The following is a 144,179-nucleotide window of genomic DNA, read 5'->3' on the forward strand; positions in this document are numbered from 1 at the left end:
AAAGAAATTCACCCTGCCAGCCCCAACAACTGGGGCTTCTTTAGCCCAGGGAGCATTTAATGGAATGGGTGGAAAAGGTGGCTGAGCAGTTGAACGGTTATTGCCAGCGTCCAAGGGCTGGGGTTCAAGGGAAGGAGTGTCCACACACCACACTCCACTTAGAGTTGTGACCTCGAAAGGATGTATCCTTTTGAAGGAAGGAAGTGTGAAGTGTAGGGACAGCAGCCCTGCTTCAAGTTATCTGCATGGTCTAGAAAAATCTCTTACTCTGGAATTAGAATAAGGTAGTTCTGGATTAGTCATAGGTAGAAGCAAATAGAAGTCTTGTCTGGAGGAAGAAAATGTTATTCTCTGTACTCTACAAATACTTTTTCAAATATGATGTTCATCATATAGTCAAACAGAGACAAGCATGTAAAAACAGTGTATGAGTAAGAATCAGCACTAACATCTGACGGGGAAAAGAGCCAGAGGTACTCCTCAGTGATGAGGCACGGATTTCTTAAACTCATGTAACTTAAAAATATCACAAAAGGAAAAATGAGACACCACTACACCTATCAGAATGGTTACAAGCCAAAAAACAACTGACAATATCAATTTCTGGTAAGGATGCTGAGCAATAGGAACTCTCATCCACGGCTAATGGGAACGCAAAACGGTATAGACACTCTAAAAAACAGGCAGTTTCTCAACGCAGCCGGACTTGGTCTTCCCATGCGATCCAGCAGTCACGCTCCGAAGTAGTTCCTGAACTGACTGATGTAAATATTACACCCTTGAAGTGCAGTAGAACTCCTCACTCAAGTCTGGCCAGCCCATAGTTAGCGGCTTCCTTCCAAAGAACATGGTTGGGGTAGTGGGAAGAATAACTTCCATGCTAGAGAAACTGGACAAAACCCCACCCGAGGCAGGTGGCAGAGTCAGCATCAGTAGAGGGCATGACGGGAGTAGGTGCGCTTCCTATGACCTGATGAGAATGGCCCTTGACCTTGGCGATCTTCCTCCCCCAAATCTATAACCTCAGTCTAGTTGTGAAGAAAGCAGAGAAATCTCAACAGACATTTTACTAAATACCTGACCAGCACTCAAAGCTATCATGATCACCAAAAGTAAAGTCAGAAACTGTCCCAGCCAAGAGCTGCCTGGGGAAACATGGTGACCAAATGTAATGTGCTTTCCTAGAAAAGAAGTACAGTAGCTAAAAACTAAGCAAATCTGAATAAAATATGGGCTTTAATTTTAGACATTCAATGCAGTGAAATGTACTTTGTGTGTGAGAGAGAGAGAGAGAGAGAGAATTTCCTTCCTTCTGCTTCCTTTTCTATTAGAATCCCTTTTAATCCTATTCTGGACATCCTAGGTGGATCTTCTAATTTTCTCACCTTTCCTCTCTGTTTATCCATCTCTTTGAATTTTGGTTCTCTAAGAAAATTTCTGAAACTTACCTTCTAAATTTCTACTGAATTTTCATTTGGGCTCTCATATTTTTAATTTCACAGAGCATTTTTATTCCTGTTATTTAAGATTTTATTTATTTGACAGAGATCACAAGTAGGCAGAGAGGCAGGCAGAGGCAGCGAGAGAAGCAGGTTCCCTGCCAAGCAAGGAGCCTGATGCGGGACTCTATCTCAGGACCCTGGGATCATGACCTGAGCCGAAGGCAGTGGCTTAACCCACTGAGCTAGCCAGGCATCCCTATTCCTGTTATTTTAAATAGTATCTTCCTGTTTCATGATTCTTTTAGGCATATTTCCAGATAACGTAAGTTGCTTTTTAAATATCATGTAGAAAACATGGATTTTTAATATTTATCTTGTAATGGGTGACTTTATGAAAGTCTCCTAGTCACTCTAATAATTTTGTAGTTGATTTTTCCTGAATTTTCAATGTAGATGACCTTTTCATCTCAAGTAATGGTCATTTTATTTCTCATCTATTTGCTCAAATTGGGAACCTCTCATTGCTAATAGTGATAGCAGAAGGCATCCTGGTCTTATTTATTTTAATAAGAATGTCTCTAGCATTTCATCATTAAGAACACTGGTATTTGGTAGAAGATAGATCTTTTTTAACAAGTTAGTAATGAATTCCATTTTGACGATTTTTTTCAAATTAGCAGTAGGTGCTAAATTTTACTGAATGCCTGTTTGCTGTATTAGTCGAGGTAGGCTAAGTGCTGTAACAAACAGTCCTCAAATCTTAGCAGCTGAAGGAAGAGGAGCAAATGTTCTTGAGGTTCCAACTGATTCTTCAGGGACTCACCACTTCCATCTTCTGATGCAGCCATCCACAGCTGTCCCTTAGAGCTGCAGATTCTCTGCAGGATTCTCTGTACCCAGCCAACAGATGGAGGAAGAGAGAGTAAATGTACAGAAAAATGTCATGGGTCAGAGTGGGAAGTGGCACACATCATTCCCAGCTACATTCCATTACCAGAAGCCAGACACAGAATCACACCTAATTGCAGGGCAGGCTGGGAAATGCAGTCTAGCTCTGTGCCTGGGAGGGAGGAGGAAATGTCTTACTCAATGATTGGCCAGCAATGTTGCAATCTACAAATCTAATGTAGTAAGTTACATTTTCTAATACAATGCCATTCTTTCATTCTTTGAGTAACCCAAGTGGTCATGGTGTATCATTTAATATCCTGATTTGATTCGTTAGCAATTTATTTAAGATAAAAATGTCCATCCATACCTACCTGTATTCTAAATGATTCCTCAACCAGGAACATAGCCTTTGTAATCAGTAAGCCTAAATTTTTAAAAATATTCTATTGCTAATAGCCAACTTCAAGACTATCATTTAATTCAAAAGAAAACAGCAGTTTCTCTTTCTCATGAGCCCAGAGTCTATGACGCAAAAAGAGCCTACTGTTCCAGGAGTGGTGACATTTATTTTTATAAGAATTACAGAGCATTTTTTGACCAGAAAAGTGGCCCTAAATTCCATACGTACATTTACAATAATAACATTGGCATGAACAATGTGCCGCTCAACTCCACAGAGAGAAGAAATGATCAGGCAGCATTTCACCTTGAAAATCAGCCACAAATCCTCAACAGAATTTTACAGAATACCATCTTTCCAAAAGACAGCACATCCATTAGAATCCATCTGCTAGGGTATTTATGGTAGTGAAGGAAACTTTCCTAGACTTTCCTAGAAAAACTAGACCAAAAACAGCTTGTAATTACCACCCAGCATCAAAATCACCACTTTAGTGTTTCCTGATTTCTCAGAAATATGCCACTGGTGGGCTCTTCCAGTTATGACTGCTGGAAAGTTTTAATATTGCCAAGGCAGGCACTGGTACTCTCAAGAAAGGAAAGATATAATTTTTAATAATCACAAGAAGCCTTGCTATAACTCTTCTGAACGGAAAGCATCATCTTTAATACCTCACCACCCCCAGCACCAAAGACTGAAAATTCCAGACTCTGGAAGTTTTTAACAGTGGCCACTGTGATTTGGACGTGAGGAAGAACCAAACTTTCATGAACTCCTTTGCATCAACAGAGAGAGCAGACAAGAAAGGATCAAAGGCCTAATCCAAGCTTCTTCCGAGGGCCTTGGCTCTCAGAGCTGAACGGTAGGGGAGAGGAGCCTCAGAAAGTCTGTCGTGGACACTGCTCGGGGAGGGGAAGCAAAGGGAGCCATACGGGAAAAGTAGGGAAGAGGAAAAGAAGGAAGGACCAAAAGTGGTAAACACTAGTTAGAAATGAAAATACATGAAAAAAGTGCCGCTAAGATGAATTAATTTTACTAGCCAAATCCAAGGCTTTTATTTTCCATCCCTAGAAGGAAAAAGGAGAAAACTAGAAAAGACTTCTAAGGATATCCGTCACAAAACGAGAGTGGGGGGAGAGAGAGAGAGAATCTAGTTAAGTTTCAACAGAAATATCTTAAAGTTTTCAAATAAGCCATTTTCTCCAAGCTCATGCCCTAGTTCACCTTTAATTACATTATTACAAATATTTCCTACTTATTTGGCATGTATACTGGGTTTTGACATACTCAAGTACAAAGAGTCTTTAAACTTGATGCTTAATTCATAGGTTTATAAATGCACATATTATTACATTTTAAATATATTGAGAGAAGAGGCCCCCAAATCAGCAAAGATTTTTTTCCTAACCCCCAAAGAAAAAAATAAATCTTAGTATTTTCTCCGTCTTATTTTCCAAAGTGCTAACTACAGTAAAACTGGCAAGTTTGTGGTTTTATTTTCTTGGGGGCCCCTTCTAGGATCTAATTAGTTTCACGATCAGAAAGTATATAAGGCTGAATACAGAGATTTTAAACTTTATCTGAAAAAATTCACAAGTATAAGCTCCCAAGCGGTTTTCATCCTTTCGAATGGCCAGTCCAGAGGCCCCATGCAAACCTTCATAAAACAGACACCTCCAGAGCCGGTAAACAAAGTTGACCACCGGCAAAACCCTGGCTGGCACTTGCTGCCACCACTCTCCGTGCGGGCTCCAACGGAGGAGAATGGCACGCTGTGTTTCTAGAGCTGACCTGGTTGGCAGGCTGCGGGCAAGTAAAAAGTACAGGAAAACAAAACAGGGGGACTGTGTTTCCTCGACTGACAGTCATCAACTGCCTCTTTGTCCCCTGTCTGCAGACTCCGGCCAGGGCTTTCCAGGCCTGCCGTGCAGACACGGAGAGGTTCCAGCGCTTTCTTGATGAAGCAAAGACCAGGAAAGGGGGTGAATGACACCTCCAAAACCAGGCGCAGGCAGCCTCGCGGACCCCAGGGGCAGGGCAAGTTCTGGCCACTCTGGACACTCGGGAGAGATTGAAACAATATAAAATATTTGTATCTAAACAATATAAAATCCTGTCCTCTCTACCCACCAAGCCAGAGGAGAATGAACGCACATGTGGGAGAGGGAAGAACACCTAAAGAATTCGCAGTTAGGGGTGCCTGGGTGGCTCAGTGGGTTAAGCCGCTGCCTTCGGCTCAGGTCATGATCTCAGGGTCCTGGGATCGAGTCCCACATCGGGCTCTCTGCTCAGGGGGGAGCCTGCTTCCCTCTCGCTCTCTGCCTGCCTCTCTACCTACTTGTGATCTCTCTCTGTCAAATAAATAAATAAAATATTAAAAAAAAAAAAAAAAGAATTCGCAGTTCGGAGGAATGAAATCCTAACTCGCGGACGTGGAAGGATTCCAAGGCATTGTTAGGCACCAAAAAGCAAGTCTCAAAACTATATTTCAGAGTAATACCGTCTATGTAAACCCTCCCCACAGAACGATTCTGTGTTTTCTCTCGTTACATAGACATGTGTCTAAGTGTGTGATGATACCGTGCCAGCAAGCAACCCCTCACCACACACAATGACCCTGGGTATGTTAGACAGACACACAGATGTAAATGCATGGCTTGAACCTGGTCCCTAATGTTTAAATTTTTATAAAGAGAATCTGCTCATGTATCAGGTAGTGTAATTACAAATTATTATTATTTTTTTTAAAGAACATTTACTGAGCCCAGATCTAGCTGATGCTGCCACAGTGGGTCCAGCCCATGTTGTGTCGGGGGGTGGGGGTGGGGGTCTGCGGGCAGCCAAGGCCTCCCTGCTGTGAGCCGCTAGCATGCAGGGCTGGGAGGGGCAGCAGACCCCACTGAGACCCTGAAGGCCCCCAGTTCCTCTAGTTCAAACTTCCTTTGCTTCCTCCATGCTGTGCTTCTCTGTCCCTGAAGCCAGTTTTTCTTCTGTCGGCAATCCCACAGGTGTTTTTGTTTTTTGTTTTTAAAGATTTTATGTATTTCTTTGACAGAAAGAGAGATCACAAGTAGCAGAGAGACAGGCAGAGAGAGAGGAAGAAGCAGGCTCCCCCGCTGAGCAGAGCAGAGCAGAGCAGAGAGCCAGATGTGGGGCTCGATCCCAGAGACCCTGGGATCATGACCTGAGCCAAAGGCAGAGGCTTTAACTCACTGAGCCACCCAGGCACCCTCCCACAGGTGTTTTGAGAACTTCTTGTGTCCCAAGACTCTACTCCTATCCCCATGAATAAATCTTAGACCAGCTTACTCAATCCCAGCACTGGGAGACCCAGGAGGCCAGAGGACCAACCCCTCAGGATGAGATATAGGGGAACACAAGGGAAGGCTGAAGTCCTCAGAAAACCCACGATGGCAAATTCTTTCCAGCCACCCTCCCCATCCCCCCCAACACAAACAGACCACCACCGTCTAAGTGTCCCCAGGAGCGGATAATTCATACTCACCAACTTCAAAAGTCAAGGCAGCAGTCTGAGGGCTGAAGGTCAGGGAGAGGCTAAGGCAAAGGTGTTGGCAGCTTTCGGCAGAAGGAAGACCTCGGTCCTCTCTAGAGACCTCCCCCTTCCCTGCCCAGCGCAGTCGCCTCCCCCTGCGAGCAGTGCTGTCGGCTGGGGCTCCGGAGCTCCGACCGGGCGACTGAGAGGGATGTTGGTCGTTTATAACTGGCTGTTCTAGTAGCCCCAGGGAGGTGTTCTCGGGGACCACCCCGTTTTGATCAGCAGTTCCCAGCTGGCTGGGTGGTTCCAAACCTCGGCAGAACTGTGACGGTCGTACGTTTCTCGTCTGTCCCTGCCGGCTGCCTGGACTGCTCCAAGCTGAGCTCTGGCTTTCAGAAAATGCCCTCGTCCCTTCCCTCCAGAGCAAGGTGAGTCAACTTTGCCTCTTTAGGAGTTCGCCAAGAGCGAAAATAACATTCCTCCTCACCTGATACCTGAGCCAGAGATTTGTTATTTTTAATCAAGGGGATAAAATGCTATATACATAGCCAAGGATGAGGCCCTGCTGTGTTCTAGAAACTACTGGAGCTTTCCGAGGGATCCCTCTCTCGCTGCCGGATGTACCGCTCACCTCTAGAACGTGGCCAAGGAGAACATGTGAGTTCTATCTTGGCAAGATTATTTACACGCTGTAGATCCTGAACTCAGAGACTCCCGGTAGGTATTTCGTTTGTATACTTCGGTTTTACGGTGTCTGCAGAACGAGAGGCCAGTGTCCATATTGGGTTGTGTTCCTCCTGTGAGCAGGGGCACATGCTGCGGTCCCTCCTTGTGATTTCCCTGGGATGGGGATGTTAAAACCAACTGTTTGTACTTCCGGCTGCAGGCCAGGTATACCAGTTAAAATCATGTGTCTCCTATAAAGGGTGCAGGTCCACGGGGCGCCTGGGTCGCTCAGTCAGTTAAGTGTCTGCCTTCGTCTCAGGTCATGGTTCCAGAGTCTTGGGATGGAGTCCCGCATGGGGCTCCCTGCTCAGTGGGGAGTCTGCTTCTCCCTCTGCCTGCCATGTTTCCCCTGCTTGTGCTCGCTCGCTCTCTGTGTCTCTGGCAAATAAATAAAATAAAATCTTTAAAAAAAAAAAAAAGAGCAAGAGCAATACCACCTTAAATCTATTTTTATATTTTACTGAGATTCCTATTTCAAAGTGCTTTGGGCCATTTCCTGGTGATAAAGGCCTTTTAGTAAAACAAACTGAAGGGTGCGTTTAGCATTCTAAGTTTTAAAATCAATAAGTATTCAAGATATGTGTTTTTGGGAGGGTAAAATATTCAACATGTGTGTTTGGGAGGGTAGTGGGTGTAAGCTGTTTTCCCTTAGGGGGCGTCTTCTAAGGTCTAAACTCGGGAGGGTTAGGAGGCAAGGAGCAGAGGAAAGCCCGTCTGGCTCACAAGTCACGTTCTCCAGCAGCAGGCTCAACATTAACACAAGCGGGATTGTTATCTTATCTTCACAGGCCTGACTCGGGTCAACTTCCTGAGCATTTTCAGATGTAGGTATCATTCATTCAGGACCCTCAAACACAAAAACTAGCCTACAGTCTGAAAAATCAGAGGAGGTAAAACTAAACAAGGAACCACTCAGACAAACCATAGAGATTTTTGGTAAATCTATTAATAACTCAAGTGGAAAGGACAGGTGGTGCTTCCTTCTCAGCGCTCTGTGGCTAATCGCAGTTAGTTGGGTAAAAGTAAATACTGGAAAACTCTCATACAGCAACAAATGATGCTGGAACAACTGGACATTTACATGCAAAAAAAAAAAAAATGAGTCTACACAAGACCTTACACCCTTCAAAAAAATTAAGTCAAAATGGATCATACACTTAAATATAAAACACAACTTGGGTTTGATGATGACTTTTTAGATACAATACCAAAGGCACAATCCATGAAAGAAACAATTGATAAGCTAGATCTCATTAAAATTACAAACTTCTGGGAAGCGTGGGTGGTTCAGTCAGTTGAGTGTTTGCCTTTGGCTCAGTTCATGATCCTGGGGTCCTGGAATCAAGTCCCACATCAGGCTCCTTGCTCAGCAGGAAAACTCTTTCTCTCTCTACCCCTCCCCCCCACTTGTGATCTTTCTCTTTTTCACCATCTCTCAAATAAATAAATGAAATCTTAAAAAAATATAAGAGAAAATTACAAACTTCTGTTCTGTGAAGGACAATGTCAAGTGTATTAGAAAACAAGCCATAGAAGGGGAGAAAATCATTGCGAAGATGCCTCTGAGAAAGGACTGCTTTCCAAAATATAAAAAGAGCTCTTGAAATTCAACAATAAGAAAACAGACAACCCAAACTAAAAAATGGGCAAAAGACCTTAACAGATACCTCACCAAAGAAGAAATCAGATGGATGGTAAATGAGCCACTGGATTTTACCAAGAGCAAAAGTGTCAAGGGATGTGAGTGACGGGGAATGTGTCCTGGTTCCCCACCTACCACATATAGTTAGGTAAGTCGCCAAGAGGAAGGGAGCCACGGTGGGGCTGGAATTCCTGAGATCTGAACTGGTTCAAACTGTGAATATTTCAAGGTTTTAGAGAAGTAGAATCTGCTCAAAGGCACTACTTAGACAGAAAGGAATTGTAACCGGCCAAGCCAAGGACTAGGTAGGGAGAGGGCCTGAAGTAGCCACCTCACCCCAGGTTGCCCTTGGATTATTGAAAAGACCTAGAAATACCTACGTGCGCCCAGTAATAACAACAACTAATACTATCTGTCAGGTACTGTCCCAGTAGCTAAAGATATAATCGGGAACAAGAGACAAGCACCTGTATTCACAGAGCTTATACTCCAGGGGGTGTCAGACAATGAGCAAGTAAGTGAATAGACAAACGAGATAAATTCAGATAGCGATTAGCATTATGCTAGAATATAATTTGGTGATATTAATTGAAGCATCATTTGAAACTGACACTTGGGCGCCTGGGTGACACAGTCGGTTAGTTCCAACTTTTGGTTTCGACTCCGGTCATGATCTCAGGGTTGTGAGATCCAGACCCGTGTCTGACTCTGCACTCAGTGGGGAGTCTGCTTGAGATTCTCTCTCTCCCCGTCTCCCTGTGCCCTTCCCCCTTCTCTCTCTCTCTCTCAAATAAATAAATCTTAAAAAAAAAAAAAAACCTGAAACTTAAGTATCTCTGAGTATGCAACGTGTTATATAAAGTATTCCACTCCTTCAAATGCTATGAAATGTTATAAAGGAAAAGGAGGAACTATAGATGGTCACAGGGAGAGATGTCCAGGAAGTGTCGTTAGTGAAAAAAGCAGGTTATAGTAGGATGTCTTCCTGTGTGCGTTTTTTTCAACATCATCCAAAACTTAACTCAGTTCTGACACTGTCTGCCTGGAGATCCCACTGTAAGGGTCCAGTCCTAAGACTGCCCCCAACTTCAGATGCAAGTCCAGGCTGTCCCCACTGCTTTTGACCCATTGCTACAGTTGGAGTGTCCCACAACTCCCTCCACAGGTTCAATTCATTTGCTAGAGCTGCTCACAGAAGTCAGAGAAACCTTTCCTTATGTTTACTAGTTTATGGGAAAGGGTAGTATAAAGGATACAGATGAACAGTCAGATGAAGAGGTCCATAGGGCAAGGTTTGGGTAAATGGGGATTAAGTTTCCATGGTCTCTGGGCAACCCCGCAGCACCTCCCCGAGTTCACCAGCCTGGAAGCTCTCCATACCCCATTTTTGGGGTTTTTTATGGAGGCTTCGTTACAAGGATTGATAAAATCATTGGCCATTGGTGACTGATTCCCCCTCAGTACCTCTCCTCTCCTGGGAGGTCACAGGGTACGACTGAAAGGGCCAATACCCTAATCACGTCGTTGGTTCCCCAGCAACCAGTATCCATCCGTAGGTATTTTCTAAAAGTCCAAAAGTTCTTTAACATAAACTCAGGTGAAGTTGAAAGACACATTTATGAATGTTATGAATATTAAGACACATTTAACACCCTTATCACTTCAGAAACTCCAATATGTATCAAATACATATTTCTTCTTATGTCACAATGTCACATATGTATACAATAATCCCATTTAACTTATATTCAAACACTATCTCATATATATGTTTAATAACTAGAAACATGGGATGCCTGGGTGGCTCAGTTGGTTAAGCCGCTGCCTTTGGCTCAGATCATGATTCCAGGACCCTGGAACGGATTCCCACATCGGGCTCCTTGCTCAGCGGGGAGCCTGCTTCTCTCTCTGCCTGCCGCTCTGCCTGCTTGTGTTCTCCCTCTCTCTCTCTCTGACAAATAAATAAAATCTTTAAAAAAAAAAAAACTAGAAATGTACTAAGCTATGTACAATAGCTCTTTTCAAGGAGTGAGACCATGGTGAGGGTTAACAAGGAAACCTTTCACTTTCAGATTTATATACTTCTGTATTGTTTTATTTCAAAATGAGTATATGCTGCCACCCACCTCCAAAATCGGGTGCCATGGGGCATGCTCAAAGTGGTGAGAAAAATAACAGCCTGTTTTGCAAACATCTATTACTTGTTTTCTTTCATACTGCAGCTAAATGAAGACATATTGAAGTTCAAGATATACATCAATATGCAGATAAGCAGCTTTATGAATTTTGTTATTATCAATATTCTAGAATTTTCCAAAATTATTGCTCACCAGATAAATATTTCCTTTAACCCCCCCAATTTTGAAAAAGACACAATAAACATATTCTTATATGCAAAAAAAATGTTTACATGACATTTAAAATTTCATTTATCCCATCGATGGTACTCATCTATAAAATACATAGTTGTTTTTACCTCCTACTGTAACTTGGTTTGGAACTTAACTTTGATGGAGGATCTGTGTCTCTGGATAGAGACCTTGGAAATATTTAACATGTTTAGTCCCGTACTGAATTCTAAGTTAAATATTTCAAGATGGCTTTGGTCAGCCAAGCCTGACTGCTGGTATGCAGACATGAGCAAATCACCAAGAAAAACAATTAAAACCCTGACTTTGGATATGCAGCTTGGAAACCAGCATATCTGTTGAACGTATTAACAATGACTCATAACCACATGAGTTAAATATACTGAGGAATTAAATGTTTAGCTCATAGTTCTGGATGAGCTGAGGTCTAGGATTACCATAACTCCAACAGAAAATTGGAATTGAATTAGATATACTGGACTTGACTCCTAACTTCAAAGCCAAGAGTTTGCTAATAACGCACCCGTATGGGCTCAGACAGGAGGGGAACCTCCCCGTCTCCCTTTGCCTTCTGTTTTCCAAGACTCTGTCAGGCAGAAGGGGGAAAATATCTTTGCAGCTGCCCATAGTATAACTTGAATTCTTGCTTCTGATGCAAAGTCCAAGAGGAGCAATAGGAGTCCTGGTAACGAGTTATAAGGTGAGGGAAATCAGCACTTCTTTGCCTTCTTAGGGAATCCTCAGGAGCCCCCAGGAGAATCCTACTAGAGTCTGAGCCACCTCCTTCTACATGGAGTTTCTTCTTCATTTGCTTAATTTGCTATTATGGTCATCTCCTTCTCCTGGTTGAGAAGTATTTTAGGGTTGGGTAGGTGACCCCCTTCTGGCCAATGAGATGTGCAAGGGTAGGGGCTACTGGGAAAGAGGGTCTTCCTCTCAACCAGGAGATACCTCAAGAACTGGTCCTCTTCTCTTCTAGACATTGCTGCATTTAGCAGGGACACCTGGACAAATTGTCACCCCAATGGGGATGATGACACGGGGAGAAAACCCAAATCCTAAGAGAGGCAGAACATCTGAATCTTTGATGATATGCTTGGGTCAAAGAATTAACCAACTGTGGAGCAGCCTCCCCTGTGAACTTCATGTTAAATGAATGTCCTTATTTAAGCCCCAATAAGTTGAATTTTCTGTTACTTGCTGCTGAAAGCATCTTAACTGATACAATGGTCCACTCCTTGCAGGTGACACATAGCTGTCAGTACTGTGTCTGTCACATAAAAGATGCTTAATAAACATTTACTGAAATATTATAGGAATGTGTATCTCAGACCCTTCAATGACCTCAACTAGAGTTGCATTATTTCACCCAAACAAGACTAAATTTGAGCTTCTTTATTCTGCAAAATGAGTAGCAAAGTAGGAGGACATTGGAGGATGCATGTGGAGTGAGCACATCTGGGACTCACTATTGGTCAAGAGTTAGCAGGGAACACAGCAGTAACCATCTGGCTGGAAAAACGTGATTTATGCCTACAGGGACTTCAGCCTTCAGTATGAAATCCTTGAAAATTCTGCTATAAACATAGAGGAATGATGGCAGCACAGTGTAATGATAAGCTGAAAGATTTTCCCAACCCAAATTCTGGTAAAGGAAAATGAAATACATACTGAGCCTCTAGAGCAAAAGGTTTAAAGTTTTTGGTTATGCCCTGAGTTCCTGTACTCTTTTGTACGTCAAGAAATGTCACCTGCAGATTTGCTTTGTCTTTTTGCCATAGCCAAAGCGAGTTTTATAATGGCAATGATGGCAGTTCTAGGAAGACTTTGTTCAAACAATGATGCAGAGCCATGACTTAATGGGGACCTTCATCAACACTGTATTGTTCCACCCAATCATACTCATCATTTTAAACAGACTTTATTTTGGGAGCAGCTTTAAGTTCACAGCAAAACCAAATGGAAGGTACAGAGCTTTTCCATGTACCTCCTATCCTATACATGCATAGCCTCCCCCAAGATCACCATCACTCACTGGGGTGATACACTGGTTACAGTTGATGATCTACATTGACCCTTCATTATCACCCAAAGTCTATACTTTATACTGTAATTTACTCTTGCTGTTGCACATTCTGTGGGTTAACAAATGTGTAATGACATGTATCCACCATTATAGTTTCATACAGAATAGTTTCACCGCCCTGAAAACTCTCTGCGTTTTGCTGATTCATCCCTCCCCCACAGCCCCTGGCAACCAGTAATCTTTTTACTGTCTTCATAGTTTTGCCTTTTCTAGAATGTCATGTAGTTGGAATCATACTATAATATGTGACCTTTTCAACTGGCTTCTTTCACTTACTAACATGCATTTAATTTCCTTCTGTGTCTTTCCATAGGTTGATAGCTCATTTCTTTTTACCAATGAATAATATCCCATCATCTTGATGTAGCCCAGTTTTTTTTTTTTAAGATTTTAATTGTTTATTTGACAGACAGAGATCACAAGTAGGAGAGATGCCGGCAGAGAGAAAGAGAGGAGGAAGCAGGCTCCCTGCCGAAGCAGAGAGCCCGATGTAGGACTCGATCCCAGGACCCCAGAATCATGACCTGAGCTGAAAACAGAGGCTTTAACCCACTGAGCCACCCAGGCGCCCTGTAGCCCAGTTTTTTTTATCCATCTACCAACTAAAGGACATGTTGGTTAATTCTAAGTTTTGTCAATTATAAGTAAAGCTGCAATAAAGAGGTTTTTGTGTAGACATAAATTTTCAACTCATTTCAACTCATGCAAATACTAAAAAGTGTAATAGCAGAGTCAAATAGTAAGAGTATGTTTAGTTTGGGTTTTTTTTTTAAAAGATTTTATTTATTTATTTGACAGAGAATGAGTGAGAGAGAGCATGAGAGAGGAGAAGGTCAGAGGGAGAAGCAGACTCCCCAAGGAGCTGGGAGACCGATGCCTGACTCGATCCTGGAGGTCCGGGATCATGGCCTGAGCCAAAGGCAGTTGCTCAACCAACTGAGCCACCCAGGCACCCGAGTATGTTTAGTTTTGTAAGAAATGGTCAATTTTCTTCCCAAGTAGCTATGGCATTGACATTCCCACCAACAATGACTGAGAGTTCCTGTTGCTCCACATCCTAATCAACATTTGGTGTTGTCAGTATTCTGGATTAGGTAATAATAGGTAAGCCTCGGCATTTCGTGTTGTTTTAATTTATAATTCCTTAATGACAAAAGATGTGGAGCACCTTTTCATTTGCTTATTTGTTATCTGTGTATCTTCTGGTCTCTGGCCCATTTTTTAAGTCAGATTGTTTGTTTTCTGTCAAGCAAAATTTTTAACTTCATTTTGTTGACAGATTTTAAAAGGGATTGATCCTTTTCCCAACCAGATTCTATCCATCTGTTCTCTGAAACTCATAGGAAGGCAAGCCTAGTATCTCAGTTCAATGCAATATGCATTACTTAACATCGTTATGTTCTGTGTGCAGCACATTGTTTTAGGTATTGCGGAAGATACAAAGAAATGTCAAATTTCTTGCCACCTTGCCAACCTTCGGGGAAACCAGAAATATGGCAATGAAAACAAATTAATGGCTAAATGGGTGGTATCCCCTCCTATGAAAGGAAGTTTCAAAAGATGAAACTTTTTCATCTAATTAAAATTCAAATTTTCTAAATACATATATTTAAAAGTTATTTTACAAAAGGAGACAGTCAATTGGACAATCAATTACTTAGAACCATTAATCTGTAAACTTATAAGCCACATATACATTTTATTTCTACTGGTGCACTGAAGAACAGGAGGCAGAATAGAAGAGGGAATGGAACAATCACCGTACACTTATTTTTTTTTTTTTAAAGCATAGGGAATTTTTTTTAAAGATTTTATTTATTTATTTGACAGAAATCACAAGTAGGCAGAGAGGCAGGCAGAGAGAGAGTGGGAAGCAGTCTCCCCACTGAACAGAGACCCGATGTGGGGCTCGATCCCAGGACCCTGGGATCATGACCTGAGCCAAAGGCAGAGGCTGTAACCCACTGAGCCACCTAGGCACACCCATACACTTCTTTTAAATAAATCAATTTACTGGAGAACTCTGTAAAGGAAGAAATTTATCACAAGGATTCATACTGTTTTCTTTAGCATAGAAAGACCACACCCGTGGAAATAACGACCAGTGTGGAAACCAACCAATGAGCTCAAGTGTAGCAACAAGCATCCTAACAGGGATACGGTGGAGATCATTAGCAGCAATTTGAAAACAAATGCCTGACAACTCAGTTTCTGCCAATGGACCGATCCTTCAGGAACCCAAAGACTGTAATGAGTCTAGGAAATAATGCAGGCATTATGAGAGAGCCTCAATTTCATTCGAGGAATTAATCAAGAGATAACAAAAGGCCTGTGGTAAAATGACCGACCTGAAAAACTGGCTTCTCAGTGAGAGTTCCCAGGCTTACACAAGACTCTTCAGTAAGTGGGGCCCCAGGAATACTCACCCCAGGAGGCGGGGAATGGGGGGCAGGGGGAAGCACATTCCATGGAGATTAGATCCCTGGGGAAGCAGTAAGCAAACGTTATAGGCAAAACACTGAGTGAGCCAGAAATTTGCGGAAGCTCCCAGGTCTTTGCCTAAAACACTCATGAAAATGGTTCCTTTCAGGAACATTCCACAGACCTGAGTTCTCTGATTAGCCTTTGCATACTAGAAAAACTACGGTGCAAGAAGAGAGTCGTTAATATCCATAAATGGAACTGGGTGACATGTCCTTTGGACTTGGAGGCTTACTTTCCCTGACGCTTTATCCTAAGCCTGTTGCCCGGAGGTCTCCTATTCCCAAAAGGTACCCAGAGCTAGCAGTAGGTTGCATAAACAAAGCAAGGGCTTTCCTGTTGGTGACAGCAGTGAAGAAATAGTAAGATTATCACTATGAGGAAGACTGTGAGCTGGCAGATACTCTCAGTTGTCTCCCTGATAGTGAGTCACTGCGCCGGCCACTTGCCCTTCTTCCCTGCTAATAGAACCCAAATGTTGTTCACGGTCCTCCAAGCAGCCACATCTTTCGGGGAAGGCATAGTCTTTTTCTAGCCCCGTGAGGCGAATGTCTCTTGCCAAGTGATTTGTTTGAGGCAATCGGCATGTGCAACAATCCTGGCCAGTAAGACAGGAAGGGAATGTGCCAGAAGGACTCTGGAAAGAATTTTCTCACCCTTGAAAAGGGACACATCACAGGGTCATTTCATGTTTCTGCCTCTGGAAGAATGCTAATATATATTTATTCCTTTATTCATTTCATAAATATGTATTGCCCAGCCTATGTCTTGAAATCTAAAGTATACCTGTTCTTGAACTGGGGAGGTGTGGCTTTAAAATTATAGGTGAGTTTCAGGAAAATAAATAAAGAAATAAAATAAGATTATAGGTGAGTTTCAAAGGCATATTACAATAAAGTCCTGTACTTAAAAAAATAGAGTGTAAATGTAAGGAAATAAATGGCCCAGAAGAACTAAGGGCTGGTTTTCCGGCTAAGCAGTTCTGAAGGCTCAGCTTGGTGGAGAGGTTGGGGAGAAGGAAATGCACACTGTGGACAAAGGCCTACGGTAAGGAGATAGGAAGAACAGCGCGGGGTTCCAAGAAAATCAGCAAACGCCAAAGCCCAGGAGGTCCACAAAGAGTCAGACAAGGATACAGTGCCAGGGTCGTGAGCTGAAGAGCAGAACCTAAACTCAGAGAATCTGGAAGCCCAACATGTGCTTGAACGGGATGAAACTGCTAATCTTATACCAGGGATGTCAGCGCTCTGCCGTGATTTTAATTTCCCCACGGCACGGGCACACATGTGCTCAGGAGTGTGCGTGTGGTCAGAGCAGGACCGGCTCCAGCCAAGCTGGCCGGGCTCCCATCACAGTGCACACCACGGTTCTGCTCCCGCTGCCGAACCTCTCTTGGATTTGCTCCTATTTCTCTGACCTCTTTTTTGGGGGCTCTCTTCTGCCCATCCCACAAATCATCTCTTCTCAAAGAGGGGTACAGAGACCCTGGGGGGCGCTTGAGACATTTTCAGGGAAAACGTGACATCGAAACTATGTTCATAATAATAAGATGTTATTTGTCTTTTCCACTCTCATTCTGTCACGTGTGCACAGTGGAGTTTTCCAGAGACCACGTGATGTGGGATATGGCCACATATCAAATGCAGACGTACAGAGGGGAATCCGGCTGCAGGGGGAGTTGCAAAACATTCAGAATAATGCCGTTCCCTTTGTTAACTTTTTGTTTTAGAAAATACAGCTATTTTTCATTAAAAGGCTATTTATTCTGACATAACTATTATTGCTATTTTAAAATGAATTTTTGAAAGTATTTTTTAGCTTTCTAGTTCCATTTTTTAAAAAAGGTTTTATGTATTTATTTGACAGAGAGAGACATAGCTAGAGAGGGAATACAAGCAGGGGGACTGCAAGAGGGAGAAGCCTGATTCCAGGACCTGGGGATTATGACCTGAGCGGAAGGCAGACGCTAAGGACTGAGCCACCCAGGCGCCCCTCTATTTCAATTTTTAATGCATGCCACCACCCCCCAACCACCGCTGAGCTTGTTAGAAATGCAGAGTCTCGGAGCCCTCCCCAGACCTTGCAGACTCAGAAGGTGTAGAGGTGGGGCTCCAGGCGGTGCTCGTGATTACCGAAGCCTGCGAGCCACTGCTCTAACACATCTCGCTGCCACTGTTTCCCCAGAGTGGAAGCACATGCCCAAGGCTTCTGAATGCGAGTGTTGAGAGGTAGTGGCTCTGGATCTGGGTTATGGACCTGTCTTGGCTGGCAAGGGTTACCATAACAAGATATCAGAGGCCGAGGGGCTTATACAACAGTTATTTATTTTCCTACCCTCCTGAAGGACAGAAGCCTGAGATCATGGTGTCAGCAGGTTGCATTTCCCTGGAGGCTTCTCTCCTTGGCTTGCAGATGGCCTCCTTCTGGCTGTGCGCTTGCATGGTCTTTCCTCTGTGCTCCCTGAACACTGTTTCTTTGGCTGCACTGACATTCCACTTGGCGGCATCCCAGTCTGTGAACTTGGGTGCAAGCTAGAAATCCTGGCAAGGGAGGAGTTCGCCGTGGGCTTCTCACTCTCTCACACCACCCCCTAGGACTGATCAATCACTATCAGTATGCAAATTTGGCGCCCAGTCACCTCTCACCTGGGCCAGTGGGCATCAACTTTTCTCTTCTGAGAAAAATATACTTGTGTGTAATCACAGCGTCTATGCTCGGGCTGCTCTCAGGGTTATGGGCAGGCTGTCCAGACATCACCTCCTCCAGGAAGCCTTCCATGGCAGTGCCTCTTCCTCTTCCCTGCCCCCATCTCAGGCAACCTGTACTCACCGCTACCATGGCATTCACCATCCTGTTCTGCATTCGTATGTTTAGAAATTCGTTTTTAGAAATCTGCTTTTCTCATCAGACTTAGAGCTCCTTGAGGACAGAAACTGTGCCTTTCTCGTTTTTATTTCCAGTGTCTGGCACTAGATCCTGACTCACGGTAGGTGCCCCATGAATGTTAAATGAGGGAATGAATGACTTCCAGGAATATCGGAGCTAACTCAAGTGGCAGAGTCAACCCAAAGGGAAGGAAGGAATTGGCACAGTTGCCCGGTGTGGCAGGGCTGGGTGGAGTCTCTTGGAAATTCAAAGTCCCGAGATAACGTTGAGAAGGAAATGATGTGGAGCTCCACCTTATAAAGCTTGGGGTCTGCCCTGGACAGCCTCCTCGCTGGCTCTGCCTCCAGGCTCTTTGGAGAGAGTAGGTATCTAATTTCAGTCCCTGAGAGACACTCACTACCTATTAAGCTCAGTTTCGGGGATTTAGATATTGCCAGTTTATAGCCTATTTCTGGAACGTAATAATCATCATCTTCTGGAATCAACCCACTGCCATGCAGACTCCTCTCAAGGAGACGCCTCGGGGAGGTACCGCTGCCCATTCCGACAGTACCCTGGCTCCCACCTGCTTACTGCCAGGCCAGCTGGTCTGTTATGATGAAGCAAACATCATCCTCAGGTCACGATCTCAGGGGCGTGAGATGGAGCCCCCACGTCAGGCTCCATGGTCAGCGTGGAGTCTGCTTGACATTCTCTTTCTCTCTCTCTCCCTCTGCCCTTCTGCCCACTCACATGTATTTTCTCTCTCTCAAATAAATAAATCTTTAAAACAAACATATTGCGTGGCCTTAAGCATCACACTCTAACAGTGTTCTTAACCACACAGGACAGTTTATGTCTGTCAGTGCTTTTATTTCTTATTGTGATTATGATATCACTAAGATTACCTTGGTTTTTAGTAGTGAAATACGGAGCAATATATAATTATCCTCAAAGCAGAAATGCACAACTTTGCCTTTGTCTGTGTGCATGAATATGGGCTGGGAATGCGTGGTGACTGGGAGATAGTCCCAGAATGCAATATACCAACCATACCTTGACATGTCACCAGACACTAATGATAACCAAGTAACGGAAGTTCCTGGGGATGTAGTAAGCAGAGGCTGAGGATGTGACCTGGCTCTTAGAAGAATTCTACCTAAATGAAAGTCGGGATAGGTACAAATTTCCTTTCATGCCCAAGGGAGCAATCACCTTAAAAATTGGGGGAACACAAGGGCGCCTGGGTGGCTCAGTGGGTTAAAGCCTCTGCCTTCAGCTCAGGTCATGATCCCAGGGTCCTGGGATTGAGTCCCGCATTGGGCTCTCTCTGCTCAGCGGGGAGCCTGCTTCCTCTCTCTCTCTCCCTGCCTCTCTGCCTACTTGTGATCTCTGTCAAATAAATAAATAAAATCTTAAAAAAAAATTGGGGGAACGGGGTCAAAAGGTACCAACTTCCAGCTATAAAATCAGTGAGTCCTAGGGATGTAATGCACAGCATGATGAGATAGTTATAATACTGTATTGCATATTTGAAAGCTTCTTAGAGAGTAGACCTTCAAAGTTGTGATCACAAGAAAAAAATTTGTAACTATGTGTGACGATGCATATTAACTAGATTCACTGTGGTGATGATTTCGCAATATATAGAAGTTCATATCTGACTTTGATTAAGTGCTATATGTTAATATAACCTCAGTAACAAAAAAATGAGGGCCCGTGGCAAGGATTCCAGTTAGCTGATGAGATTTCACAACAGAACCAGGAGGGTATCAAGCTATAGGGTATGTCTTATCACCCCTGGTGTGGGAACATGTACAGCTACATGGTGACACATTTAATTGGTGAATTTAAGATCCAAAAGGAAAATCTGCATATGGTTGGGATCAGTGTATGTTAATTTTATTTTTATCTTTTTTAAAGATTTTATTTATTTGACAGCAAGAGATGGAACACAAACAGGGGGAGAGGGGGAAGCAGGCTTCCTACCGAGCAGGGAGCCCGATGCAGGGCTTGCTCTATCCCAGGACCCTGGAATCGTGACCTGAGCTGAAGGCAGATACTTAACAACTGAGCCACCCAGGCACCTCTCAGTGGATGTTTGTATCTGCTTAATGGATAAGTGAGGATTTTCATTCATCCAAGTCATTCAAGTGACTTTCTTCTGTATTGTTTGATTTTTTATTTAACAAATGACTAATTCAATTTTCCCTCTTGTCCCCCTGCCCCCCGAGACATAGCCACCCTGATCTTTTCCTCAGAAATTAATGCCAAACAGATCTTTCCTATCTGGCTTTGGTGCAAGGAGCTTTACTACCTCTCTCAGCTTTGGGACCTCTCTAAATAGCAAAGCATACTTTCTACAGAATCCATAAATAAATGAGGAGGTCAACAGTTCATAAAAATAGGAATCATTCATTTAGCCACAAGTTAAAGGAAAAGGGATAACAGGAGGTTTGTGATAATGCTGATAATTTTATAAGGCTGATGGTTCTGATAACAATGTCAAAGTAGCTGATAACATTGTCAAGGGGTTATTTTCAAATCATGGTAAGGAACATGGGAAGGGAATTTGCCTAAACCAACTTTAACTTAATTAAAATTATTTTCAATTTCCTACATGGGGTGGTTAGCAAATGGTGCAACTGGTAATTCCTTGCCATAACAAATAGTGAATTATTCCATTCACTCTTGTTTTTCTTTTGGACAGTTGGTCATTTCTTTGTTTTATAACCAAACCTCTTGATTTTCTCCCTCCTGCCACCTATTAATTCCTATGTTGTCCCAGTCTAGCTCTCTCCACGGGGCACTTCGGAAGGAAGTCAAACGGCACTGAGCTTGCTTTGTTATTTGCTAAAAACTCTGCTAGATGAGGGAGGGGATTAATATTTTGGCTTGTTTTGATTTCCACTCCAGTGACCTGACTTTATAGCAACAAAGCAATAACCAGAAACCATGGTCTAGCTGATGGCATTGGAGAAGTGTGCCGGGAAGCTGGAGACCTGGACGCATTTTGTAAACCTAAATGTTTTAAGATGAAATTCCAAATATCCTGCTTACTTTGGCTTTCTTTTTTCAGAAGACAGGCAGCTCTTTGTGGCTTGAAAGAGACACACGGGCTGCGAAGAGTCATCTGAACCGCCCAGAGACATATTTAATCTTGACCAGTCTCAAACACAGACCTCCACGGTGAGCCACTTTCTAAGGAATTCTTACAATGCAGAGTCTGTTCAGAGGATGCTGATTTCAAAGCCTTGGTACACAGGGCACAATGAAAAGGGGCAGAAAGTGCACAGCTCCGAGTAACTTAAGAAAAGGAAGAAAATTCTACAGGAAATGAAAGACTACCCACGTTGAAAGCATATCGCATGCTATGATTCAGAATAAATGAAATATAACTCTTTGCGGGTCTCACATAGACCACCAGAGCTTGCCCTCAGGCATGGCAAAGCACGCCTGCTTCCTGTTGTATAAATGTGCACGAATGAGAAAGGATAAGTGAAGAATGTACTTACCATAATCACAGGCAAGGGACTTACTCTTATCTTTTACCAATGATTTGGGTTCTATGACTTTCCATCAACTTTTCTTCTCATAGAACTATAAAAATCCGAATCACTCATGTGCTGGGAAGGGTGCTAGTTACTTACTGTTTATCAGTACCGGATGTGGGTAGATTAATGGTTTCATACCATTCCAAACAGTCTGGTAATCTATGTATTTCGGATTGTGACAAAGCCACCACAATGTTGGATATGAGAGCTGCCTCTGTGTACACATGTAGGCATGAGCCAGTGGAGGAAGGAATTCAGGACCCCCTTCAGAACTGATAGGTGCCCGTTGCCCTCACATCATTCTTCAAGCTTCCTCAGCTCCGCTGTGTATCTCAGGAGGCTGACCTCTGCAGGCTGTTTCCCAGACTCCTGTATCTGGGGCCCTCTAGCTGGGTTGGACCAATCAGAGATTGGAGGGGGTAACAAGGGAATAGCATGGTATTACTCATCTCCCTTCCCTCCTATCCCTTTCACGGTTTCAGCTTCCAATGGATAAACCCAACAAGATTCCAGCTTTGACTGGGCATCTTAGGTCTCTCCAGCTTAAGAGTGGAACAGTTTATGGCCATGGCCAATTGTGGGACGCTTCACTGTCCTCTGTTAACCTTTAAGACTTCACAGTCAATTTCCTACCTCCATTCCTACATGTAAATTCTCTTTGCATACTCCCAGTGGTTTCTGTTTCCTCACTGGATTCTCAATGATGTGTTAAGTGTCTTTTACTGAACCACGGCTTCCTTTAATTTTATATGGAATCCCCAACTCTTATAATAAAAATAGTAATAGCTAATATAGAGAGGGTGCTCCATAAGTACCAGGGAAAAGCACTTAGTAAGTCCCTACACAGAGGATAGTTACAGCTTTAGCCTCCAGCTTCTCCTGGTAGCAGCTGATAGATCTCCTCTGGTTGAACTTGCCAGCATGGTTTATGTTAGTCTGACTAGACCTTGACCGATACATAGGCTCTTCTACCTTAATTCTGGTAAGTGTCCCTTTGAATCTTTAAAAAATGGTAATTTCAGCCCATTTATTTCTATTTTATTTCAACCATACTCACTTTATGAGTTATTATTTATATCGCTATCCTTCTTTCCCCTTTGTTCTTTTTTCTTTAGAAAATAATAAGAATGGCGGCGCCTGGGTAGCTCAGGAGGTTAAACGTCTGACTCACGATCTCAGCTCAGGTCTTGATCTTGGGATTGTGGGTTCAAGCCCTGTGTTGGGCTCCACGCTGGGCATAGGGTCTAGCAAAGACGAGGTGTCAAATAATGGCTCAAATCCTGTTTATGAAGATAGAGATGCTGCCAAAAGGGAATTTTGACTGGTGAGCTATGATTACATGATACTTGGAAATGTCCATTATCAAGTGATGCGTGGGAGAAGCACTTGGCAAACAAAGACACCTGAGAGACAGGCGAACGCCTAACAATTTAAAAGTGGAGGACTTCCCGTGCTTGCTTTCCTGCAAGGGAAATGCAGATTTCCATGGACTGACTCCTACTACTAGTGTGATTACAATATTTTTATTGACCATCTTGATCTTCCTGCCATCTGCCAGAACTTTTAACATTATAAAACATCCCTTTTTACGCTATAAGAAACAAGGGATGACAATCAAAAGCTCCGAGCTAAAGCCCATTGATGCATGGGGTAGACAGATTTCTAAGACAGCTCCCTAAGATTTCTGCCCTGTGATGAATAATCCATTCCCCTTGAGTATGAGCAAAACTGTGAAGCTGTTGGATGTCACCGCCATGATAATGTTATATTATATAACAGAAGGGATTTTGCAGGTGTAATTAGTTTCCCTAATCAGTTGACATTGACTTACCCTGAATGGGCCTGACTTAAACTTAGAAGGTACTACACCCTTCCCGCCACAGATTCAAAGGGTTACTGGGAGGACCTATGGAAAGGGCAAGAGAGTGGCCTCTGGTAGCTGTGAATGGTCCCCAGACAGCAAGCAGCCAAAAAGGAGGGACCTTAGTCCTATAAACCACAAGGAAATGAATTCTGTCAACAATGTAAGGAGGACTAGAAGTGCATCTTTCCCTAGTCAGGCTTCTTGATGAGAACTCGCCTGGCTGACTCCTTGAGTTCAGCTTCATGTAATACTAATCTGAACTGGACTCCTGACCCACAAAACTGGCAGGTAATAAATTTGTGTTGTGTTACATCACTAAGTTTGTGGCAATTTGTTACACAGTAATAGAAAAATGATACAGTCTGTGGGTCGTGTGCACAGATTCCATTGGCAATCACAGCAAAATACATCATAGCCACAATAAGAAATATATCAAGAAAATCCTAAAATTTTATTGATGCATAAAAGAGGGTTTGGAAAACTGGGAGATATATTATGTCCCTAGTGGGAAGACCAAATGTTTTAAAGATGTCAACCTTAAAGTAGTTTTTATGACAGATAAGAAGTACATGAATAGTCCAATAGAAGAAGTAAAATATCTGAACAGAAAATATACAGAACATTTGGAAATCTTTGGGAAAGGTCACTCTGGAAATAACATCTGAGCCACTAAACTAGTCCATAATCTCTAACTGGAACTAAAATCTATAATGTTAGGATGGACTTAAGTTTTAGAACAAGAAAACTCAACAGGACTGAAATAGTCAATTCTAGAGGTGGTGGGAAAAAATGACTTTGCAAACACACAGAGGTATATAGAAGTAAGCACAGAGACAGAGAGGTTCATCAAACCCACAGTGGGAATAGATCTGTGGTCATTTTAGGACCCGAGAGACAGGGTATGAGTAAGGCACTTATACATTATTATAGATTACCTTTGAAATATAGATAATGATATCCAGTTAATATATCTTACAGTGTAATTTGATCAGTTATGTGAATGTGTAGTTTTTTTTTAAGATTTTATTTATTTATTTGACAGACAGAGATCACAAGTAGGCAGAAAGGCAGGCAGAGAGAGAGGAGGAGCAGGCTCTCCACTGAGCAGAGAGCCAGATGTGGGACTTGATCCCAAGACCCTGGGATCATGACCTGAGCCAAAGGCAGAGGCTTAACCCACTGAGCCACCCAGGCGCCCCGTGAATGTGTAGTTTTAAAATGTATTGATGTTAGGGAGTCAGATGGTAGCTGCATTTGCGGCGAGCACAACATAACGCGTAGAGTCCTTGAATCATTCTGTTGTACACCTGAAATTAACGCAACATTGTGTGTCAACTATACTCCAGCTTAAAAAGTTGTGGGTTTTTTTTGTTTGTTTTTTTCTAAGGCTAAAGAAATGGGGAAAAAAAAAAGTATGGATGTTCATACAGGATTAGCTGTTTGCTGAAACTCCAATCTGGACCCCAAATTTACACGGAGAAGGACCATTCAAAGTCCCTGGGAGGGTAACAGCCTCCGGAGTTGTGCTTGGATACTCTCTGGGGGTTGCCCTACCCTCCTCTCCAACCTGTAGACTGCTGCCACCGCAGTGCTTTGGCACATAAAGGCACGGGCTGGGACCTTGTTCTGCTTTACACAGGGCTGTTTCATGGGTGAGTGACCTGTGTGGCTATGCTTAAAAGAATCCCATGCTTGGTGTATAGTTCTGTTAATACTATCCTGAAATTCTTAATTTTTTTTTTTAACAAAGGGCCCTGCATTTTCATTTTGCATGAGCCCTGCAAATTAGGTGGCCCGTCCTGGCTTTAGAGCCCACTGGATTTTTGCTGCTTCTGACAAACAGGGATGAAATTTACTTATAGTTAGGTAGTGACCGGGGAGGGAGCATTCCTCCAAATGCTCTGGCATGCTCCCCTGCCAGACTGTTCCTCTTCTCTAATATCCATCAGTTGGGTTTACTATAACTTCCAGGAAACTGGATGGGTCTCTAAAGAGAACCTTGGTGTTGCTTAACCTCTCTGAACCTCAGTTTCCTCATCTGTGAACGGGGCAAATAGAGGAGGTATTAAACCCCATAGGATTGCCCAGAAGACAGAGAGGATGTATAAAAGACTTTGTGTGGGGGGCGCCTGGGTGAATCAGTGGGTTAAGCCTCTGCCTTCAGCTCAGGTCATGATCTCAGGGCCCTGGGATCCAGCCCGCATCAGGCTCTCTGCTCTGCGGGGAGCCTGCTTCCCTTCCTCTCTCTGCCTGCCTCTTGTAATCTCTGTCTGTCAAAAAATCAAAAAAACAAAAACAACAACAACAACAATAACAAAAAAAACTTTGTGAGGTTCCTGGTGCTTAGTGAGTGTTAGTGCTTAGGAAACATCAGTTCTTTAAAATTTTGAATGTATTTTTTTTAATTTTTAATTTTTTATTAACATAGACTGTATTATTAGCCCCAGGGGTACAGGTCTGTGAATCTCCAGGTTTACACACTTCACAGCACTCACCATAGCACATACCCTCCCCAGTGTGGATAACCCAACCACCCTCTCCCTCCCCCTGCACCCCTCAGTTTGTTTTGTGAGATTAAGAGTCTCTTATGGTTTATCCCCATCCCATCTTGTTTCATTTTTTTCCTTCCCTACTAAAATTTTTAATGTTTCTTAAACAAATATTTATTGAAGTATAATTAACATAAAATGTTATATTAGTTTCTGGTGCACAGCATATGGCTTCGACAACTATGTACGTTACTCAGTGCTCACAGTAAGTGTAATCACCATCCGTCACCATACAAAGTTATTACAATAGTATCCACTGTATTTCCTATGCTGTACTTTCCACCTCCTTGATTTTTTTCATAACCGGAAGTTTGTATCTCCTAATCCCCTTTATCTATTTCACCCATCCACCCCCCACCTCCCCTTCGGCAACCACCAGTTTGTTCTATGTATTGGCGAGTCTGCTCTTTGGTTTAAGGAACATCGGTTCTTATCATTTGGGTCACGGGCCCCTGGGAGAATCCTATGATACCTATGGTTCCTCCCTTACCCCTGCTGCGCCCCCAAATGCCATCTCGGAAAAAATTGCTTGCCTGGAGGCGGTTCCTGGACCCCAGCAAAGGCACGTGCCTCTCGGTGTTCATTTAGGCGGTGCTAGCTCCGCTCCCGCCCGGAAGCCTCCACCTGCGACCTCCCACCGCCGCCACCCCGCCCCTCCCCCTGACTCCGCACGCAGCTTCTCTGCAAGGGTCCCGGCGGCGGCGACGCCGGAGGGGGCGGGCCCGGCTGTCCGCCCGCCCAGTGTCGGGCTCGGGGTGGGGGTTCCCGCCTATTACTGGATGGAAACTCCGGCGTCCAGAGGGGCGGGAGGGAGAGGGGGAGGGAGGCCCGCGGGTGAAAGGGGCATTGATGCAGCCCGCGGCGGCCTCGGAGCGCGGCGGGGCCAGACTCTGGTCACGTCCGAGCTCCGCGCCTCCTCCTGCTCCTGCTCCTGCTCCGCGCGCCCCGGGGCCACCGCGCGCCATGCGCCCCCACGGCCCCGCCGCCGCCTCCGCGCAGCCGTTCCTCGGGCTCCTGCTGCTTTTGCTGCTGCAGCTGCGGGCGCCGTCGAGCGCCTCCGAGCTCCCGAAAGGGAAGCAAAAGGCGCTGCTGCGGCAGAGGGAGGTGGTGGACCTGGTGAGTCCGGCGGCGGGAACAGAGCCGCGGGCCACGCGGGGAGGACGCGGTCGGGCTGGCGGGGTGGGGGGTGGTCTGTACGGCTGCGTCCGTGGTCGTGCGTGCGCCCGGCTGGCCCGCTTTGTCTGAGTCCACGTGTAAGGCAGGACCCGGGCGAGGCGAGCGGTGGGGACGTGGAGAACCAAATGGTGGAGCGGAGATGCGACGTGGGTCGGGTGGGACGCCCCAGAATACAGGGAGTGGCCCAATAATTTCTGGCCTCTGAGAGCCGTCGCCCCCCCTCCCCGCCCCCAACACCCTGGGAAGACGGAGGGTTTAGGGCGGCAATGAGAGGAGAATGAGGAGCTCCAGTAGGTTAGAAGGTGGGCCTGGGAGCTGTCTAGGAGACCCTGGAGCTGATCTCCTGGGTGGGCCTGGGCCAGAGCCCTGAGATGTGTCCTCTGTTGGGGCTGGTGGCCACGTCTGCCTGCAGGAGAGAATAACAACCCTCACAGAGCATCCGTCCAACTCTTTGTAACTTGAACCCTGTGAGTCATGTTGGGTCATCTTCCTAGGAAGTGTGGACTGCAATTTACTTTGTTGGACGACCACAGCCCAGGACAGGAATGGTTCACAGGGATCAAGGCCAGAAGGGGAAAATGAAAAGACCCTGCACTAACCCTCCCAGGACCCATTTCACTGTTCTGTTTATAGACAGATGGACAGTCCATCCTTCCAGACACCCTGGGTCCTCAGCCTGTGGCCACCCAGCAGGAGGATCACAGTGGAGCTAAGGGAGAAGACAGTTCTCAGAAGAGCAGATGAATACCCCAAGTGCTTTCTGAGGGCTAATCTATGGGAAGGTCTGTTTGCTTAAAGCTCCTTCCCTCCAAAATCAACAAACCCAGTGGAGGGCAGAGCAGTCCTCTGTTCTGTGTCAAGAGCTGTCCTTTCACAACTACCATATTCCTTGGCACATAATAAACGTCAGTCCTTAGGCCAATCTTAGTTGCAGACAAATATCACTTACAAGCATTGCAGGACCTAAGGGGAGGGGGACATTGTTTTGATTAAAAAAAAAAAAAAAAGTTTCGGGTTTGTTAAGCTGCCATTAGAAACTGAGCTAATGAACCAAACTCCCTGGCAGCTAGTTCTATGCCAGATTCAAAAACTCTGGAAAAAAATTCCTGCCATTGCACACTGCACATTTTGGTGATGTGCTATGTAATTTTGTGCCACAAAGCAGACAATGTGTTCAGGGCTACAGTTCTATTTTAGGTGTCCAAATTGTCTAAAACTGTACCAAATGGCTGGGGTTCATGTGCAGTTTGCATTTTATGCATTCATAATTATGTTACACAAAATACCCCTTTTCTCCATAAAGCTAGCAATTTTTTCTTTTCCTCCACGGATTTGCAGTACCTGTGGTTACCCACAACTCTCGCCCAGCTTGGAAAAGCTTATTGTACAGCCAAGCTCAGGTGCATCCTGTAGATTGGATTTGGTTTTGCTGGAGAGAAAAAAAAAAAAATGTTCATGTGGTCGTTGAGAAGGTTTCAACAGATGCTATAAAGCAACGTCTTTGTACAGGAGCTTTCAAAGCGTTCCTTTCAAGCTTCCAGCACGCTCTGCCCCCTGGTGGCCAGTGAAAGAAACAGGAGTTCAGTCTACAGACATTCGTAGAACACCCACCTAGTACTAAGCCTGTGCTAAGTTAGCATTTTAATTTTAATTTTTAAAATATTTTATTAATTTATTTGAAAGAGAGTGAGATCACACATAGGCAGAGAGAAAGGGAGAAGCAGGCTTCCTGCTGAGCAGAGAGCCTGATGCGGGGCTCGATCACAGGACCCGATCCCAGGACCCGGAGATCGTGACCTGAGCCAAAGGCAGAGGCTTAACCCACTGAGCCACCCAGGCGCCCCAAGGTTAGCATTTTTAAAGTGAAAGAAGACAGATGTAATATGCGTGGAACCAAATTCTGTAAAATTATGTGGTCATTGAAATGCAATTTTTAGATAAAAACCTGAATAAACACTCTCAACCTTGGCACTACTGACATTTGGGGCTAGATAATTCTTTGTTGTGGAGACTGTCCTCCACATTGTATGAGGTTTAGCAGCACCTGTGGTCCCTATCCACATTAGATGCCAGTAATACCCTCCCCTCCCAAGTTGTGACAACCAAAAATGCCCCCAGATATTTGCTAAGTACACCCTGGGGGACAAAATCGTCTGTGATTGAGAACTGGTGATATACAGAAAAATAAAACTTTGTGTGTCATCTTGTCTTAGGGGGAATAATAATGAAAAAAGATCAGACGTTTTGTTGTTTCCCCCTTCCCACTTGAAAGCTATGTCTAAACATGTATCTGCTAGTGAAAGCGAGTGAGATTACTAAAATGAAAAGTAAACTAGAATAAACCAAACTGCTTTAGCATATTTTATACTTTAATTTGTCTTCAAATTTTGTTAAATACATTTGCATTTTGTTAAATACTTTTCTTACTATTTCTTTGGCAATAAATAAATAAATAGTGCCTTTTTTACACCAGGAAAATAGTAGTGGCCAAAGTCATGACAAAAATCATTTATCAAAACACAAGTGAAACTGGTGATGTAACAAGAAATTGATTGGGAAACCTTATATATATGAGCATCCTTCCCAGGCACCAGCATCACTGGATTTTATAATATGACCATGTCTAAGTCCAGAAGTAATTTTCATATATAAGGAATCTTGGATTTTTTTTTTGTTCTCATTGGACAGTCTCATTATACAGAATAATAGTACAAGTTACACCAATAGGGGAATGTTAAAGTAAAAACTTAAGTCGATTGCATTTGGGGTTGGGCCCATTCCAGAATAGACAAGGGAATTAGAGATAAAATGTTACCTTTACTAATTACTCCACTGTATTGGTGTGCGTGGCTTCTGTGTGTGTGCTGGCCGACAGGTTTCCTAATGCTGTCTTTCCTGGGTCTAGACGCTGGTTAAGTTCCACCCAAGGGAGTAGACACACTTGCCCAGGGTCATGGCCTCACATGGTCTTGGGAGAATAGTAAGAATCATCATGGCCGACATGGGCAATGTTCACTGTGTGCCCCACGCTGCTCCAAGCACAGTTTCATATAAGACCTCACTTAAATCTCACATGAATCCTACCACATAAGAATCTTCATCATTTTCCCTCTTTTACAGGTAAGGGAACAGGCACTGAAATGTTGAGCAAGTTGCCTTATCTCACATAACTAATAAATTAAAGTCCAGAGTATCTATGCTCTTAACTTCTACTTGATACTCTTGCTGCCTGCCCACCAAGACCAGAGAGAATCCGGGCACTTAAGAGGTTTGACAGATTATTGCCCCCTGTTGAAGGTTATCTGTGACCAGGCCGTTAGCTCCTAAGGAGAAGTGAGGTTGGAGGCCAGAAGTTTTAGTCTAATGACACTTCCTTCACATAAAAATAGAAGCAAGAGATGTGCAATCCAATTCAAAGACATTGCTGGTGTAAGAGAATTCTTAGCTAAGATTTTTTTGATAAATATATCCCTAGGACTATGTCTTAGGGAAATAATTCAAAAGACATCGCTATATGGGTGAAAATTTTCATTACAATAATACTAATGATAGAAAAAATAGAAATAACCTAAGCATCTCCAAATAGTGCAATGTTTGCATAAAATGTTTAGAAGTATCATTATGATACTCTACAGTCCTTTACAACATACAGGGTTAGAAGAAAAAAGCAGTATATCTAATTATGTTCACCCTGGTATACAGCAATTTAAGAATTATGTATGCTTTTAATAAGCAGTAGGAAAAAAGCAGGCAAATGAAAACATTTTGTCTTCTTTGATTTCTCTGTGTGTGTGTGTGTGAGCAGTCTGTGCAATAGAAAGAAATCTCAGTATTTTAGAAATAACTTTAAAATCAGTTCTCTATATAAACTCATCTAGAACATAAGCAAGTGGTATGAAGAGCTTCTTGACTCCAAGGGCTCCAAATAAATGCAAGTCTGGGGTCCAGGGGTGGCTCACTTGGTTAAGCGACCAACTCTTGGTTTCAGCTCCTGTCATGATCTCAGGGTCCTGGGATTGAGCCCCCTCCCCATTGACCCCCAGTGTAGTCCCCAGTTGAGCCTGAGCGGAGTCGTGTGTTAGGCTCCATGATCAGCAGGGAGTCTGCTTGTCTCCCTCTCTCTCTGCCCTTCCCCCTGCTGTCTCTCTCCCCCCCCTAAAATAAATAAAATAAATCTTTTAAAAAAATGCAGTTCTAATCATCAAGTCTTTGAATCTTGAGCGGTGAGGGGTTTTCCCCTTTTCCTTTGTCTGTTGTAGTATAATGGAATGTGCTTACAAGGACCAGCAGGGGTGCCTGGGCGAGATGGAAACCCTGGGGCCAATGGCATTCCTGGTACCCCTGGGATCCCAGGTCGGGATGGATTCAAAGGAGAAAAAGGCGAATGCTTGAGGGAAAGCTTTGAGGAGTCCTGGACACCGAACTACAAACAGTGTTCATGGAGTTCACTCAATTATGGCATAGATCTTGGGAAAATTGCGGTAAGTAAAGTCTGAATTATTTTAAAGTTGAAGAAAAGCCTTTGAGTTTTCTCAGTTGAGTATGAATTGAAGATTTTATTTTATTTTTGCTGAAAGACTTTTTTACAAAATTAAGGAGTAGGGACCCTGTAGCTAAGTTAGAATTAATGAATAAAAATGATAACATTTCAGAGTTAATTTTATAAAGGTATTTCTAAGATAAATCACCATGTTATTTTAACCCTAATAATATCTAAAATAACTTACTCCTTTTTTAAAAATGCAAACAAAAAAGGAGAGCATAAGTCTGTATTGGGCAGTAAGCAACTTTCCAGTCTTGTTTAAAAGTGAACTTAACTTTGAATTAGTGTAAGAAATTCGGCTGTGGTCCCAAGCATAAGGGTGGGAAGAAATTTCCAAGAAACTAAGCATGTGATAGGAATTACCTCCAAGTGGAAAGTCTGTTGGTATTTGTCATTCTGGGTAGCCCATGAGGCTTAAAATTGCTAAGCTTAAGAAAAGTGGAATGGTCCAGACATGTCCTACAGCGAGCCTTTAAAATTTTTCTGCAACATTTTGATTAATGATTCAGTCACTTTAATGAGTGTTTGCTTCGAAAGCAAGGCAAGGTGACTGGGATGGCACAGAACTGAAGAAGCTGGGGCTATTCCTAAGCCTCTTTCTTCTTTTGTTGGACCAGTTGTAGATGGTTCCATGTATATATTATTATTATTATTATTCAGCATTACGTTATTCCTTGATATTAACCACTCCTACCACCAGGCAAATGCAAGTAGAAGAGATTTTACTTTCACAAAACTCTGAGATGCTCCTTTTTTTTTTTTTTTTTTTTTTTTTAAAGATTTTATTTATTTATTTGACAGACAGAGATCACAAGTAGGCAGAGAAGCAGGCAGAGGGAGAGAGAGGAGGAAGCAGGCTCCCTGCTGAGCAGAGAGCCCGATGTGAGACTCGATCCCGGGACGCGAGATCATGACCTGAGCCGAAGGCAGCGGCTTAACCCACTGAGCCACCCAGGCGCCCCACTCTGAGATGCTCCTAATCTCAGCTTTTTACGGGCTGCTTGATTATCTATGAAATTGCATGAGACCGCCCTGATTTGATTTTTTTGTGTACTAGTATTACTGCAGGCTTCGTTTTCCTATGTGACTTCTTAAAAAGCATTTTGTTAAAATGTGTCAAAATGTTACCTGCTTCTTTAAACACCTGACATTGACAGACTGGTTACTTATTTATAGTTCATCAGAAGTTGCTGAGTTCTCTCTAAAATGACTCTGAATTATTAATATGTTTTTAAGTTTCTTTTAGGAGCGGTCAGAATGAGTTTCGGTGCTTTCCGAAGGTAAAAGATAGTAGAACTTGAGCCAGTAGAGAGATGAATTTTGCAAAGAGCCATTAGAGAAAAAAAAAACCGGGGTCTTCTAATTATGTCATTATAAGTAAAGACTAAAACCTCCACCTATGCTTTATCTCTGATACTTTTTGCTATTGGTCGAAAAGAGACCAGTCAAGAATAAATATATAGTCTAGAATGTAAGGACCATGAAGGCAGATTCTGTTTCATTTACTGTGGTAACTGTAAAGTCCAGCACGTAGGACCCAGGAAATAGTTTTGGAGTGGAAAAAGAAAAGTAGATATATAGACCAGTTTGGCTTAAAATACTGAAGACCAGCTGTTTTGAGTAAAACTAAAAGATACCTTCAGTGGCGTGAAGAATTCTAAGAATGCCATGATTTAATTTTCTTAGAGTTCCTAACATCGGAGTCTCTTCTCTCTCTCCTTCTGTAAAAGTTAAGCTTTTTAAAATGTAGTTTGAGGAAAAGGAAAAGTGGAGTAATGGTCACACTACAACTTGAAAGCATCTTGTAAATGGAAATTGAAAATGCTAATTACACCCTATTTCTGTGTTTATGATAGGAGTGTACATTTACAAAAATGCGCTCAAACAGCGCTCTAAGAGTTTTGTTCAGTGGCTCCCTTCGGTTAAAATGCAGAAGTGCGTGCTGTCAGCGTTGGTATTTCACGTTCAATGGAGCTGAATGTTCTGGACCTCTTCCCATCGAAGCCATCATTTATTTGGACCAAGGAAGCCCTGAACTCAATTCAACAATTAATATTCATCGTACTTCTTCTGGTACGTAGAATAGCGACTGCAGGGTGTGCCTGACGTCTTTAGAGACGGAAGACTGGTTTGGAACCCGCTATCATGTTAGCTCACCAGCCTGTGATAAAGAGACCGATAGCAAGTTTTCAGCACCTAACTCTTCCTCCCGGTTGCATTTCAGAATTCCCTGAAATAGATCTTTAAAAAAAATACGCAGATGCCTACGTCCCATCTCTGACCAACTGTGTCAGAATCTCTGGGTCTAAGACTGTATTTTTTTAAAGACCCCCAAAGTTGAAAATCACTGAATTAGATGAAATGGTAGAACAGCCCATAATGCCACAGAGCAGTGGTTTCCAACTCGGCACTTAAATCCCCACCCGCCCTTCTAAGGAGTCTGACTTCATGGGGCTAGATGCAGCCAAGGTACTGGAATTTCTAATGCTCAACCCGGCTTGAGGTCCACTTGGTAAGGTAATCATTTCTCTGCCTCGTCCTTTAAAAGGATAGATACTGTCTGCTGAATTTGTAAAAGAGAACATTTCTATAGTGCATTCTTTGTTTCTGCCTAATGTAAGAGAAAGGACAATCATTTAAACCAGTGGTCATTAAGCTATAAGAAAAAAACATTATTAGTTTGTTCTATTTGATTTTAAGGTTCATTAAAGAACGTTTGGAAGATACCAAGAAATAGAGGGGGGAGGGGTTTCTGTTAATGTCATCACTCAGACACACCACTGTATTTGGCTGCCAGCCATTTTGGTTTCTTGAGTTGCAGTGGGATAGCACACCGTGATGGTCCACGCTGGGAGAGTCACAAGATGTATATATCACTGGCTTCATTCCCCTCATGTCTTGCAGGGATGTCTCACTAACCTTGTACGTAGCAATGACAGAGGGAAGAGAAGAGGTCCCTCCCTATTAATCAGAACAGTTCTATTTCAGCATGCTTTGGGGACCCAAGTCAGATACTGAACCCAAAAATTAACATAGCACATTTATTCCTGAGAAATCATGGCCATCCCTTCTGCATTCTTCCTCAAATCCCCACACTCTCCTTGAGATATAAAGAAGATATTTGAACCCCCTCTCTTGGCACATAGAAAAGGTCCAGGGAAATAAAGTGTGTTAGGCAGGACAGTACAATCAGTGTTCTGGCAAGCAGAAACCAGCTCCTTGCCTGCTCTCTTGTCTCCCCAGCTCACTCTTTGATCAAGTTAAAAAGTTTCATCACCAAGTCCTTAGATACTTGTGCTGGAAAGGATATGTTTTCCATCTGAGAAGCAGTCCCTGCAATAAGAAAAACCTAGATAGAAAATCAGAATTTGATTAGGAAGTGATATATGTTTAGTATATATACATAGTATATATATATATATATATATATATTATATACATAGACATAATATGTATTACATTATATACTACATAGTAGGTACAGGATATGTGTAGTTGGGATGAGCAACTAGCTTTCTATTGTATTACCTTTAAGGTGTTTGTGTTAATATCTTGCTATAATTTAAGCCTTTAGGCTCAGGAACTGTGACCTATACATGCATATGTTTTATAAATTATTTAACATAGCAGCTCCTAACCACAGTGTGGAAATTATTTGGTGTGATCACTAGGGTGGAATGTCAGAAGTAATTTGGTATTTATAACAGTTTTTGTATTAAGATGGTAGGAGGTTACCTCCATAATGAAATCACTTTCCCTTGCACACAGATACTCTTTCCTGAGAGAAAGGAGATACACTACACTTAGTACATCAAGGATGACTTAAAGCCTTGGATATGCCCATGGGAGTTTGAAAAACATTTAAATGTCACCTTGTTACCTGGGGCTAGAAAGGGAACAGGTCTAGAACCCCCTAATCCAACATATTTCGGGTGCTTATTAAGTTGCAATACTACCTTATCCCAGTAAATATGCTCATTCATTCAAAAAACATTATTTCACAGGTTCAAAACCATGAAGTGACCAACTGACCCTCCTCATGTGAGACTAGGGGTAGACTCAAATTTGTCTTACGTCCTGTATGTGTGGTGAACAAGTTTCTAGGCCATGGGTGTGCCGAACTTGGGAGAACATGAGTATTTCTGGACATTTTCACCCAGTGTGGCCCTAGATTAAGCGGGACTGTGATCATACTGCTTTGTTCTCCCAGCTTTGAAAGGGCCCCGAACCACAGTCGAATCCCTGGATTCTGAGGGACTTACCTTAGATTCATTGACGTGTGAGCTCAAGGAAGAAGATCGCTTCAGACCTACATCCCTGAGGCTCAGTTGGAATGTACTAACCTACCAAATGGGAAACCTGACCGGTTACATGATGGCATCCCTCACTACTTCTAATCAGAACTCATTTTCTGAAACAATCTGGCAACCTTGGGTTCCTTTTCCTCCTTACACAGACACATATCTTTTTGTTTCTTAAAATGACCATTGAGGGATTTTTTTTTTTAAATATAGAAGGACCGCAGTAAGATGGAATGCAAGTTGTACATTAGAATATGGACCAGAGACCCTGAGAAAAGTTGTATATTAATAAAGCATCAGAACATTGAGGAAAAGCAGTGTTTGGTTTGTTCACTGTGAGGAAATTCCACGTAAAATGGGATTTCTAGACTGAAGGGCTGGTATAATGATTATGCTAGAATTTCTTTTAATGTTACAAAAGTCCTTCTTTTGTATTTTGTATTTACAAGTGTATAGGTAAGTGTTGGAAAAGGCTTACATATCAAAAAGACCTGCATATCAAATAAAATTTCATGGCTTTTTTTTTAAAGATTTTATTTATTTAAAAAAAAAAAGATTTTATTTATTTATTCGACAGAGAGAGATCATAAGCAGCCAGAGAGGCAGGCAGAGAGAGCGGGGGAAGCAGGCTCCCTGCTGAGCAGAGAGCCCAATGCGGGGCTTGATCCCAGGACCCTGGGATCGTGACCCAAGCCAAAGGTAGAGGCTTAACTCACTGAGCCATCCAGGGGCCCCCAAAAGTCATGGCTTTCAAAAGTGTGGGCTTCTTCCATTTAAGGCAGTTAAAGAAACTGCCTTTATTTTTTGTTTCTAGTCACCTGAACAGTAACTTCTGGTAACTAAACAGATTCTGGTTTTATGGCTAAAACCTGTGAGAAAACTGCCTGTTCAGCTTATATCATCGGATGGATAGGTATACATTTTTTAAAAAATACTTACGTGGTAAGAAGGAGAGAACTTATCTTTATGAAGTCCTTATTAAGTGTTAGAATTTTTGATTCACTGTGCGTTCAATAGATTTGTTAGCTACCTTGCTAGGGTAATAACATTTAGATGAAGATTTTTGCTTTTTGTTCTAAAGAAGGGTGTAACTTTCCTCTCTGTTCTGCAGTGGAAGGGCTCTGTGAAGGAATCGGAGCTGGACTAGTGGATGTTGCCATCTGGGTCGGGACCTGTTCAGATTACCCGAAAGGGGACGCCTCCACTGGATGGAATTCAGTATCTCGCATCATTATTGAAGAACTGCCCAAATAAATCCTCTAATTTTCATTCCCTACCTCTTTTTTAATTAAAACTTTAAAGGGTTCATTTTAGTGGCATTTTTATATCATTTTTATGTATACATCTGAAGAAGAAACGAAGATAAACGTGTCTCAGACCAAAGTGTAATCTCACACTGTTTGGAAAATCCAGTATTATTCATTTTCCTTCCATCAGAAATGGTTTCAGGATTTTGTAGTTGATTAGAATACCTTCTTCATAGTCCCCATTCCCTGAACCTGTAATTTGGAATGTCATTGTGGTCTTTAACTTTTCCTGTTCTCTTAGGATAGCGTTTTTTGAAACAGGAAGGCTACCATATCAGTCTTTGTACAAGTTGTAAATGTTGAGAACTATTTTATATCTGTGAAATAAAACTTATTTCAAACAACTTCAATATGTTAACCTAATTGCCACTAAAATTAGCATTCTTAGTACTTTCTTTCTGAAAAGTTGGGGTCATTTAACGATCATATATAAAATGTTAGTGCATGTATAGTACTGTTCCATATTTTGAAGAATATCAAGAAAAAAGAGGTATTTACATGTCAAGAAATTCATTAGCACTTTAGGAATTTTATCTTTAACAAAGAATAAAAAGGTGTTATTTTTAACAAAGAATAAAAAGAGGAATTCTGTCCTTAAATTGTTTAGGATTTGGTAGAGAGGATAAGATATATACAAAAATAACAATAAATCGAAGATCAATATGTAGATTGACATACAAGTTGTTGGAGGGGTGGTACAATTCAAGGGATGTTTTGTTACGTCTGACCAAGGTGATCAGAAAGAATTCATGAGGAAGGAAGGGCAGGTGTCAGACTGACAAAAGTTAAGTGAATCCTGGACTTGAACTGGGAGTATCCATATGAACTTCTGAAGTACTTTAACTTAAATAAGACTATAAAACAATAACAACAATGTCTCCTAGTTTCTGGCCTACAAACAATGACCTAGAAAAGGCTTAGAAATGATGACCCATTGAGTAACATGATCTCCACATTCTATTTCCTTCTAAAAGGAACTAAGCCTCCTTGAAGAAAGATAGGATTTCAGCTCCGGGATAGGAAACGTAGAGTGTGAGTCTGGAACGTGTTGGCATACTTGGAAAACAAGGCAGCTATGAAAGATAACCGAAAAGGATCCAAGAGCCAACTTGATTTGGTTCCCTCTGGCAAGGACGTTACAATGTAAGCATCAATAAAGATAATAACTGCAATGGTTTGTAACACATCAAATATGTTTTAATATAGGAGTTCATAATGACATTAACATAAAATTCATCGGTCAACTTGGAGGATGCCAGCAAACCCACCTGTTACTCTCAAGATTGGTAAATAGAAGAAAATACAAGCATTTATTCTGCTTTCTCAACATGAACCGTATTTCTGGGTGACCATATTTTGGATGAAGGGAAATTTCTCCTTATGGAAGTGTGTGTGTACTTTGTAGTGTGTATTGGTATAGATAACAAATGAGGAGTGATGGAATTGGAATATCACATTTTCAACCCGTCACAAATTAAGGGATCTAGCAATGACTGTCAATGACTGATAACTTTCCAAAAAGGGAGGGAAGAGACTAAGTACCTCTTAATGAAAGGATGTTAACACCACCCAAGAAGTAGTTTTGCCAAGGAACAAGCAAACTTGGATTTTATAGCGCTTCCAGATATAACTCTTAAACTTTAGGAAATATAGGGGATAGAAGAACCTGTTAATTGACACGACAGAATCATAATCAGCAAATCTAGACTGTGGAAACTTGAAAGACACCTTGGTTTCTTCAACAACAAAAATAAATTGCAAAACAAGAGAATGAAAAAACATGGATGACAAGAGATTTACTATTGTGTCAAGCCATCTCAATATTTGAACTTTATATGGATGTGAGATAGTTGACATTTGGACATTAATTGGATATATGATATCAAATAATTACTTTTTAGATACAATAATGGTATTGTTATTTTTTGGACTTTTAAAAAAGATTTTATTTACTTACTTGACAGAGATCACAAGTAGGCAGAGAGGCAGGTAGAGAGAGAGGGGGAAGCAGACTCCCCATTGAGCAGAGAGCCTGATGCGGTGCTTGATCCCAGGACCCTGAGATCATGACCTGAGCCGAAGGCAGAGGCTTAACCCACTGAGACACCTAGGTGCCCCGTTTTTTGTTTTTTTTTTTTAAAGATTTTATTTTTAAGGGGCACCTGGGTGGCTCAGTGGGTTAAGCCTCTGTTTTTGGCTCAGGTCATAATCCTGGGGTCCTAAAACCAAATCCCACATAGGGAGCCTGCTTCACCCTCTCCCTCTGTCCCCCTACCCCACTCATGCTGTCTCTCTCTTTCTCATTCGCTATCTCAAATAAATGAAATATTTTGTAATCTCTACACCCAACATGGGGCTTGGATTCACAAACCTGGGATCAAGAGTCATATGCTCCACTGAGCCAAGCAAGCACCCCATATGTGGTTATTTTTGAATAATGTGTATCTTTTAGAGGTACTGCAATATTTAAGGTAAAGTGATATGATGTCTGGGATTTGCTTCAGAATAATCTGGAAAGGAAAAGTGGGTGAGAAGGAGGATGGATGAAATAATGTTGAAAAGAGAAGTTAACAAAGATGGGTAAAATTTTGAGAAATGGGACTGGGATTAAGAACATGTTGGCTGGGGACGAGAACATTAGTTCAGACCTCTTTAAATCAGCACAGACTGTGAAGATATCTGGGTCCCACGTGAATGCCTACCAAAGAACATCCACTGCAGATCAGGCTTTTAATAGTGAGATGGACAAAATATCACACTGTTGATGTCAGCTCCTTTCTCCAGCCACTCCAGAGCTAGTTCAATGGAGCCATGAGCAAAGAGGCCCTGGCGGCAAGGATGGAGGCTCTTCAACAATATGGAGTTTCCCTTAAAAGGCTGGCTGGGTTAGTGTTACTGAACATGTAACACTGGCACCATTCCCTGAGAGGACAAGCCAAACACCTAGGGGACCTCTTCTACCACGGAGGGACAAAGATTCATTCTCATAGAAATAGACATATATTCTGGATATAGATTGCCCCTCCTCCCCGTGCCAATAATACTTCTGCCAGCACTCTTATGCATGGACCCCACTGTCATGGCATTCTACTCGGCACTGCTTCAGATCCCGAAACCTCATTTTACAACACAGAAGTGTAGCAATGGGGCTCACCCCCATGGAATTAACTGGTCTTACTACTTACCCTGTCATTTGAGAGTGGCTAAGTCTAAAGGAAAGGTGAAATGGCTTACGGAGGACTCATTATGGTACCAGTTGGTAGACAGCATCCTAGAAGAATAGGGTTTTGCCTTATAGGATGCAGTGTGTGCTTGGATCAGAAATCACAAGCTGTCATCTCTCCTGTAACCAGAATATAAGCAGTGGAAGTGAGAGTGGCTTCTCTCACTATTATACCATTTTGCTTTTTTTGTAGACTTTTGTAGACTTTTTGCTTTCTGTCCTGGCAACTTTGAACTGCTGGTTTGGAGATCTTGGTATCCAAGAAGGGAATGCTTCCACCAGGGGAGACAAAAATAGTTCCACTGAATTGGAAGAGGAGACCTAGTTTTCTGTACTAGCTTTCTGTTGACTGCATAACTAATTTAGTAGATTTAGACAACACAAATTTATTTATCTCATGGTTTTTGTGGGCCAAGGGTCTAGGTACAGGTTAGTTGAGTCTTCTGCTTATGGAGTCACCAGGCTGAAATCAAGGTATTGGCTTAGTTATCTCATCTGACACTCAGGATTCTCTTCTCAACTCACGTGTTTGAAGAATCCAGTTCCTTGCAGCTGGGTTGTTAAAAACCTTGTTTTCTTGCTGTCAGCTGAGAACTGCTTTTACCTCTTAGAGGTCGCTCCCAGGTGCTATCTATGTGGCACCTCCTCTTATGACATGGCTCTTTTTCTTCCAGACCAGCAAGAGAACTCTGCTGCTTATAGGGCTTGCCTGACTGGGTTGGTTGGGGTTCCCCAAGTTCATCTCCTTTTGGATTATAGCCAACTGTTTAGGGATCCTACTTACATCTGCAGAATTCCTTCTGCTATATAATATAATCATAGAATTGATACCCAACTCTATTGACAGGTCCTAACAATGCTCCACTAGAAATAGGTTGTTTACATCGGGGGCGGGGTTCATGGAATCCACACTAGAAGCCTATCTACCACAGCCTGCCACCTGGCCATTTTGGACTCTTTATACCACTGAACCAACAGGTGAAAAACAGGAGTTAATCTATCGGCTTTACTGGTGGATCCTAATTACCAAGGGAAATTAGTTGCTACTATGGTGAAAGCAAGAAGGACTATGCTTGGAACCCAGAAGATTTTCTGAAGTTCTTTTTAGTACTTCAGTGTCAAAGATGAATGGAAAACCTGAAAAAGCAGAGTGACTGGGCATCCAGAACTTTCAGAAAGGAGGATTTGGATCTACTTCACCAGGTAAAGAAGACAGAGCTGTGGGTTCTGTCTGTGGGCAAGGAACATGTGGAATGGTAGTTAAAGGTGGAAGCTGTAGCTATCAACTATGACCTTGTGAACAAGGACAGAAGCCAGTACTGTGGTAGCTTTGGATATTTTCTCTTTGGTATATGTCTGCTTGCTAATGCTTTTCTTCCTTTCTCTCCTTCCCATTTTTATCTTGCATAAAAGTTGGTGGAGGTCAACTTTACAATGTAGTCTTTAGTTAACAAAATATTCATTGGGGCCATGACTGAATTTGGGGAGTAATTAATATAGCCAGCAATAGATTCAGTGATCGTTGGGCTTTGTGTTTTCTCATGCGGCGGGGGAGGGCAGGCACTTTCGGGAGAGCTGTATCATGCTAGGGCTAAAATACAGAGTCAGTTGCTTTGTCCTTGTGCAGGAATTGGAATGTGTGTAGAAGGTTGCAAATGAAGCTAAGTACTCCAAAGGGTCAAACTACTCACCAATTTATTACGTCTGAGCTCTAAACCCATTCTTCAGTACCTACACTGTGATAATGAGCAGGACTCTTTAAGACGCCTCTAGAAGGATCCTATTAAGAGAATACTGGAGGGGCACTGCAGAAGAAAGAAGCTTGTCTTCCTGGGTTTCAGTGTGCTAAAAGGTGCTTTTTCTTGCTCCTGTCAGTGGTGTGTGTGTGTCTGTCTGGTGGTACTCTGCTCTTCGCACAACCAGAATGCACAGTCCTTTAACTAGGACTTGTAGCCCCAGCCCCTGCAGTTGAGGACATCCCATACTCCTGGCTTCTGCTGTGGCGGCGCCTCTGACTCTCCAGCATGCCCACCCACAAGTCTCGGCTTGCCTGTGCCCTAGAGTTGTTTCTGAAGCCTTTCCAACGTGGACATCTGCCCTGGTTTTGCACCTGCAAAAATGTCCCAACTTCCTAGGCAACCTGCTCAACAAGACTTGGCTTGTGTCCTAAGGGATCTTTTCCTGTTTATCATATAATGCTAAACCAGCTCTGGCTCAGTAAACCCAGCAGACTTTGTCATCTGGTGGTCTGCGATGGTACCTTCTTCAAGAGGTCTAAACTGCAAATTCCAAGCTTGTCCTTCCTTGTCTCCTCTTTTTTGCCTTTAGGGCACTGTTAAAGAGTTCCCGTAATATTTTGATCATAGCTTAGCAATTCCTTCAACTTCTCTTGGTGAAACTTGCTGTGTGTTCTGCCTCCAGATTGGGTTTAGATTGATAAGAAGGTAATTAGTTGATCGGAGTTGGGGACAAGGAAGTGACCATGAGTAGTGTTTTCTCTCTTCTTTGGGAACAAGCTGCTCACAGCATGAGTTCAGCCCCATAACCCCTTGCTGTTATGTTTTGTGTTTTTTTACGATTTATGTGAGAGAGTGAGTGAGAGAGAGAGAGAGGAGGAGCAGCGGGAGAGGGAGAAGTAGACTCCAAGCAGGGAGCATGACCTGAGCAGAAGCAGGCATCCAATCGACTGAGCCACCCAGATGCCCCCTTCTTGCTGTGTTTTACAAGGACAGGCTCTAAGAGTCTTGGTCCAGTGCTCTCTGGGGCTGGAAGTATAGGTGCGAATGACTCCGAGGCTTGATATAAGCAAAAGTTCTTTTACACAGATACAAGTCTCATTTCTCTAATTTCAGCCTTACTACTGCTAAGGATGATAATATCCTATCATGCTTCACTTACCTTGTCAATTTATGAATTAGTTTTTTTTTTAAGGATTTATTTATTTGAGAGAGAGAGTGCTCGCAAGTAGGGGGAGGGGCAGAGGGAGACAGACTCCTCCCTGGGCCATGAGCCTGCCGCTGGCTCAGCTGCAGGACCCTGAGATCATGACCTGAGCTGAAATCGAGAGTCAGATGCTCACCCGACGGAGCCACCTGGGCACCCTCTAATTATGAAAACATTTTAAGCCTGGGCGAGAAAGAGGTTAATGTGAATCACTTAACAAAAACTTCTTGTTGCTTTTCGACATGTGTGTAAACTGTTTTTATCACTTCCTAGCCTTGAGTAGAACATGCCTGACATCACGGTATATACTGAAATTTAATATAAACCCACAATTTTGTAATATTTGATGTCAGAAAATGCATTGGAGACAACTTCAAATCATCCAACACTTGTACAGTTGGACCTTTTCCAATAGCAGATTTTAGTTATTTTTCTGTCTGCTGGTCAGTCTTCCTCTTTCCTGCTTTTCATGGTGAGTTAAATAACCTCTTTAATTCTTGATAAATATTAAATAGCTTGTGTTTTTCAATTAAGGGAAGAACATTTCAAAAACCTTTATAACCTACGGAAGGGTCAGGAAGTGCTCCTTTTTCCTAAAAGAAACATCAATTTCCATAGAAACGAAGAGGTCAGCATCATCACAGTTGACGGGAAAATGACACAGACTTTAGGGTCTGTATCACAGATTCTGAGTCATGTGGGAAGCTTCCAGTCCCAGGGAGTAATAGAAAGACCCAACTGAGAGTGGCTTAAAAAAGCTATTGGTTCACTCAGTTGAAAACTATAGAGGTACATGCAGTTGGGGGTCAGAACTGATCGAGAATCTCATATGACATGATTTAGGAACCCATTTCTTTCCATTTTTTTCTTGTCATTTCCTTGGTTTTGATTTAATTTTGACTCCAAACTCCCCCTCTCCAATTCATAATCCTGAATTGTCTTTGAGGGGCTTCGTGAATTAGGGTACAAATCCTAACTGGTGAAACAGCAGGAGAGAATCTATGTCAGGACACACAGAAAAAAAAGTATTTTTAAGAGTCACCCCAACTGGGCCAGCTTAGGCAACTGTTTCAATTCCAAACGTTCATTGTGAACAGAGATGGCCCATTTAGATTGGCTCTGCTAATCAGCATCAACCCCCCCCACCCCCGCCCCACACAAGTGAGGCCAGTTCCATCTAAACCACAAAGGTGTGAATGAAGGGAGGAGAGAGGTTCTGAAAAGAAATTCCGGCTACTAGTCTCAGAAGGTAAACAGATGCCAAGCAGCCAGTAACAGGGTATTGACTAGAGATATTTGCAGGGTCTATTTCTTATTCACTCATTTGGAAAGACATTTAAGACCTCAGGCAAAGTAACCCAAAACTTCACATACTTTCTGATGTTAAAGAATGTATTTTCAGAAAAGAAATAGTTATATCATTTCATGGTATTTTATTTCTGCAATTTTACAATCACTAAAGAGGCCTTGCTATTAACGTAACAACACTCTGCCTGGAGGATTCTATGTTCAGTAAGGTGTCCATTCTACAGACAGACCTTGCTCTGATGACTCCTGAACTCAAACACACTTTTTCAGTTGATAACCCTTTTCTAGTATGGCTTTAAATAACACGACTTTCTAAAACGGCCACGCTACAAAAGCACACCCTGCAAACATAACAACCTCCTTTTCACAAGGCATGAAAGCCAACATCGTCTTGGTTCCCATTCTACCATGCATTCATTCTCTGATGCTGAGCTCCAAGTTTGGTTTTGGCCTCAACCTTCCGGCTCGCACCCCCTCCTAGACTCCCAGAAATTTTTTCAAGCTAAAGTTCTCGCTCTACCTTTCCTTTATCTGCTGAAATCCAAGGAAGAAGAGCCTCGAGTGAAATGAATACTTGCTCTTTGCCCCACCTGCTTAACTGCTTGCAATCTGTCTTCAGCCTCTATAATTTGAATCTGCTTAAAGTTATCAGTGACATTCATCTTCACCTTACTGAAATATTTACATGGTTGATAACCCCTTCCCTTTGAGTTTGCTTCTCTTATCTGATTGGTTGTCTTCTGTCACCCTTACGATGTAACCGTGTCTCTCTCTTCTGTTAATGACTCTCACTTCTCTTTTACTCATCAAATAAAACCGAAACACATGTAGTAAGACTCAGAACTCTCAGAACTCTGAGCCTTACTACATGTGTTTGGGTTTTATTTGATGAGTAAAAGAGACCAGACATGTGGTCCTGGTCCTGGTCTTTCAGCTTTCTGTTCTATTTTTTCCTTTTTTTTTTTAACCACATTGACAACCCACTGCTCAAGACATGTCACCTGTGCTTTTTTTTTTTCGTGGTTCCCTTTGAAATCTCTACCACCAAGGCCAAACTTCAAGTTTTCTCTTCCACGAACCCTGCTCTAGTTCCCACCAAGCTATAAACTATCTCCAACTCCTCAAGCTCTTCACTAGGTGTCTGTGAAAGCTTCCTAACTAGTAACCCTGTTTCTTGTCTCCTGTTTCCTCATACCATTGCTAGAATAATCTATCCCCCAATCTAAACTTCTGACCATGGCCTAGAAGAGCTGGTCCATGCTAATGTTTCTAAAATGCTAAGCACTTGACATGGGTTGATCCATTTAATCTGATCAATAATCCTTTGAGCTACCTACTTTTAACATCCTCATTTGCAGATGCTGTGTTGATGACCCACCAAATCCTTTTTTACAGGGCCGGTGCACCCATATTCCCAGCTGCTAACAGCTGTCATCCCCACCTTATTTGGAGGGCTGCTCCCTCAGAGAGGGACCTAGCCTCCACTCCTCCCACCGTGACAGGTAGTGAATGACTGCCTGCTGTGAGAACACAGTAGCACAGCCTCTCACCTCAGGGCAGGATAATAATCTCTGTGGTCCAATTCATACTGCAGTGTCCCGTAGGGTCAGGCTGAAGGTGAACTTCTGAAACTACTTCTTCCCCTGTTTTCTTCACTCCATTACCTGTGATCCTAAGAGCATTCCCTCAATGATCACTTGCCCAAGCATCCTCATATCACCCTCATCCGCAAAGGAACAAATCTAAGACACATTTTACAAATGAGAAAACTTGATTGGCCTGAGGCCAACCAGCAAATGGGAAGGCTAAAATCTGAAGCCAATCCTGCACTCTTTCCTTCCATACTATAAGGGCCGTTTCTCCAGCCTCCTCCTCCCTGGTCACCCTGTCCTTAACTCATTCCCTCCGGGTAAATTAATTCCTGCCTCAGGGCCTTTGTGTTTCACATTCTCTCTGCCTAGAATGTGTCTATCCATCCTAGAATTCCTTATCTTGTTGTAGCTTGCTTCCTCCTTTCTTTCAAAATGTTTCAGATATTCTCTCTTCAAAGAGGTCTTTCCTGACCCTAAGCATCCTAAGATAGCAGCCCAATTTCCAACTCTGCTCTAGTTCTATTTATAGCATTTAATCTATCTGAGATTATATTAAGCATAATTTATGTTCTCTGACACTCCCACTAAAATGAAAATCCCCTGAGGGCAGGAATGTTGTCTGGCTTATTTCCTGTTCTATCTCCACTGCCGGCATAGAGCAAGAACTCAGTAACAACTCATTGTTGAATGAGAAGAATGAGTTCTCTTTTCTCAGAACTCTTACAGAGCTTTGTAGAAATCTTCTTGTCTGTTAGCCTAGAACTGTTAGTTACTTAATCCTTATTTATTTTTTCTGTAAGTTTGTATGCTCTTAGAAGACAGGAATTATGTTTTAGTAATATGGGGGTACACAGGAGGCATTCAAAGAATGGCACTACCTCCCAAACTCCAAACAGTAACTATAACTGGTCTTCTACGTAGAGACCCATATCGGGATTTCATATGAATTATAGTAAATCCAGAAGTATGCAAAAATACATCACATTTAATTTATAAAGTATTCTGTGCACGTTACAAGAGGTTAGAGTAAATACAATTAGATACGTACTATTCTGTATTTTTAAAACAATGTCATTTTCAAAATATAAAAAATAGACCCGTTTTCAAAGACCCATTTAAATACGGCTTTGAAAACCAGTTTTATTTACAACAAACAGATGGAAGTGCAACGGCATTCATAAAGGTTTATGATAAATAAAAATATTATTCTGGCATCCTTTGGGGGCAGGCTTTTATAGGTATTTGCAATGGCTCATAAAAGTAAAATCAATAATGGCCATCAATGTCATTTGTATTTAAACCTGAATATGAACAACCAATGAAGATTAATCATTTATTTGGGATCCGAACCCATATGTTAGAGAGCTGAAGTAGGAAGTTAGTTTCTCACTTCCACACAGTTTCTCAAAAACATATTCCAATCATTTTCGTGTCTGTATGAAGTGATCTATTATTCACCTACAGCCAATCAGTGATTTATAGCCAAATATGCTAACCCAGCTGAATCCTAATTCAGATTTTTTAACTTTACGAGACACTAAGTTCCTATGTCAAAAAATGTAACTGGATCCACAATTACAGAGCCCCTGGAGAAAAAAAATTAATGACAACAAATATCAGACATTTCTCAAATGAAGAGAAGTATATAACTTCTCAAATTTTCCTAGTTAGCACATTCCAATGGAATTAAAACGAAAATACACTTAACAGTGTTTTTTTTTTCCTCACCAAAATTTCCCAATTCAAAAATGGTCTGGATTTAAGCAGTACTTTCCCCAGCAAAATCCTTCAAGTTCAATTTACCCTTGAAACAGCCATAATAATTCTTTTCATAGGCCATTTTCTTGCTATTGCACAGAGACTGATTTTAAAGCCAATCCAGGCAATCCAGGCAAATGAGTTCAGAAAAAGAAGCACATTCATCTAATCCATTTAGCAAATGCTATAATCAGCTTCTACATGAACAGTGAAATACAGAAATTTGTGAAACTCTCCGCTTGATGTCAGTTTTACTATTGTGTCGATGGGAGCCATTTCTGGCCGAGGTAGCCAAATCCCATACAAATGGGGAAGGCAAAAAGCGGAAAAACATTGCAAAGTCTTAGCAGTTCTTTGACTTCTAATGACTACAGACTGATTTCCATGTGACCCACGTTGCTGCGCAGTCTTCTTCCGAGGTTTACATCTCAAACACAAAGGAACAGTTGCTCCCTTAAGCAGATGTACTGAAATTATCTTCTTCTAGCTTACTTTTTATTTTCTCTAAGGTCAAGTAGAAAATGTGAGACATTCTCATATACCACAAAAGTAATACAGCAGGCTGGAGTCACTCTAATCAAATTGGGGGCAATTCCTTTGTAAAATCCACCAACGCCTTCTTTCCTTTAAAGGGAAAAAATAGATACATGCTTAATTTCCTACATAGCTAGCCTGAAGATACAAAAGTTTCATTAGCATACGGCATGGAACCAGCATTCAAGCCTCTCTGTGATTCAAGTCCATGTTCTTAACATGCTGAAGTAATGCAGTCTACGAGCCATTTGTAGGGGCTTTCATTCCTTCTGTGACTGACTCAGAAGAGAGGGGAGAGGCACCCCAAAACTGAAAAGTGCTGTAAGGACAACCATCTTTCAAATGTCTCTAAAGGTACAAGCATGCAGGAGCATTAACTGATTAACTAAAGGAGGCATCAAAAATCTTACAGCTTATATAAATGCCAGGCGACAGTAAATCTAGCACATACAAAAATAAAACTTTATTTCCTTAATGCCCGGAATGGGAATATGGCCTTGGAACATGTCACTTGCATTCTCAATAAATATACACTGAACTCAATGTAAACATCAAAAATATCCTGCTCTAGAATCCTCCCAGAATTACAGAAAAATATGGGGATGTCTATCTGTAACAGTTTATCCACAGGCTGAAGAGTGAGCATCTCTTCTATACATGGAGACAAGTGTTTGCAAATTACTGTGCAAGCAGCAGTTTAATTATATTAAACTAGGGTTTTTATGACTTCCTATATTCAATGTCATTCAACTATCTTAGGACACCTAAATTTGAGTATATCAATTTGCTGAAGCACAGAATTTTCTGCAAGCAGGGGCAGGGGATGGGGAGGAGAGAGAGGAAGAGAGAAAATTGTGAGTAGGCTCCACACCTAGTGCAGCACCTGAGACAGGGCTCGATCTCATGACCCTGAGATCATCACCTAAGCCAAAATCAAGAGTCGGACACTAAACCAACCAAGCCACCTGGGAGCCCCAATCTCATTTGATTTTTAGAACAACACTGTCCGCCTAGATTTTCTAATTTTACAAATGAAGGAATCAAGGCTCAGAGATTAAGTCTGTGGTTCTATAGGTAGTCTATGGGAAATGGAAAAGCAGGGGCCACTGGCTACGTTTTCAGCACAGCACACTGGCCTTTGCTATCCAACCAACAGCAACTGGTCAGTTTGAGGCATGCAGGGCCCCTCCTGAGAGCCGTTCTGATACGCCGCGTGCTCTCACCTCCAAGTCTTTGTGATCACGTCCAGCACGCCCTTGTAAAACATGTGCTGATCCTGAAGACGGGCTCTCACGACCTGGTATGGGTATGTGGCTGCTACAGCAAATATCTTGGAGAGTGCAGCAACAGATATATACTCTATTGTGCTCTAAAATGACAACACAAGACATTAATTTTTCTTTAGGCAGGAGTCCCTTAAAAATACAGAAGTAAACATTATATAGGAAAATCTTTAAATGAACTGTAAATGAAAAACATGGTTTCCCCTCTTAACATAAGCGCTGTACAAATAAGGGGTTCTATTTTTAACATATGTGTCATTGGCCTATATTTAATTGTACATTAAATTAGTGGCAGTCATCATCATAGCAGTATTACCAGAGTAAATGTGGACAAAATCTCCTTCTATTAAATGCCCATAAATGTAAATGAGATCCATTGTTTTTGTGTTTGTTTTTTGAAGAACCATCTTACCAGCTGGGCCTCTGGTAACCTGTTGATATGCTGGTTGTACTTCAACTTCAACAACTCATATGCCATGAACTGAAGGGCACCATGTGATGTTCCAAACAGCCCTGGAATAAATCCCTAAATGGGAACGATTAAAAAAAAACAAAAACAGAAAAAAAAAACAACAACAATAAAAAACAAAAACTAAGCCAGTTCCCAAAGGACATAGTTTCTAGGGACAGGAGTAAGGAGTGGTTGACCTCAATGTGTGACTCAGAGAAATGGTTACTATACAAAATTTTACACAGGCCTTCTCAAATCCGCCAGCATCATGATATACCTTACAGTAATGAGGATAAACAGATAAAAGCACAATTTCCATATTATACACTAGGACTTTGGTTTTCATTAAATTGCTTCTTGCCTCAGTCGGGCTTCTTTTTAGGACTGACTACAGGTCATTCAGAACTCTGACAAGAGAGTCAGGGGAAGTTACAATGGTCAGTTTTTCAAAACATATTGATAATTCTTTACCTTATATAATCCACGCACACCTTCATACTTATATATTTTCAGAAGCGTATCAAACATTCCTTTATATTGTCGCTGTGAGGAGTTAACAACACCATTGTACTGTAACATAAGGCGAGTTTTTGTTACCCATAACGGGTTTGTAATGCAGAGGGTCATGGCTCCTAAAACCAAATTTAAATAAGATTACTCAGCATACAGGTTGTCACTTCCGACAATCCAGATTAAGAACAGTTCATTAATATAAACAATGGGGTTGCCCAGGGGTTGTACCCGCAACAGTAAGAGGTATTATTCGCTGAAGAAGTCTGAGGGTTAAAGGGTAGCCATAGTTTTTGGCGGCCAAAAAAAAGTTCCTCACTCGGTTAGTGGGAGGTAAATTAAAAGGGAGATGGAAATGGGAAACACCTTCCCTTTGAGCTGTGAGGACAGCAAAGACATCCTGGCTCCTGAACAGTATGGCTTGTGTAGGGACAGATGGGGGTCCTAGGAAGTGGATGCTGGTAAGGAGGTATAAATATTTAGGAGGACATAGTATATCCCAGAGGGGTTAAAGATTAGGGGAAAAGGATCCGGAATCCAACGCCTCAATATTTTCCACATGTACATATATATATATCTACCCCAACTTTACCACAATCCTCCTCAAATTCATTCAAAGTAGCCAACGCATCTCCAAACTTAAAGAACTACATAATACTTTACATTCATTATAGAAAGTGACAATTTTGTATATAAAAAATTTCATCTGGTTAATTTTCTCATTTGCTGAGTCTCCTAAGTAGTCCTTTATTCAACAAACATTTATTAAGTCCCACTGTGATTCCGGTCTGTGCTAGCTGCTAGGTATTAAAAAATGAGTAGGCTTTTTAAGACAAGAGCTATCAGTAAAGTATAAAAGTAAGAGTTATAATAAAGATTTATGGGTCCTGCTCTGCTTTTCTCTTTGGAATATTACACAAACGTGAGGCATAACAAGGCTACTAAACTAATATGAAAACTAAATTATACTTTATTTGAAGAAAACACCATACCAAATCATCTCAAACTATCAAGAATTCATACATTTTCTAAATTTTACTTCTTTGTGATAACTAAAATTCTTGAAATCTGTCCAGAGTAGCCAGTAAGAGTAGCTGCTTTCTAAGAAATTCCATGTGATAACTGGTTACAAAAGCATACTCAACTCTATTGTTCAATGGGGGGAGAAAGCAAATAAAAAACAAAAATGAAAATCAAGGGCGCCTGGGTGGCTCAGTGGGTTAAGCCGCTGCCTTCGGCTCAGGTCATGATCTCAGGGTCCTGGGATCGAGTCCCACATCAGGCTCTCTGCTCAGCAGGGAGCCTGCTTCCCTCTCTCTCTCTCTCTGCCTGCCTCTTTCTCCGTCTACTTATGATCTCTCTCTGTCAAATAAATAAATAAAATCTTAAAAAAAAAAAAGATATCTATAAAAAAAAAAAAAATGAAAATCAAGTTGGAAGTTGCTATTTTACATTTCCCACTCTGTCTTACCAGCTTCCGCGGCTGAGACGAGGTATTCTGTTGCCTCTAAACGTTCCACTCTTCCTTCTGTCTTATATGATTTGATGGCATTGTAACTAAAAGAATTAAACATAAGCAGTTTGATAAATATCTGAATTGGTATCCTAAAACAGTAAGGTCTGTTTAAAATGTAACTTAACAGCAATACCCCATAAGTAAAAGTCAATGCACACGGCAAAAAAGAAAGTTTCAAGAATGGATTTGCTGGAAATGGTTTATTCCAAGAGTTTATCATCTCTCCCCCAAAATGAATATGGCTACCACTACACAGGCAAAATATTTTAATCACATACTCATCAACGAGAAAACTGAGGGGAGGGGCTGTGGCAGTGGCACAGCTGTGGGGCAGACAAGACAAAAGGACAAAAGCGGGCCCCTAACAAAAAAGTGCTGAACACATAGCCTTCAGGTACTGTGGCTGGCAATTCTGCTAGATAAAACACTGGGTGGGTCCCTCCTAGTGGATTAATAAGGACCAGAAGCAGCACACAAGTAACCTAACAAAGACATCACAAATGGTGTCATAAGAGATTGAGAAACTATGGCTGAGATCACAGAAGGCTTGGTAGGTGGCACTGGTGGGGTGTGGAGACAGGTGCAGCTTCAATGGGGAAACTGATGAGCATGAACAAAGGTTATAATAAGGGCGGTGGGGGAAGACAGGGAAATGGAGCCACACTTGAGTGGCAGACTGACATCTGGGCTTTATTTGGCAGAAAATCGAGAGCCACTCAATGTTTCTCAGCAGAGGAGTCAGATAAGTCTATTCTAACTCCAATTTCTATTTTTCCACTTGGAAGAGGAGCTCAGCTATGTAAATCCAAACTTTACCATTTCTATTCTAACACGAAACAAGTATACTTTTATAAGAAATTCTCATCACCTAAACCTTACATTCATAAGCCATGTCCTTAGAAACTCTATTTAGAGAATGTACACAACTCAAAATTCATAATAAATTTTATACCTATAGTTTCACCCATCTAAGTATGTCTTAGAACTAAAAAAGAGAAAAAATACATTTTTAAACAATATTAAGGTTGAATTTGTTCTGCATTCACTTAAAAATATTTTAAGATTGTGGTTGGGTGGGGGAGCCAGGGTGGCTCAGTCATTTAAGCGTCTGACTTGATTTTGGCTGAGGTCATGATCTCAGGGACACAAGATCAAGTTGTACACCAGGCTCTGCACTGGGTGGGGAGCCTGCTTAAGATTCTCCCTCTTCCTCTCCCCACCCACCCCCCAAAAGATTGTGGTTTGGAGACTGCCATAAAATTATGGAAGATAAACTAAAATATGCAACGCAAAAGAGAAAAAGGCAAATAGACCGGGTACTGATGTTCTAAAACTGTCATCTATTAAAACAAAGACAAGCCTCCCCGTTCCTGGATTCAGTTTCAAGTATCAGGGCAGCATGTGCTCCTCCACTGCCCCGCTTTGTTCCCACGCTCTTGCACAGTCGGTAACCCGAGTGTGCCTGGCCCAGGTGTTTTCTGTGGCTTCTTCACTGGTCATGGAATCGCAGCTCTTTCACATGGTGACGATACCTGACAGGCGAAGGAGGAAGGAAATGAACGAGGTAGGAAGATGATGGAGCCGGTCAAATGAGAGGCAAGAGGGGATGTGCCTCCACATCTTATAGCCACGCACTGGCTTTTACTTTCTGTTCCCCAGAGGGAGCTCCTGTGGCACGCGTTCTTATGAGGACCCCAAGACCTGTCCTCTTCGGCTTTCCAACTTCCTTACGGATCAGAAGGACTTCGGTAAGGCATCTTCCTAAATTCACCCCACAGAAGTAGCTTCTGTAAGAGCCTTTCTCCCACTCATCCTCCACCTTCTTCCTATTAAGAACTTTTCTTCCAGACCAAATGCCTCTGATAATAGCTGACAGAGAAGGAAATAAGTCCTTTGCTCTTTCTGACCCTTCCTATTCAGAGAAACTGATGACTCATCTTGTTTCATTGACAGAAATGTAAAAATCACTGAAAAAACAAACTTCTTTTATTTAATATTGTAAAATCTCCCAGATCTACTCACAAGAAAAAGTAGAGTCCCCAGGATAAACCTGCACCCCACACGTTTGGGGTTACTCCTTGGTAGAGGCCTCGTAGTCCATCAAGTTTCCAAATGGTAGTCAAGCAATGCACAATTCCTTTATATTTTGGTCTCAGTTCCAATCCATCACTCACTGCAGTAAAGGCACAAAATTAGGTGAGAGCAAAGTTCTAGTTCTGAATCACGTAAAGACCTAGACGTCACATTGTTACAGTAAGGAGATAAATTCAGAAGAAAACAGTTTTTAGATAAAGAAAAATATTCTCTTTATTTTTTGGAACTATTTATTCTGTATTATTTTCTCTTCAAAACATCTGATGCAGGGCGCCTGGGTGGCTCAGTGGGTTAAGCCGCTGCCTTCGGCTCAGGTTATGATCTCAGGGCTCTGGGATCGAGCCCCATATCAGGCTCTCTGGTCAGCAGGGAGCCTGCTTCCTCCTCTCTCTCTGCCTGCTTCTCTGCCTACTTGTGATCTCTGCCTGTCAAATAAATAAATAAAATCTAAAAACAAAACAAAACAAAACAAAATCTGATGCAAATTGCTAGAATGTTCAACAACTTTCAGTTCTTACATAGTCTCTGAACCTTGAAGATTTTACACAGACTATTCATGAACACTGTCTTCTCAGTCACCTAACTCCTTTACACAGCTAACTTCGATTCCTCTTTAAAGTCTGCTTAATAATTTCCCTTGGTGATCATTTCCTATCCCCTAGATGAGCTCAAGTTTCTTTGCACTCATGGCATAATATACTTTCCCTACCGTAATAAAAACACTCTTCACTGCAATCATTATTGTTCAATTATTCTGGCCTCCCAGTAGGAAGATGCTGTGAGGGCAGAGACTACTACTATTTTGCTGCCATATTTCTACTCCTATCTTAGTGCTTTCTACACTGTAGGCTCTCAAGATAGATTTGCTCAATTATTATAACATGAATATTGTTTCTTTTCCAGATCCATGGTCCATCCCTCTCTAGCACGTTCTGCCTGGCAGTCTGACCTTGTCTTCTAGTTTCCAGTTGAGCTGGGCCAGTGGGGAGGCCTGACAAGAGATCAGAGGGATGGAAGAGGGTGGAGGAAGGTATTTACTCTTTCACTTTCCTTCCTATGGAGTAACCTCAGGCAGGCTGCATTTCTCTACTGACAGTCACAGCTCTGCTCAAGATGGCCCTCTCTCAAGGACCTTCTCACCTTGACATCTGGCCCTTAAGGTGGCAACAGCCCAAACTGTTTCTAGCTCCAGAATTCTGCAGTATTCGTTGTGGTTTTGCTATAATCTTGTATCTTTGTAAACAGTCCTTTGAGTGTTCTTTTTTTTTTTTTTTTTTTAAAGATTTTATTTATTTACTTGAGAGAGAGACAGTGAGAGCATGAGCGAGGAGAAGGTCAGAGAGAGAAGCAGACTCCCCGTGGAGCTGGGAGCCCTATGCGTAACTCAATCTCGGGACTCTGGGATCATGACCCGAGCCGAAGGCAATCGTCCAACCAACTGAGCCACCTAGGCATCCCCTTTTGAATGTTCTTATTTTGAATGTGCCTTCTGTTTCCTATGGGGAAATGGAATGAAAGAATGTTAAATTTATTTAGGTTGGTTTTTTTTTTTAAAGATTATTTATTTATTTATTTGACAGAGAGAGAGATCACAAGCAGGCAGAGAGGCAGGCAGAGAGAGAGAGAAGGAAGCAGGCTCCCGGCTGAGCAGAGAGCCCGATGCGGGGCTCGATCCCAGGACCCTGCGATCATGACCTGAGCCGAAGGCAGCGGCTTAACCCACTGAGCCACCCAGGCGCCCCTTATGTAGGTTTTTTAAAATTGGAATTTTACTAAATATAGTTTTTTATACTGTGAGAATTCCTCTTTGTTATTATAGATTTGTTATTTGTAATTAAATGGACTTCCAAGGGCACCTGAGTGGCTCAGGTCATGATTCCAGGGTTCTGGGATCAAGCTCTACATCGGGCTCCCTGCTCGGCAGGGAGCCTGCTTCTCCCTCTCCCTGCCGCTGCCTCTGCTTGTGCTCTCTCTCTTCCTCTCAAATAAATAAAATCTTAAAAAAAAAAAAAAAAAAAGACTTCCAAAAGTTTTTCAAAAATCATGTGATGGATGGGGCGCCTGGGTGGCTCAGTTGGTTAAGCCACTGCCTTTGGCTCAGGTCATGTTCCTGGATTCCTGGGATCGAGTCCTGCATCGGGCTCCCAGCTCTGGGAAGTCTGCTTCTCCCTCTGACCTTCTCTCTGCTCTCTCTCACTCTCCCTCAAATAAATAAAATCTTTAAAAAAAAAAAAAAAATCATGTGATGGTTTCTCCTCCCATAGATATTCCATCATTTGTACAATCATTCATGTAAGTTGTTCTCATTTTTTTTTTGCTATTATTAAAAGGTTTCTAGAAAATATTCTGTACAACATGCAAATCCCTATTTCCTTAGAATTAACTATCAGAATGGGAATTAATATGGGTCAAAGGTTATGAGTACAAACTGAAACTGCCCTCTAGAAAGTTTATACAAATGACAGTCCTCTGGCACCATTAAAACATGCTCAGTTCATTGTCCCCTTTGCCACTACACCACCAGATAATGGAGTCTGGCAAAGAATCACTGTTTACCATTGCCAGGGAAAGGGAGAAAAGTTAATTTCTTTCATCATTAACCTGACAATGTTACACCATGAAATGAGATTAAAGTACATGAGGCTTTGTCAAAAGACCTGGGTTTGATCTCTAATTTCTCTAATTAGCTATGTGACCTTAATCTTTCTGAGCTTCAGCATCCTCAAAATGGGGATAAATATGACCCACCTCACAGGTTGTCGTGAAGTTTATACAAGATATCAAGTTTAAAAGCAAGTAACAGAGGGACTGGCTCTCAAGAAATATTCTGCTGTGTATTTCATAATCTTTCTGATGCTTTCCTTGAATTTTAAGTCTCTTATTCTCCTGATAAATTTCTTCCCATACCTTTCCATTTTCCTTTCAGTAATAAGTTCACAACACAGTTTCTCTCTTGAGGTGAAAAACAAAACCACAAAAACACCATCTTTGCTTTTCATGGGGATGAGCCAATGATTTCTTTATTATTTTGACAAGTCACTTAATTACAGAAGTAGAGTATTAGGTATCTCAGTAACAGGCAACAACATTCTACACCCTGTACTTTCCTGATGCTATAATCTGCTCTCCACTATATAGTTAGGATCAAATCTTTAAATCTGAAAAACAGTGATTTGTACACCTGTCACTTTATACAAAAATTTAAAAACTACCGACTCCTTATTATTGCCAGCAAAGGGGGAATCTAAACATAAGTAGGATACAAACTCTTACCCCAAGGAAGACATAATCTTCAAGGCCGAACAGCAATAATCACGTTGCCCAGTTAGGAGCACTATGGTGAATGAAGTGTTATAGGATTACAGAAGAAACAAAAAGATGTTCTGTACAGAAAGAACTGGGGAGATGCAGTAGAGTGACAGCGAATGTGAGACGATGCTAGCGTAGAGCCTTGAGATTGACTAGAAACTTGTCTTTGGGGAAAGGAGAGAAAGATTTGCCTCTAGACAAATCCAAGAGCTGTTGTGGATACGTGCAGGTATCACAGTGCCTGGCACTGTCTGGGACAACATCAGGGATTCGGTATAAAGTGTACAGCTGATGGAGGAAAGGGCTGGTAGGAAATCAGGCTAGAAAGCAGGGCGATGGTGTGATGGTGTGAACTGTGTCCCCGCGCTGCCCCAGTCCACTGTGGTGTGATTGGGGCCTCCACCCATTACTGCAAGAGCTCTAGAGAGCCTGAAGTGAATCTGGGGAATCCTCTCTTTCTCATCAGCTATTTAGCAGCACTTAAGACTGTCTACCTCCTAAACCGTCTTCTTTGGCCTAATTTTACATGACACTCTCCTGATTTTTTTCTTTCTTCTCTGGCCACTAAATTTCCTTTGCAGCCCTCTTCCACTCCAACACTTAATTGTGTGACTCTGAGTCACTTACTCGATTACTCTGTGGTTGCACTAACACATACACAAAATGGGAGAAATAATAGAACCTAACTATGAAAAATACAAAGGGCTAAATGAATGAATACATATACAGCCCTTAAAACCATGTATGGCACACAGAAAGCATTCAGGAAGTATTAGTTTATTTAAGCTACAGGGGCTGGCAATACTACACTATATATACAAAACTGGACTGTGTGCTATTCTTGTTACTTGATTCTACACTTTCAACCCTCGATTAACTTATGGATTATTGGGCTTTCAAGTTATTTTAAAAAATTACCGTTATACGTCATTTTTCATTGAGGTGTACACACACACACACTCTCTCTCATTAGTCTTTTTAAAAATTTTATTAAGTAATCTCTACTCCCCACATGGGGCTTGAACTTATGACCCCAAGATCAAGAGTTGCTCGCTCCTCCAACTGAGCCAGCCACACACCCCTCTCTCTCATCATTCTAGGATTATTTAAAATTATATCTTAAAGTTAGAAGGGTCTTCATCAATCACCTCATCTGACAGACTTTTCCACTCAACACAGGGGTCTGTCTTCTAGCCCTGAACCACTTCCAGATATCACCAGTTTCATCTCTGAGCACCCCGACGTGGAACAGTCACAATCTGCTTACCTATCATTTCCACTCAACCTCTACCTGGTCTTTGGATCAACCCATAATAAAGATAAATCCCTTTCACCCATGGCGGTTCTTCAAATATCTTAAGTCATCTGTCCCTGCCCTCCACCCACCTGAAGCCAAACTAGTTTTTCCAGTCATTTCTTACAAGTGATTTCTAATCTTTCTGCCACACTGGACACAACATTTTGAATTTGCACCTGAACTCACTGAAATATTCCAGGTTCAGTTCAATGGGGGCATTCAAGACTAATATCCCTTGTCACTAGGTAATTACAATTTCATTATCAGGGCCCAAGTTTTATGAAAGCATAAGAACTACAGCATTAGTGCTGCTGGCCAATCAACTATTTTGATTTGTTATTCATCTTCCTAGATCTTCCCCCTTTTCTACCACATTTCACTGCCACACTTTATCATTACAAACTCCTGCTTTGATTCCTCCATCTTTAATTTTATCCTCCATCTAGTCTCAATCATCTTACCTATGACCTTGGCCACACACTGGTCTCCGAAAACTCTCCCCATTTCATCAAGATTACCATCTTCTCAGGTACCAAGAATTCCCTTTCTTCAGGCACAATCTGCTTCACAGCCCTGATTAAACTCACCAAGCCACCACTATTCCTCAATGATCATCTCAACTGTCACCTCTTCTCCTAGACAAAACATGGGAGACACCAAGTCATACAGGCCTGTACCTGCAGCCGAATCCAAAATTCTTTTCTTCATGTTCAAGTCACTGTATACTAGGGATTCCTAGAGGTAGAATGGTGAGTGGTTAAGAGTCCAAGGGTTCTAGAATTAGACTCCCTGGGTCCAAATCCCACATCCATGCCGTTATAAACTTGAGATTTGAGCAAGTCAACTTCTATTATTCTCATTGGTATAGTGGAGATAATAAATTCACAGGGTTGTTCAGGGTAGTAAATGAGATAGATAATACATGTAAAACTCTTAGCTCATTGCCTTGCTCTTAGTAGATGCTCAATGTTATTTGTCATCACAATTTTTATCTGTGCGTGTGTTACAAACTCCATGGAAATTATATGCCTTTCTGGGTTTTCTTCTAGGGAGTATACACCATGATTTTCACTGGTTTTCCTCCATAGAATGGCTTCTTGTCTCCTTTCCAGCTATCAAAATATGAGGCCTTCTGTGTGCAACCTCAAGATCTAATGGAACCTTACAGATACAGATACATATGACCATCAGCAATCTAAAATTTTCCTAATAGTCTGTCTCTACTCATATTTTGATATTTGGATTTTGCCCTTGGTTTTATGTTGTCTTAGAATTATCTTTTATGTGACTAACTCTCAAGGCTACAGTTAGAACGATACTCCCTCCAGGATGGGAACTGTGTTTAGGTGCCTCTGTATCCTGTACAGCAATCTACAACTATTAAGGGAACAATATATTTAAGGTGGATAGAATCAGTCTGATTCTTGAAGATGAACCACTTCTGCAGATCTAATTCTCAAGGCAGAACTTGTAGTAGTAAGAAAACCAAATGCCAGAAAATAGTTTCCCAGTAAAGTTATCAAGACCTTCTTCGGAACGATCTTTTCTAGAATTCACTGTTGAGTTTAACTTCCACGGTACTTTGTAAATTTCACTTACCTCACTGCACTTAATAAACCTAAATTTTAAAAAAAAAAGGGCACTTGGATTCTAGCTATCTATTCCTTCATGGGATTTTGTACCACACTATAAGCACCAAAAACCAAGTCTCCAAGAGAATCCTATCCTAAACCCATTCCCAGCCACCCGTTGAGAATTAGCCCCACCCCAAGCACTTTTTCTCAGGTCCACCGCCAAACACGTGGCTACCGTTGAGATTTCAAAGTACCTCCAAGGGTGAATGATTAGCGCATGCGAGGGCTGAACCCTAAAATGTGCCAATCCCTTTCTCAATTTACAAATACGAAGGTGAGTCCCCCATCCTACGCCAATCTGAACTTTTCTCAGAATTTTCTATCCCTGTTGTCCATCCCTTAGACTTGAGGTACGGGGACGAGGACAGCCAGATCCCTTTCTCAGGCTCCCCTTCCTCAAATCTAGTTCCAGGTGAGGCAGCATTTGGTTCAACGCTCGCCTGGGAGAACGCAAGGGGCTGGGGAGAGCAAGGCCTACTTTTGAGTCTTTATCACCCAGTTCGGGGTACCAGCAAGGAGAAGGAGCCCAGGGTCAGAGCGGGCTCTTACCAGCGAAGCGGATCTTCACGAGGTCGAGCGGGTGCAGTGCGAGGTTGGACAGGACCCCGCCGCTCACGCCCGCCACCAGGTTCTCGTACCGGACGTGGCGGAATATCGTGCTCCACACCGACGACCCTGACGCTGACTGTCCCTGGCCCGTCATGGTCCCAGGGCCCGCTGATACCGCGCCCAGGGCCGGGGAGGTGGTAGGAGATGCAGTGGCCGCCACCGTGGCGACCGTCGCCGCCTAAGAACAGAAACCGCGGGGAGGGGGTGGCGGGGTGGGCAGCCCACTTCCGGGACCGGCGCTAGGACGCGGTAACTAAGCGGAGAGACCCCAGCGCAGAGCCGGCGTGAGAGCGGAAAGGTAGCACGTCACGCCTGCGGAGAGCGCGAAGGAGGCGGGGCGCCGGCCTCCGTCAAGGCCCCGCCCCCGCCCCGTCCCGCCCCCACCTGCTGCGGTTTCGGGCCGGGGGTGGCCGACACAGGAGCACTATTGAAGAACCACCTCGGGCCAATCTCTGCCGGCAAAACTACGGAGCGCCGCAGGGTCCTGCTGAGGCAGCCGGCTTCCACACCGTGGACGTCACATGACAGGAAGTAGTATTGAAGAAGCGGAAGTAGCATGTGTCTGAGGAGGCGGTGGTAATCCGAACGCGGAGGAAAGGCTTGGGGGGTCCAGGGGCAACTAGCAGCCAAAATGAAGGTGAAGATGCTGAGCCGGAACCCGGACAACTATGTCCGCGAAACCAAACTGGACTTACAAAGAGGTGAGACAAGTTATTAGGGAGTCCGCCAGCCTTGAGTCCGCCTTCGGCTTCCACGGAGCAAATCTGGGGGAACGCTGGCGCTCCAGGCTCGTCCTTTCCCCGTTCCCTTATGCCGAGCCAAACTTTGTGCAGATAAGGGTATTGCGGGACGGGGTAGCCGGTAACTTCTCTTCAAGGCCGTTTTTGGAGAACTTTTTCTAGTGGTTAGTGAGAAAGTTGGTCGTTACCTGGAATGCTTCCGCCTCCCCCTTTCCAGCTGCTGCTCTCTGACTTTTCTCAGATTCCAGTTGTAGAGAAGTGGAACTTGAAAGCCAAGCAAGTGAATTCAGGGTTTGAAAGGCTTCTTTCAACCTCTCTAACTTTTGGCCACTTTACTTAAAGTTACGTACTTCTAAAAGTGGGAAGAGACAAAGGTGAAACGTAAAGCCATCAGTTTTCTAAACTTTTGTGGAGAGGCCTGATGGGCCAAAGTGAATTAGTAAGACTTATTATTTATTGGTCTTATTGGTCTGTTCCCCCAGTAGCATCCTGACTACTTATCACTTATTGATCATGAAATCTAAATGATGAGGGATTAACCATGTCTGAAGAGAATAACAAAGGCTTTAAGGCAGGAATAAAAATAAAGTGTAAGAGAAGAGCCATGTCTTTGGAGTTTGAGTGAGGGGGATAAGCCATAGAGGATGAAGCTCGGATGATACTTTGGTATTTTGATTGAGTAAGTAGAGGTTATTCATTATATATGAATAAATTCTGAGAGGTAAATATGTGGGTTCTGTTCACAAGATGTTTACAGTAACAAGATAGTCATGTTTTTAAAATGCAAATTATGTTACGTCGTCTGGACTTGACATCATCCCTGCTTCTTGAACCTCTGGTCCCATCTTCCTCTCTAGTTTCACTAGTCACTATTTTCCTTGCAAGTAGCTTATATTTACCCTTGGATTTCTGAGTACATTTCGGATATTTCTCTTTCAGAAGGCCTGTGGCACACACCCATACTCAATTTAGCTCCTTCTTCTGAACAATAATCTTTCCCTACTTATTCCCTGTGGTTGCCCGCCCCCAGCCCGTTTGAAGCATCCTCTTCAGTGCTTCGATCACGTTTTTATACTAACATCAGAGTGTGTATCACATTGTCTCATGATTATTTTGGTTATCAGTCTTTTCCATCAGACTGAGCTTGCATAAAAGGGAAGAATCATATTTGCGTCTAGACAACCCTGGCACATAGTGTTTGCTTTATAAATGTCTGAAGGAATGAATGAGTGACAGACTGGCTGGTCATAGACTCTCCATGTCAGGAGGTTATTAGCCATCTGATGTTACCGAGTGTCTTTTTTTCTATAATATCTTCCTATTTCTTTATAGTTTCTGATCGAAGTTTTCTTTTTAAAGATTTTATTTATTTGAGGGCGAGCAAGGGAGCATGGGCAGAGGGAGAAGGAGAAGCAGACTCCCTGCTGAGCAGGGAGCTTGACTCAGGGCTCAGTCCCAGGACCCTGGGATCATGACCTGAGCCGAAGGCAGACGTTTAGATGGAAGTTTTAATAGCAAAATGGAAAAAGTAGAGAAGTTTAGGAGCTCCGTAAAACATAAATCAAGGAAGACATTTGTTACCTTTTTATTTTTTTTAAGATTTATTTATTTATTTATTTGAGAGAGCATCTCAAGCAGACTCCCCTGGGAGAGCGCAGAGCCCAACGCGGGGCTCAATCACAGGACCCCAAGATCATGACGTGAGCTGAAATCAGTAGTCAGCTGCTTAACCAACAAAGTCACCCAGGCGCCCCATTTGTTACCTTTTCTTATTCTTTCATTCTTGTTTAGGTGTTAATTCCTTTTGATCAGATGTTGGATATAGTCGCAGTAATAGGGAGTTAGAGAAAAACAAAGACAGCAAGTTGAAGATGTGGGATAAGAAGATGCATTTACTTTTCAACATTAAGGGTTTTTTAGACATGTGTGCTTAGAACACAACTGTAGACTGAGACAGTCTGTTTGGCAGCATAGGATAATAGTTAAGAACATGGATTCTGAAACCAGACTGCTTTGGTTTGAATCCTGGCCTCACTTCATAGGCAAGTTACTTTTCCATGCCTCAATTTCCCAGCTATAAAATGGGAAATAGTAATAGAATTTACCCCATGGAGTGCTGTGGAGATTAAATGAATTAATATACAGTATTTGGAACAGTGCCTGGGACATGGTAAACTTTTTTAAGTAAGTAAACGAATGTGTGAAATGCTCAATAAAAAGTTACTATAATCATAATCACAACAGTGTATATCAATATAATGGTTAGCACTGGTGATTAATACTGTTACCTGCCTCAAAAGGAGCTTAGAGTTCGGTTGGGTAAACATTTGTCAGAGATTTGTTTTGTACCAAGCACTGTGCTAGGCATAAGTAGTAAAGTGAAAAATGTGGTGAAAGCCCTGCCCATCAAAGCTTTGCAACCCAGTTAAAGAATGTAGTAGGACATATAAAAGTAAAAGCTGAGGTTATATGTAGGGTCTAATTATTTTGCAAGATGTATGCATTCCATGATTTTCCGGTAGTTTTGGAAACCTTTGGAAAGGTTTCTGAGTTAAAGGGCATCAACTTTTGAATTTTTCACAGTGCTAGGCATAGAACAGTGTTCCTAACAAAGGCTTATTGAGTAACAAATTGAATAATTAGCTGAAGAAGACCATAGGAAATATTAAAAGTGAATTATTTTATTTTATTTATTTATTTTTAAAGATTTTATTTATGAATTTGACAGAGAGAAATCACAAGTAGACGGAGAGGCAGCGAGAGAGAGAGAGAGAGAGAGAGAGAGAGAGAGAGAAGCAGGCTCCCTGCTGAGCAGAGAGCCCGATGCAGGACTCGATCCCAGGACCCTGAGATCATGACCTGAGCCGAAGGCAGCGGCTTAACCCACTGAGCCACCCAGGCGCCCCAAAAGTGAATTATTTTATTAAGAGAAGTCTTTTTTATTTCAGTTCCAAGAAACTATGATCCTACTTTACATCCTTTTGAGGTCCCGCGAGAATATGTAAGAGCTTTAAATGCTACCAAACTGGAGCGGGTATTTGCAAAACCATTCCTTGCTTCTCTGGATGGTCACCGAGATGGAGTCAATTGCATGGCAAAGCATCCAAAGAGCCTGGCTACTGTCCTTTCTGGGGCATGTGATGGAGAGGCAAGTGTCACTCTAAACATTCCTATTTTAAACTAAAAATAGTTATGTTATAAATGTTTTCTAGTTTTGTGTTACTGCAGATTTTAATTGCTTTGATTTCATTTTTCTGTGTCCTATTTTTTTATTAATTCTCAAGAATGAATTCTGTTTGAATTACGAACTACATAGTTTCTTATCTAAGCCTCAGAAATTAGAAATGTAACAGCTGAAGGCTCAATTGAGCTGAAGTCTCAAGCATGTTTACAGTAGTAAAGGTATTTGTGAGTTTTGCCCCCCCCCCAACAGAGGATGTTATTAATGATTCAACACTTATTTCCACTCTGGCAAGAAAAGAAAGCTTTGAAACACTTTAAACTGGAATCAACAGAGTACATAACAGATTGAGTTTTCTGCTTGTTGATATACTGTCCATATGCACTGCAGTATTTTAAACTAGAGGATTTTGTTTTTAGCAGTCTGGTAGAGTGAGTCATAGGCTTTTCAGTGTGAATTTATTTTTCTTGGAAAATAATACTCCTGTGCTTGAACATTTTATGTTTATAGTTCACTAAAATTTCCTGGTATGCTTTATCATAGGTTAGAATTTGGAACTTGACTAAACGGAAATGTATCCGAACAATACAAGCCCATGAAGGTTTTGTACGAGGAATATGTACTCGCTTTTGTGGGACTTCTTTTTTTACTGTAAGTATAATGCAATTAAGTAATTAACTCTTCTCAATATGTATAAGACTGAGCTAATGTTTTCTCAATACATTTATTTCTTCCAAGAGCCTTTTGGAGTTTCACAACCCAATACAACGTCTTCAAGCCTTGAAAAGTCCTGGTTTTCTCTATATACTTCAGCCTTCTTCATACTTCTTGATTTTTTTAAAGTAATATTTAACGTGTATTCGAATTAATATTCTGTAGAACACTGAGTAGTGGGATTAATGCAAGGCAAGGCTGGAAAGGTGGTTTACTCTGGAAGATTTTCAGTGTTGGAGATGAATAATTTGTACTTTGTTAGATAGTACATTTTGGAAGTATTTATGTGTGTGGTAAGGTATACAGAAAGTACAGTTTACCATTCTAATCATTTTTAAGGGTCCATTTCAGTGGCATTAAGTACATTCACATTATTTTGTAACTGTCACCACTTTTTCATCTTCCCAATCAAGCTCATGTCCCTTAAATAATAACTCCTTATTCCCCCTGCTCCAGCCCTTTGCAACCACTGTTCCACTTTCTTTTTCTATGTAGTTGAGTATTCTAGGTGCCTCACACAAGTAGAATTAAATAATATTTTCCCTTTTGTGTCTGCCTTATTTCACTTAGCATAATGTCTTCAGGCTTCACCCATGTTGTAGCAGGTATCAGAATTACTTCCTTTTTTTTTTTTTTTTTTTAAAGATTTATTTATTTATTTGACAGACAGAGATCACAGGTAGGCAGAGAGGCAGGCAGAGAGAGAGAGAGAGGAGGAAGCAGGCTCCCTGCTGAGCAGAGAGCCCAATGCGGGGCTTGATCCCAGGACCCTGGGATCATGACCTGAGCGGAAGGCAGAGGCTTTAATCCACTGAGCCACCGAGGTGCCGCAGAATTACTTCCTTTTTATAGTTGAATCATACTCTGTTGTACATACATATGTTTTGTTTATCTGTTCATCCATCAGTGGACATTTGGATTGTCTCCATCTTCCTGCTTTTATGAATAATGCTGATATAAACATTGGTGTGCAAATATCTGCTCAAGTTCATTGCAAGTTTAGTAACAGGAATGAATCTAAGCTGTGCTTTGAGGTAATGAATTTGACAGCAGTAAATGATCAGTTTGGAGGCTGTTTTAATAAGCAATAATGAATCTGTGCTAGGGAGGGAAAACCATGGAAAGTAGTTGTTAGGTTTAGAAACATTTTGGAGGTATGACAGGCGTGGCAACTGAGGGTTGTTCAGCAAGATTCCTTTTCCTTCCAGGAGTGAGGAAGTCAGGAGTGTCAGAAGCTTTAGAGGAGAGAGGGAATGGGAAGGGCATGGTATGATGAACTGGACTGCAGTGGGCTAGGTGAGTGAAGAGTCTGTGAGGCCCTTACAGAGGTAGCTCTGGAATTGAAGTTCTGAAGAAAGTCAGAACTAAACTTGGTATCATCAGTACAGAAATAAAGATTGAAGCCGTGGTATGGCATCACTGGGGGAAAGTGACAGGGAAAATGTAGAAATACAGAAATGTCAGGGAAATAGCCTTGGAGAATGCCTGCTCCTAGGAGGCAGGAAAACTTTTGGGAGTAGCCAGAGAGCTAGAAGAGCCTGTAAATGAGCTTAATGTGGCAGGGGGAAAGGATCATGGGTTGTGTGAACGACTACAAAGGATGACGAGGATGAAGACTGAAAGAAATATTTTAGGAATATAGACCTGTAAAAAATAGAAAGTTATAGGTCCTATGATTTTAATCTTTCAGTTTTACCACTGTTGGCGGTTTGGTATCTGTCCTTTCATATGTTTTGACCTGTATATATAGCAGCTCGTGTATACAGACGCACTAATCAACTGTGTAAATCTTGAGTAGCATGCTCTGTGCCAGGGTAGATGGGAAAGGAATAGCAAAGGGAGGAGATGATTTCTGGGGAACCTTTAAATATTTGAAAGATTTTTAAAAATATATATTTGAAAGATTGTTGTGTGAAAGAAGAAATGGACTTTTCTATATAGCAGCCTTAGGAATAGTTAATGTTAAAATATTTTGTTTCGGTGTAGGGACCAACTTACTGTCGAAAACCAAAATAGGCTAGTTGGCTAATAGGCAGGGAATTCAGGTATTTTTCAGTAAAGGTTTTTTTTATTTTGTTTTGTTTTGTTTTTTTAAGATTTTGTTTATTTATTTGACAGAGATCACAAGTAGGCAGAAAGGCAGGCAGAGAAAGAGAGAGAGAGGAAGCAGGCTTCCCGCCAAGGAGAGAGCCCAATGCGGGGCTCAGTCCGAGGACCCCGGGATCATGATCTGAGCTGAAGGCAGAGGCTTAACCCACTGAGCCACCCAGGCTCCCCTAGCTCACACTTTTTAGGAGTACGGCATCTTCATATGCTGTAGAAACTGACGTTGTCATAGAGATGGTCTTTTTTTTTCTTTAAAGAGTTTATTTATTTATTTGACAGACAGAGATCACAAGTAGTCAGAGAGGCAGGCGTTGGGGGTGGGGGGAAGCAAGTTTCCTGCTGAGCAGAGAGCCAGTTTGGGGGCTTGATCCCAGGACCCCGAGATCATGACCTGAGCTGAAGGCAGAGGCTTAACCCACTGAGCCACACAGGTGCCCCAGTAAAGGGGTTTAAACAAGCTTCATCATCCTGTATACAGTATGTTGTAGAAGGAATTGGGTGGGAAGTTGGAGCAGACTGACTATAACTACACTTCCAGTTGGTTATTCTTTGGGGTGTATTGATTAGTTTAATATCCCAGGCAGAGGATTTACTGGCTGTTTTTTTTTTTTCTTTTTTAATGCTTAAAATGAAAAAAGTCAGAAAAATATTTTATATTCACTATTCACTTCCTTTCTTCAGATAAGACATGTGAAAACTACTTGTTGGCCGAATTTTAGGACTTCATGTTTCAAAAAATGTTCAGTACACAATGTTGCAAAAGATAAATCTTTATTAGCTAAATTTAATAATATTTACTGTATCCCAATTTGTGGCACCAACAGGTCTTTCTTCAGCTTACTCAGCCTTGAGATAAGATATGCCGGCCAGGCATATATTGCTTGGCTCCTCATTTCTACAAAATGTTAAACCTTTCTCAGGATTGATGATCTGCTGAGGCTTATACTCAACAGGCTGTATAGAGTAGCATAGTCAATTACAAAGGAATTCAGTTTTGAGTTTGCAGATAGTAGAAGCTTGATCGAAAGCAGCAGTCTTTGGGGTAGATGTTCTCAATGACAGTTTTATCCTGTCTTCCATAAATGCTAAAATTCCAGTGGGTCAAGCCAGATTAGCAAAGACCTCAGTACCTAAACTGCATCCTCAACTCCTCAACAAAAGAAATTCCTGTCTGACCTTAGTACCAAAACTTCTTCCCTAATCACTTACCTGTTCTAATATCATGGGCTCTATGGATTGTTTTGCAGGAAGGATTTCCCTCTTTGAATTTGCTATAAGGAAAACTAAATTTATACTTCTGTCCTAGATAAATATATATTTTTGTTAATATTTTTATTTAGAAAGTAGATATAGATTATGTATAATATGAATGTAAAAACTTTCTAGGTTTTTACATTCATATTATACATAATCTTTCTATACATAAAACTTTCTAGGTTTTTACATTCATACTAGTTTTCAGTTAAAAACTAGTAGTTTGGTGTATATATAGAGTTGTTCACACCCTGTATGTGATTATTTTGTGTTTTTAACCCTAAACTAAGTTATATTGTGCATTCTGTTTTGTAGCTTATTTCCCATAATACCTTGAATGAATCTGCTACATGCACAAGTCTAAATTACCATTGTTTGTTACCTTGCCTTCATTTGGGCCATGGCTTTTTCACTATCTGCACAACTGTCAGTTCAGTGAAAAGACAAATGATGTCTTTAAAACATTATGGAAATCGTTTTGACCTCATGGATCCCTGAAAAATTCTCAGGATCCTTCAGAGGTCTGCATTTCACAGTTTGAAAACCACTGACTTAATAGTTTTGGAGTCTTCTGTCATGCAAAGAAGGGCTTTACCCATGGCGAGATTATAAGAATGACTTCTGTCTACTATTTTTATGTTTTGTATTTAATTTTTTACTTTAAAATTATATGGAATTTTATATTAATATCAGGTGTCAGATTGCTTCAAACTTTTTAAATGACTAACCTGATACTGTAATACCATTTTATTATAATCCACTTTTCTTCCTTATTTGAAATGCCATCCTTATCACAGTATGCAGTTTTTTGTCATATTTATGACCTAACTTTGTTTCTACTCTCCTTGTGCTCTACTTACATTGTCTTATTTTTATTTTATTTTTTATTTTTTTTATTTTTATTTTTTTAAAATTTTATTTATTTGACAGAGATCACAAGTAGGCAGAGGGACAGGCAGAGAGAGGAAGGGAAGCAGGCTCCCAACCAAGCAGAGAGCCAGGTGCGGGGCTCGATCCCAGGACCCTGGGATCATGACCTTAGCCGAAAGCAGAGGCTTAACCCACTGAGCCACCCAGGCGCCCCTGTCTTATTTTTAATTTTATCTACACTGTGTATTTGTCACAAATCTTTACTGTAACATGTGGGACGTAAAATGCATCAACAAATACAGTACTGGAAGGATTTGGGACATGTATTTTTTTAAACACAAGGTATTTATAATTTGACATATATGTTATCAAGTTTACAGTTAATAAGAGTAGTTCATTATTACCTGAATCATTAATGTTTCAAGGTTGGCGATGACAAAACTGTGAAGCAATGGAAAATGGATGGACCGGGTTATGGAGAAGAGGAAGAACCATTACACACAATATTAGGAAAGGTACAGAAATAAATTGACCTATACTTTGTCTATTAAAATTCTTCTCTTAAAATTATTTCAGAAATTTAATTAAAAATAAAAGATGTAAATGAGACTTTAGGCTGCAATAATTGACCTATTTTAAGCAATATTTAATACAGTTAAGGTCCTTTGCAGCTAAAGAATTTGAATGGGTCTTTGGTGTTCACTGTATTGGGTTCAGTTTCTGTGTTTACCTGGAAGATGCAATGAAACATTTCCTATGGCAAGTCCATGGGAAGAAATCTAAGAAAAATAATGCTTCGGCTTCTCTCTGATTTATATTATCATAGATCTTACACAAAGCTCAGAGTTTCTTACTTGGAAGAACCCCTTAGGCAATGAAGAGGTATTATAATATACTTTTTGTATAAATCTCATTTACATTTCTTAGAATATTATTCTGTAAATCAAATGATATGGTTTAGTTATAGCTTAAGTGTAATTCAGATCATATGGCCTGCCCATGTTTCATAATGCTTACATTTTGATATTAAGGGAACTTCTAAAGTTAGATTTAATCTTTAAATATATACATTTGTAAAATCGGCTTGTCATTTTAGTATTATTGTTGGTATATATTTAAGTTCTGCTTTTCAGATTTCAAGAAATTTTAAATTTTTTGAAGGCACATGGAGGTGGGACATGAGTATTAGATGGAAATAATTTGCAACTGGTAAAAAAATTAGGCGTTAATTCTGAAACAAAATTGGTTTCATTCTTGAAAATGTCTTCTCTCTAGGAGTTCCAAATGTTTTTGAAATATTTCATCTTAACCCTGTGTCTGTGGTAATGGGGATTAATTCTTACTGTAAAGTTTGTCAGATTTGCTTTCGTGAATAGAAAATAATTGGAAGCCTGCAGATGCTGCTAAGAGTTCTTAAAAGCGTAAAGTGTTGGCTAAATATTTCCCTTTAATTTGCTTTGCAAACATTTTTTACCACATAGTATAAAGACAGATTTTAATCTGCCCTGAATAGATCAATCTCATCTTTTAAGTGGATAATTCAAAATTTATAAGATTTTATTGATTTTAACAATGTTAGCATCCACCCTTGCCAGGTTTTTTTCAATTTTTATTTTAAGTGGGTTCCATGCCCAATGTGGGGCTTGAACTCCCAACCCTGAGATAGAGTCATATGCTCTACTGAGTTTCTTTCTAAATAGGGATTTTCTTAAAAAAGATGAAAGTGTGGGTAAATATATTTAAAATATATAGATTTGAAATATTAATGATAAAAAGACCCATCTATAACAACATCTTTGCTCTTAAAGACAGTGTATACAGGAATTGATCATCACTGGAAAGAAGCTGTTTTTGCCACATGTGGACAGCAAGTAGACATTTGGGATGAACAAAGAACAAGTCCTATCTGTTCAATGACCTGGGGATTCGACAGCATAAGTAGTGTTAAATTTAACCCAATTGAGGTAATGTTGCTTTTTGAAATAGTTCTGCTTGCTGAATTATTTAATAATTTCAACTCTGTTTAGGAAACTTTGTATGCTATAAGAATTGTGTTTAAATTTTAATGGGCTTCCGGCATTTGGTTAGTTTTCCAAATTATATCTGAGTTCTGTTACCTTTGGTCAGATCTCAACATGTTTGCCCACAGTTTAGTCCCATATATCAGTGTAATATATCTTTAGAGGAAGGTTGTGTGCATGTGCTCATAGGAGTAGAATTCAAGCAAATGGTGTACCGTGCCTTCACATAAGTAAAATGTCAGTAAAATGATAGTTTACTCATGCCTTTGGTGCTCATGTTCCATAGATTACATCACTGTATATTAGGGAAAATGTTTATTTCTTAACTCTCTTTGAGGTAAGAAGAGGCATTGAGAATTAATTATTTGTAAGTGACAAGGGCACTAATAATTTATAATAATAATATGCATGATTAGTACTATGCTGCATGGTGATAGTTATATTTTTCTTTGGTCAGATGTCTGATATGGTGATCCTACATCCTTTGAGGTCTGAGGGAAGAGTTGGTGATTTAACTCTACTTATTGTTTATAGAGGTCTGAATTTAGGAAAGGAGGCTGCCCTAAAAGCTTAACTAGCCCTTGAACTTAAGACCTTTCCCTGAGCTATTTCTGAATACATAACAATAGATGAACTCATTGTCCAAAAGGCTCAGTAGAAATGCCTTTTCCTGGAGAAAGAAAAGGAAATTACTGCATGTATAAACTAATCTTCAAAGTTATGAGATTATCATGTCAGGTGGTATCAGAGATTATCCTGATACGAAAGTTTTGTACTCTCAGAGACCCAAGGGATAAAAGGGAAAAAGTTAAGTCAAAGTAGCAGGGTATAAAATTGTTTATATGAAGTATTGGAACATGAGATGTTGCAGTTTTATGTGAGTTTGGCCTTGTGGTGCTGCTGAGAGGTCAGAGTCAGAGGGCACCCTTCCTGCCTCCCAGCATATCCTACCTGAACACTTCTGGAGGGGCTATGGTCAAGAGCAGGATTTGGAAAACTGGTTTGTGAGTCCACTGCCTGTTTTTATAGATCGCATTTTTACTAGAACATAACCATACCCTGTTATTTATATATTGTGCTGTGAGAGCAGAATGGCCAACAAAGTCTAAAGTATTTACTTTTTGGTCCTTTACAGAAAAAGATTGCTGACCTTGGTCTAGTGTTTCTATCTGTTCTGTATCTTCCTCACTCCATCCTACATCACCTTTTTGGTCGTAGAAGTGAGATACGGCATGGTGGGGGGTGGGGTGCAAGCCAGCTTTGCAGAGCCAGGCCAAGGTGACCCTTGGCAGAAGCAGGCTACAAACACTAGCAATTTGTAGGAACATTTTGTGTCCTACTTGGTGTGGAGCTAAACTGGAACTGTATTTTCTGCCAGGGTACCTTGTCAGTGACCTTATACAAGTCACACTTTTTTTCTATATTTGCTTCTTTATTTTTAAAATGAGATTAAATATATTTTCCAGTGTACTTTATATGGTTGTCATGAGGATAAACCGTGATTAAATTTTATGTGAATATTTTTTAAAGATGCTACCCAAATTTAGGATGATGTTATTACTATTAAAAAAAAATAAACAGAGCAGAGAGATATTGATTCCTCCTCCTCTGAGGGGTAAGCAGTATTTTGCTTCTCTATTTTGGTGAACACCTATGTCAGAAGAGCTGATAGTTAATTCCAAAAATCATAATTGTTATTAGTGATGACCTAGTGACCATGTTTTACAGACTTGCCTGTGTAAGAACTGTATTTGTTCAGCTGTGTGGGTTTTTTTTTTCTTTTTTATTACCCTCATGAACTTGAGTGGTAAAAGCAAATGGTGTGCATGTCTCTTATCCTATATTAAACTTAATGGGAAGGGCATGTTGCTGTGAACAAATGGAGTGTATTTGTTTCCTCTAATCATTAATAATTAATTTTCTGTTAAAATATTGAAGCCTACAATTTTGGTAAAGCCAGAAGTTTTATGCTGAGCATTGCCACATTTTAAAGTGTAAAAGTCGGCCTTCACTCTAGGTAGAATTTTTTGCTCAGATTAAAATCTTTATTTTTAGAAATGGAACCTAGTCAGACTTTGAGGTGGCATAATGAGAAACCAAGAAAGATTTAGAGGAGTCACTAATTAGGGGAAAGTCTCAGAGGAAGTGATTAAAAAAGGAAGGTTTTGGGTTTTTTTTTTGTTCTTGTTTTTTTCTAAAGATTTTATTTATTATTTGGCAGCGAGAGAAGGAACAGTGGGCAGTGGGGGTAGAGGGAAAGAGAGGGAGAAGCTTATTTCCCACTGAGCAGGGGGTCCTGGCTGGTTCAATCCCAGGACCTGGGATCATGACCTGAGCCAAAGGCAGACACTTAAATGAATCACCCAGGCGCTCCAAAAAGGAAGGTTTGGGAAAGGACTAGAGAAGAGATCATGATTGTAGCATTAGCTTTTTGATGTTTTATTTGAACTGTGTACACACATACAGTAGGAGTTAGCTGGCCCTAGGGCTATGTAGTAGATAACTCTTCTTCCTGCACCTGCAGTAGGTAGTGATAGGCAGAAGCCAGGAGTTATGGGTGTCGAAACCATGAGTGAGGAGGCCTGGCGGGACTCAGGCCCTGCTCCTCGGTAGGGGGCTTGTTCTCATGTAAAGCCAAGGGTTAGTTATATCAGCCTCTTGAACATTATAACTAACTTATAAGTAAACTAAGGACTTGCAGGTAGGATATGCTGGGGGGCAGGAAGGGTGCCTTCTGACCGTTTGACCTCTCAGTAGCACCACAAGGCCAAATTCACATCGAACTGCAGCATCTCATGTTTCAATACTTGATACAAACAATTTTATACCCTGCTACTTGACCTTTTTTCACTTTTACTAACTTTGAGTCTCTGAGAGTATAAAACTTACCTATCAGGATATTCTCTTATACCATCTAACATGATAATTTCTTGATAACTTTGAAGATTAGTTTATATATGCTGCAATTAAACAGTTGGACAAAGAACAGGTTTAGTTTATACAGAGTTAGTGAACGTGAGGAAATGTTTAACTATTAAAAAGCAGTAGTTTATATGATTAGGAAATATTTCTGTACAGATATGAACTTTTAAATGCCACTACTTAATGCTTCCTGGTTGCAGTAAAATTGGTGTATTTCCACACTGCAGTGTATATTGATACAACTCCTTTGAAAACAATTAGTCCTAAATATCAAAAGCCATAAACTTGTTCATTCTTTTGACTCAGTAATCCACTACTGAAATTTTATCAACTCTTAAAAGAAGAGTTGAGTTTATGAAAATGTTGAAGTGTTAGTGATACTACTGAAAACTAGGAAATAGGTTTAAATTGAAGAATGGATAAATAGGGGCCCTGGGGTAGCTCAGCAGTTGAGCGTCTACCTTTGGCTCAGGTCATGATGCTGGTGTCCTGGGATTGAGTCCTATGTCTGGCTCCCTGTTCAGTGGGCAGTCTGCTTCTCCATTTGCCCCTGGTCCTGCTTGTGTTCTCTCACTCTGTCTCTCAAATAAATAAATAAATAATTTTTAAAAAAGAATGGATAAATAAAATCTGTTCTGTTATAAAAAGAACACCGAATTATCTGAACACTCCCATCACTGGCATGTAAAATACACATTTAGCAATGAAAATAACTTAGGTTGCTGAAGTTATGGGTGATTCATTGTTCTATCTTAAAAATGGACTTCGATATTATAACTTTGTATCTTAAATATTAAGGGTAATTGACTCATTTGTTCATTGAATGGACAGGGTTTGCTGCCAAGCCTGGCCTTTAACTGCTGATTGTTATTTTTAGACATTTCTCTTGGGAAGTTGTGCTTCTGACAGGAATATAGTACTATATGATATGAGGCAAGCTACTCCTCTGAAAAAGGTGAGTTTCAGTTTGTTTTCTGCTTTGTACAATTGTTAATGCATTCCTCGATGAGATGAGTGACCAAAAAATGTGAAACAATTTTTTTTTCAGAATTAAATTTTTTCATAGGCTTGTTCTTAGAAGCCAAAGTGATTATAATGGCACTCTATCATCTTGTTGCTTTTTAGGGACCCTTAAGTTTTTACTAAGTTTGGTATCCTAGTCAACTTTGTATTTTCTATAATGTCAGTAAATTTTAGGCACTGAAATTGGTACTTACTGAGCTCAGAGTTCTAAGTATTGCATCCCATTACTTCACACCCCATGGTTTTCATATGACACATACAGGATTCTGTTCCAGAATGTTTTATAATGGATTCACATAACGAGCTTTATTTGTTTAATTACATGTTGATGGATACTAGTTGACTAGGTTGTGTTTAGATAAGCACTGTCTTGTTCAAGGTGACTCATTTCCCCAGCAGTTTTAAGGCAGTCATTCCAGGACTTAGATACCAAAGCTGAAACAACCTTAAGCTGACTCTGCAGAGGGACAGACATATTGTCAGTAAAGAGAGGAGTGCCATTATAAGTAAAAGGGTATAAAGTTGAAGTCAAGTGCTCAAACTCAAGAATGCAGAAGGACCTAGACACCATTCATGTGCCATAGGTCTGTTGTGATAGTCCACATGTGAAAGAAATACTTTTAATACTTTTGTTGTTCCTAAACTATTTTTACTACATGTAATAAATTCAGAAATATTAGAAGTAAAGTATATTCATTGAGATTTGAACTGCATAAAAATGATGATCTTTCCAAAGTACCACTTTAATCCTTTCACTTATTCACGTGGTCTAGTGGGCAGATTTTGCATAAACTTTGGTGTTAGGTCTTAAGCAGGTAACTTGATCTGTGTTTCTCCTATAAAATGATGATATTAATAATTATTTTCCAACACATTGGTGAGAATAAAACGTTATATTTTATCTTTTATTAGCAGAATACTAAGATGAAATCTAGTTTGATAGTAGTTTCTGGCCCATCTGCCCTTACATTTTCTGTTTTTAATGGTGCTCCGTTACTTTTGGTTGAAGAAAAGAACTATAGCCTGGCTTTCAAGGCCCTCCATATCTGGTCCCAGTTTGCATTCCATTGATCTATTCGTTTCAGTTAGTGAGATAACATTTAAATAAGGTTTGTCACATGCAGGTCCCCTTGGTGGAGGCAGAGGTCCTGTTTTCTTTCATTTCTTTATTCTATATAGTAGGCTATCATTGTTTCTTCTGTCCTTTCTCTCCTACTCTTACTAGTTTTCAACCAGGGGTATATTTTTAGAAATGTGAGAGGGGCATTTTAGAGACTGGCCTTTAGTGGACATGTGCCTGAGAGGCTAAACATTTACAGTGGATGTTCATAGCAAAAGATTATCCTACTCGAAATGCCAGTAGTGTTCTTGGCTGAGAAACACAGATAGGCTGGTCCGTCCCAGGTCGACTCAAATCATGGTTGTCTTTTTAAAATCTTTCTTCTTTAACCCTAAAATCACCGTTAATTTTGCCCCCAATTTGATACTTAATCATTTACTGTTTTTATTATATTTTAACTTCTCTTACATATATCTCATTTTTCTGACTAAACGATAAGTTATTCAAGGTTGAGGGACCATTTATTAAGCGTTTTTGTATTTTTCAGTCTTTACTGTTTAGCCTGTGTGCTCGGGAAACAATTAGCGATTGATTTCTTTTCCTCTTGCACCAACCTGAGTACTGTGCACATAATAGGTGTTTACTAAATATGTGCTTAAATCAGTTAAAAAAGAAAGGATGTGAAGTGGGAGACTTAATTCATTTGAGAGGGAATTGATTTCACGGTGATGGGTTAGTGTCTTCTTCCTTTCTCAGGTCATCTTAGATATGAGAACAAATACAATTTGTTGGAACCCTATGGAAGCTTTCGTTTTTACTGCAGCAAATGAAGATTACAAGTAAGTTTTCTTCTTTTTAAAACTTATTTGGTTCTAGGGGCACCTGGGTCGCTCAGTGGGTTAAGCGTCTGCCTTCGGCTCAGGTCACGATCGCAGGGTCCTGGGATCAAGCCCTGCATTGGGCTCTCTGCTCATCGGGGAGCCTGCTTCCTCCTCTCTCTCTCTCTCTGCCTGCCTCTCTGCCTACTTGTGATCTCTGTCTGTCAAAAACAAAACAAAACAAAACCCAGAAAACTTACGTGGTTCTATGTGAAGTGGCTCAACTGTATAAATTTTGCTAATGAAATACGTTTTCCTAGATAGTATTCCTTCAAATATAAGATAGAAAATTGTCACTTGTGTCTCTAAAATAAATGTATCTTCCAAACTGGAGAAGTGTGTCTTAGAAAAATATTCTCAGTAGACCAGAGACAGTAAACTATGACCCATGGGCCAAATCCTGTCTACTGCCCGTTTTTGTAAATAGTTATTGGATTATAATGATACTCATTTATATATTGAATATGGCTGCTTTTGTGCTATCATGTCTGAGTTGAGTGGTTGCAACAGAGATCATGTGGCCCACAAAGCTAAAAATATTTATTATGTGGCCTTTCGGGAAAAAGTTGTCTGATCTCTATGCCATATAGTAACTGAACCATACATGTTTTAATAGAAACTAAAAATATTTGCCTACAAAATGTATAGTTCTGGGACTCCTGGGTGGCTCAGTTGGTTAAGCAGCTGCCTTCGGCTCGGGTCATGATCGCGGCGTCCTGGGATCGAGTCCCACCTCGGTCTCCTTGCTCAGCAGGGAGACTGCTTCTCCCTCTGCCTCTGCCTGCCATTCTTTCTGCCTGTGCTCGCTCTCTCTCCCTCTCTCTCTCTGATAAATAAATAAAATCTTTAAAAAAAAAAATGTATAGTTCTTCACTGATGATACTCATATAGTCATGTTATCAGTATCATTATTAACTTTAGTAAGACAAAAGGAAAAACAAAATTTCAAATCTTACCTTAACATGTATAGACTCCATGTAAAGGTAACTTAGAAGACTTAGAAGTCTTACATTTTTTACTTAGGTGGAATTTTTTGCTAATTTTTAAAAAATTAAAATATAATGTATTATTTCCTTCTGGTGTACAGGTCTGTGAATCAGTCTTACACAATTCACAGCACTCACCATAGCACATACCCTCCCCAAAGTCCATAACCCAGCCACCCTGTCCCTTCCCCCTTCTCACCCCCCAGCAACACTCAGTTTGTTTCCTGAGATTAAGGGTCTCTTATGGTTTGTCTCCCTCCCTGGGAAATCTGAGATTTGAGGCTTATTGAAAAGATGCAAAAATAATATCTACCAGCCAGCTTCCTCTAAGGTTAACATCTTAATGTAGCTAAAGTTCAGTTAGCAAAAACAAGAGATTAACATGGGTACAGTGCCTTTGACATCGGTTAACTAAATACAGACTTTATTCCATCACCAGTCTTTCCATTAATATTTTTTGGTCTCTTCTAGAATCTAACACAGGACTCTGCGTTGCATTTAATTGTCATGTCTCCTTAGTCTGCTCAGTGTGTGACTGTTCCTCAATCTTCCCTTGTCTTTGATGACCTTAGTCCTTTTGGAAAGGATTTACTTGTTAGTTTATCTTGTAGACTGCTCTTAATTTGGGCTGACCTGATGTTTTCTCATTATTAGATTGAGATTATGCAATTTTTGCAAGAATACCTCGAAACTGATGTGCCCTTCTTGGTTCATCACTTCAGGAGTACATGATGTCACTTTGTCTTATTATTGGTGGTTTTAATCTCAATAACGTAGTTAAGATAGTATCTGCCAAGTTTCTGCACTATAGTTACTATTTTTTTCCTTTGGTAATTAACACAAATCTTTGGAGAGATACTTTGAAGTTATGTAGATACCTGGTTTCTTCTCAAACTTCTCAATAATCTTAGCATTTTGAAGTGTTTAATATTAGGAACTTGAATACAGTAATGCTGTATTACTGTTGTCCTTGTGCGCATTGGTTCATCTGAAGCATTATTCTTTTAGCTGTTGGTAAAGGATCTTTAAATCTTGAAAATCATGAACTCATTTTTTTTTATTTTACCAGCTGTGCAAAAAGTATAGCTTTCTAATTTTAATATGCCCTTTGAAAAGCCATAGTCACTTTTATATATCACTGATAGGAGTGGAACTTTATTAGAAATGACTTGTCAACCATACGAAACCTTAAAAGTTCTCATGCTTTTGGACTTAGTAATTTACTTGTAGGAATTTGTCCAGATTTAATTGAATCTGTCCCATTCAGTTACAGATTGAATTTCAGAAATTCTAATGCTGGAATTTAATTCAAGAATTACTTAAAATTGAAAGTTGGAAATTTTTTATTAAATTATAAATAAATATATTTAAAACTTTAAGTATAAATTATTTAACTCATTTAAATATGCAACCATAAATGTTTATAATATGCTACATAAAATATCAGAATATAGAACTTTATACAGTATTACCAATTTTGTTAGGAGTATATATCTAAGTATTAGTGTAGTGAAAAAATTAGAAGTAATTATACTGCACTACCTGTTGTTCCTCTGGGTGGTGGAATTAAAGGTAAGTTTTGTACTCTGTACTTTTTTGAAAGCATTACATTTTCTGCAATGAGATTTATGTTTATGAGGATGAAAGTGTGTAAATGTAATCTTTAGGAATAATAAAAACTGGTAATATTTTTCCCTATCCCTTAGCTGCTGTGTAAAAAAGCTATATATTTAGGTGTGCATTATTTAGCCAATGGTCTTAATTTCCTTATTGTCTCAGTACTGCATTATTTCTTTGTAAGAATTTATATGGAATAATCAAACATTCTTTTACAGCTTGTATACATTTGATATGCGTGCCCTGGACACTCCTGTAATGGTACATATGGATCACGTGTCTGCGGTGCTTGATGTGGATTATTCTCCCACTGGGAAAGAGTTTGTGTCTGCTAGTTTTGATAAATCTATTCGTATCTTTCCTGTGGACAAAAGTAGAAGCAGGTATGTGACTACCAGTAAACTATCTGTTCTTATCTTGATCATCATTTACCTTTTTTGAAAGGTGGTTTGGTTATGTGTATATGGGGGACTCACATACTTAGGATACCATCTTCCACGGTGTCATCTATGGGCAAAACGTGAGCCTAATGGGCAGTTTCTTTCTCTGAGTAGGAAACTACCTTTATATAATTTCTTGATAAGAAATCTTAGTGTTTGCCTTAGTGTTTGTCTTTATTTCAGTGTTGTTTTTAAGTGTTTATAGTACACTCTTTTTTAAGACTTAATTTTTTTTTTTAAGATTTTATTTATTTATTTGACAGAGACCACAAGTAGACAGAGAGGCAGGCAGAGAGAGAGAGGAGGAAGCAGGCTCCCTGCTGAGCAGAGAGCCCTATGCGGGGCTCGATCCCAGGCCCCTGGGATCATGACCTGAGCCGAAGGCAGAGGCTTTAACCCAGTGAGCCACCCAGGCGCCCCAAGACTTAATTTTTTAGGGCATTTTTAGGTTACTACTTAAATTGAGAGGAAGGTAACATTTTGTTTTGTTTTGTTTTTTTGAGATTTTATTTATTCATTTGAGAGAGAGCATGAGAGTACAAGCAGGGGAAGTGGCAGAGGGTAGAGGGAGAAGCAGGCTCGCCACTGAGCACGGAGCCTGGTATGGAACCTGATCCTACCCTGGGATCTTAACCTGAGCTGAAGGCACATGCTTAACCAACTGAGCCACCCAGGCACCCCCAGAGATTTGTTGTATGGTCTCTGCCCCAATGCATGGAGAGCTGCTACCCCTCCACCCATTATCAGCATCATTCACCGGAATAGTACGTTTGTTAGTAATAAGAATAAATGTGCATTGTCACATCTTCATCACCTTAAATCCATAATTTGTCTTTAGGGTTCACTCTTTGTGTTCTGCATTCTTTGGGTTTGAACAAATATATAATATATTTTCATCATGATAATATTTTCATTGCTCTAAAATAGAAACTTTAAAAAATTATTTAAAAAAATTTTAAAATGTTAAGAATGTAGAAAAGTTTTCCCTCTTATAGTTTAAGAGCAATTAATAACAATATTTACCTTTTTTTTTTTTCTTATTCAAACTCAGCTCTTATACATTCAAAGCAAAAATAAGAAAGAGAAAATAAAAAACCAGTTTATATTGTGAGGACCATTCTTCCTCCATTCCACTAGTAGTTATATGCCCTGGAATGGCCAAGAAGTGGGAGATAGGATACTCAGCTGTCCTGTCCTCCATTTGTCTCTTATTCTGTAAGCACATCCAGTGTAATTCCAATGTGAAGATAGATGTTACTTTGTAGAGCTTGGCCCTTTACTACATATTATGTATTACTGAGTGTAATGTATATTTATACATCTCTATTATATAGTGCTGTATTGAGTTAGTTAATAGCGAATTATGGCATTTTAAGGTTTTAAGGATAGTTTTGACTGCGCTTGGTTTTTTGCTTTATGAGCTGACTATAAAACCTAACTCTTGTGTAAGATAATTGCTGCTTGTATAGTGTGCTTTGGTTTATAGAGCACTTTTATGCATACTCTTGTTGTTCCTTAGTAATGCTTTATATTGTCCCTAGAAGCATATTCAGAGCAAAACCAAGTAAGTTGGGGGAAATTTTCCTGTAAAAAATGATTTTTAGTATACCTGGCTGGCTCAGCCCATTGGGTCATGAGTTCAAGCCCAATGTTGAATATAGAGATAACTTAAAATAAATTTTTTTAAAAGATAATTAAAGTATTATAGTGGTGTTCACACTTGAAGATAAGACTACCTCCATTTAAATATAGTAATAGTATTGACATTAAAATTTAAAAAGAATAAATGAATATTCTTTCTAAAATAGCATATAAATATATATATACAGTGCATTCATATGCATAAATACATACACTTGATTGAGTGTCCTACTCTTACGAGGTGGAATTAAAGCTCAATGGGGGGGCGCCTGGGTGGCTCAGCGGGTTAAAGCCTCTGCCTTCGGCTCAGGTCATGATCCCAAGGTCCTGCGATCGAGCCCCGCATCGGGCTCTCTGCTCGAAAGGGAGCCTGCATCCCGCTTTCTCTGTGCCTACCTCTCTGCCTGCTTGTGATTTCTGTCAAATAAAATCTTTAAAAAAAAAAAAAAAAAAAAGCTCATTGGGGAAAAGATGGACTTGGTAAAAGGTAACAATGATTAGAGGTAGGAAAGGAAAGGAGAGGAGTGAGTGGAATCTGGGAGAGGAAGGAACAGTAAACATATAATGAGAGTGGGAGGTGATGATCTGTGCCAGAGGACCACAGTGTGGAGCTGGTAAAGCAGTGTCCCCAGCTTCATAAAGATTGCTGATAGTAGGCAGGCGGGGGATACTCAGCACTACACTAATGAGGACTGGCTCTTGATGATGGTAGTAGAGAGTTGTTCTGGGACCCTTCCTTCCCTTAAAGGAAAAATGACTCTAGACAACATAAATTTGGTGTTGTAATTACAGCAGGCTGGAGAAATCTCACCATTTTAGTGCAGTGATGAGAATTTTGGTCACTACTTGTACTGAAAACTAGCTTAGCTTCTATAGTACTGAACCTTTTTGAGTCTTTTGAGTGGTGTTCATTTTCAAAGTTCGTATTGTGTCCTTTTTCTGACTCGGGGGCGTTCTGTTCTAGAATTCAGGTACAGCTAAGGGGCCTTGGGTGCAGAATTTCAAGGAGTTCCTCATTGTTGTCAGGGTTGTGCAGGTGCCATCCCTGTGTCTACACCTCAGTTTCTTCACCCTCATCCCAGCCTCATTTCAGAAATAAAAAAGTCTTTCAGTGACTCCTCAAAGTCAGACAACTCATCCATACCTTTTTTCATCCCAGCCAACCTGCTTTTTTTTAACTTTTTGGTATTTTTATTTATGGTAGTTGCGTCTTCCTACCCTGTGATTAGAGGGAGCCATACTGATTCCTAACCTTTCTTGTATTACTGATTATCAGCATGCCATTATCATCATTGTTATTGTATCTCATTAAAAAGTTTCTTGAATCAAAAGCATAATGACTGGAGTATTCTGATGACGTTGATCTTCATTCCATTTTCTGCATGTAGAACTCCCGGTGTTGGGTTTCATATGGCTGTTGCCTCCTTTACAACTTACTGGATATTCTCCAAACTGTCATGAATGGTTTGTTGGGATTATTCAGTCAGGCCCGCAGCAGGGCTGCTGGTTTGCATTCTTCTCACATCCCTGGAAGATACTAAGAATTAGGGGAATGTGACCCTCCGTTATTTTCTTTGCATCACAGCTGCCATAGTAGGACAGCACTTTTCTCTTTCTTTTTTTTTTTTTAATTAAATTTTTTATTTTTTTATAAACATATAATGTATTTTTATCCCCAGGGGTACAGGTCTGTGAATCGCCAGGTTTACACACTTCACAGCACTCACCATAGCACATACCCTCCCCGATGTCCATAACCCCATGCCCCTTCTCCTGGCCTCCCTCCCCCCAGCAACCCTCAGTTTATTTTGTGAAATTAAGAGTCTCTTATTGTTTGTCTCCCTCCCAATCCCATCTTGTTTCATTTATTCTTTTCCTACACCCTAAACCCCCCATGTTGCATCTCCACTTCCTCATATCAGGGAGATCATATGATAGTTGTCTTTCTCCGATTGACTTACTTCGCTAAGCGTAGTACCCTCTAATTCCTTCCATGTCATCGCAAATGGCAAGATTTCATTTCTTTTGTTGGCTGCATAGTATTCCATTGTGTATATATACCACATCTTCTTTATCCATTCATCTGTTGATGGACATCTAGGTTCTTTCCATAGTTTGGCTATTGTGGACATTGCTGCTATAAACATTTGGGTGCACGTGCCCCTTCAGATCACTGCGTTTGTATCTTTAGGGTAAATACCCAGTAGTGCAATTGCTGGGTCATAGGGTAGCTCTATTTTCAACTTTTTGAGGAACCTCCATGCTGTTTTCCAGAGTGGTTGCACCAGCTTGCATTCCCATCAACAGTGTAGAAGTGTTCCCCTTTCTCCACATCCTCGGCAGTATCTGTCATTTCCTGACTTGTTAATTTTAGCCATTCTGACTGGTGTGAGGTGGTATCTCATTGTGGTTTTGATTTGTATTTCTCTGATGCCAGGTGATGTGGAGCACTTTTTCATGAGTCTTTTGGCCATTTGGATGTCTTCTTTGCAGAAATGTCTGTTCATGTCCTCTGCCCATTTCTTGATTGAATTATTTATTCTTTGGGTGTTGAGTTTGCTAAGCTCTTTATAGATTTTGAATACTAGCCCTTTATCTGATATGTCGTTTGCAAATATCTTCTCCTATTCAGGACAGCACTTTTCTAATAGGATGCATAAGCAGACAGAAAGAATGGGAAAAGAACTAAGAAAGAGAGAATTGAGAATGTTTGGACACCTGTCATCTCAAGGCCCCGCAGTTGAGTTCAAACTGAATTATTCCAAAGCTATTGTGGGCTCCAAACACGGGTCTATCTAAAAAGCTCAAGTAATTTCCAAAGTTGTATGAAGTAAGGAGTTCTTAGGCTCCATTTCCAGGAAGCCCCATTTCCAGGGAGTTGTCTTCTGATGTCATTTAGAGATTTTGTAATCACTGTGGTGATATATAGTACTTGTTGGGTTTAGGTACAAGTGGTATTTCCTCTAATCTTTGCCTTCATCTGCTGAACAGGTAGTTCTGGTTTGTTCTGTGGTCTGCTTTTTATGTAATGTTTATGTAATGTTTATTACAAACATCAGATAGCACAGCCAGTGCTTTGAATAATCTTTATTTTTAAACTGTTTTTCTCTGAAAGACCTTAAAATGGTAACATGTACTTTTGAAGTAAAGTCAGTATTTGAAATTAGAAAATAGTATGAAGTTTCCTCAAAAAGTTAAAAATAGAGTTACCCTATGACCCGGCAATTGCACTACTAGCTATTTACCCCAAAGATACAGATGTAGTGAGAAGAAGGGGCACATGCACCCCAATGTTCATAGCAGCAATGTCCACAATAGCCAAACTGTGGAAGGAGCTGGGATGCCCTTCAACAGAGGAATGGATAAAGAAGGTGTGGTACATATATACAATGGAATATTACTCAGCCATCAGAAAGGATGGATACCCACCATTTGTATCGACATGGATGGACCCGGAGGGGATTATGCTAAGTGAAATAAGTTAAACGGAGTAGTACTGTGATAAGGTAATTATCACATGGTTTCACTCGTATGTGGAACATAAAAAGTAGCATAGAGGACCATAGGGGAAATGAGGGAAAACTGATTATGGGGGGAATCAGAGAGGGAGACAAACTATTAGAGACTATGGACTCCCGGAAACAAACTGGGGTAGCCAGGTGATGGGTATTAAGGAGGACTGGGTGTTACATGCAACTAATAAATCGTTGAACACCACATCAAAACTAAGGATATGTACTGTATGGTGGCTAACTGAACATAATAAAGAAAAACAATGAAGTTACTAATTTGAGAGCTTAAAAAAATGAAAGTAGGCTTATTGGGATTTCATTCAATATTTACTAAGCAAACAAGTAAATTACTTGCATTCACATGGAGTACTTTGTATAGTAAAGAATTTAAGTTTTTAAAATGTATCTCCTAATAGCATGACTTTCAGTGAGCTTTTTAAAATCTTTAACATACATAAAGGTATCTGGAAGTTAAGAATTTCACATACTTTACAATTAAGGAGGATCTGTTTTGGTTAAGGAACTATTGGATTTGACTGGTTTCATATATCAACAGATTAGTTTTAATGGTTAAAGCCTGATTGAATTTTCCTATCATTTATTTTTTTTAAAGATTTTATTTATTTATTTATTTATTTGAGGGAGAGAGTGTGATCAAGCACAAGCACGGGGAGCTGCAGAGGGAAAGGGAAAAGCAGGCTCCCCACTGAGCAGGGACCTGGTTCTATCCAGGGAACCTGATATCATGACCTGAGCCAAAGGCAGACACTTGACCAACAGAGCCATCCAGGCATCCCAAATTTCCTGTCCTTTAAATTCATCATGGGATGCCTGAGTGGCTAAGTTGGTTAGGTCTGCCTTCAGCCTAGGTCCTAGGGTTCTAGGTCCCAGGGTCCTAGGATCGAGTTCCCCATCACGCTGCTTGCTTGGTGAGGGACCTGCCTTTCCCTGCTGTTTCCCCTGCTTATGCTCACTCTCCTTTTCTCTCTCTTTGACAGATAAATAAATAAAATCTTTTTACATACATACATACATACACACATTATAGTGCTAAAGAAAAGAAGGGCCACTTAAGTAGGTAGAGATTATGAGAAATGAATCTTGTAAAAGCAGAGCATTGAGAGGGGAAAGAAATGCAGTCTTGTCTCATCTAGTTTTTATTATAATAGGATGTTCTTTCTAACCATCCTTCCCCTTTTAGAAATAACTTTCTTTGGGTTTCTTTACATGTTCACTTGAGCTCAAAACATATCCTTTAGAAACATTGTAAAAGACTAGTTTTGTGAGTGTATCTCAGATAATTTTTATAAATCCGAATTCTTTCTGATCTGGTCGATGTGTGGGTTTTCTTCTACTGTGCAAATCGGCCAAGTTTGGTTCCTTTCTGTCAAGTCTCTGTTTTGAATTGTCTAACCCAGATACGGAAAACTCATTTCTCCAAAAGTCTCTATTTTTCCTGACCTTGCCTTTTACTTGTCTTTTAATGCTCTTTTTAACACTTTCCCAATATAGAATCTTCTGTGAATTCACTTAGCGTGTTTCACAGCCTTTCCAAATAGGTACGATATTTTACATCTCCATTTATTAAATGATTCTTAACTCATCAGACACTTCTATAGCCCACCCTTTCCGTTCACACATGTAAATCATCAACTCTCACTTTAATTAAGTAAGCTTTTTAAACAGTTCGACCAAAACAAAAATCATACATTAGGATCAACATACCAGGATGTGCTCTTTGAAAGCTATTACATTTATTTTATTTTCCAGTAAAATGAAAAAAATATATATGATTATTGACCTGAATTGATTTGGAGGGAGGAGACAGTTTCTTTTTGCTAAAAAATTACTCTAGCTTCACCATATTTTATTTGTGTTATAAATATGCCTTCAGTAATTTTGTGAACTTTCCTGGGCATCTGGTTTTGTTTAGTTTGTTTATATTTATTTTTCTTATTGGATTCTAATTCCTCTGAGGGCAGGAGTTTTGTTTTGTTTTGTTTTAACTCTCCAGGGCATAGCATAGAACCTTGTTAGTCTGGTTCAATGAAAGTACATTAGCATTAATTTGAATTTCCCTTTTATACTCTCTTAAAGACTCAGAAATGCTATCCTGATACTTGATGGGCAATGGTTAAAGAAAATCTGTATCAAAATCCTAATTTTAGGGGTGCATGGGTGGCTCGGTTGGTTAAGTGGCTGCCGTTAGCTCAGATCATGATCCCAGGGTCCTGGGATCGAGCCCCATATTGGGCTCTCTGCTCAGCAGAGAGCCTGCTTTTCCCTCTCCCTCTGCCTGCCGCACTGCCTGCTTGTGCTCTCTCTCTGTGTCTCTCTGTCAAATAAATAAAATCTTTAAAAAATAGTAATAAAATTAATTAAATTTTAAAAATCCTAATTTTTACTAAATTCCTCTTTTGTAGAGAAGTCTATCACACAAAGAGAATGCAACATGTTATCTGTGTAAAATGGACTTCTGACAGCAAATATATTATGTGTGGATCTGATGAAATGAACATTCGTCTGTGGAAAGCTAATGCTTCTGAAAAATTGGGTGTGGTAAGAGAACCCTTTTTATTTCATTGTCATAAAACTAGTTTTTAATTTAGTGGGTAATATTATATTGTAAAGAATTTATTTGAAATATTCTTAAGTATTTTGTTTTTTGGTTTTTTTTTTTTAAAGATTTTATTTATTTATTTGACAGAGAGAGATCGCAATTATGCAGAGAGGCAGGCAGAGAGAGAGGGGAGAAGCAGGCTCACCACTGAGCAGAGAGCCCCATGTGGGGCTCAATCCCAGGACCCTGGGATCATGACCTGAGCTGAAGGCAGAGGCTTTAATCCACTGAACCACCCAGGCATCCCAGAAATATTCTTAAGTATTTTGATCAAACTGGCATAGTTGTGATAAAAAATAAGTTAGCAGCAAAATAGACAAGGCTGTATTGAGGTTTACTTTTTTATGTCATAGGCACCTTCAGAGGCCTTTGTTAATTAAAATATTTGATAATATTTGAGTCTTCTTGATTCTCTGTGTTTTTCTTGAGACAAGGAGAGAAGGTCTAAAGACTAAAAAGTTAGAACTGAGAATGCTTGCTTCCTCTGTTAAAGGAATAGTAATCAGGCACATAAAGGGTCCAAGTGCCTGGGAGGTCTTTTAATTTCAAAAACAGTGAAATACTAACTTAAAAAAATATATAGAAATCTTCAGACTGTAAAGAAGATTCAGTGAAGATAGAACACATATTATCATTGGCTGGCTACCTCTGGATTGGAGCTTATGGTTGGTTTTTCTTTTGTTTTTGATGTTTTCTGAATGTCTCATGTTTCTGCTATGAAACATTTCATATCAAACATGAGTGTTTTTATCAACAACAAATACTAAGTTTAAAGAGAAAAGGTTAAGTGTGAGTTATTTTCTACATAACCCCAGTAAGGAAAATCAAGATAAGATAAACAGTAATTAAAGGCAATTTTATTTTAGGCTTAATGATTGGTAAATATCACACTATGCGTAGGTTTCAGTTCATCATTATATGTTCCTCTAGATCATATCCTTAACATTTGTTAAACAAGACATCACAGAATTGAACACTTTTTGTTTTCTTTTTTTTTTTTTTAAGATTTTATTTATTTATTTGACAGAGAGAGATCACAAGTAGACAGAGAGGCAGGCAGAGAGAGAGAGAGAGAGAGGGAAGCAGGCTCCCTGCTGAGCAGAGAGCCCGATGCAGGCCTCGATCCCAGGACCCTGAGATCATGACCTGAGCCGAAGGCAGCAGTTTAACCCACTGGGCCACCCAGGCGCCTGAACACTTTTTGTTTTCTGTTTCAATAGTTATTTTTATGGAAAAAATGTCGAGGACTTAATTTAGGTGCTTTTTCTATGCTGTTTATGCCCAGAGGTCTGACTCAGTAGTCCACATAGCCCTACTCCCTCAGGACTGATATTTTAAGTGGTGGCATCTATCTACATTAGAGGCATACAGCCCAGCGTTTGCACAGATAAGATTCACGTAACCTTGCTAAAGGTAGAATTACTTTGGCATTTTTGGTCGCATATCCTAGAAGTTTAGTTTTTGGAAGAAACTGCGCTTCCTAGCTTTGTTATTTGAAGAAAAGAACAAACCATTCACTGAAGTATCAAAATGCATTTTTCCAGCTTACATCACGAGAAAAAGCAGCCAAAGATTATAACCAGAAGTTGAAGGAGAAATTTCAACATCATCCTCATATAAAACGCATTGCTCGTCACCGACATCTACCAAAATCTATCTACAGCCAGATCCAGGAACAGCGGATCATGAAGGAAGCTCGCCGACGAAAGTATGATTTGGGGCATTTGATTCTCTCTCAGTACCCTTCTCTAACTTACCCTCTCAGATCACCGGAAATAAACAGAAACATTCTTTTCAAGGGAGTAATTTATGTGCTGTTGCACAGTAGAGATGTTTTTGAAATCTTCCTTGAAGGGGAAACAGTGATTATCTGAGAATTTCCATTACCTATTTTATGAGATTATGTTTAAAGGTCAACCAGTAGAAATGAATTCCATCAAAATAAGGAAACATTTTTGCTCATTCTAAAAAAAGTATTGTAAATAATGTTTTAAAAAATTCTTTCTAGTGAAGCTGGAATTAAGAGGTATTGTATATTTTCCAAGTTAAAGAATGCAAAGAACTCATAGCATCCATTTCTTGAAACATGTTAGAAAAAGTTTTACTCATAGAATTTTGAATCTGAAGCAGAGCTCACTGCCATTTTCCCAGTAGAATGTTCTTCTCTTTGGAATAGGACACTATTATGTGATGAGAGAAGAAACAATTAAATTAACCAACTTGACTTCTAGCTACTTTTTACCCAGTCTCCTTCTGAAAACATTTTTCTTTTTCAGTAAGGAGTTTTCTGGTGAAAGAAAACCTTGGTTTTTCTAAGAAAGGTTTCTTTGGTTAAGGTGATTTTTCATAAACTTGCTTATGTTTTGTGTATTTTGTTTATTTCTAGGGAGGTGAATCGTCTCAAACATAGCAAGCCTGGATCTGTGGCAATTGTGTCAGAGAAGAAGAAACACGTAGTGGCAGTTGTGAAATAATACTTGGTATTCCTACCAATCCTGATGTATAATTATTTGTTATATTTTGATGTGCAGATTGTATAAATAAAATACTGGTTCTAGAATAATGACAAACAGCTCAGTTACATGTGTAGAACTGAAAAACAGTACCCCTGAAAAACTGTCCTGAAAGATGGCCTCGTTGATAAGACTATCCAACATTTTATCCTTGATCTGCTTACTTATTTCATTGAAGAATACAGTATTGCCAACTAACATGTTTATTACTGCTAGAAATTACAGATACACTTTGATCTATTATTGTAGATATACTTTACATTTGAATTTACATTTATGACCAAACATCTCTTTTGTTACCTTTAGTATTACTTTGGGTAATTATTGCAATGATTCTTCCAGTGATTACATATAATGTGTGGAAGAATTATGTCAAAACTTTTTTTAATTCATTTAATTTTCTGTGCTTTATTTGTATTTGGCTCTTTGAGACTTTAAAGATAATCAGGTTGCATTTATATAACTTTTATAAATAATCATTATAATTTATGGTCAAGTTAAGATAATAAAACATCTTTTTCTCAGTGTTGTAACTTTGATCCCTTTCTGCTAATTTCTCTTCATTCTCGGTAAATCGTAAATACTTCTGTGTTGGTTTTTTTTAAAATTGTGGTTTAGTAAACTTTATTATGAGTATATATAACCCAAATTTTAGGAAATTTTAACTAAAGAAGAGATTTTTAGGGGTACCTTGGTGGCTTAGTTGGTTAAGCATCCAACTCTTGATTGCAGCTCAGGTCTTGAACTCAGGGTCATCAGTTCAAGCCCGGCATTGAGCTCCACACTGGTTGTGGAAACTGCTTAACAAATAAAAAACTGAAAGAAGAGATTTGTAAAAACACACAAATATATATGTTAAGAATGCATATATTTGTAGTAAAAATATAAAGAAATGCACAGGAATGATAAAAATCTGGAGAGTTGGAAGAAGATAAGGTGGGATAGACAGGAGACTTCCACTCTTACTGATGTTCCTTTCTTAAGCTGTATGATTGTTGTATTACTTATGCTTTCTTGGGTATTTCACCATATGTTTCTTAAGGCAGAGAAGAGGTCAACCATCTACCTTTTAATTCATGTGATCTGTTAAAGGCCTTACTTATTTGACTTGCAAGGTGAACCAAGTTGTTTTTTGCACTATACTGCTGTTAGTTTGGGTGTGGTTTCAAAGATGTATGTATGCAAAAACTGATCCAAAAACATGAGCTTTGGTGAAATTTGAGTCCTACAAGAAGCAGATACCTAAATGGGATTAGATGCGCAAGAGATTTGTTGGCAGGAACTATCTGTAAAAGACTAAGAGGCAGGAGCAGGAGTACGCAGGGAGAGCCTTCTCTCTGGACCATAGGCTTGACACCTGTGACAGGAGAGCGGGAAGAAAGGAGGACTACGAGGAGCCTCAGGATGCAGTGTCGTTTTAAGAAAGGTTGGGCCAGGCTGATGGGGTGTCCTGGTACCAAAGTTGCTTATCTGAGGAGTCCCGTATTCAAGAATGGGCCAGCACGGGCGCCTGGGTGGCTCAGTGGGTTAAGCCGCTGCCTTCGGCTCAGGTCATGATCTCAGGGTCCTGGGATCGAGTCCCGCATCGGGCTCTCTGCTCAGCAGGGAGCCTGCTTTCTCCTCTCTCTCTCTGCCTACTTGTGATCTCTCTCTGTCAAATAAATAAATAAAATCTTTAAAAAAAAAAAAAAAAAAAAAAAAAAAAAAAAAAAAAAAAGAATGGGCCAGCACTACTACCCTCATGTGCCCATTCGGTGGCAGGGAGCAGCCGTGGGGAAGCATGACCTCATAATAATGCAGTAGTGGCAGCTGGGACCCTTCAGCTAGGACTTTATAGCTGCACCCCTTGTGCCGTACAGATCTACTTCTTACAGGTTTGGGGAACAACTCCTCCATGATTTCCACGCATCTCTTTTAGAAGAGGGAATTTGAATGGTCAGTAACCCCTCTCTCTGAAGGGCCACAACTAGTACTCATCTTCTCTGTCTTCTGTCATCTTTTTATAATTTTCCTTATCTTCAGCTATCAGCTTAGCAAGTTTTGGTGGTTTACCTAATAGTATGACCCAAACCTTCATTCCTGAGGGGACTGAACCTTTGGTAATCATAACCTCCCCACATAGGGGTTCCATACATACCCATTTACAGTTGCAGTGGAGCAAGGGAATATCAGCAGACACCAAAGGGATTGCCTGTGTTCTGCACGTATTTTTCCCATCTCCGCCCTAACTGCCTCTGGTCAAAGTCCGTACTCCTGCCAGGAGGCTGGCCACTCTTCTATGCTTTTGGTCCCTGGACATAAGTTCAAAGTACCTTGGTGAGAGTCAGTAGGACTTCTGCAGTGTTCCTTAGCAAGAGTATGTACCCCTTTTGGCTACCAAATCTTCCAACCCTGCAGAGCCCAGAGTTTTAGGAATGGGAAGTAGTGGGTCACTAAGAATGGTAGAGCCATTGCTTTTCCCTCTAGGTCCTTGGACACAAAGGTTTGTGATTTAGTGGATTTAATCATTCGAAAGGATGGTACCCCATCCTTTTACCATACTGTATCTGAGCTGGTGCTTACATTATGTCATTAGGCCATTCCAGTAATCTAGGAGATTGTGTATTTCTGTGTATGTGCTGTGATCAGTGGGGTCCTTTGGTTGGGTGCAGTCTCTTACTCCTTTGTTTTGAAGTAGGTTCCCTAGATGAATAACTGTGGGGTGGGGTTCATGCCTGTGAATTAGGCATTCTGTTAATGCCCAGAAAGTGGTGCTGGCTGAGATTTTGTGACTGCTATCTGGGGATATTGGCATTGGTATGTCTGTGAAAATGAATTGCTGGCCCTTCTAGGATCAAAGGGATCATATAGTCGTGTTGGCACCAAGTGGTTGGTTGTTCTCCTCAGGGAATAAATAGTGCCATATCAACACAACATTGGTCTCTGTCATTAACAGGACAGTCAGAGACACAATAGCTAGATCCGCTTTGGTAAGTGGGACTTCATTTTGTTGAGCTCATTCATAGCCTCTATCTCTGCCACAAGCCATTCTATCCATGTGCCCCATGTGCCTTTTCCAGGTTGGCTAATGTCGACTAGTAGTTATTCTGTCTACTTGGTGGTTCAGTGCCTCTTCCATGGTCGATTTTTTGGTGAACATTAGCATGCTGTATGAAATACTTAATCTTGACTCCCTCATATCCATTCATACATCTACTCCAGACTTCCTTGTCAGATCTTCTAGCCTTTCCTTCCACATCCTGACCTGCCATCGACCATTGCCCAGGAATCTCATCTAAGGCTGCTTCTATATAAAATGATAACCAGGTATATTGCTCATAGATCTACCCATTAGGATGATTTTTCCTCACCACTGTCTTTCAAGGCCATCCCTTTTATGTGTTTTTAAGGCAGCCATGGTTCATTTGTGCCATGTGCCCACATACTGAGCCAAGCGAACCCCTCAGTAAATGAAGCTTGGGCCTTGTCACTTCCTTCAGCTGCTGTACCCCCCAAGGCTGTTGGTGCAAATGGAGGTAAGACACTGATGGCAACTGTGGTGGGTGATGTGGAAATCTGTGCTACCTACTCATATAGCTTGTTTTGCCCTCTGATCCTGCTTGGGCTCTATCTCAGATGTACCATTTCTGTCTTCTGATGGACTGCTGCTGAGTTCATACAGCTTTATATCTTGGTGATTCTAAATTCAGCTCAAAATGGGCAGTTGTGGACATATGGTTATTTGGTGCTCATCGCCAAACATTCTGCGTCTACCAGAGCTCAGTCACATTCCAGAAGTCACTTCTCAAAAGGTCTGATTTTGTACTACAGGTAGCATGGCCTTACTGTGGAATCCCAGAGTCATGATTCTCCTTCTGGGGCTTACTATAAACTTTACACTGCATCTTTTTCCACCATTTCCACCATGCTTCCTTCACTATAAGGTCTACTGGGTCTTGTGACCCACGCATCAGGGCTACTTGTACCGTGGCCTAGACCTGATAGAGAACTATTTCCCGATCTGGGCTCCGCTCAAGACTCGTAGCAGATGAGCCAAAGCAGTAAGTATTCTTAGGTATAAAATGTGTTACCTACAAAGCTCAAATGGGTCTACCAGCCACAATGCTTCCTTCCAACACAGCAGTTACCCTTTGGAAGAGATCTTGTGGTATGCCCCCCTGATCGCTGGACCCCTAAAAAGTCACTAACATGGTGAATTGCTGAACCTCAATAGGATTAATTTCTCACCCTTTTAACCCTATGTATCTTACCAGGACTTCTTGTGTGTCAGCCATCTCTTGCTTGTCCTGTCCAGTCAGCAGGAAGTCATCAGTGTAATGTACAAATGCTCTGGGATGTCCAGTCAGCCTCGGATCTCTGGACTGTGAGAGGGTATAGGAGAGTTCATAGCCCAAGGGCAAAATTAAGTGAATACTGTTCATTCCATGTGAGCATGAACTTTCTGATCCTCTTTTCTAGCCGGAATAGAAAACACATTTGCTAAATCAGTAGCTGCATACTGTGTACCTGAGGCTTACCAGCATATCTGCTCCAACAGTACTGTGTCCAGCTCAGCAATGGGGATCAGCGCTGCTATGACTACTTGCCTTGATGTATGTTACAGTCATTCTCCACCAATCCATCTGGTTTGTGCAGAGGTCAGACCGGCAGATTCAGTAGAGATATGAAACAGACCGTACCTGCTCCTTTCCTGCCCACCCACTCCCAATGTGTTTCGGGTCCTTAATGGTGGCACTCATCTCCCCTTTCCTACCTAATGCAGTATTGATTCTGATTTACTGATTTGGGGGGAAAAGGTGGGATTTAAGAGGCTTTTCCTATCACAGCTCTTATTTCATGGGTCAGTGACCCAATGTAGTTATTCCAACTATATCATTTCCAATTACACTTTGGAATTGAGGAAGTGACAACTGGTTAGTTCCGTGGATTCAGTGGACCTATTATATGTTAGACTTTAGCTCTCCATCTATAAGATCCCCATAAGTTGTCATTCTAACAGGGTCATAATGACTCCTCAGGTCTTGGGAATAAAATGTCAACTCAGACCTTGGGTACAATAATCCTTGCAATGTTTGGGTATTCCTCTTTTCCCCGTGCACAGTTACAATAAGTAAATGTCCATAGGTCCTTTTGAGAAACCATGGTATCATATACTTGTGGTTTTGCAAGGTCCCTCCCGCTAAGGTCCCAACGACCTCTTCAATTAGCAGTTCCAACTCAAGTCTGGTAACTGAGCAAGAGACTGTGCCTTTTTACTGTGATTACATTCAGCCTCCTCCATTCTTGCTTTTTTCTGCCTGTAGATGTCAGAGTATCATTATTGCATATCCAATAATTGCCTCAAGGACATGCTTTAATGATTTCCCAAACTCCCTACAGATGAAGGCTATTTGGCTGCCCCTCAACTTTGCTGGTCATGACCACTTCCTGGTTTCCAATGGTTAAACACTACCCCTTGACCTCTTTTACTGATATGTGTTTGGGAACAAGGGCTTTCAGACTACTTTTCCTACCATCGGTTCTTGGCTGTAGAGAACTAGCACTGAACTTTTTGATGATGGTGGTGCCCCTCTCACCAGCACATTCCTATTGACCCTTGGTGAATGGTGTGTGTCCTAGGCTTTCCCATGCACGTAAGCTGGTGGTCTCTGCCTTACATAATATATCCGCCCATCATGCCAACTTCCCTCAGCTCTCTTTCTTCCTCTACAGGCTGCCAGAGCAGCGAGGTGTTTCCACTTGGCTCAACATTGGCCATCACTTTCTCCAGGCTTCTAAGAGCCATCCTAACAGTGAGTGTCCCCCTTTCCCTGGGGTCCTTGCCAGGGTGTCAAATCCCATACAAAAGACACGATTCTTCCTTTTTCAGTGTTATGCCCCTCCCACCTTGAAATTCAATCCCAGCGGTACTCCCTTGACTCCTGCCACAATACACCAATTCTTGTAGCTCTTCTGGTGTGTAATCTATTTCTCTTGTCAGGCTCAACGTATCCCTAAAGAGGAAATGCTGGAATTGAACTCTAGTTATAGGCCCACCAGTCCAGAGTGTAGACAGGGAGTGCTCCATACCTGTTGCCTTGCTGAGAAGCAGCCTGTGTGGTGTCTTCCCATGCAGGAGAAATGCTAGCTCTTACTAGGAAGGGGGGGACCACCTCTCCAAGCTCTAATAGTTGGAGGAGATTTGCAGTGCCATATCATCAATATCCTTGGAGTTCTCCCACCTCATATTTCAGAGTTCTCGGTTTTCTCTACCAGAGCCCTGTCATTAGCAAAACAGACTACACTGGCTGAGCATTTAAGTGTCTACAGAGGTTTGCAACTCTCCTGATCAGATCCCGTGTCTGCTGCTCGGCTTTGTCGGCACCTTTTCTGCAGGAGGGAAAGGCCACTTTGTAAGCTAGCGGAGTCTGGTCTCTGATTCTCAGTTAGCCTTTAGTTGCTGGCCCTCAGTTTCTCATTATTCCTCTGCCCGGCACCAGTACAACTTAATAACCAGCCACTCTGCTGTCCTTGGAGACATGTGCCCTCGTCTCCTTCACATGCCTGAATCATCACACCTGCAAGGGTAGTTCCTCCCTACAGGACATTTTCCTAGGTCACCGCACTGAAACCTTCAGTGGCTCAGCCACTCAGACTGGAGCCGTTTTTCTCAGCCAAGCAGGGAGTGGGGCTGTCTCCGCACTCCGCCTTACCTCTTCTTTTCTTGCTCTACCCCTGTTTCTAAAAGGAGCAGATGCCAAGACAGGATTAGGCAAACAAGAGATTTATTGGAAGGAAGTGTCTGTGAAGGTGAAAGGGCAGGGAGCCCAAAAATAAAAATAAAAAAAATAAAAAGGCAGGGAGCAGAAGTACGCAGGGAGAGGCTTCTGTCGGGACTGTGGGCTTGACACCTGTGACAGGAGATCCTCAGGCGGCTGTGCAGTTAGTTCTAAGAAAGCTTTAGCCAAGCCAATGGTGAGTCCTTGAGCCCAAGTTGCCTGTTAGAGAGTTCCTTAACCCCTCAGGGATGGGCCAGAACTAAGGCCCCTACTGTGTTCAGTCTTTGGCTGGAAACAGCTGAGGGAAGTGTAGCCTTGGGCTGGCGCCTGGTAGTGGGTCTGGGGTTCTTAGTAGTCTCAGCTCCCCACCCAGCTCTCTGGAAGGAGATCTGAGGGGCACATTTCCATGGCTGCCACAGCTACCTGCTTCCATGCCCATTGTCCTTATTAGTATCTGTTGATATTTCTACATAAAGATCATTCAGCAAGTACACAGTAATTTTTTACTTATCTTGAACTTAATGTAAGTGAAAGTGTAATTAATTTGCAAAGTGCTATTTAAATATTGGTCTTAAGTGATATTAACTGTCATGGAATTGGCACGTAGTGGGTGCTCATGAAATGTTTGTTGACATAAAGTAAAACCAGACTTGAAATCCTGGTGGAATATTTACTGATGATTTTAGTTGTATATTTTCATGACTTAACACTTTTCTCCTAATTCCTTTGTCCTCCATAAGCCTGCGAATGCAGAATGTCTATATTTAAGGAGAGTGCCTTTTTAAAATATATTTTGTCCTGATGGATACCTGGGTGGCCCAGTGGTTTAAGCCTCTGCTTTCAGCTCAGGTCATGATCTCAGAGTACTGGGATGGAGCCCCACATCAGGCTCTCTGCCCAGCAGGGAGCCTGCTTCCCCCTCTCTCTGCCTGCTTCTCTGCCTACTTGTGATGTCTCTCTCTCTCTCTCTCTCTCTGTCAAACAAATAAATAAAATATTAATAAAATAAAATAAAATATATTTTGTCCTGAAATACTAAAAAGTATATTTTCACATGCATGAATAAGTAGATTTATTCTATTTAAAATTAAATTAAAAAATTGATTTTTGATATGCTAACATAAAAAAAATTATTTGATAAAATAAAAAGTTGATTAAATTCAAGCCATTGAACTCTACAGTGTAACTGCTTCAATTAACCTTTATGAAAATATGCAAGCTATTTTTGTCATTCATACCACACCTCAGTTTGAATTAACTAATTGAAATTATTGAGTCAAATCATGAAAATACACCCATACAGAAAAGTACAGTCAAATATTTAAAGTTAAGCCAAATAAATATTACAAAATACCTTTTGGATTTTATTGTTTTGTTGAAGAGTAATCACTATGACTGAAGCAGGACCCAACCAGGATTAAAGGATGAGGAATGAGAGAGCATGTGTCAAATCATGCAGTTAAGAAACCCAGGGCCACCCGGGTGGCTCAGTTAGTTAGGCTTCCAACTCTTGGTTTTGACTCAGGTCCCTGATTGTCAGGGTCCTGGTATCGAGCACCTCCTTGGGCTCTGCACGGAGTCTCTTTGAGATTCTCCCTCTCCCTCTGCTCCTCCCTCTGCTTGCACACACACACTCTAAAATAAATAAATAGATAGATAGATAGATATTTTGAAAAAAAGAAACAAAGCCCCAGTTTTCCCCCTCTGCTTGATCTCTCTTTATGTTTTTTCTTCAATTTTATAAAACACAAAGGAGAGCCATGGATTTTTCTGCTTGTTGAAGGAAATGGACAAGGGTTTTCAGTGATGGAAAAACACTATTTCAGGGTTCTTGACCATCCATCAACTATCTGACCACTTCTGAAAGTTTAGGTATTTGTCCTAATCCTTTTTCATTTTTACTGGAGGGAGTGCAGAGGGGAGTAATGGAAACTTCTTACCACTTACGGCAACTGAGTTCTCAATTCAAAGATTTTGATGTAATGAATGTATAGGATAAACCTTTTTTTTTGGAGATGTAATCTACATGTAACATTACTTTCAGATCTACAACATACAATTCAATATTTGTGCATACTGTGAAATGATCACCATACATGATTATAGTTCTTGTAATGAGAGGTTTTAAGATCCACTCTTTTAGCAGCTTTAAAATGAACAGTGCAATATTATTAATTAGAGTAACCATGCTGTACATTACATCCCTGGGATAACTTATTTTATAACTGAACTTTTGGCCACCTTCACCCTTTCACTCACCTGCCCTTCCACCCAGCCTGCCTCTGGCAACCAACAATCTTTGTATCTATGAGTTGGTTTTTGTTTGTTCTTGTTTCAGATTCGCCATATAAGTGAGATCATAAGATATTTATCTCTCTGTATGATTTATTTCACTTAGTATAATTTCCCTGTTGCATAAGCCCTTTGGCTTTTCTTTTTGTAATGCAAATGCATGACTTAAGGTCTAATTTCCAAGAGGCCTCTCCTTCAAAGATGGCTGTCTTAAGTAAACACTTGCCAGCCCCAATTAAAGAGTCAGCCACAACCCACTGCCTCCCCAACCCCCACCAATCTCCTTTATTTTAGAGATCTTGGTTGGTCTTGATAAGTGACCACTTGGGCCACTTGGTTTTTTGGTTTTGGGGTTTGTTTTTGTTTTTGTTTTTTCTCTTTCTGCACTTTAAATTCCCTCTATTCTGCTTTAAACAATTCAATAAAAAGTGAGCCTGAACCCTAGGCCCTCATCCTCAACCCTAATAAAATCAGAACCCTAGGGCCATGGATGCCCTCTCTTTTTCTCTCTACCCGCAACCTCCCTGTGTAGCCACAGATGTGCCATGTAATTTCCAGGTACTGTAAGTAATTAATCTTGTTTCTTTCAAAGTTTCCTGATGGTTATTGCTGAGGGCGTCTTGCAATTATAATAAGAACCACAAGGGATGGTTCAGCCACAACATTGGTTATTGATAGTCTGAGACTGGCACACAACATGCCCTCAAGGTCCGTCCATTTTGTTGCAGATGGCAAGATATCCTTCTTTTTTTATGGCTGAATAATATTACACTGTGTATGTGTATGTGGTTTTTTATTCTTTCATCTGTTGATGGATAATAAAGTTGCTTCCGTGTCTTGGCTATTGTGAATAATGCTGCAGTGAACATGAGAGTGCAGATGTCTCTTTGAGATCCTGATTTCAGTGCCTTGAAATATAGATCCAGAAGTGGGATTTCTGGATCATATGGTAATTCTATTTTTAATTTTTTGTGGAACCTCCATATGGTTTTCCATAATGGGCATACCAATTTACATACCCACCAAAGGTGTACAAGGGTTCCCCTTTTCTCCACATCCTTGCCAACACTTGTGTTTGTTCGTTCCTTCTAATTATAGCCATCCTAAATGGTGTGAAGTGATTCTCTCATTGTGGCCTTCATTCACGTTTCCCTAATGATTAGTAATATGAGTGTCTTTTCACGTATCTGTTATCTATCTTTGTCTTCTTTGGAAAAATACATATTCAGATTCTCTGCCCGTTTGTTTTTAAAGTTTATTTATTTGAAAAAGAGAGTGCAGGAGGAGGGGCAGCCCGGGAGAGAGAATCCTGAAGCAGACTCCTCACTGAGCCTGGAGCCTGACACACAGGGTGATCCCAGGACCCCGAGATCACAACCTGAGCTGAAATCAAGAGTTGGCTGCTTACCTAGCTGAGCCACCCAGATGCCGCTGCCCATTTTTTAATTGGATTGTTTTTTGCTATTGAGTTGTAGGAGTTCTTTATATATTTTGGATATTAACCCCTTTTCAGATATATGATTCACAAACATTTTATCTCACCCAGTAGGTTGCCTTTTAGTTTTATTGATGGTTACCTTTGCAGTGCAGTAGGGTGATGTAGTCCCACTTATTTGTTTTTGCTTTTGGTGTCAGATACAGAAAGTCATCACCAGGATCAATGTCAATGAGCTTACTGCCTGTTTTCTTCTACGAGTTTTATGGTTTCAGCTCTTACATTCAAATCATTTTTGTATTTTGAGTTAATTATTGTGCATGATTTAAGATAGTGGTTTATTTTCATTCTCTTGCATGTGGCTGTCCAGTTTTCCCAACACCGCTTATTGAAGAGGTGGTTCTGTCTCCACTGTGTATTCTTGGCTTCTTTGCCATCAGTGCTTGACTATATATGCGTGGGTTTAATTTTAAGTTCTCTGTTCTGTTCCATTGATCTATGCATCTTTTTTTGTGCCAACACTATACTGTGCTTTAATTACTATAGCTCTGGAATATGGTTTGAAATCAGGAAGTATGGGGCACCTGTGTGGCTCAGTAGGTTAAAGCCTCTGCCTTCAGCTCAGGTCATGATCCCAGGGTCCTGGGATCGAGCCCCACATAGGGCACTCTGCTCAGTGGCAAGCCTGCTTCCCCCCTCTCACTCTGCCTGCCTCTCTGCCTACTTGCGATCTGTCTGTCAAATAAATAAATAAAAAAGAAAGAAAGAAAGAAATCAGGAAGTATGCCTCTAGCTTCATCCTTCTCGGGATTACATTGACAAGTTAGGGATTTTGTGATTCCATACAAATATGAGAATTATTTTTTCTAGTTCTGTGAAAAATGCCATTGGAAGTTTAATGGAGATTGCAGTGAATCTGTAGATTGCCCTGAGAAGTATGGAAATTTTAACAATATTGCTTCTTCCAGTCCATGAGCACAATGTAGCTTTCCATTCTTTTGTGTCATCTTCAGTTTCTCTCATCAAGGTCTTAAAGTTTTCAGTCTTTCGCCATTATGGTTAAGCTTATTCCTAGGTATTTTATTCTTTTTGATGTAATTGTAAATGAGATTGTTTTCTAATTTCTCTTTCTAATAGTTTATTATTAATGTATAGAAACATAACAGATTTTTTATGTTGATTTTGTTTCTGGTAACTTTACTGAATTTATTTATTCTAATAGTTTTTTGGTAGAGCTTTTAGTAATATCATGTCATATAGGCTTTATAAAAAAGCAGTATAAAATGATGTTTTTTAAAAAACCCAAACATTTGGCACATATTGCAAATATCCAGGAAGGGGAATCACTTATTTATTTATTTATTTATTTGAGAGAGAGAGAGAGAGAATGTAAGCACAAGCAGGGAGGAGGGGCAGAGGGAGAGGGAGAAGCAGGCTCCCCACTTAGCAGGAGCCTGCCAGGTTCCATCCCAGGACCTTGAGATCATGACCTGAGCTGAAGGCAATACTTAACTGACTGAGCCATCCAAGTGCCCCAGGAATGGGAATCACTTCTGAAATGAGTCTTAATCCTCTGTCACTGAAGTTTAGGAGTTTAATAAAAAACTTCTTCTTAAGGATGCCTGGGTGGCTCAGTCAGCTTAAGTGGCTGCCTTCGGCTCAGGTCATGATCACAGGGTCCTGAGATCGAGTCCCACATTGGGTTCCCAGCTCAGCAGGGAGCCTGCTTCTCCTCTGCCTGCTGCTCTCCCTGCTTGTGATCACTCACTCTTTCTCTCTCTCTGACAAATAAATAAGTAAAATCTTTAAAGGAAAAAAAAAACCTTTTTGTTTTTCTTAAAAATGTTTAAGAAGAGTCTGGCTTTATAGCTCTCAGTTACCTTAGAGCAGGGCTTTTTACTTTTAGACCTGTGGTTCTCAACTGGGACCAGTTTTGTACCTTTGGGGACATTTGACAATGTCTGAGACATTTTTTAATTGTTATACCTGCTGGGGAAATCTAGTAGATAGAAGCCAGGGAGGGATGCTGCTAAATACCCTGCAATGCATAAGACAACACCGCCACAGCAAAGAATTATCTGGTACAAAATATCAATAGTGTCATTGTTGAGAAACCTTGCTTTGGTCAAATTTAGCCAAGCCACTACAGAAATAACAGGAGGGATCCTTCTTTTTTTTTTTTAAATCAAAATTCAAAACTGCAAATTTTAAGCAGTTGTTAATTCATTAAGAAAAAAAAAAACAGGTAAGAAATCTGTTTCATTATCTAGCAATATCTTACACTTACAGGCAATAAGAATGAGCCTGGCAGGAAAGAACATCCTTCCTTACAGCCTCCCCTGAGTAATAATCAATTCCAGTCACTGAGGCCAACATTCGCTGATTTACAAAGTGGAGTAGACTGGAAGCATATTTATTTATTTATTTATTTATTTATTTATTTACTTATTTATTCTTTCTCTTTCATCATTTGAGTCTGATTTTTCTCTTGCTATTTTTCCTGCTCCAGACCCGAAGTCTGATTTGCGCCTTATCCCAGTGTCAATGTATATACCACTTAGAAAATGAAACAGACGTAGTATGGGGTTTGCCTGGCATCTGGTCAGGGTACTACTGACTTGGAAGTGACGCCTGCTGAGTCACTGGTACTACCTCCTGCTACACCCCGTGGTTTCCATAGTGATGTCTCAGTGAATTGCACTCAACAGAACCTGACTGGTGAAAGCAATTTCCTGTAATTCAAGCTTTCTATTAATGGGAGCATGATTTTGACCATTTTCGAATTTAACTTTACCAGTTAAAATCTTTTGGAATAAAATGCACAGATCTGTTTTAAGAAGTGAGGTCGTTAGGGTGAAACCCTGATAGGAAAGGAAGGAAGGAAGGATGGAGGTGATTGGAGAGGTTTCTTAAGGAGACAGAGGAATGCTAGTGAATACAAAAGATTGAGTCACCTTCAGCAAAGAAAAGTCCCTTTAAATGCGTTGTTATTGGGCACCTGGGTGGCTCAGTGGGTTAAGCCTCTGCCTTCAGCTCAAGTCATGATCTCAGAGTCCTGGGATCAAGCCCTGCATCAGGCTCTCAGGGAGCCTGCTTCCCCCCTTCCCTCTCTGCCTATTTGTGATCTCTCTCTGTGTTAAATAAGTAAGTAAAATCTTTAAAAATAAATGCGTTGTTATTAAGTCTTGCCACTTGATCACTGCTATAGAACTTATCTTTGATGGAACCAGAGAAAGCAGATTATTATCCAATCAAAAAAAATTTTTTTAATGATTCTCACTCAGCATCTTATTTTAAGAAAAAAGAGAGGGGATTGCCTGCCTGGCTACCTTAGTAGAGCTTGTGACTCTTTATTTCAGGTTAAAGTTCGAGCCCCGCATTGGGTGTAGAGATTACTTAAAAACACAATCCTTAAAAAAAAAAAAAAAAAAAAAAAAGTGCACTAACGTAACAATGTATGTTAATTATACTGGAATTAAAATAAAAATGAAAAAAATTTTTTAAAAAGAGAAAAGGAAGGGAAGGAGCAGTTAAGATTTCCCCCTACTTGCTACCCATTTAGTGATATGGACGTAGATCTGTCTTCCTGTCCGTACGTCTATCCTTCCTTCCTTCCCCCTCCATCTCCTCCACCTTCTTCTTCTACATTTTCACAGTTGCAGAATAGATTATGTAGAGTTTTAAAAGTTGGTGTGACATCTCAGTACTAGAGAGACTTAAGGACTGTGTCTTTAAGGGATACTCGGGAAATCAGGCATTTTAAGTCTTTAGAGAACATTCATGGTCAGTTTGGATGTTTGAGCAGTGAATCCAAAACTGATTACAACTCAGTGAACACTGATTGCAACCCAGTGAACAGTGATTTATATAGGCCCTTAAAGCCCCATAATGGAAGGTAGTAAATAAGCATCTGATTATTTGGTGAAGGAGGTTTTAAAACATATAGTGGATCAGTATTTTCTAGTTTTTTAGTATAATGACATGTAATAGTGCTAATGGTGCATACATTTTATTTTATTTTATTGGGTTTTTTTAGGCTTTATTTTTTTCAAAGATTTATTTATTTGGGAGAGAGAGAATGAGCACGAGTGGGAGGGGCAGAGGGAGATGGGGAGAGAATCTCAGACTCCACCTTGAGTGTGCACAGCCTGACATGAGGCTCAATTCAACCCTGAGACCATGACCTGAGCTGAAACCAAGGAGTGGAAACTTATAGGACTGAGCCACCCAGGCACCCCTGGTATCTACATTTTTTTTTTTTTTAAGATTTTATTTATTTGACAGACAGAGATCCAAGTAGGCAGAGAGGCAGGCAGAGAAGGGGCGGGGAGCAGGCTCCCTGCTGAGCAGAGAGCCTGGCTGGATCCCAGGACCCTGGGATCATGACCTGAAGGTCATGAAGCTGGGCTTTAACCCACTGAGCTGCCCAGGCACCTCGGTGTCTACATTTTAAAGTAAGCATAAGTTTGCTTTGATCCATCCTTTCAAAGTTATTAAATAGCTAGGATTAAGGCCAAGAACTCTTTCACTGAATGAATGAATGAAATGTTCTTTCATTTAGTTGACATTTTAGTCCCAGCTATGGGTGTGTTTCTTAAGTCAGCTTTATGCCTGGGTCTCTTCACAGGCAGTGAAGGTTATGTCCAAAAATGAACCCATTGTATTGCTCCAACTGTTAAATTTCATTTCCTTCTGCACTACCTATTTCTGAATGGCATATCACACACAAAGATACCCAGACAGAAACCTGGTTATAATGAAGCAAATTTTATTATTAATAATAGTGTTAGGAGCATCTGGGAGGCTTAGTCATTAAAGTGTCTGTCTTCAGCTCAGGTCATGATCCCAGGGTCCTGGGATCCAGCCCCGCATCAGGCTCCCTGCTCTGCAGGAAGCCTGCTTCTCCCTCTCCCACTCCCCTGCTTGTATTCCTTCTCTCACTGTGTCTCTCTCTGTCAAGTAAATAAAATCTTCAAGTATTAGTAACAATAACTGCCAGTGATTATGGAACACTCGTAGTACTGCAGATGCTTTGCATGCACTTAAACTAATTTACTTTTAATTCTCTTAAGAACCAAAAGGTTCTATTACAATAGAACCTTTATAGGACCTATTATAATCCATATTTAGTCTCTGGACTTGGCATTCTGTCCATTAAAGATTCTGAAAGGAGCTCAGTCTCAAAGGAGATAGACAAGTAATTGAAAACAAGTCATTGTAGTCCATTGTGATGCCTCAGCAGGATACCATAGCAGCACCTATGAGGAAAACCTTAGCTTCCTACTGGGAAAGGAAGAAGCCCTCCACAAGTGAATGATGTTTATCCAATGCCAGCTAGTTCTGGTATATTGCATGGGCAAGTAGAAATATAGCAGGGCTATTTTCAAAATAGATCTGTGATCCCTCATTCAGATATGTCACTATTAATGAAAGCATCTTTTGCCACAATGCTACGTTATCGAAATTGATGACCCTAGGTCCAATAATATATAAGGTGTGGGCCCATATTCTCTAGAGAGATAAGGAAGTTATGGGATGGAAGTCTTAATAGATACTAAAGATGAATGGATCAGAGAACACAAAAAGCGTATTTAGGGATCTGGGACATGGGCAGAAGGAGTGACTGTTAGGTAAAGATGAAGGTTGGTGTGAGAATTGAAGGCATCAAGGCAGAACGGGTGTGCCGCAGATCCTGGTGGACAGGCCCATGACAAGATCAGCTAATAGTGACAGAAAAGAAGCTTCCAGCAAGTGCACACACATGTGCCCATGTCTACATGAGGGATGGAGAGAAGACTGACAGCAACAAAAAGGGAAGGCATCTCTTCTGATCTCTACCCCCATCATTAACCCAACCAAATGAGGAAATTAGATATACTTTTAGGGCCAGCTTTAAAAATAGGGCTGAATGATTTTGTGACTTCCTCTCTCCCGCTCCCACTAAGTAAAATATCTCTTTACTGCAACTAAACAGAGATTAATATCTAATGATTGGTTGAGTTAATACATTAATTTAAACACACTATAGCTTTGTTGTAGATTAGGGAGCATTTTGTTGCAAGGAACAATATTTTCCTCAAGGCAGCTCAAGAATTCTGTGGGGGAAAAAATCTCATGGAAACCCAGGGACAAGAACCCGAGAACCACAACTGAGCCAGACTTTCAGGGCTCTGGAGCTGGGCATTGGAGAGCCACAAGGAAATGAGCCTCCTTCTGCACCTGCTCTGTGTGTTCTGTGCCCATTGGCCTCTTTCTCTTGTTCGTAATTTCTATTCTTCTGTAATTTCAGCTCTTTCTGAACCCAAACAGCTGCCCCAGCCTGACTACATAGGACTTTTCAGTTCCAGTGCCCCATCATTTGGCTACTTACCTGTCTGTCTTTCAATTTCAGTTTCTCAGAGACGAGAACCCCTTAGTTGGGATCAGCTACTTGTGGGCAGAGCCCTTTGCATCAGAGTCCCTTGGAGGCCCTGTTTTACAGGTCTGCCCTTGACCTCTTGCATAGCGTGAGTTAGAGGTGGGAGTTTTCAAAATGAGCTGGCGGTACTAAGCCACTAAAATGTTTAGTACATTTCAGTTAATGGTCAAAAGGAAGAGGAACATCCTATCAGTATTTTGATATGGGCAAGAAATGGAAGGAAATAGGGACTTGGGGGTCCAAAGTGGGGGATAGGTCACTCGGAGTTGTTAAAAGGGCACAGAAAGAAGAGGCTGATTTCAGCCTTAACTCACTTTGACTGCCTCTGTTTTCCTAGCTGCTCAATCCTCTGTCTCCTGATGATCACCACCAAATATGTGGGAGCAGGCTCAGTCTTTCCTCTGTTCCTCCTGAGGTGGCAGGTGTAAGGGGGAGCTTGGAATTCCATTACTGTCCCTATACCCTCGGGGTCTCCCTGGATCTGGGTGTGGATCCCAGTTGCCCTCTTTTCTCCATGTGGCTCCACCCTGAATCCCTGCGGTGAGCTGTGCTGTGGAACCCTAACTAGCTCCTACCAATGGTTTCACCATCGTTGGATCCAGTTAGCCCATGCCCTGCTTACTGGCCTAATGGAGGGAGATAAGTGCCTTGGCTCCTAAACTTGAGCACTCAGAAACCCTTCCTTCATGCCCTGGCCAACCACTGAGGAGCCCCAGAGTTCTGCCAAGTTCACAAAGCCACAGCCATGACCAGCAACTGCAGCCCGAATTTGGCCAAGCCCGGGCTTCTCTCCTGCCGCTGAGGTTCCAGCATGCCTTGCACCTGAGAAGAACACAAACTTTGCAGACTTCATAATTACCTCCAAGGGAATTTCATCATCACCTTAGCTGGGATAAAATAGAGGCTATGTACGGAGGTGTTGTTGTCCTGCTAACGCACTCAGGAAGCCTTGCTTTGCATGCTATATGAAGCTTTTGATGGGCTTTAACACCTTAACTTCCTCGTGGAGAAACTTATTTCCCCAAAGATTCCTTAATCAAAACATCACAACATTAGATTTGTGAGAAAGTTCCCTTAAGCAATTAGAATTGATTGGGAATATGGGGTACCTGGGTGGCTCAGTGAGTTAAAGCCTCTGCCTTCAGCTCAGGTCATGATCTCAGGGTCCTGGGATCAAGCCCCACATCGGGCTCTCTCCTCAGCAGGGAGCCTGCTTCCTCCTCTCTCTCTCTCTGCCTGCCTCTCTGCCTACTTGTGATCTGTCTGTCAAATAAATAAATAAAATCTTAAAAAAAAAAAAGAATTGATTGGGAATATAAGCCCAAATATTGAGTTCGGTATGATGGTATTATATGCTCCTCAAAGCTATTGTTCTCAATATTTGTAATTTTAATTTAAAATTCATTTGAACTTAAAATGTGTTATAACAGTACATAGAATCCCAAATACAAAAATTTCAAGCTCAGCTAGAACAAATATATTTGGGTCTAGTTTCAATTTTATAAGGAAATAGGCCAGAAAATTAATTTATAAAAAGCAATCTTGTTAATTAGATTCTTTCCAGGTGAGATGTGAAGCTCTGAATAACATTATGCATTCCAATTTATAATTAATTTAATAACAGAACTCGATTTCTCTTGTAACGAAATTTCCTATTCATCCATCAGGGATTTTCCAATCACTATCATTCATTTTATGAGGGAAAAAAATGTGAGCTATTCCCTAAGAGAAATACATATTTTAAAATAATTTTACTAATCATATTTTGCTTCAATTGTAGTAAATAAGGTAGAAGAAATTAATTACTCCAAATCTGTTTGTATTACATAATAACCAGTTACACTGATAGTGTGTGACTATAGGCCAAACATCCTCTTTGAGACTCAGTCATGTCATACAAAAAACGGGTATATTAAGGTGGTTCTACACACACTTTCGCAGGGCCTGAGGGTTTCTAGTGAGAAAATGCCACCCCTTGGCCAAACAGCAATCTTGCCAAAGATGCTTGCTTAAAGATCTTAAAATCAAAGTCAAGGATAAGCCTGATGGGGTCTGTTCCTTGAATCAACTTGTGGAGGTTCCTCAAGCAGTTTCTTTCCTACCCTTACAAATATGTCTGAAATTCTTGGCTGAAATTCTACCCCTTCATTAAAATAACACTTCAGTAAATTATCATATCAGAATGTAGTGGGCATTTGTCCTTTCTGTGGTTGCCCAGTGTCTACTTTGATGGAGTCTGTTCTGTGTGATTCTTGGAAGTGATAGAGCCAGACAGTCCCTCTCTATATTCCCTTACGGGCAGTGCCAATTAGATGCTGCTGCCCAGTGCTTTGAACCTGGGGTAAGTGAAACTGTCACGTAGAGACAGTTCTGAATGGACACACAGAGATACATCCAGCAGCAGGAGGGGGCAGCAGTGATAGTGGTGTCCCTCAAGACACCCCAAACAGACCATTCCTGCAGTCGGACTTAGGCCTGCTTCCAGTTCCGTAACTTTCCCTGGCTCCTATCAAATTTCTAGCTTTGGACTCCAGCCTTCATCTCCAATCTGTGATCTATCCTATACCTTTCCAACAAATTCCTTTTCTGCTGAAGTTAGCAATAGTCAGTTTCTGTCTGTTTTCAAGAACAAGTGTATAGCTCTTGGCCAACTAATTCATTAGGAAATTACCTTTTGGTGTTTGTATTAGAAAAGAGTCTGATTTACTAGCTTAAGTCAGTCTTGCCTTTCTGAGAATCATTTTTCTTTAAAAGAAAAAAAACAGTGGAAACCCTACTAAGAAGAGTAAACCCTGTACCATCTGTTGATCTGGGTATCTTACATGTGAAGTGCAACTGGTTTTGATGATGACATTTTTTCCTCCTGGTGGAACTGCATGTTTTCCTCTCTCTCTCTTCCTTGTAACCCCATCTTGCTCCTCTCAAGATCATTTTGTTCCCTCGTCTCTCAATCCCTGCCTCACTTCACATTCCTGCTACTGACAGGTTGGCTCCAGTTTTTCACGGAAGGGGGATTCCATAGGGAGAAGGAACACCATGGAAGGAAGGGAAAACTGTGCTCAGCATCTGGGAAGGGGAGAAGGAAGCTTATCACATTTTTACTTTAGTAAACTTTGCTCTTCTACATTCCTTGCAGTTTCTGCTTTCCACTCTTGGGGTAGAGAAATGAGACAGGGGTCAAGGTAGAAGAGGAAAGAAAATCTTCTTGTCACTACTTTTGATACTCAGCCTTTTATTTCCAACCGGACTGCAATGGACTTCGTGTTGTTTATTGTTGACTTCTCAGCTTATAAACAGAGTCTGTGGAATCACAGATACTTGATTGAGTTTGTTAAATAAATGTGGTGAATCTCTTCAACATGATTTATATAGAGTCTTAGTCTAACCATATTAAGGCTTAAAATAAATTCTTATGAGCTAGTTTGGGAACTTAGCCACAGTTTGTAACTTTTTATATTAGAAATTATACTGCAAGAGTCGTAGAATGGTCAGGGCGCCAGGTGGCTCAGTTACTGAAGTGTCTGCCTTGGGCTTAGGTCATGAACTCGGGGTCCTGGGATAGACCCCTGAGCTCCCATGTTGGGCTTCCTGCCCAGCAGAGAGTCTCCTTCTCCCTCTCCCCCTCCTCCTGCTCATGCTCTCTCTCTCAAGTAAATAAAATCTTAAAAAAAAAAAAAAAAAAAAAAAAAAAAAGAGTGATATAATGGTCTCACAAATAAGCTTTTGTAAGGCATTTCAGGTAGGTTAGGGACTACCGTTCCTGTGGAAGAGAACTAATGTCGGGAGTGATGACTTCAGTACAAGAGATTTCTGCCCAAAGTTGATTTGAGTTAATAAAGAAAATATTTAATACATGAACTGACTAGTAACTGCTCTCCATTTTAAAATGTTTGTTCAGGGGCACCTGGGTGGCTCAGTGGGTTAAGTCTCTGCCTTCGGCTCAGGTCATGATCTCAGGGTCCTGGGATCAAGCTCTGCATCCGGCTCTCTGCTTGGCGGGGAGCCTGGTTCCCCCCTCCTCTCTACCTGCTCTCTCTACCTGCCTCTCTGCCTGCTTATGATCTCTGTCAAATAAATAAATAAAAATCTTTTTTTAAAAAATGAAATGTTTGTTCAAATTTTTCTTTCAGCAGTTAATCTGCACCAGATAGCTAAACCAAATTAGTTAAAAAGAAAAAAAAAAAAAAGAATTGTTTTTGAAAATGCCAAAAACATTTTTTGGCGGGGGGAGCCACCCTCCCCAGCTTGAAGACTGCCCACGCCCACACTGACACTTCTGCTACTGTCATCTTCTGCATCAGTGCCTCCTTCCCTTCCAGCTGCCCATATAATCGTCCTATATCCCACCCCTCAGCTCCTTCTGTCTGCCCGGCAACACGCTAGCATTGCTCCATTAGTTCATTTGATAATTACCCAAGTACTAGACTTCCGCTTTTGGATGTCCTTGGCTCTGTTCTGTCTTTCCATCAGTCATCAAGTTCTGCGTACTTCTAATTAGCTTTGAATCTTCCTTCTCCTCTTCATGCCCACTGCCGACACCCTTATCTAGCCCACCATCAAACCTCACTCAGACCATGGCAATGGCCTCTTTTTCTTTTTCAAGTTTTTATTTAAATTTCAGTTAGTTAACATATTGTGTAATATTAGTTTCAGGAGTTGAATTCAGTGATTCGTCATTTACAGATAATACCCAGTGCTCAACACAACAAGTGCCCTCCTCAAAACCCATCACCCATTCAACCCAACCCCCCACTCACGTCCCCCTCCAGCAACCCTCAGTCTGTTCTCTATGATTGAGTCTGTTTTATGGTTTGCCTTTCTCTTTTCCCCCCTCTTTGTTCCTTTGTTTCATTTCTTAAATTCCACATAAAAGTGAAATCATGTGTTATTTGTCTTTCTCTATTTCAATGAGCAAAATACATGCTGGCTCCATCCAAGTTGTTGCAAATGGCAAGATTCCATTCATAGACATTTGGGATCTTTCCATAATTTGGCTATTGTTCATAATGTTGCTAAAACATCAGTGTGCATGTGTCCCTTCCAATCAGTATTTTTGTATCCTTTCAGTAAATACGTACTAGTACAAATTGCTGTATCATAGGGTAGCTCTCTTTTTAACTCATTGAGGAACCTCCATACTGTTTTCCACAGTGGCTGCACCAGTTTGCATACCTACCAACAGTGGAAGAGGGTTCCCCTTTCTCCACATGCTCACCAACAATTGTTGTTTCCAATATCGTTAATTTTAGCCATTTTGACAGGTGTGAGTGATACCTCATTATAGTTTTGATTTGTATTTCTCTGATGATGAGTGATACTGAGCATCTTCTGTTAACCCATCTGTATGTCTTCTTTGGGAAAATGTCTATTCATGTCTTCTGCCCATTTCTTAGCTGGATTATTTGGTTTTGGGATGTTAAGTTTGATAAGTTCTTTATAGATCTTGGATACTAACCCTTTACCAGATAAGTCATTTGCAAATAAATCTTCTCCCATTCTGAAGGTTGCCTTTTAGTTTCTTTGATTGTTTCCTTCACTGTGCAGAAGTTTTTTAATATATTTTTTAAAGATTTTATTTATTTATTTGACAGAGATCACAAGTAGGTAGAGAGGCAGGCAGAGAGAAGAGGAGGCAGGCTTCTTGCTGAGCAGAGAGCCCGATGTGGGGTTCAATCCCAGGACCCTGAGATCATGACCTGAGCCGAAGGCAGAGGTTTTAACTCACTGAGCCACCCAGGCACCCAGAAGTTTTTTGCCTTGATGAAGTCCCACTACTTCATTTTTGCCTCCGTTTCCCTTGCCTAAGGAGGTTGCTGCCTGTGTTCTCCTCTAGGATTTTGATGGCTTTCTGCTTTTTAGGTCTTTAATCCATTTGGAATTTATTTTTGTGTATGGTGTAAGAAAGTGGTCCAATTTCATTCTTCTGAATGTTACCGTCCAGTTTTCCCAACACCATTTGTTGAAGAGACTCTTCTTTCCATTGGATATTCTTTCCTGCTTTGTCAAAGATTAGTTGACCATGGAGTTATGGTTTCATTTCTGAGTTTTCTATTATGTTTCATTGATCTATGTGTCATTTTTGTGCCAGTACCACACTGTCTTGATCACTACAACTTTGTAATACAACTTGAAATCCAGAATTGTGATACCTCCAAAGATTGCTTTGGCTATTCAGGGTCTTTTCTGGTTCCATACAAACTTTTGGATTGTTTTTCTAGGTCTGTGAAAAATGATGATGGTATTTTTTTTTTTTTTATTTGACAGACAGAGATCACAAGTAGGCAGAGAGGCAGACAGAGAGAGAAAGAGGAGGAAGCAGGCTCCCTGCAGAGCAGAGAGCCCAATGTGGGGCTCGATCCCAGGACCCTGGGATCATGACCTGAGCCGAAGGCAGAGGCTTTAACCCACTGAGCCACCCAGGCGCCCCAATGGTAGTATTTTGATAGGGATTGCATCAAATTTATAGTTTGCTTTGGGTAATATAGACATTTTAACCATATTTCTTCTTCCAATCCATGAGCATGGATTGTCTTCCCATTTTTTTGTGTCCTCTTCAATTTCTTTCATCATTGTTCCATAGTTTTCAGAGTACTGATCTGTTACCTCTTTGGTTAGATTTATTCCTAGATATCTTACAATTTTTAATTTTTTTAAAATATTTTATTTATTTATTAGACAGAGATCACAAGTAGGCAAGAGAGGCAGGCAGAGAGAGACAGAGGAGGAGAGCCCGAGCAGAGAGCCCGATGTGGGGCTTGATCCCAGGACCCTGAGATCATGACCCAAGCCAAAGGCAGAGGCTTTAACCCACTGAGCCACCCAGGCATTCCTATCTTGTGGTTTTTGGTGCAATTGTAAATGGGACTGATTCCTTGATTTCTCTGTCTGGTGCTTCATTATTGTTGTATAGAAATGCAACAGATTTCTGCATGTTGATCCTGTGACTTTACTGAACTTATGTATCATTTTTGGCAATTTTTCAGTGGAGTCATTTGGGTTTCTACATAGAGTATCCTGTCATCTGTGAATAGTGAAAGTTTGATTTCATTCTTGCCAGTTTGGATGCCTTTTATTTCTTTGTGCTGTCTGACTGCTGAGGCTAGGACTTGTAGTGCTGTGTTAAATAACAATGGTGAGAGTGGACATCCCTGTCTTGTTCCTGACCATAGAGGAAAAGCTCTCAGGTTTTTCCCCATTCAGGATTATATTAGCTGTGGGCCTTTTGTATATGGGCTTTATGATGTTGAGATATGTTCACTCTATCCCTACTTTGTTGAGGGTTTTTTTCAAGAATGGATGCTATACTTTGTCATATGCTTTTTCTGCATCTATTGAAAGAATCATATGGTTCTTATAATTTGTTTTATTAATGTGGTATATACATCGTTTGACTTGCAAATGTTGAACCACCTTGCAAACCAGGAATAAATCCCATTTGATCATGGAGAATAATTCTTTTAATGGACTGTTGAATTCAATTTGCTAGAATCTTGTTGAGAATTTTTACATCCCTGTTCCTCAGGAGTACTGGTCTATAATTCTTTTAAGTGGGGCCTTTGGTTTTGGAATCAAGGTATTGCTGGCCTTGTAGAATGAGTTTGGATGTTTTCTTTCTATTTCTGTTTTTTGGAACAGTTTGAGGAGAGTATGTACTAACTTTTTTTTTTTTTTTGAAAGATTTCATTCATTTATTTGAAAAAGAAAGAGAGAAAGCATGACGGCATGGGGGTGGATAAGGTTGAGGTAGGGGAAGGGCAAAGGGAGAGGGAGAAACAGACTCCCTGCTGAGCAAGGAGCTCTAGGTGGGACTCTATCCCTGGACCCTGGAATCATGACCTGAGCCGAAGGTACAGGCTTAACCAACTGAGCCACCGAGGTGCTCCTTTTCTTTAAATGCTTGGTAGAATTCCCCTGGGAAGTTATCTGTCCCTGGACTTTTGTTTTTGGGGAGATTTTTGTTACTGATTCAATTTCTTTGCTGGTTAGTAATCTGTTCAAGTTTTCTATTTCTTCTTGTTTCAGTTTTGGTAGTTTTATATGTTTCTAGGAATTCACCCATTTCTTCCAGCTTGCCCAATTCATTGTCATAATTTTTCAAAATATTCTCTTATAATTGGGAATGCCTGAGTGGCTCAGTCAGTTAAGTGTCTGCCTTCAGCTCAGGTCATAATCCCTAGGTCCTGGGATCCAGCCCCTTGCTGGGCTCCTGGCTCAAGAGGAGTCTGCTTCTCCCTCTCTTTCTGCCCCTACCCCCTGTTTGTGCTCTCTCTCTTTTTCTCTCTCTAAAATGACTAAATAAAATCTTTTAAAAAATATTCTCTTGAAATTGTTTGTATTTCTGCGGTGTTGGTTGTGATCTCTCCCCTCTCATTCATGATTTTATTTATTTGGGTCCTTTTCCTTTCTTTTTGATAAATCTAGCTAGGGGGGTTATCAATTTTATTAATTTTTCCAAAGAAGCTGCTCCTGCTTTCTTTGATCCGTTCTCCTGGGTTTTTGTTGTTGTTGTTTGTTTGTTTCCCTATCATTTATTTCTGCTCTAATCTTCATTATTTTCTTCTTCTGTTATGATACAGACATTATTATGATTTATGCGGGCACTGAGTTCCCTAAGTCTACTTTTGCGATCCCAAATTTTCCTCTCTTTTGTTCAGCTTCATAATTTTCCATTCTTCTCTTTCTTCTTCTCCTCCTCCTTCTTCTTCTTCTTTTTAGATTTTATTTATTTATTTGACACAGAGAGAAACAGAGCAGGGGGAGCAGCAGGCAGAGGGACAGGGAGAGGCAGGCTCCCTGCCTTTTTTTTTTTTTTTTTTTAAGATTTTATTTATTTATTTGTCAGAGAGAAACAGAGAAAGAGGGAGGGAGAGAGGCAGACAGAGAAGCAGGCTCCCTGCTGATATGGAGCTCAATCCCAGGACCCTGGGATCATGAACTAACTGAAGGCAGACCCTTAACTGACTGAGCGACCCAGGCACCCCTTTTTGTGATTCTATCTTCTGTACCACATTTTGTTCCTCTGCTTTTTCCATCCTTGTGGTCATTACATCCAGTCAGTTTCACATCTTGTTCACATTTTTTATTTTGTCCTGGCTAGTTTTTAGCTCTTTTGTCTCTGCAGCAAGGGACTCCCTGGTGTTTTTCATGCTTTTCTGAAGCCCAACTAGTATCTTTATGATTATTGCTTTATATTCTGGAGCAGGCATATTAGTTACATCTGTTTTGATTAAATCCCTGGCCACGACCTTTTCTTGTTCTTTCTTCTGAGATGAATTCCCCCATCTTGGCATTTTGTCTAGGTCTCTGTCTTCTGTGTGATAGGAACACCTGTTGTGTTTCCTGCTCCTGAGAGTAATGGCTTTATAAAGAAGTCAGAGAGTGTCCAGGGCCTTCTGCTTCAGGAAGTGTCTCTGGTGTGTGCGTGCTGTTTGCACTCTGCTGCTTGCTGTCTTTTGGCTGCTCTATCCCTCAGGTCAGTCATCGGCAGAGTTTCTCCCAGACCATAGTGGGGAGTGTTTGGACCTTGGCCAGAGTGTGGTGAGTTTTCTCTAGGTGTGCTCTGGTCTGCTGTCGAAAAGAGACCTGATGCTATTTCCTAGAGCTAAAACTTTGCAGAACTCTATGGTCAATGGACATGATGCGAAGGATTTGTGCTGATCTTGGGTGGGTGTGGAGGGTTGGGCCCTGCTCTGGTTCTCAGGCATGCTTGCTCTAGAAGAGCAGCATCTACAGAGTGCAGGTATGCGGGGCTCGGTGTAAGCCCTTTAGGCCACCACTGTTGGTGCCGTGCTGCTCACTGAAGTTAGTTTATACTGAGAGCCTGGGGGAGAAATGGCACCAGCCCCCGCCCTCATCGTTGGAGAGGCTACATCATGCCCACTGCTTTCCAGAAGCCCTCTTAGAAGAACAAACAGCCTTCCCTCATGTGTCCCAGGCATCCCTCAGATTCTTGCCTTCACCCTGTGTCCAGACCATCTGTCTGTCTGCAGTACAGTGCATCTGTGTTCTATCCCAGGCAGGTGGCTGAGTTTTAAAACTGCAAACTTTAGGGACGGTGGCGTGGCATGGATCTGTGCTGGTCCTCTGGGGGAGGGGCTCGTGGCACTGGGATTGGTACTGGTTTGTACCAGAAGGGCAGTGGCTCCAAAGCACACGGGTATGGAATTTGGAATAAAGCTCAGCAAAGAGCCAGGGTCCAGGTTATCCACTCTCAGCAGGAGTCTCTGTGCCTATTTTGAGGGGTGAGGATGGTAATGGTGTCCACTGGCTCTTTGTCCCTGGAGAGGCAAGGCCACCTCTCCCAGATGCACTCCAAGAAGGGGGAACTGTTTCTCCCAGTGCGTCCTAGGGGATCCTTAGGTCCTGCCATCCACTATGGGGCTATCTGCCCTCTTCCACAGGAGATGGCAGCGCCTCCTGGGCTCCACTCCAGCCACGCTGTGGACCTCTACAACTTCAGCCTTTGAGCCATGCTGGTTGTAGAGACTCAAAAAAATCAGCCTCTCTCGTTTTTCCAGTCATTGATTTTGGGGAAGTGTTTTCCTTGTGGCAACCCCTGTGCACTCCTCCCCTCACCTTTGTTCTGTGACCAGGACTCCCTCCCCTCTGCAGCACCCACATTCCTCTTCTCCCCTACTCACGTCTCTTGGACTTCTACCTTTTAAGATGTGGCTGCTTCTTTTCTTCTTGTTGTGCCTTTTGTTATGTTAGACCTCAGATTGGTTTCTTGGGTATTCAGAATGATTTGATATGTAACTAGCTGTGTTCCAGGGTGAGGCAAGCCTAGGGACCTCCTACTATTTGATCATCTTAGCTCCTCCACTAATGGGTCTTGTTACATAAATGTCTCCCTTTTTAATTTGTTCTCTACTCTTTGGCAAAGTAATCACTTAAAAAAGTAAATTCACCACAATGACTCTCCTCTGTCATCAATAGCTTACTCTTGGCATTAGAATAAAGTCCAGAGCCTCAACGTGGCTTACAAGGTTCTCCATGGTCTGCTCTCTCTCTCTCTCTCTTTTTTTTTTTTTTAAAGATTTTTATGTATTTATTTGACAGAGAGAGAGATCCACAAGGAGGCAGAGAGGCAGTGAGAGAGAGAGGAGGAACGGGCTCCCCGCTGAGCAGAGAGCCCGATGCGGGCCTCAATCCCAGGACCCTGGGACCATGGCCTGAGCTGAAGGCAGAGGCTTTAACCCACTGAGCCACCCAGGTGCCCATGGTCTGCTCTTTTGATCAACATCACATTTCTTTCTGATGCCATACTCCTCTTTCATCTCTATGTTCAGCCAAGTGGATTTCTCTCAGTTCTTTGGTTATGCTGTGCTTTTTTCTGCCCCATGACTTCTACAGATTGTTCCCTCTACCCTTGGGGTACTTGTCCCAAATTCTTTAGGTCACCTCAAACATCATTTCCTCAGAGAACAATTTCCTGTCCCCATAGGTCAGGTTGGTCCCTTATAATGTAATCCCAGAGGACTGCTCTGCCAAACCGTGAGCCCTAGGAAGTCCTGGACCATGTTTGTTTTATCCTTGAGTGTGTTCTTATCCTGACCTCTCTGCTTTATTATACCCTCCACAAGTCCCCCTTTACTCTATACTCTCAGGGGTAGATGTTATTTCTGTCTTCCTTTTCTCATTTTGAACTCTTAGAAAAGTATAGCCTTCATTTAACATCCTACAGCCTTAGAAGTCAATGAGAGAGGGTTCTAATCAAACTATTCCAATAAGCAATTTTAGAGAGAAAGAATGGAAGATTAGTTAAGACTGTGGTCCCTCAAGTTAGACCACTTGGGTTCAAATCCTGACTTTGTTAATTACAAGGAATGTAACTCTCGGTAAATTACAGTTTCCTCATCTGTGAAGTGGTGGTAATACTTACATTATAGAGTTGCTGGGGGAATTTTAATATATGTCAAACACTTAGACCAGGTGTATAACATACGTTATATAAGTATTAGCTATTATCATTTCTTGAACATGGACTCTGTGCTACATTTGACTTACAAAGTTAAGCCTGTGAAGGTAGGGCTTGGGTCTGTCTTCCATATTCTGGTATTCTCAATAAATAACAGGAAATGTGCATTAAATACTTGTAAAATGAAATCAAGGATGACCAAATGAATGGTCATTTGTTAGGCATCATCATAATGGAGAATAGCAGAGAAGGGACCTAATTTTTTTTTTTTTTAAGTCAGCCCTATACCCAATGCGGGACTTGAACTCAGACATGCTCTACCCACTGAACCAGCCAGGCACCCCAGAAGGGACCTAACTTCTGTTGAGCAATTTCCACACACCTTCTCTCCTTATCTGAAAATGGTGGTGATATAGTTCTCACAGGACTGTTGTGAGATTTGAGTGACAGTAAATGATGTAAAATGCTTATCCCAGTGCCCAGCACACTAGATTCACCAATTATGGACTATTGTTACTCTCCAAGCTTAGAAGCCAGTAGGTCTAGTAGGTGTTTCTCTTTCTCAGGGTTCCAGCATTAGGTTCTCATTTCTGCCTCCTTGTCTGTCCGACTTTATTAAGGTATTTTCAACAACATGATCTTCTGTCTTCTCAGCTTCTGCTCACTGTTATCAAATCTCTGTGAAAGCCCAGCAGACTCTTCTGTCTTCAATATTAGCTAACACTTCCCCTGTCCAGAGCTTATTCCATCCTTACGGATATTGAGAAGATAAACAGAAGTGATTAGAATGTACTTTCTAAATATAAAACATTGTACTATATGAGTTTGCCAAGGGGGATTAATATAAAGTAGAACTTCATGAAGTCTCTGTGTATCTCTCAACCTTAATGTCTAAGATTGTGGATACAATAGAAATCTGCAAATAGCTTGGAAAAGCAAATTTATTAAAGTCTAGGAGAACTGCATTACCCAGCTGTGCACAGTGTGTGCTTTCTTCAGATGCTGCAATAAATGAAAAAAAAAAAAATAAGCTTGCCATAGAGAAGTCAAACTATGACCTTTGGCTAGCAGATTAGAAGTCCATGTCAGCCTGGGAGAAGAGAATGCATTTTGCCTCTACATGATATTTACAGATTATTTCTATTGCAGTTGCAACCCGAGTTATTAAAGTTAAAATGCTAAATCTATAAACATCACAGCTTATAAGGACTTTCATTCTTTTGATAAAATTTATTTTAACATTCATGTACAACCCTTAAAGGCTGCTATCTTTTTGCCTTGGAAAATGTATGTTTAAAGTTCTTCCAAGATATTTAAAAAATCTTCCTTGAAATCATTCTGTCATATAGTTAACTTTATTTTCTTTGAAGCTTATATTTTATTTTTGAATTATTTGTCAGAGGCAATATGTAGTATTGCAAGGGATAGACCAGTATAGGAAATGCTTATGAAAGGTAGAAAACTCATTTAATAATAACTCATAGTAATCAGTTAGCAGAAAGATTTGTGGATGATAATATTTAGATCCTTATGTAGTCATTTAATCTGTTCTTCAAAATTCAGAAAGTAATTACAAATCCACAGCCAGGAAAATCTACCAGTCGATGCAAGCATTTGCTGCAGGAAGAAAATTTGTCAAGGTTAAGCTTATTTTGCCTGGTTGGGTAAAATAGGTTCTGTGGATAATAAAGAAGAGGCTGGATTTTTTTTTTCCCCTCTAAAATTGAATGAATTTTATGTCATCATAAATCTGAGCACTGTTCCCTGAAATACTGCTGCATAAATTCAATTTTCAAATCTGGTAACTTAAAAGAGATTGGTATTCCCTAGGAAAATAATAATTTCCCTCTTTTCCTGGGCACTGGGGATTCAGCCACGACCTTCCTTCGCTCATGCCAACATTTAGGTAATTGTTTCCTTACTTTATGCTGGTGGCAACTATTTATATCATTTTGTGTGTGTGTAGGATATGTGTTTAACTGGGCATTTAAAAGACGGAGGAATAGTAGAGAAAAAGTACTTTGCCAAATATCCTGAACTTCAAATCAGGAATCTTTAAAGTTCTAAATCTGGAGAGTAAATGGTCATATAGTGTGTTTTCCATCTTTCCCTCATCCCCTACCCTCAATGTCCTTCTCTTAGATGTAGTAAAACCAAATGAGTCAACATGCCATGAAGATCTTTTAGTGCCTGAAGGCCACACATCATTTAAGGTAGAACATCCTTTTTCTTTTTTTTCTGAGATGAAGTGAAAACTTAAGCAACCACATGCTTTGTACATGAAGAAAGTTGAAATAGGAGTTATACATTGTTTAGGTTCTTCTTTATTATGCAGAAAATCGGTTATTTTATTTCTTTACCTAAGAATGTCTTTTACATTTGTACAAGGAAAAGCATGGCCAACAGTGAAATTTTACTAGTCTAAAACACATTCCCCTCCCTCTTCTCCATTCCCAGTTTTCCACCAGAGAGGCTAGAAAATCTAGCTTTTTAGAAAGAAATACTCTCTTTCTACCTCCCTATGGCTGGGAGTGACCACGTGAATCTGTCCTGGCCAATAGGGCATAAACAGAAGTCTACCGTGAGATTTCCAGAAAAGCTTTTCTTTCTTACTAAAGGGACAGATGTGGCTGGCGCTACCCTTTCTTCCTCCCCTTTCCCAACTTCTTTATGCCTTAAATGTGACAATGACATCGGTACTGTGGTGGCCATATTGTGACCGTGAGTCCGAGGTATGAGGCTAAAGGTGATGGAACTGAAGATAGAAAGGGCCAGGGTCTTTGACGACATCATTCAGAAAGGAGATACAGTCTCCTGTCTTCTGTCTTTTAATTGTAATGAGACAAATAAATCCTTACTGACTCAAGCCACTGTTAGTTTGATTTTCTGAATACTTACAACCAAGAAAAGACTCTAACTGAACAAAGTTTGGTTTGAATTTCAGTCTGAGGACCACCCCTACCCTTAAGGATGTTAATACTTTCCATTTTATCTCTTGTCTGTCTTAGCTGAGATCCCTTCATCTGTACTAATCATTATAGGCTGTTTTCAATTAGGTAAGTAAGCTGGACCTTTCCAAAGGGCATAGTTTGGTGTTATGCTAACTTTAGCACATGATGACAATGTGTAACTCAGTTCAAGAATCATCCTTAAAATGGTAGCTTTTAACCAGTTTGGTAAATGCGGCCAGTCACAGACCAGGAAGGAGAAAATTTGAAGTTAATCTCTTTGCACCAGAGGTGCAGATAGCTCAAATCAAGTCCTTTGCTGTGTAAGTTAATGAAATGAAACTGACTTCCATAAAGTAGAAAACATGTCTTCTCTGTAAGCATTCTTAGTTTTTCTGCCCCAATTTTGTATCTCTGGGAATCAGTCATGCTCTCTTGGCAGATTCATCTGTTTTTAGTGGAAAGATGTACAGCTCTTCTGAAGCACCTCTCCTCTTGACTCCCCCTGGTTCTGATTAGTACTCCCCAGAGTGACAGATGTAATTCTGTGGTTTCTAAGCTGCCAACTGCAATGCCGAGTATCTCTCAACGTCATCATTTGACACGGTCAAGTTCCCCATGATCTCCCAGTCACTACAGATAGCCAGTCACGTTCAGGTGAATGTCACTTGTTCTGAACCAATTCTCCATCAGTTATGGGCAAGAAAGCTAAATACTTTACACTGCTATTTAACATATCAGCTAAACTTTGAACATACACATTCATAAAAAGCATTCCCTTGAAAAGATAGCCTTTTATGATTTTTTAGAAAATTATTGCAGTTCAGTGAGCTCTGTATATCATCAGATACCATGAGTATAAATAGCAGTGTTGCGTTCTGTTGACTCTGGCTCCAAATTTGCATGTCACATCATTCAATAACAATCATCAACTGCTTTTTGTTAAAAATTGAGGTTAAAGTCACATATCATAAAATCAGCCAGTTTAAAGTATTCAATTCAATGCCATTTAGTGCATTCCCAATGTTGGGCAGTCACCACCTCTGTCAACTTCCAAACATTTTTATCATCCCCCCAAAAAAATCCCATACCTGTTAAGCAGGCACTCACCTTTGTTCCCTCCAGCCTGGGACAACCACCAATCTGCTTTTTATTTTTATGGATTTACCTGTTTGGGATAATTCATATAAATGGGATCGTACAATATGTGACATTTTGTGTCTGACTTCTTTCAGGTAGCATCATGTTTTTGAGGTCCATCCACATCATAGCATGTATCAGAACTTTCTTTTTATGGCTGAGTAATATTCCATTGTGTTGATCTACCACATTTTGCTTATCCATTTATTTATTGATGAACATTTGGGTTGTTTCTATCTTTGGGGTATTGGGACTAATGCTGCTATAGAAATGTATGTACAAGTATTTGTTTGAGTACCTTTTTAAAATTCTGTTGGCTACGAACCTTGGAGTGAAATTGCTGGGTCACATGGTAATTTTGTGCTTAGCATTTTGAGGAAGAACCACATTGTTTTCCACAGCAGCTGCACCATTTTACATACCCACCAGCCATAGGCAGACTTTCCAGTTTGTTTCCATCCTCACCAACCCTTGTTTCCCTTTTGTTTTTTTATTATGGCCATCTTAGTGGGTAGAAAGTGGCATCTCATTGTGGTTTTGACTTGCATTTCCCTGGTGATTAATGATGTCGAACATCTTTTCATGTGCTTGTTGGCCATTTGCATATCTTCTTTAGAGAAATGTTTTTTCAAATTCTTTGTCCATTTTTAAATTGCGTTGTTTGTCTTCGTTGTTGAGTTGTAAGAGTTCTTTATATATTCTGGGTAAAGGTGCCCTCTTGGATATGTGATTTGCAATATTCTCTTCAGTTATGTGGGCTGTCTTTTCAGTTTTTAAATAATGTCCTTTGATGAACAAAAGTTTTTAATTTTGGTGAAGTCCAGTTCATTTTTCCTTTCGCTGCTTGTGTTTCTGGTGTCATATCTAAGAATCCATTGCCAAACCCAAGGTCATGAAGATTTACCACACTGTGTTTCTTCTAAGAGTTTTATAGCATCAAATGCTTTTGTGAAGTTAGCACAGCGTGACTGCTGAAAACAAAAGTAAAAAGAAATAAAGTTTATGTACTAACCTGCTCCAGAGTAGAGCTTATCTAATGCTGAAGGCTTTTGTTTTCAGTACTATATAATTAGAAGATGGTCCTGGATTCTGCTACCTAGACGTCACATTGTCCTCTTAGCATCTAATTAACAGAGATTGTTAACTGATGAGCTAAGTGAGAAAAAGACAATTTAATAAGAAGGTCAACATAGCCCTTGGAAGACAGGCAGATGGTTCTGTGACACGATGCCAAGCTTCTTACCAAATGAAGGCTTACAGCACAAACCAATCTTAGCTGTGTTTCAAAATATTTTAGCTACCACATAAATTAATTTCATTTCTCAAGCAGATCCATTAGTTAATACCTTTCACAGAATATCAAGACAGAGCCTCCACCAATAAGAGGTTAGAAATTTATAGCTTTGAAATGAGTAGTAGGAGGCCCTCATAATGGAAACCAAAGCAGGGCCAGCCTTTGAAAGACTGGACCAGAGATTAAGTTTGTACCTATTATACCTACTAAGGTTTCAAAAACAGTAGGACATCTTTCTGACCAGCCTACATCCCAGATATGAATGTTTTTCTTGGTTAGTCTCCATGGATGTTTACCTTTGCAGGTTGAGAAATTCTTTCTTTCTTATTAAGAAATCGTTCAAGTTCAGGAGGAATTCATTTCAATCTAACAACTCATAAGAGGTTGCTTTATCAGTTAGGATGCCAGTTTCAGGATTTAGAGAGATTATATCTGCCCAGAGACCAACATTGGCTCTTTGCTTCAGCTTCTCTGTCTTAGTGGTAAATCCACTGGGAGAATAAATCTTTGGTGCTGCATTTTGGTAGAAATACAGTAAAAGTGCACGGGATGGTACCAGCTGGTACGGATCTTCACCTGCCCCTCTCCACTCACAGCCAGAGGGTGCTTACATATAAATATTAGTTGATCTTCCCCAGAGAGGTTCTGTCTTTCAAGAGGTGCACCGCTAATTCCCATACTCAGCTTTTCTCTTTGGTAGGTCATAGCCTGGACAAAAGCAAATTCAGAGTATCCAGGAACATCACTCTATCTACATATCTCTACCAACAGATCCTTCCACACTGGGGAGATCCTGCTCTTCCATTAAGCTCAAGCCCAGAGGCCAACGCCGAATTACACTTTGAGTAATTCAAGAGTTTAATAACTTAAAAATTAACCTCTAAGCCATCCCAAGTGGGAGGGAGTTAATGGTGTTTTATTTCCTCTTGCTATTAAAAAGCAAGAAGGAGCCTGAAAAAAAAGTAAGTGCATTTAACACTTTCTTAAGCAAGAGGGAGCCTGAAAAAAAAGGAAGAGCATTTAACATTTCCCTTCTCACACACTAAACCACAACATTACTGTGAACAAGCAATGCCTATCTTAGGGTTTCGCACAATAGATCTGAGTATCACCAGTAGTGCCGAGGCTGATTTCAGCTGTTACCAGATGGGGAGCTTTTTATTTTTAAGGTTATGCATTTATGTTCATGTGTGTTAGAAAAATATCTAAGTCACTTATCAAACTCGTGGTGCTCTAGATACTGCTGCTTGGGTGAAACTAAAGTATGAAAAATATTGTTCATTAACTGTTTTGAAGAACTCCATGAGCTGTTTTAAAGAGCATAGGCGATACGAGAATATAGCAAAGATGATAAAGGTAAGTAACCAAAGAGCAAAATTTGGGAAACACTGAATTTATTTGTCTTATATTAAGGGACAAGGTTTTAGCAGCTTTTCTGCAGTATGTCCTGAGTGCTGACTTAAATCGAATCACATTCTATTCTCTATCTCCTACTTTGACTGGTTATAAATGCTTATCCCTCAATTGCTTGGCATTACAAAGTATCAAGTTCATTTGGAAAAAAAAAAAATGCTTACTATGGCAAGCTCTCCATGGACGTTTCTCCCAATTTTCCTCTTCATTCAAGCATTCAGATTCAGCATTTATCTGTAAATGCATTTCCTTGTGATTATGCCTCATCCTCACTTCCTCTTATCAGTAAGTCAGCCTTGCCTTTCTCCTACTCTTCCTTTCTCTTCACCCACCCCTGAGCTGTGTTTGTCTTGAAACTTCCATTTAGCAATGTATTTTCCTATCTGGCACTAAATGTACATTATTTTCCTCACCCATGACATTCCCCTCCACTCCTCTTCCTAGTTCTTTCTGCCTACTACAACGCTTGGTGAAAATAATGAAAACAGAAATAGTTAGATGTAATTACTGGCTATTTTTATAAAATTAAGTGTAGCTTGCCCCTGCTCTATTCTAGGTATATTTTAACTAAGTAATTGACATTGGCCCTCTGAAATCAAAGTGCCCTTCCATCTGGGGAAGTGGGATTAACCTAACATCAGCGGGCTCTCCTGCCTTCCTCTCCTTAGGTCTAAGGCAGACTTCCAATCCTCCTTCTGTTGTGACAGCACAACAAAAATCTGAGGCATTTGGTAATATCACTGACAAGGCTACACTTTTGCTTTTGCTTTTGTTTTTCAGAAACCTAGTGACTTTCTTAACTTGACTAAGAGAAAATGACTCTATTTTGCATGTTTATAAACAACTGCAAGCAGATGCAGTCTTACTTACTTTTCATCAGTTTTAATATCAGAAGCTAACCTTTCCTTAACCTCACCCCCAAATTTTGGAGCTCTCGTTTGGAACCTTAATGAATTACTGTCCTGTTCCATACAATGTTTCAGCATCTCTGCATACAGGCCCCAGTCTATGACCTGGGACAGGGCCTTCTTGTCTCAGTCCGCTGCCCAGATGTAAAGTGATCTTTACTAACTGGTTTTCATCGCTTGAAAGTTGTGATTTAATAAAGGGAACCCGGGCACCTGGCTGGCTCAGTTAGTGGAGTGTGTGACTCTTGATCTTGGGGTTGTAAGTTTGAGCTCACATTGGGTGGAGAGATTACTGAAAAAAATAAAATCCTTAAAAATAAACAAATAAATAAGATAACCTTTCCCTAATGAATGTATGGATTTAAGAGTATAGTACTCCTGTCCTTATGGAGGTAAGAATTATTGAAATGTACATGGTTTTTATGTTGTCTTAAGAGGGAGAGTAAAGTCTCTGGAAGTAATGGAGGCATCATTGAAAGAAGAAGATGGACAAAATGAAATATAGAAGTTACTTAAAGAGACACTCGGGGAAAATTCCAGAAAAATGGTTAGGGATAGGAGGTTGGAAGGATGCTAGTAGAGTCCAGTGGGAGAAGTACATTAGCCTTATAGACATAAGTATCCAGAAAAGGTTTGGAAACAGGAAAGAGCAGCTTAAATCACTTCCTCTGAATAGAACAAAGGGATCTTTAGATGAGAAATTTGTTGAAGAGAGTTAGAATGGAATCCAAAGTCAACTGCTCGAGCAGTTATTGGAAAGTTGCAGATTGGAAGCAGTGTTTAGCTGGGACCAAAGACAGTGCCTGGTAGCTAGAACTGAGCTTAATGACCACCTGACCTTCCAGTGAATTTTGAGTAACAGTATGTTAAAATTGGGTTTGTGAGTTAAAAATCATCAAGCTGTTTTAAGAAGCCAGACTCTCTTCCTTACACTCGGAATAATTTGTATCCTGCAATTTCCTCACTTCAGAACAAAGCCTTGTTGAAACCTAAGTGACTAACTGGACTGAGATAACAAGACCCAGAAAGGAGAAGAAGCCAGAAACAAACACATAAGTAAATCAGACAAGGAAGAGACCATGGTCCACATGGTAAGTGGTGATGGGGAAACTTACCGGTCATGGGCTTTTAAAAAGATTTTCTCAGGGATTACTATGATATATCTTTGTCCCAAGGTAGAAAAAAGGGTTATTTAGGGGTATGAGATCTTTCTAGCACCCTTCAAATCCTGGCCAGTTTTAAGTATGAGCTGAGATGGGTGCATGAAAATTCAGGTGTTATCTGCAGATGTGATCATCAAAGCTGATAGAATAGCATTGGGGAGGGTATGTGCTTTGGTGAGTGCTGTGAAGTGTGTAAACCTGGTGATTCACAGACCTGTACCCCTGGGGATAAAAATATATGTTTATAAAAAAATAAAAAATTATTAAAAAGAAAAGCTGATAGAATAGGATGTTTTAGGAGAAAATAAACTGTAAAGAAAGAGCTGATGGTTTTTTTACTTGCTGTAAAAAAAGATTATATATGTCTGTGTTTGATGGGAAGTAGATGATTGAACAAAATAATTAACTTTCTTTATAGTCTATCATTCCATTTTTGATCTGATTTCCTGCTATCTATGCCTTTTCGTTAAGCAGAACTGTTTCTAGAGAATCATCCGAAAGCTTTTCCTTCTTCTTTCTCAGATAGTCAATATTGATACATTCTGGCTTTATCAGCAAAGAAAATAATCACTATTTCTTTATTTTTTCCCCCCTTTGGATTCCTTTAATTATTTAAAATGGTGCTGCTCCAAATAGCTAAAGACTAATTAAAGAAAAACAAAACCAACAAATGGTGATTCATTCATTTCCTCCACCAGAGCCACATCTCAGCCCAAGGGCTCAGGATGGCAGCAGCATGAGGTTAATTCTGGAATCACAGGCTGCTTGCTTGAGAGCTGTTTCACTGATCATCTCTTCTGGGTGGGAGCTCCCACTGATTGCATCTACAGAACGACAGATGAGAAATCGGCTTTCGGTTTGGGAGGGAGGTATTTTGAGCAAAATCGAGGATGGTATAGGTAAGGTGAATTAGGTTGAAATGAACCCCAGTCTGACAAAGCCCTTAAAATACACGCACACACATACACATATGCTAGATAACAAAGGCAGTATCCGCTCTCAAGAACAAGGTAGTTCTTTTCCGGCTATAGCAGCGTGGCGTGGTAATTAAAGTAATTAAGGCTATGGACTCTGAGCTTAAATCCTGGCTACCTCGGCTGCTAGCTGTGCAACCTTGAAAAGTGATCTGCTCTCCCCGGGTTTTGGTTTGCTCTAACGTTGTATAGGAGTTCATTGTCACAGCTAACATTTGTTAAGTATACGCTATGCACAGAGTATGTTTCACATACTTTTATTTTCTGAGCGCACAAAATTCTCCATTTAGAACAATAAAGTACATGCACATAGTTATTTTTGATATGACAAACTGGACCAAGAGTTAGAAGAAAATACTCAAACTTCAGAACAAAATGGATGGAAAACACAGAAAAGAGAGTAAAAGACAAACAGGACACAGTCACTAGGTTTAACACATGTATCTGGAGTCCCAGGAAAAGAGAGAATGGGAAGAAGCTTATTATTTGCCGGAGACTTTTAAGGGTTTTACAGGTATAAGGCATTCAATCCTCATGTACTGAGGAGTCCCAGTAGCTCATGAGGCCATGTAGCCCATCATGGTGGAGCTGGGATGTAAACCAAGTCTAGCTTCACAGTCCGCATTCTAGACCAGTCCTATTCTGAGAACTTTGTATATATTAACTTGTAAAATGTCCACCAAGGGCCGCCTGGGTGGCTCAGTCAGTTAAGCGTTCTGCCTTTGGCTCAGCCTTTGGATTAGCAAACCATGATTATGGTCTACTTTAGCAAGAGACATTAAATTTTTCTGTGCCCTTTCCAAACAAAGAATAAGCTGTACATGCATCAAGGAAGAATATGTGAGACTTATAAATCCCCTAAATCTCCTTTGTTTATAAATCCTACTTGCCTGGTATTTTGAGATACAATATCTATATTCTATTCCTTGACTCATTTGGCTTTTAAAATAAATTTTTATTTTTATCAAGCAATTCAAAAGCAAAATAGTACTGAATTAGTAGGAGAGAAGCTAAGGTGTTGTAACAGACAGCTCAAGAATTAGCCATTGTATTTGGTGACCCCAGCAACCCTTGATTGCTTCAATGGCTCCCAGCAATTGTTGCTGTTCTTGACCTGTGGCAACATCACTCTAGTCTCTGCCTCCATCTGCACATGACTTCCTCTCTGTGTGTGTCTGTGTGCCCTCTCCTAAGGACACCGATCATTGGATGTAGATAATTAGAGTCCACCCTAATCCAGTATCATGTCTTCTTAACATAATTACATCTACAAGGGTCCTATTTCCAAATAAGGTCACATTCTAAGGTTCTGGGTGGCCATGAATTTTTGGAGGACATATTTCAATCAACTACAAAAGGTATTGGTGCCTATGTCCTGGAACCAGGGCAGGAGAGAGGGTCCATTACATTCTCTTAATTTCTGATTTTAGCCCTTTATCGTCCTTCCTTCCTTACCCCCAAGCCTGGGAACTTAGTCTAGAGCCTCTATGGAGTGCCTATGTATCTATGGTATCTTGACAAAAGTGTTTGGGTACATATTTGGGTAGAGTATGGTGTAGGTGAATGTGGAGTCACAAGATTTTATAAGGTTGAGAAAGAAATGTTGGGAGTTTAATCATTTTCTGCCCAGATTTTTCAATCAATCCTTCTTTCAGCCCCAGACATCACCTCTGTCATTTGCTTTATCTTGGGCCTTCAGGGCAAAGCCTTTCGATGGTATTAGGGTTACTGGTGCTTCATTCTCTTTAATATCCTCCTTGCGTGCCCACCCCACCCCCAAGTTCATCCCCAGCACGCACTTCATGTTTCGGTCTAATCTACTCTGCTAAATCTCTTGCCACTTCTTCACACTTCACCGTGGGTAGGCAGTTGTTAAAAGAGATGCGAAAGGTTGAGTTTCAGAGAAGCTCATGAGAAAAACATGAGATATTGTGTCTGAAAGCATACCAGGCAGAGAAATTGTCATATAGTAAGAATTTGAAATATATTACTTGAATCTGAATTTCCTATGAATGGGGTATCTTTTACAAAGCAAATAATTAAGCCCTGATTTTTCTGTCAATCTAGATGCTCATATGTTGAATTGGCATCAAGCAGGCAAATATTTAAAAATCCCCCTTGTTCACTTAGAAATATTCTCTGATGAAAAAAAAAGCTGTTTTAGTATGTTTTAAGGAATTTCATTTTTGAATAACAGGGCCAAATAAATTTTACAACATTAATTTGTTTTCTTAAAAAATGCTTGTTTTTTGTTGTTTAAATATATACGAATTTTTAATTGTAGTATAATTAACAAAATGTTATACTAATCTCAGGTGTATGATATAATGATTCCACAATTCTATACATTATTCAGTGCTCATAACAGTAAGTATATTTTTAATCCCCTTTATATTACCCATCCCCTCACCCTCCCCTCTGTTAACCACCAGTTTGTTCTCTGTGTTTAAGTCTGGTTTTTTGTTGTTGTTGTTGTTTGTTTGTTTGTTTGTTTGTTTTTCCTTAAATTCATGGGGCACCTGGGTGGCTCAGTCGGTTAAATGTCTGACTCTTGATTTCGGTTTGGGTCATGATCTCAGGGTTGTGAGATTGAATCCTGTGTGGAGCTCTGTGCTCAGTGTGCAGTTTGCTTGGGATTCTCTCTCCCTCTGCCCCTACTGCCAATTGTGTGCCCATTCTCACAAACTAAATAAATAAGATCTTTTAAAAAAAGAGAGGTTTTTAAAAATTCTACAAATGAATGGAATGATATGGCATTTTCTTTCTCTGACTTATTTCACTTAGCATTATATCCTCTAGGTCCATCCATGTTGTTGCAAAGGGCAAGATCTCATTCTTTTTTATGACTGAGTAACATTCCATTATTTATATTCCCATATTTATTTATATTTATTGATATATATCAATATATTGAATATGTATCACATCACTTCTTCTTTATCCATTAATGTATTGATGGACACTTGAGACTTGGGTTGCTTCCATATCGTGGCTATTATAAATAATGCTGCAGTAAGTATAGAGGTGCATATATCTGTTCAAATTAGTGTTTTTGTATTCTTTGAGTAAATACCCTGTAATGAAATTATTGGATCATATGTTATTTCCATTTTTAATTTTTAGAAGACCCTCCGTACTGTCTTCCACAGTGACTGTACCAGTTTGCATTCCCACCAACACTGTATGAGGGTTCTTTTTTCTCCCACATCTTCACCAACACCTGTTTTTTCCTGTGTTTCTTATTTTAGCCATTCTGGCAGGTGTGAGGTGATATCTCACTGTGTTTTTTAAAATTTTATTTATTTAATCAATCTCTACACCCCACATGGGATCCAAACTTGTGACCCTAAGATCAAGAGTCATACTTCTCTAAATCAGTCAGCCAGGCACTCCTCATTGATGTTTTAATTTGTGTTTCCCTATTTATTAGTGATGTTGAGCAGGTTTACATGTGTTTGTTGGCCATCTGTATATTTTCTTTGAAGAGATACCTGTTCATGACTTCTGCCCATTTTTTAATTGGATTATTTGGGAGTTTTTTCTTGTTGATTTGGTTATAAGTTCTTTATATGTTTTGGATACTAACCCTTTGTTGGATATACTGTTTGCAATATCTTCTCTCATTCGGTAGTTGTCTTTTAGTTTAGTTGATTTTTGCCCCTTGCTGTGCAGAAACTTTATATTTAGATGTAGTACCAGTAGTTTATTTTTGCTTTAGTTTCCCTTGCTTCAGGAGACGTATCTAGAAAAATGTTGCTATGGCCAATGTCAAAGAAACTGCTTCTTCTGTTTCCTTCTAGGACTTTTATGGTTTCAGGTTTCACATTTAGGTCTTTAATCCATTTTGAGTTTATTTTTGTGTGTGGTGTAAAAAAGTGGCCCAGTTTCATTTTTTTCATGTAGCTGTCCAATTTTACCAACTCTATTTGTTGAAGAGACTGTCCTTTCCTCATTGCATATTCTTGCCTCTTTTCTCATAGATTAATTGACCATGTAATTCTGGATTTATTTCTGGGCTCTTTATTCTGTTTTTTTGATCTATGTGTCTGTTTCTGTGCCAGTACCACACTGTTTGATTACTACAGCTTTGTATTATATCTTGAAATCTGGGATTGTGATACTATCATCATTGTTCTTCTTTCTCAAGATTGCTTTGACTATTGGGGTCTTTTTTGTTTTATATGAATTTTAGGATTGTTTGTTCTAGTTCTGTGAAAAATGCTATTGGTATTTTGATAGGTATTGCTTTAAATCTGTAAATTGCTTTGGGTAGTATGGATATTTTAACAATATTTATTTTCCCAATTCATGAGGATGGAATATCTTTCCATTTGTGTCATCTTTAATTTATTTCAACAGTGTTTTAAAGTTTTCAGAGTACAAGTCTTTCATCTCTTTGGTTAAATTTATTCTTAGGATAAATGCTTATTTTTAATGTGATCTTTGACAAATATAACAATTTGGAAACATATGACACCCGAATATTTTTGTATGCAAATATAACATTAAAAAAATTTCAGTATATTTAAGATTCATAAGGAATCAACAAATTCATATTTCTAATTAATATGGCTATTTAGAGTATGCTAATATTTTGAGTACAGTAACATTTTAATTAAAAAGTTTATTGTAAAATGAATTAATATCTGAGAAAATAATTGTTTAAGGAAGAAATTTACCAATAACAATTAGCGTAGTCATTTGAAATTTTTTCATTAAGCTCTCAGCTATATTTATAATAATACATTGGTATGTTATTTATTTTTTAAAAGATTTTATTTATTCATTTGAAAGAGAGAGAGTGTGAGAGCACAAGCAGGGGGAGGGCAAAGGGAAAGGGAGAAGCAGGCTTCCCCCTGAGCAGCGAGCCTGACAGGGAGCTCCAACCCTACGCTGGAATCATGACCTAAGTCAAAGGCAGACGCTTAATTGATTGAGCCACCCAGGCACCTTGGTTTTAAGATTTCTATTTACAATCTTTCTTTAAAGAAAAGTGTTAGAGGAAATACTTGATTTTTCTTTTTTCTTTTTTTTGAAGATTTTATCTATTTGAGAGAGTGAGAGAGCCCACACGTGCCCACAAAGGAGTAGGAGTGCGGCAGAGGGAGAGGGAGAAGCAGACTCCCTGCTGAGCAGGGAGCCCAATGCAGGGCTCAACCTCAGGACTCCATGATCATGACCTGAGCCGAAGGCAGACACTCGACTGACTGAGCCACCAGGTGCCCCAGTATTTGACTTTTCAAGTATAATTCATTTCACTTTCACTCCCTCGCTTTGCTTAGACCAGGTAATACTCTTATTCAACAAATAGCAAATTCGAGCTATTATGGTTTCATTAGTCCTATATATTGAGGTTTCAAGTTTCACATGACAGCAGCTAGAACAGACTGGGACAGTTGTAGAGGCACAGCTTCATGCTGGCACTTGAGGACCTTGTATGTATCTGCACAGGCCTTATTAAGCAAGACTGAACAACAGCTGATTAGGCAGAATGCTTATGATTTTCCCAGAATGTGGGAGCATGGGAGGCTTATAAGTTGTTGCTACATGGTCCCCCTTTCCACTTTCCCCTATGATCTACCAGGGAGGGTGTCATAAAACAGTTTCTGATGAGATACAGGGCTTTCTGACTTGCCCCCATTCCCTACTTAGGGTGTAGCTACAGCCTATAAATCTATTTAGCTGTAGCATGACATTGGCTTCTCAGCAGCAGGGTGTCCCATCATTTGTGTGGTGTTCATCAGTCCTCTTATGTTCTAGTAGTGCCATGTCCAAGTGGCCACAGGAGTTGGCACTTTGGATACTCTTCCTTATGCTGCCTATGTTGGTAGTAAACTGAATTTACAAAAGGGCTGTTGTTTCTTTTCTGATCAAGTCTGTTAATCATACCTTACCTGGTGCTTGACTATAGTAAAATAGCTAATAACAAAGTGTGTGTGTGTGTGTGTGTGTGTGTGCCTTAAATACACCAGGAAAAGATGGATTTTTCAATAAACCGTTTTGGGGCAACTGGTTATTTAGAAAAAAATCTGTATCTGTACTTCATTTCTTACAATAATCCTCTCCCAATTCAGGGATAAAATACCTAGTCAAAAAAAAAAAAAAAAAAAAAAAAAGAAAGAAAGAAAGAAAGAAAGAAAGAAATGAAACCATGAAAATGTCAATGAGAAAATGAATAAATTTTCAAAAGTACTTTTAGAGATGAGACCTTTCATATGGTACAAAGTGCAGAGTATATAAAACAAAAGAATGATGATAAAGTTGACAACATAAAAAATGGAAACAGTTAGGGGCACCTGGGTAGCCCAGTGTGTTAAGCATCTGATTCTTGATTTCGGTTCATGTCATGATCTCAGGGTCCTGGGACTGGGCCCAAGATGGGCTCTATGCTTGACAGAGGGGTCTGCTTGAGGACTGACTCTCTCTCTCTCTCTCTCTCTCCCTCTGCCCCTTCCCCCACTTAAGTGCACACACATGCTCTCTCTCTAAAATAAATAAATCTTTAAAAATAATTGAAACATTTATATGAAAAAAATATGCCATAAAAATATTTAAAAGGAAAAAAAGTGGAAAATGTATTCTCAACATATGTGACAGACAAAAGACATTTCTATTGTATACAAATAATTTTTGTTAAGATTTATATATTTTAGAGAAAGAGAATATGAGTGGGAGGAGGGGCAGAGAGAGAGTGAGAAGGTGAGAATCTCAAGCAGACTCCTCACTAAGCATGGAGCCCCACACGGGGCTTGGTCCCATGACCCTGAGGTCATGACCTCAGCCAAAACCAAGAGTTGATTGCTTAACTGACTGAGGCTTTCAGGCTCCCCACATATACAAAGAATTTGTATAAATTAGTGAGAAAAAGATAAAAAAGGAGAAGAACAGACATTCTACAGTAATTCTCCATAAATGGCCAATAAAAATTTGTCCTTCATAATTAAAGAAATTAATATTAGAATAGTAAGAAGATACTATTTTTCATCTATTAGACTGGCAAGGATTTAAAATAGTTTTAACATCCAGTGCTGGTAAGGGATAGGGAAGCCAGAATCATTCTTGCATAGTTGCTGGGAGTGTGAGTTTGTGTGAGCTTTGTTAGAAGACAGAATTTAGCAATCATTAAAAAATGTAACATACATCTACTACTTGACCTAGAGATTTCTCTTCTAGGGTATGTTTGCATGAATCCACAAGAATGTATAAAAAAGATGTTCATTGTAGCATTGCTTGTAATTGCAAGAAAACTGGGAGTAACTTCATTCCCTATTAGTAGGGGCTTGGTTAAGTAAACTATGGTGCTCTGATATAAATGGAAAACTAAGTAAAACATTATGATATAAAGCTGCAATACTCATATGGAAAGGGTTCCCAGATATATTTTAAAATGAAAATGCAAATTGGCAGAAGAGTATTATTATTATCCCATTTGCTTTAATTAATTGTGTATACATAGCAAATTAATGCATGATTTTGGAAGAAACTTAATGATGGTAACTGCTATAGAGTGGCTGGCCTTTTATTTTCCCCACATTTTTAGAGATTATGTATATAATTATTTTGTTTGTTTGCTTATTTATTTATTTATTCCTGGTGCTAAATTTTTTTTAACTATACAACTGATTATTATGTACACTCCAACACTAATGTGAACACTTCTTTATCCCCATTTCCGTTAACCATTAACACCCTGAGGTATAATTAAGTGTTCTTTTAGAGCAAATATTCCAAAATAACACCATGGCTCACCTTCTAGTGTTGCCACAGATGCAGTCTGTAAACTTGAAGGCTAACTTGTTCAATTTTGGTTTTAGTACTAATAAATCTCAACCTGGTTAGCTGCTGAGAAAAAGAGGAGAACTTTTTTTTTTTTTTAAAGATTTTATTTATTTATTTGACAGAGAGAGATCACAAGTAGGTAGAGAGACACGCAGAGAGAGAGAGAGAGGGAAGCAGGCTCCCTGCTGAGCAGAGAGCCCGATACGGGACTCGATCCCAGGACCCTGAGATCATGACCTGAGCCGAAGGCAGCGGCTTAACCCACTGAGCCACCCAGGCGCCCCAAGAGGAGAACTTTTGAAAAAAACTTTTTTTTGCTATGAGTATAGTTTATTTTAAAAAAATTAATATAAGTTGCAAAAACTTACACCACACAAATACTTTTTAAATTTTTTTAAAAAAGATTTTATTTATCTATTTGACAAAAAGAGAGAGGGAGCACAAGCAGGGAGAGTGGAAGAGGGAGAAGCAGACTCTCCACTGAGCAGGGAGCCTGATGCAGGACTTGATCCCAGGACCCAAGATCATGACCTGAGCTGAAGGCCATTGCTTAACCAACTGAGCCACCCAGGCACCCCCCCTTATAAACTTTTAAATGATCTTCAAATTTAAGTTTTACTTTTTCTGAGTTAAACTACTAAGAATAAACAAAGGCTCAGCTCGTTTTAAACACTATTAGAGGAAAAAAGGAGTGAAAAACATGGTCCATGTCCTCAAGTAGCTTACAGTCTTCCTAGTAAGGCATTAAAAAAAATTCCTTCTCTGCACTGAATCTAAGGACAGAAGGACTTCAGAAATAGGGGGTATCCGTGTTGTAGGAGCTGGAGTAACTGGAAAAGGCCTCAGTCAGGCAGTGGGACTTGAACTGATCTTCAGTCAGGCAGTGGGACTTGAACTGATCTTCGGTAATGCGACGATTTAGAGGAGAAGGAAGTAGCAAGGTCATTTCAGCAATCTCCTGGCTCTTGCACAGGCACTGAAGCAAGAATGTGCTTGGCATTGTAGGGAGTGCCCAGATAGATGTCCCTGTCTAAAACAAGAGTGCGTGTTAGGAAATAAATTTTATTTAAGTAAGGTGGAGTTGCATTGTGGAGGCCTCTCATTTCTCCAAAACGAGAAGCTTTTTCTCACAGTGAGAAGTTCGACCTTGATGCTCTAGGCAGTATAGATTTTCTTAAAGATTTATTTATTTATTTGAGGGGGTGAGGAGCAGAGGAAGAGAGAGTCTTAAGTAGACTCTGCACTGAGCAAATAGCCCCTCGTGGGCTCATCTCACAAAAGAGACCCCAAGATCATGATTCTTGACCTGAGCTGACACCAAGAGTTGGGTATGAAACTGACTACACCACCCAGGTGCCTGGGCAGTGTAGATTCTTGAGAGGATGAGTAGTGATGTGATGAAAATAATTATTAGAAATATTAATCTGAGATCCATAGATGAGATAGACTGATGTAGGGTGAACTGCACTGGGACAATGGCAGTGGAGAAGAAGAAAGGTGAAAGTAGAGGAAATGATCAAAATAGAAGGATTTAGTAATGGTGCTGATTTAGGGATACGCTATGGGAAAGAGTCAAAAGTAGCTCTCATTTTCTCTAGCCTACAAGCCTAGAAGAACTGATAAAAATGCTCTAGACAACACTGTTAATTGGTTGATGAAAGCTAATGAGAACCATTTTTCTCCACTCTTTATGGACCTCCTGGATATCATCTCTTCCCTTCAAATTCAAGAACATTCCATATACATTGGGAAGTTTTCCTCAACCATTTCTTCTGCCATTTCTTTTCTCTGTTATATTTCTGAAGACCCAACCCCCAATTCCTCTAGATTTCAGTGCTATTTATCTGTTATTTTTAAGTCCGCTAAGCTTCCCTCTAATCTTTTCATCTTCTTTTTTCTTATTTCTCAGTATTATTTCAACTCCATTAAATCTCCTGTTCCCAATTATCTGAATACTTGAAGTCATTAGGGAGTTATCTTTGTACCAGCCCAACCTAGCAACATGTAGAGTAGAAAGTAATCATCGGGTACCATGAAGATCTATAATTAAATTAATGAGTAATAGTCAAAGATATCCCCACATCTTCAGTCTTGTTTTTGCTGAGATTTTCCTATTTTTGCTATCTCCTTCTCTTAGGGAAACAACACAAGTTGACATGCTTAAGAAGGATCTCATAAACCTTGTAACGATATTATATGCTATGTGACATGAAATGCCCTCTTCTTAAAAATGGCTAAAACACAGAATCTTCCACAGTTGTCAGTGAAAATACTGGAAGGAAAAATCTCTAGAAGGAGAAGCCAAGTAAATGACCTTAATTCTTTCACCTCCGTCTTCATCTCCCTTTGGGAAGATTGGTGCTGTCCTACTTTGAATTATGCTGAGTACCAAACACTGGCCAAATGTGAACAACATATTCTTCTTTGCTTCTCCTTAAGACAGAAGCAATAGGTGGTCATTTTGAAACCTTCACCAAATAGTAAGAGAAAGGAGAAAATTAAAGAACATAGCAAAACAAAAACAAATAAGTATAAAAGATGTAGGTTTTGATTATGAAATAATTACAACCATACAGCAACCTTAAGGGATTAGATTTACTTTGCAGCCTGGTTTCCTTCCCTTTCATCCTTTTGCCTCTGTATGATAGGGCATCGCATTTACCTTCACAAAAGAACTGTTTTCCTAACATACTGACTCATTCTTAGACCAAGGTTTAGGAGCCCGGTTTAAATGTCTAAGACTAACTGAGGTCTGTCCTCTAAAGCAGTTCAGGTTTTTCTTTCTTTCTTTCTTTCTTTCTTTTTTTTTTTTTTTAAAGATTTTATTTATGTATTTGTCAGAGAGAGAGAGAGGGCACATAAGCAGGGGGAGCAGCAGGCAGAGGGAGAAGCAGGCTCCCCACTGAGCAGGGAACCCAATCTGGGGGTGGATCCCCAGACCCTGGGAATATGACCTGAGCCCAAGGCAGATGCTTAACCAGCTTGGCCACCCAGGTGCCCCACAGTTCAGGTTTCTAACCTGAGATATATACCTTATCTATCCATAGCCAGTTATTGGACTTATTACAATTTACACAGTGAGTTACCCAAACCTTTCTGGCTGAGGATAACAGATTGTGCTAACTTCTAGAGCATCTGTGAGGAAGTGATCTAAAAGGTTACCATCATCATCATCCTCACAAAATGACCTTAATCGTGTCACTATAACACATACACAGTAACAACAGAGTAGTCATCTCATAGAAACACATAGGGAATGAAGAAGGAAAAAATATGAGCAATCCTGGAGGAAAAAAATATGACCTATACTCTGTTAGAAAAGACTTTAGTAATTTTTTTTTTCCTAGGAAAAAAAAAAAAAGGACGATTAAATTAAAACTAGGGGCGCCTGGGTGGCTCAGTGGGTTAAAGCCTCTGCCTTCGGCTCTGGTCCTGATCCCAGAGTCCTGGGATTGAGCCCCAGTATCGGGCTCTCTGCTCAGTGGGGAGTCTGCTTCCCTCTCTCTCTCTCTCTGCCTACCTCTCTGCCTACTTGTGATCTCTGTCTGTCAAGTAAATAAATAAAATCTTTAGAAAAAAAATTAAGGGGCACTTGGGTGGCTCAGTGGGTTGGGCCTCTGCCTTCTGCTCAGGTCATGATCTCAGGATCCTGGGATCGAGCCCATTGGGATCTCTGCTCAGCAGGGAGCCTGCTTCCTTCTCTCTCTGCACCTGCCTCTCTGCCTACTTGTGATCTGTCTGTCAAATAAATAAATAAAATCTTTATAAAAAAATTAAAACTATAATGAAGGTGAATCTGAATTTAGAAATGTGAAGTAATGTTTCATCAATTCATCTAACCAGATATATTATTAAAAATTTTTAATACTTAATGTTAATAAAAGCTAAAACCAAAAGGAAAAAAAATTCCTCATTTTAAACAAATGAAATCATATTGCTATGCTTACATGTTTTTCTTTCTACTGTCAAGATTTTAGAGTCAAAACATTGCCTATCAATTGTTGGCTCATTAGCAGACTTACTGGTTTTAAATTAAATTCAATAAATACTCAGTATATATAAATTCAATAAATAACGGGCATTATGCTAGAGGGTAGGTGAATAATAGTAAGAAGAAAGCATTTCACATGCCTTCAGAAGTTCATAGGCCAGTGGAAAAGACAGAACAATTATTAGAAACATAACCTAGGGGTACATTTTTTTAAGGTTTGAGAATGAGAAACTGATTTTATTTGCATACTTATTATTTATTGAATCTGTTTTTTAGAAATGAGTTTATTCCTTAAAAATTCTTCCCTCTATACTTTGTTGTGTTGCTCTGGTGAGTTGAACTTTACAGAGTCTTCCCTTCATTTAGCATTATTAGTGAGTGCATTTAATGGGGAGAAAAAAGCATTAGGTGAATGCTAATGATCTCAGTGTATAAATAAAAGATTGCATCATAATTAGACAGCTGGATTTGCTTTCTTCTTTTGAAGTGCAATGATTCAAGGAGAATTTTCCTTAATATTTCAAATCGGTCATATTTGAACTCAAAATTAAAATGCCAACCAGCTGCAAATCTACGAGCCACAGTTACATTATGAAGCCTTTATTCTTAGAGACATATTAGATACCCAAATTTCAAGTCATAACATTTCCATAAAATACATAATGTGTAGTTTCCTTTAATAAAATATTTTGTATAGAAATAGCAAAATATTTTTATACAAAGTACTGGGTCTGTCATCACTTCCATTTGCAAAGGATGAAAACTGTCAATAAGTCCTCTTTGCAAGAGCATCTCAGGTTCTAATAGTCAGGGGAGTAATAAAGAGGTCAAAAGAGCAGTTATGAAATAAATGAAAATTGTTTCCCAGATGCCACTTGATGGAGAACACATTGGAAGATTCAAAGGAAATAAGAAACTTCAATTGAGATTGTCAAGGCTGAGAAAGCCATTGGTGGAGGCATAAATACAATCATGAAACACAGTTATTTATTATAAAATTATGTTGTGGGGGGGGCGCCTTGGTGGTACAGTTGGTTTTGGCTCAGGTCGTGACCTCAGGGCTGTGAGATCAAGCCCTAGGTCAGCCTCCCTGCTCAGCACTGAGTCTGCTTAAGCCTTTCTCTTCCTTTCCCCCTGCTCCTCCTCCACCCCGCCCCCCAGCCCCTGCTCACTCCTTCGAGGTCTCTCTCTCTCTAAAATAAATAAATAAATCTTAAAAAAAAATTCATGTTTGCTTCAAACTCATTCTGAATGCAGAGATGGGATTCTGTGGGATCCTGTTTTAGGGAGTGAAATTGAGGATGGGTTTGTTGTTGTTGTTGTTGTTTATTGTTTTGTTTGTTTTTAACCAGAGATCCATAGTTTAACTTGTTTCTCTTACCAAAGGGCAATTCTGAGAGCTGTAATACTCTTTCTCACCCATGCTGCTTTTTTCAGCCACCTCATTCCATTTTCCAAATATATAGCACCGAATCCACAATAAAACTACTTTATCCTTCATCGAGTGCTGTTTGCAGCACAGTACTGAAGAGAAATATAATGTCCCTGACTTCAAGGAACTTACAATCTACTTAAGGAGGCAAGAGATATATGCATAAAAGACACAGTATAGGGCAAGCCAGGCAGTATTTGTAGAAAATGACATTGTCAAAGAGATGGTCTTTAATTGGACTTTAGGGATGGTGGAATGGACATTCTTGGTTCCATAACTAATATTGATTACCACTTTCCCATTACTAACAGCTTCTAGACTTTAACTTGGATAATATCCTCAATCTAAGCCTAGGTACTCTGAAGGAAGGTTATCCCATGACAAGCTTCAGGAGGATTTGTGGTTGGTTTAACCCAGCATTAGCATACTCCATTTCCCCTGGTCACATCATTGTTCAGTTGGGGCA

The 144,179-nt window shown here is 40.4% G+C and overlaps 3 protein-coding genes and 1 long non-coding RNA gene across 4 annotated transcripts; 3 read left to right on the top strand and 1 right to left on the bottom strand.

Annotated features, from left to right (window-relative positions):
- Positions 1-27,124: 27,124 nt before the first annotated feature.
- On the top strand, positions 27,125-38,037 carry CTHRC1 (collagen triple helix repeat containing 1). The gene is made up of 4 exons (XM_032316677.1): positions 27,125-27,481; positions 31,801-32,022; positions 33,941-34,157; positions 37,497-38,037. Exons 1-4 carry the CDS (start codon positions 27,215-27,217, stop codon positions 37,637-37,639), a joined length of 849 nt encoding a protein of 282 aa, XP_032172568.1. The 5' UTR covers positions 27,125-27,214; the 3' UTR covers positions 37,640-38,037.
- A 7,644-nt stretch (positions 38,038-45,681) lies between these two features.
- On the bottom strand, positions 45,682-62,203 carry SLC25A32 (solute carrier family 25 member 32). Its single transcript, XM_032316234.1, has 7 exons — positions 61,694-62,203; positions 54,833-54,983; positions 52,766-52,851; positions 51,256-51,416; positions 50,746-50,859; positions 50,274-50,419; positions 45,682-49,140 (listed from the first exon to the last, which is right to left on the bottom strand). The coding sequence occupies exons 1-7, from the start codon at positions 61,845-61,847 to the stop codon at positions 49,005-49,007; spliced, it is 948 nt and encodes a 315-aa protein (XP_032172125.1). The 5' UTR covers positions 61,848-62,203; the 3' UTR covers positions 45,682-49,004.
- On the top strand, positions 62,189-92,384 carry DCAF13 (DDB1 and CUL4 associated factor 13). Its single transcript, XM_032316233.1, has 11 exons — positions 62,189-62,454; positions 65,442-65,641; positions 66,218-66,325; positions 71,044-71,133; positions 72,427-72,582; positions 76,439-76,516; positions 78,401-78,483; positions 81,344-81,508; positions 89,142-89,277; positions 90,883-91,046; positions 91,725-92,384. The coding sequence occupies exons 1-11, from the start codon at positions 62,385-62,387 to the stop codon at positions 91,810-91,812; spliced, it is 1,338 nt and encodes a 445-aa protein (XP_032172124.1). The 5' UTR covers positions 62,189-62,384; the 3' UTR covers positions 91,813-92,384.
- A 1,188-nt stretch (positions 92,385-93,572) lies between these two features.
- Positions 93,573-98,679, top strand: LOC116575109. The gene is made up of 2 exons (XR_004279615.1): positions 93,573-96,443; positions 97,564-98,679. It is a non-coding gene; the product is annotated as an uncharacterized LOC116575109 (long non-coding RNA).
- The last annotated feature ends 45,500 nt before the right edge of the window (positions 98,680-144,179 follow it).

Source organism: Mustela erminea, chromosome 16 (assembly GCF_009829155.1).
Source record: "Mustela erminea isolate mMusErm1 chromosome 16, mMusErm1.Pri, whole genome shotgun sequence".
NCBI lineage: Eukaryota > Metazoa > Chordata > Mammalia > Carnivora > Mustelidae > Mustela > Mustela erminea.

What these genes read in the sequence shown, in the direction of transcription:
- SLC25A32 (XM_032316234.1), bottom strand. Translation starts at nt 61,847, where the DNA reads ATGACGGGCCAGGGACAGTCAGCGTCAGGGTCGTCGGTGTGGAGCACG. An exon ending in CGTGAAGATCCGCTTCGCTG is followed by an intron (nt 54,984 to 61,693) that starts GTAAGAGCCCGC and finishes CCTTTACTGCAG; the next exon opens with TGAGTGATGGATTGGAACTG. An exon ending in GGTTACCAGAGGCCCAGCTG is followed by an intron (nt 50,420 to 50,745) that starts GTAAGATGGTTC and finishes TTGTCATTTTAG; the next exon opens with AGCACAATAGAGTATATATC.
- DCAF13 (XM_032316233.1), top strand. Translation starts at nt 62,385, where the DNA reads ATGAAGGTGAAGATGCTGAGCCGGAACCCGGACAACTATGTCCGCGAA. An exon ending in TACACACAATATTAGGAAAG is followed by an intron (nt 71,134 to 72,426) that starts GTACAGAAATAA and finishes TTGCTCTTAAAG; the next exon opens with ACAGTGTATACAGGAATTGA. An exon ending in CTTCTGAAAAATTGGGTGTG is followed by an intron (nt 89,278 to 90,882) that starts GTAAGAGAACCC and finishes GCATTTTTCCAG; the next exon opens with CTTACATCACGAGAAAAAGC.
- CTHRC1 (XM_032316677.1), top strand. Translation starts at nt 27,215, where the DNA reads ATGCAGCCCGCGGCGGCCTCGGAGCGCGGCGGGGCCAGACTCTGGTCA. An exon ending in AGAGGGAGGTGGTGGACCTG is followed by an intron (nt 27,482 to 31,800) that starts GTGAGTCCGGCG and finishes TGTCTGTTGTAG; the next exon opens with TATAATGGAATGTGCTTACA. An exon ending in TATTCATCGTACTTCTTCTG is followed by an intron (nt 34,158 to 37,496) that starts GTACGTAGAATA and finishes TCTGTTCTGCAG; the next exon opens with TGGAAGGGCTCTGTGAAGGA.